General features: G+C 32.3%; 14 protein-coding genes across 15 annotated transcripts; 7 read left to right on the forward strand and 7 right to left on the reverse strand.

Annotated features, from left to right (window-relative positions):
• The first annotated feature begins 6,834 nt into the window (after positions 1-6,834).
• On the forward strand, positions 6,835-13,844 carry LOC125837234 (beta-hexosaminidase 3). Its single transcript, XM_049516389.1, has 14 exons — positions 6,835-7,193; positions 7,715-7,789; positions 8,275-8,310; positions 8,411-8,522; positions 8,845-8,915; positions 9,483-9,613; positions 9,705-9,776; positions 9,958-10,058; positions 10,145-10,204; positions 10,970-11,003; positions 11,254-11,352; positions 11,423-11,482; positions 12,086-12,336; positions 13,516-13,844. The coding sequence occupies exons 1-14, from the start codon at positions 6,864-6,866 to the stop codon at positions 13,680-13,682; spliced, it is 1,599 nt and encodes a 532-aa protein (XP_049372346.1). The 5' UTR covers positions 6,835-6,863; the 3' UTR covers positions 13,683-13,844.
• Positions 13,845-14,238: 394 nt separating this feature from the next.
• LOC125837264 (endoglucanase 12) lies at positions 14,239-21,817 on the reverse strand. Its single transcript, XM_049516430.1, has 5 exons — positions 21,365-21,817; positions 17,652-17,959; positions 15,917-16,514; positions 15,025-15,197; positions 14,239-14,776 (listed from the first exon to the last, which is right to left on the reverse strand). Exons 1-5 carry the CDS (start codon positions 21,786-21,788, stop codon positions 14,375-14,377), a joined length of 1,905 nt encoding a protein of 634 aa, XP_049372387.1. The 5' UTR covers positions 21,789-21,817; the 3' UTR covers positions 14,239-14,374.
• An 8,132-nt stretch (positions 21,818-29,949) lies between these two features.
• On the forward strand, positions 29,950-31,219 carry LOC125837158 (protein ASYMMETRIC LEAVES 2). The gene is made up of 2 exons (XM_049516298.1): positions 29,950-30,311; positions 30,843-31,219. The coding sequence occupies exons 1-2, from the start codon at positions 29,954-29,956 to the stop codon at positions 31,175-31,177; spliced, it is 693 nt and encodes a 230-aa protein (XP_049372255.1). The 5' UTR covers positions 29,950-29,953; the 3' UTR covers positions 31,178-31,219.
• A 7,980-nt stretch (positions 31,220-39,199) lies between these two features.
• LOC125837256 (uncharacterized serine-rich protein C215.13-like) lies at positions 39,200-39,964 on the reverse strand. Its single transcript, XM_049516420.1, has 2 exons — positions 39,807-39,964; positions 39,200-39,773 (listed from the first exon to the last, which is right to left on the reverse strand). Exons 1-2 carry the CDS (start codon positions 39,962-39,964, stop codon positions 39,200-39,202), a joined length of 732 nt encoding a protein of 243 aa, XP_049372377.1.
• Positions 39,965-42,057: 2,093 nt separating this feature from the next.
• On the forward strand, positions 42,058-49,161 carry LOC125837262 (protease Do-like 10, mitochondrial). The gene is made up of 8 exons (XM_049516426.1): positions 42,058-42,613; positions 43,504-43,749; positions 44,335-44,530; positions 45,417-45,676; positions 46,221-46,348; positions 47,729-47,932; positions 48,635-48,685; positions 48,802-49,161. The coding sequence occupies exons 1-8, from the start codon at positions 42,148-42,150 to the stop codon at positions 49,042-49,044; spliced, it is 1,794 nt and encodes a 597-aa protein (XP_049372383.1). The 5' UTR covers positions 42,058-42,147; the 3' UTR covers positions 49,045-49,161.
• A 634-nt stretch (positions 49,162-49,795) lies between these two features.
• LOC125837162 (L-ascorbate oxidase homolog) lies at positions 49,796-52,399 on the forward strand. The gene is made up of 2 exons (XM_049516304.1): positions 49,796-51,299; positions 51,856-52,399. The coding sequence occupies exons 1-2, from the start codon at positions 49,927-49,929 to the stop codon at positions 52,157-52,159; spliced, it is 1,677 nt and encodes a 558-aa protein (XP_049372261.1). The 5' UTR covers positions 49,796-49,926; the 3' UTR covers positions 52,160-52,399.
• A 1,253-nt stretch (positions 52,400-53,652) lies between these two features.
• LOC125837008 (methylenetetrahydrofolate reductase 2-like) lies at positions 53,653-58,524 on the reverse strand. The gene is made up of 11 exons (XM_049516142.1): positions 57,984-58,524; positions 56,797-56,857; positions 56,558-56,640; positions 56,245-56,418; positions 55,935-56,108; positions 55,739-55,839; positions 55,206-55,317; positions 55,020-55,100; positions 54,770-54,947; positions 54,297-54,631; positions 53,653-53,949 (listed from the first exon to the last, which is right to left on the reverse strand). The coding sequence occupies exons 1-11, from the start codon at positions 58,383-58,385 to the stop codon at positions 53,866-53,868; spliced, it is 1,785 nt and encodes a 594-aa protein (XP_049372099.1). The 5' UTR covers positions 58,386-58,524; the 3' UTR covers positions 53,653-53,865.
• A 6,133-nt stretch (positions 58,525-64,657) lies between these two features.
• Positions 64,658-66,768, reverse strand: LOC125837159 (CRIB domain-containing protein RIC4-like). Its single transcript, XM_049516300.1, has 3 exons — positions 66,539-66,768; positions 65,546-65,680; positions 64,658-64,985 (listed from the first exon to the last, which is right to left on the reverse strand). Exons 1-3 carry the CDS (start codon positions 66,666-66,668, stop codon positions 64,720-64,722), a joined length of 531 nt encoding a protein of 176 aa, XP_049372257.1. The 5' UTR covers positions 66,669-66,768; the 3' UTR covers positions 64,658-64,719.
• A 2,721-nt stretch (positions 66,769-69,489) lies between these two features.
• Positions 69,490-76,568, reverse strand: LOC125837156 (GDT1-like protein 3). The gene is made up of 9 exons (XM_049516296.1): positions 76,192-76,568; positions 76,025-76,093; positions 71,867-72,004; positions 71,437-71,535; positions 71,207-71,279; positions 70,703-70,791; positions 70,479-70,562; positions 70,266-70,325; positions 69,490-69,874 (listed from the first exon to the last, which is right to left on the reverse strand). The coding sequence occupies exons 1-9, from the start codon at positions 76,264-76,266 to the stop codon at positions 69,686-69,688; spliced, it is 876 nt and encodes a 291-aa protein (XP_049372253.1). The 5' UTR covers positions 76,267-76,568; the 3' UTR covers positions 69,490-69,685.
• Positions 76,569-79,766: 3,198 nt separating this feature from the next.
• LOC125837057 (zinc finger CCCH domain-containing protein ZFN-like) lies at positions 79,767-88,468 on the forward strand. 2 transcript variants are annotated; one of them, XM_049516197.1, is made up of 7 exons: positions 79,767-80,168; positions 82,127-82,284; positions 83,245-83,307; positions 84,774-84,893; positions 85,308-85,580; positions 86,602-86,931; positions 87,936-88,468. In XM_049516197.1, the coding sequence occupies exons 1-7, from the start codon at positions 80,096-80,098 to the stop codon at positions 88,218-88,220; spliced, it is 1,302 nt and encodes a 433-aa protein (XP_049372154.1). In that variant the 5' UTR covers positions 79,767-80,095; the 3' UTR covers positions 88,221-88,468. The 2 variants fall into 2 exon arrangements, with proteins under 2 accessions (XP_049372154.1, XP_049372155.1); XM_049516198.1 differs by lacking the exon at positions 79,767-80,168 and having other exon boundaries at positions 83,233-83,307.
• A 5,902-nt stretch (positions 88,469-94,370) lies between these two features.
• On the forward strand, positions 94,371-95,947 carry LOC125837220 (uncharacterized). Its single transcript, XM_049516376.1, has 2 exons — positions 94,371-94,781; positions 95,338-95,947. The coding sequence occupies exons 1-2, from the start codon at positions 94,698-94,700 to the stop codon at positions 95,587-95,589; spliced, it is 336 nt and encodes a 111-aa protein (XP_049372333.1). The 5' UTR covers positions 94,371-94,697; the 3' UTR covers positions 95,590-95,947.
• A 3,851-nt stretch (positions 95,948-99,798) lies between these two features.
• On the reverse strand, positions 99,799-103,463 carry LOC125836982 (uncharacterized). The gene is made up of 14 exons (XM_049516122.1): positions 103,395-103,463; positions 103,219-103,314; positions 102,999-103,079; positions 102,801-102,919; positions 102,590-102,691; positions 102,032-102,148; positions 101,879-101,947; positions 101,666-101,732; positions 101,356-101,409; positions 101,172-101,258; positions 100,759-100,806; positions 100,315-100,353; positions 100,017-100,157; positions 99,799-99,935 (listed from the first exon to the last, which is right to left on the reverse strand). The coding sequence occupies exons 1-13, from the start codon at positions 103,461-103,463 to the stop codon at positions 100,050-100,052; spliced, it is 1,056 nt and encodes a 351-aa protein (XP_049372079.1). The 3' UTR covers positions 99,799-99,935; positions 100,017-100,049.
• Positions 103,464-106,737: 3,274 nt separating this feature from the next.
• On the forward strand, positions 106,738-108,822 carry LOC125837173 (pentatricopeptide repeat-containing protein At3g46790, chloroplastic). Its single transcript, XM_049516317.1, has one exon. It carries the CDS (start codon positions 106,738-106,740, stop codon positions 108,700-108,702), a length of 1,965 nt encoding a protein of 654 aa, XP_049372274.1. The 3' UTR covers positions 108,703-108,822.
• Positions 108,823-135,549: 26,727 nt separating this feature from the next.
• On the reverse strand, positions 135,550-143,668 carry LOC125837176 (probable LRR receptor-like serine/threonine-protein kinase At5g10290). Its single transcript, XM_049516321.1, has 12 exons — positions 143,456-143,668; positions 141,830-141,995; positions 141,502-141,634; positions 141,293-141,364; positions 139,917-140,060; positions 139,748-139,819; positions 139,595-139,660; positions 139,059-139,123; positions 138,773-138,916; positions 137,977-138,318; positions 136,922-137,316; positions 135,550-136,124 (listed from the first exon to the last, which is right to left on the reverse strand). Exons 2-12 carry the CDS (start codon positions 141,894-141,896, stop codon positions 135,810-135,812), a joined length of 1,815 nt encoding a protein of 604 aa, XP_049372278.1. The 5' UTR covers positions 141,897-141,995; positions 143,456-143,668; the 3' UTR covers positions 135,550-135,809.
• Positions 143,669-144,179: the final 511 nt, after the last annotated feature.

The following is a 144,179-nucleotide window of genomic DNA, read 5'->3' on the forward strand; positions in this document are numbered from 1 at the left end:
ATTTTTATAAAGTCCGTCAATATTTGCTTAGGTATAAATATTGAAGGAAATATTAAAAGTTTAATATGGTAAAAAAAATAATATTCTTTAACTCTATTCTTAGTGATTAAATCCACAAATCTTATTTTGCTCTTGATAGCTATATTTTGATTTAGGATGACCTAATCTTTGCATTAATGACCTGCATTTAAAAACAATAATACTATAAAAAGTATGTGCGTGTATTTTATCATTCTAATTAGTAATTACCTCTAAATAAAGCATATATTTCCAAAAAAAAGTATTAAGATATTATTCACTCTAACTTTTACAAAAATATATTGAAAGTTTACACTGCGTAATTTCTCAATGTATAGAATCATTCATATAAAAAAACAATAATTACTATATCTCAGTCCCAAACAAAAAATCAATATATGTGCGTGCCATCGTTCCTTCATATGAGTTTTAATTTTTCTAGATGAATTTAATTAGAGAAAATAAATACAAGAATAAGCTAATATCCACCAAAATGTAAAAGTGGTTACAAATTAATAGACTTTTGCTAAAGTGGGCCTAAATTTGATCAAGATCATTATAGTTTTGGGCTTTAAAGTATTCAAAGTCGGCCCATCCAAAAAGTAGAAGAACTTTACTTGTACTTCACTCTCTCTCTATATATATCCTCATGCAACTTTGGGGAAAAATATAATCTATTTTGGGAAAAGGATCTACATAAATGCATATAATTTCAAGGAGAACTTTCACAAATAGACACTATAATAAACTTAATTATGCTCCATAGTTATAGTTTGCATAATTACGGGCTCTCGTTTGTATAATTCATGGATTTGTATAATTCGCAAATTTGTATAATCCGCGAGTACATTTGTATAATTCAGTTAGTTTTGTATAAACTCGAAATGAAGAATTTATACAATTACAAACATCAGAAGTGTAAACAGTTATACAAATTCCGAATTATACAAACGTGTGAATTATACAAAACTAAAAAGTTGACCCGCGTAATTATAGTTAAAAATAGATCGCGAATTGTAGTTAAAGCAAACTATAATTATGTTAACTAATTAACTAGTAAATGTTTGTTTATACGCATCATTTTCCCTAATTTCAATGGTAGGGTATTTCATATTTTGATAAACTTTTTAGTTTTTTCACTCGATAATCAATGTCTGTATTAGAATTTGATTAAATTTTCATTTGTGTTGAGAAGTCTTACAGATTGTGGTCGAACTAATTAAGTTCAGATAAACACTCAGAAATCTTATATTAGGGGTAAAAATGCTCTCTAACAAAGACAATTATCTCTTGTTATGGGTGAATGAGTACTTACCAACCGATCGTCACATTTGTTGGTTCATTTCCTGATGTTATGTATGTATATTCTTAGTAAATTAATGTGCAAGCACTTACATAGCGAACTTTGGTCCCTTGATTATTTAGAGTAGGAAATAAACGTAACTGGAAAAAAATCAAGTATTGCCACATAAATTCTTGATTTATTGTTCTAGGCACATAATTAAAAAATTGAAAAATTTCGCATATAGCCACTCAAAATAACTTAATTAGGCTCTATTAGCTATAGTTTGCTAATTACGATTCATATCAACATGTTAGGGGAGGAGAGAGGCGAGCAAGAATGAGAGAGGGAGGAGAGAGGCGAGCGAGATTGGGAGAGGGAGGAGAGAGGCGAGCGAGAGATGATGACAATTTGTATAGTTTGCATCTCGTTTGTATAATTCGCATCTCGTTTGTATAATTGAGTAATACAAATTCTGGAATTATACAAATATGATAAACTCGAAATAATGAATTGATACAAACATAAACATATGAACTTTAAACAATTATACAAATTATATTATACAAATTACATTATGTAAATTATACTATACAAAATCCGAAAACTATACGTTTCTACAAACTTTAAAAAGTTATACAAAAAAAGATTGAATGTATGCGTTGATAAAACTGAAAAACCAAAGAAATCATCGTCACACAAGTACAAACCATTGTTTACAAACACAAATCAAACGGAGAATTGTTATTTGCAAATTATACAAATGTGGCGAAATATATAAACGAAACTAATTATACAAACTCGAACCTAGCCCACGTAATTAACGGTTAATGTTAATCACGAATGATAATTATAGCAAACTATAGCTATGATGACTAATTAAATAGTATAAATTTGCTTAACCGCGTAGTTTTCCCTTAATAAATATGCTTGAAATCCAAGTTGAGTAAGGAAACAAGTGGCAAAGCGAATAATCAAATTATTGCTTGCGGATTTTTTTAAAAGATTATGTTAATTGTTAAGTAAAGAGTCTTATTTCTCTCATCTTCGGATCATTCGTAGAGTCTAAGCTTCTCATCTCATTATTATTGTCATCCTTAATTATTTGTTATTTCAATAAATTTTTAATTGTTATTTAATAATCTGACAAAGCTTTACTTGAGTTCTAATTTTTTTTTTTTTAATACAAATGAAGAGTTTGAATTTGTTACAATTACTACCTTTTGTTTAATTCCACTTGTGTTATATGAGTATTTTAAATTTATATTGTATCCTTGGTATTTTATTTTATTACTTTACTTGCTTTGTACATAAATAAAAATTAAACTAAGTACAACTATAACACATGTAACAAGAGAATTTTTTCCACATTGAAATATAATTTGTAAATTTCAATTTTACTCTTCCCTTTCCATTTTAATTTACGTGACATCGTTTGGTTAGACATGTAATCTGAAGATTTTTTTTTTTTTAAAATTTGTGATTTAAAATAAATCTCGGATATTTGTGTTGGTTATGAATTATTTCATGATAAAATAAAAAAATTAAAATTATGTTTCTAAATATTAAAATGTAACTTTTTTTTTTGGAACACGTGCTCAGCACAACTAAGCAAATCTTTGAAAGATCAATTTTGAAGCACGATTCCCTAAACTTTTCTAATATTTTTTACAATTAATCATTCTAAATATTTTATATAGTTACGATATATGGACGCTGTGAACTTGGCATTTTCATTGGCACATGGTCATGGATTATAAATATATATATATATATAATACTAGACACAGGTGTCCCTGCGCGGCACAAGCCTAATATTTTAATATTTTTATTTTATTTTAATGTCCATACTTAAATTTTTGTCATCAATTATTGATATTTTACTCAAAATAGTTATAAGATATAAATAAATATTATTGAAATTCAAAATAATAAAGTAATAACTATAGAATATTAAAACTAAAACTCATAGCTAAAACTGATTACATAATTTCAATTTTTTTTACTAATTAAACTAAAGCAGAACAAAAGAAATAAAATTTTAAATTCTTTTGGAAAAAATTATACATTGATTAAATTAAAGTAGAACGAAAGAAATAAATTTTTTTTCCGAAACACACTGAAGCAGGCACGTCGACGGAGACGTGCTTGCTTTAGGAGAACTCTCTCTTATATAATAAGAGATGAATATTTTTTAATTTTATTGTGATTTTTTATTGATTTTTGATATTTGTATTGAGATATTTGATTAATAAAAAAGTGGACGATGAACAAGTAATTTACATAAAATAACAAGTGAAAAAAGAAACAAAACACTAAACAAAAAAAAAAAAGAGAAGAAAAAACTTATTTACATTCAATGCTTTTACTAATATATTATGTTATGATTGATGATAAAAGTGAGGTGAAATGTGTACCAATTAATTATGATTATCAATATCAATTTAATTGCATAAATAATAATAATATATATTTATTAAATTAATATAAATATTAAACGTGAATGAGTTGACTTAGTCACGATTCACGAGTTAATACAAATTGACATAATTACGACTCACGAATACAATATTTTATTCACACTATCCACTGATCCATACGTTACACTGTTGGCTTTTGTATTTGTAATAATTTATTTTAAATTTAATTAAATATTGATAGAAAAGAATCATAAAGATAGTTGAAAACTTATCATATTAAAAAAATATAAAAATAGCGTGTCAAATGATAACGACAAATAGGATAATTTGATTTTAATGTATATAATACTTTTATGACAATTTTTTTAAAAAACTTATAATAACACCCTTCACCCTTAGAACAATATACTCTTTATAAAATTATTTTTTTATATAAGATAGTTTTTTCTTGGTAGTATAACAATTAACGATCTTTATCGAAATAGAATTTCTAAGATTACAAACAAGAAGTCTAAAGATATTAGTCAAATATTTTAATATATTATTCATATCAATCTTAATATTTGACTTTAAAATTTCTAAGTCCATAGTAACATTTAGTATAATATTTTTCAATTTTTTTTATAACATTAAAGAATAAAAAATTAAATTTTGTTCATAATACATAATCATGGCTTCAACGGATAACTATTCCCTCCAATTTTGAGTGTGCACAAGTAGACACTAAAACTTGTATAAAATTGAATAAGTAGACACACATGTCCTACATGACATAATACACGTAGGACGCCATGTAGGACACAAAATTGTCATGTAGGGTGTCATGTAGAACGAATGTGTCTATTTGCTCAATTTTACACAAGTTTAAGTGTCTACCCAAAATTAAAGATTATAGTTGCCAACTAACGTCAAATTAAGGGTCATGTAGAACGAATGTGTCTATTTGTTCAATTTTATACAAGTTTAAGTGTCTACCCAAAATTAAAGATTATAGTTGCCAACTAACGTCAAATTAAGGGTCATGTTTATATATTATGCATTTTAATTCCTTCAAAGAAAGTAGTTATACGTTTGTACTATAAATAAAAACAGCACATGAACTTTATTTCCTTTCCTATTTTATCTTTTGTGACAGTACATACCTTATCCACTTTAAATGGAATAATTCTATTTTTGGTTTTTGACAAATTCAAATAGCAGTGTTTGTAATATTTGGTCAAACATATACAATTTTAATTAATTGAAACATATACTTTTGATCTCTTCACATATTATATAAATTTATTATGATTATTCAATGTCTATTGTAAATAATATTTTTGTTCTACAAAGTTTGAAATAAGGTATGCACATACGCGTTTATATTTTATTTGTAAGATCATCAATTTGTTTAACCACTCAATTATCCATATGTGGAGAAAAAAAATAAAAAATTATCCATATGCCATGTCAAATTGTAGAGTCACTCCATAATTATTAACAGTAAATATAACTAAAACATAACTGAATTATTATACGTTTCTAATATAGTGGGTCCAAAACATATATTTTATTAATAACTGAGGAACTACAAGTACAATTATTCTAATTTAAAAATATTAAGTCCTATTACAAAAATATTAAATAAGATGGCATATAATAAAACTCAAAGAGAAGTATTGAAAACACTCTGAAATTCGTTGTGAATTATTAGTTTCATCCTTCGAACCAGTGACAATCTTAAAACACTTATTTACTTGACTAAATAAACATAAATATACCTCCGATATTGTAACATGAGTGAGATACACCCCTAATTTCGGCTAAGTTTAGGGATATATTCAACACCTTTCTTGGCTTTTTATTAAGATGTCATGCTCTAACAAGAGTTTAACACCACTTGTTATGTCATGTGACAGATTGAGGGTGTATCTAAGTTTAATTAATTGAAAAGAACTATGTTTTTAAAGCTATCAATAGTTCAAAGGTGCTAATAATTTGCGTTTAGTTCAAAAGTGATTTTAATACTTTTATACCTTTTTCTGACTCACATATTACGAGAGCTTTAATGCACCGAGCTAACTAAGAAAAAAACAAAGGAAAAGGCTTGTGCAGAAGAGAGAATCATTAGGGACCAATGTCTTTTTCTTACAAGACAATGGTTACAACTTACAAGTTCATGTTTAATAATAATAATAATAAGGTAATAATAATAATAAATAATACAATAACTTTTTTGAAATCTATTCAACATTACCCCATGAATGTGAATATATTACTAATAATTGCATTCTGTATCTGTTTCCCACTTGCTCTCTTTAGTTGTTCAACTAATAAATGTCTCTTATATATTTGCCTGATCCCCTTTTGATTATTTAACATTATTAGACTTGGGGTTTCAAGATTTTTTATTTTGAAGCTCTCTGAAGAACCACATTTTCAACTTTCTTGATTATACAGTTTGGTTTCAGTATCTGTAAGTATGTTAAATTAGTATAAAGATTGTTTTTTGGGGCAAACAGTGTTAAAGATTGTTCTTTTCTTTGATTTGATAGAATGGATTGCTTCACTTCACTTTGATTTTTAGTTGTATGTGTGAAGAAAGTGTAAAGATTGTTCTTTTCTTTGATTTGAAAGAATGGGGTTCTTTTTTACTTCAATTAGTAATAAATGCTGCATTTTTTTTTATGGTTGTGTTTATCAAGATTGGTACTTTTTGCCCATTTGGGGTGGGACAGAAGCTGATAATTGCATTTCCCTGATAGATGTTTATTTCTTTTTACATGTATATGTGGTGAGAATGGTGTTTGGGGTGTTTTAGTTTTTGATTTTTTTCTTCTTCTTGCATTTTATCAGTTTATTATTCCAATGCTTTACTAAAAGTATTAGAATTTTGGTTTTTCTTGTAAGCTAAGTGGCCTAAGTTTCGAATGACCGTGGAATCTTAGCAGCTCGGTTGGTTGAGTAGCTGAACTTTCACTTTATTAGTGAGGGTTCAATTCCCCACCTTGTAATCCCCATCCCGTATCCCTGATGTAATTTTCTTTCAAGTTCTAAATGGCTTCCCTTTTACTTATAGCTGATGTCATAATTTTCTTATGTTTGTTGTATAGTTGAATTTCTGATTGTGTTCGTTCGACTTGTATTGTTGCTATATTATAGTGATGGGGATGTTAGGATTGCGAAGCGTATTATTTGCTGTTGTGGTTCACATTCTAGTAATATCAGCTGCTGCTGACATTAAGAATTTGAAGATATGGCCAATGCCATTATCGGTTAGCTATGGACATAGGAATCTTCAACTTAGTAATGAGTTTGTGCTCAAGACTGAAGGCAGCAAGTACCCTGATGCCTCTGGAATTCTCAAGGAAAGTTTTTCAAGGTTACTTGATGTCATAAAGGTAGCTCATGTCGTTGACGCCAACTTCTCATATGACGGTCCTTCTCCGGTGCTAAAGGGAATCCAAGTGATCGTCCTTTCTCCAAGCGATGAGGTATTGATCTCGTAGCGATTCGTTCTTTGCTTTGAGCTTGGTCATTTAATTTGTCGTTATTCGGTTGTTTAACTGGTAAATGGTTCTGCATCTGAATGAACTATAGCTTTGTCAAAGGAAAAAAGTAGTATTTGGAAGAGCTTTGTCACTCTGTCCATGATAGACAAGCTTCCAATCATGTTTTGTTCATTTCATTAGAGATCCTCAGTGCAAGATACTCCCTTTGTCACAATTTATATGTGGTTACCAAAAAAAAAAAACTACTCCATATAATATTTTGCATTCAAATGGTTTTAAATCAACCCGAACTCTTGAAAGTTGTGGGTCACATCCTTTATTCACTGGAGTGAACCACCAAAGTGTTCGGCAGATCACACGTTAGGACTTTGAATTCTAACCAATTATCAGTCAAATGATGTTTAAATATTTCAGGTGCTTTTATTATGTTCAATTTATGTTGGTAGATTTTTTTACTTGAATTCATTTTCTAAACCAACTGAAAAAAACCTTGTGCAATGCAGCTGCAGTACGGTGTTGATGAATCCTACAACTTAACCATACCAGAAAAAGGAAACCCAGCCTTTGCATATTTGACGGTAGGTGTTATCAGTTTTTTTTGTGTTGATAATATGGCGCATCTCTTTAAAAAAAATATATTTGTACAATCAAATGCATTTCCCTGTAACTTTTCTGCAGTATCATATACTCTACGATACATCTTAAAGTGATTTTCGCCAAAATCAGTAGGCTAAGTTACAGTTAATAATTCTTCTTTCATAGCTGAAACATTTTTAAAGGTGAACTTTGTTAGCTTAGTTATCTAGTACTTCAGTGCATCATAATGTCACGCATGCCGTTCCTCTACACTTTTTGTGGTTACTTATTGAATTAGAAACTCACTAACCAAACAAATTTCGGTTGGTATTTGGGGAATATACTCCCTTAGAGACATTCTTTTTTAAAAACAGGTGCACATGCTATCTGTCAGCTTGTGTCTGTGCTTATATGGTTGGACAGTGAGAGATTGTTTTACGCTTGTTCTCACTGTAGGATCTTATCTGATAGTCATGATTTGATGCAGGCAAAAACAGTTTATGGTGCTTTGCATGGTTTTCAGGTTTGATGCTTCCGCTTGAGCTAAAAAGCTGTCAGTACTTAGTCAAGTATATGTTTGCTTTGGTTAGATGCTTTAATGTTTGTTTTTGGCATCAAGACAGACATTTAGTCAAGCATGCCATTTTAACCTTACAACCAGATCAATTGAAGTTCATCAAGTTCCATGGACCATTGTTGATCGGCCAAGATTTTCTTATCGAGGGCTTTTAATTGGTGAGGAACTTTTCTAATAATTATAGGAGGGTTACATTTACTTATTTGATCTTGCTTTTCTAGTTTAACATAATGAATACTATCCAAGCAAGGAATTCAATGAAATAAGAAACCATGCCAGCAAGGTGTGTTTGTTTTCACTTGGAAACTCTCCTACATCTGAAAAATTCTCATTTGAATTCAGTGCTCAACTGCATTCTCCTAGATTTAGCTCTGTTAAGAGAGTGCAGTGTGAATGACCTTATCTTGTGCCTTTACCACATCATATTCTGTCAAGATCTCTTGCTAACTTAAAATACTGATATCCTTAATTGTCTAACAGACACTTCCCGTCACTATCTGCCGTTGCCTGTGATATTGAAGGTCATTGATTCGATGGCTTATGCAAAACTGGTATGGTAACTCTCTGGCTACTTCTTTTCTAGACCTCTTAATAATCTTTTACTTCATGTCTATCTAAATCTTCTTGTACAAAACATCTATGTTTTTATGTGGAGTTCTTTGCATCCTCGCCCTTGGAAACTTGGAAGCTGTGCAATATTGTTAGATCCCACGTATTAGGGACTTCTGGGGAGGGTAGGATGTAGCAGACCTTACCCCTACCTTTGTGAGGTAGAGATGTTGTTTTCGATAGACCCTCGGCTCAAAAGATATGTTTCCGAAGCAGAATTGCTAGAGTAATATGACAATAAAATAGAAAGATACAAAGCAAATGAGACAACAAGTAGTTATACACACCGAATAATAAGAGACTACATGCCTACTAAATATCACCCTACCTCTCTCGCACATAAAGTGTGACAGTTCAACTACTTGTTCAAGTTCTTATTGAATTAGCACATTGATGATGCCACTAGAAACTCTTCGATGCCTGTTGGCAGCCCTTCGTGGAATGAAATGCTTATATCTTACTTCTTTCTGATTATCAAGTCTCTGATCCTCACAATTTTCTCTATTCAGAATGTGCTTCACTGGCACATTGTAGATACACAATCATTCCCACTCGAGATACCTTCATTTCCGAAACTGTGGAATGGTGCTTACTCAAGTTCAGAGAGGTATACCGTAGCTGATGCTTCCGAGATTGTGAGGCAAGCTATTTCTTTCATGCTTTTTCTTTCTTCCTTCCTTGGCTTTTGATGTGCAAATGACGCTTTGCTGATCCATGTAAACATTTAAGAGTTGCAGATATGCAGGAAGGCGTGGAATCAATGTATTAGCTGAATTAGACGTTCCAGGACATGCTAAATCTTGGTATGGAATGGCATTCTATTTGGATATTAGTTATTGAATGAAATGTCAACGAGATTTTTTTTTCATTCCTATTTAACCAATAGACCCTGATGGTCCGACCCTTCCCTGGAACTTCATGCATAGCGGGAGCTTAGTGCACCGGGCTTCCCATTTAACCAATCTAACAAGTGTTCAATTTCAGGGGTATTGGTTATCCTTCTTTATGGCCGTCCAAAAACTGTCAAGAACCACTTGATGTGAGCAGTGATTTCACTTTCAAATTAATAGATGGGATTCTCTCAGGTAAAGCTCAGTTGCATGTCACTTTACGACCCTCGTGAGTCAAAATAATAATCCATTCATGGTTTGGAAACTTTTCTGTGTTTCAGATTTTAGCAAGATATTTAAGTACAAATTTGTTCATCTAGGAGGTGATGAAGTGGATACAAGTAAGTTTCCATGTTCAGACAACTGTACTGACTATCATTTTTGTTTGAAGAAATATTATCCTGATGTATGATTTTTGTGTGAACATAAAAGCATGCTGTTGCATTTGATAGTGAAAGTGTGAAGGATGTTGATCTATTTTGGAGCTCAATTGATTCTGTTAGAACACAAATTATCTTTGTTTGTGAATTTTCAAAAACGTGTAGCGTAGAAAAAATATTATCGTACCCTCCCAAGTATTTTGTTGACTAATATACTCTGCCAGGCTCCAAAGCATTTCTCTGCTCAGCACTCCGAATTCAGCTTATTTATTCATAGGTGTTGCTTATATGCGCGAGCTTATTGAAGGTGGTCTTCTACAATGTAGATTATTAACATGACAGAGAATGTAGCAATGATCGACCAACGACCACATAACTTTAAATCCTTTAGTGCAAAAATTTACCATGTCCTTGAGCTTTTAATTCTGAAAGGATAGTAGTGAGGAAATCGAATCTTAATAGTTCAAATTCGGTAGTTGCATGAATTTGACGTGTGAAATGCATAAGAAATTATTACAAAAGGTATCTATCTACTAAAGTAATAATACATCTTCATGTGCCTTTGGCAATATACTAGACACATATATTTTTGTATTGGGCATTGACTTTAGTTTCAATCTATCTTACACGGGTATTGATATTTTCTGCTTGTACTGTTTCTGACTTTAACTTTCAGCAACTTAAAGGTAATGTTTACTGAAACGTGCAATTATTTGTTTCCTGCAGGTTGCTGGACGTTAACTCCTCGTATAAGCAAGTGGTAAAAATTTTGCCCTTTGAAGCTGAGATTTTAGTTTACTTTCCTTTTGCGCTTCGCCGGTTCACCCATCTCTTAAGTATATATTTTTAAATCATTCTTCATCACTTCTATGATTTAAATTTCTTCAATGCTTTTGCTAATGAACTTTGCATTCCACTTGGATAACGTAGAATTCTCTTCTCTCAAGTCTCAATATCCCTTTGACAAGTTCGTCTGACCATCAAAATAATAAACATGTTCTATTTGACAGGTTGAAGCAACACCGGTTGAATGGAACCAGTGCTTATGAGTACTTTGTCTTGCGAGCACAGAAGATAGCTTTATCCCATGGATACGAAATTATCAACTGGTAAGAAGGACTTTCATTATGAGATTTCTAACAGTAACTGGTTTTTAACTTATCATATTCAAATTTGCAGGGAAGAGACATTCAATAATTTTGGAAATAAGTTGAGCCCAAAAACAATAGTACACAACTGGTACGTCCTCTTGTCGTGTGGTATAAGCTGGAAGGTCCATATTAGTTCATATATCTGTTGTCTTTTTTCATTTCCTTTATTCTTATCCATGACGAATATGAAGACTAACCCAGGATTAGGGTAGCAGGTAGCAGTTTGTTGTCTTGATATCCGTCCATACTAGTAGTTGTAGTATTGCTCTTGTAGTTTCTTGTCCTTCATTTTCTATTACTATCTATTGTTTCTTATACTTCGATTATCATATTATTTTTGTTGTAGTTACGGTTCTGTTTCTATCTGCTATTTCTTCTACTTCTGTTACTTTTTTTTTTTTGGGACTTCTTTGGACTATTTGTCGTTGAGCTGAGGGTCTTTTGGAAAAAACCTCTCTACCTTTGAGGTAGGGGTAAGGTCAGCGTACGCTCTACCCTCCCTGGACCCCACTTTGTGTGACTACATTGGGTATGTCTAGTTTTGTGAAATTCATGATAACATACCCAGTGTAATCCCACAAGTGGGGTTTGGGATACAAAAAGTGAGCAATAAGGCGTTACACAGTCGGTTGCAAAACTTTTCCTAAAACCAGTTGATGGACTAACCTTGTGCTTGTATTATATATGGCAGGCTCGGGGGCGGTGTTGCTCAGCAAGTAACTGCAGCTGGATTGCGGTGCATTGTTAGCAACCAGGACAAGTGGTATTTGGACCATATTGATACCACATGGCAGGATTTCTATTCAAATGAGCCACTAACTAATATTACAAAGCCTGAACAACAACGGCTGGTTATCGGGGGTGAAATTTGTATGTGGGGTGAGCATATTGATGGATCAAACATTGAAACAACCATATGGCCTCGTGCAGCAGCAGCTGCAGGTAGTTTTTTCACTCTCTTACTGAATCTGTCTTCCTGAAATCTAGCTCCAGTTTGCCATAGATTTTGAAATTGAAACTTGAAAATTTGAGTTTTTGTCAAGTTGTGTTTGGACATGCATTTTACTTGATTTTTTTTTTGAAGTTTTGTGAGTGGAAGTGAAATTTTTCCCAAAAACTGGTCTAGAACTTGAAATTTGATCAAATTTCATGTTCGAACAGATATTTAAAGATAAATTTTCAAAAAATCTATGGCCAAATGTTTGCCTAGATTCTGCCTTTTCATTTTTGTATCTTTTAGTTGTTTCACATAGTACTTGTCTTTGATATGAAATGATCCCACATACAAGGTGTATACAAAAGGTTGAGAATGTGAATTAGATTAGAAGTACCAACCTCAACGATGAACGTCCAATCATCTATATACTTATTTGAATCTCGTTGGTGCTCCAAAATATTTACAATAACATCAGAAGTTCCTTTGTTCTGACCCGAAGCATTTTTTATCTTTTGAACGCCCTTGGATTTTTTTCTTTCTTTCCATATGGTCCACATAAGAGTCGGAGGAGTCACTTATTTGTTTTCAGTCCTTTCCTCCTAATGTGATAAATCATTCATGGCCACATATGAAACACTGGCATAGCAAAGCTAGATATGTGGGAAGTAGAAGTCAATTTTTTCTAGCATGTCGTGTGAAGGATTCATAACTCGTCAAATATTTGTTGGAAATGATAGCATGGATGGGAAATGGTGAAGACATCATAGTTTCATGTAAACTATCTAATCATTGTCTATTACTAGCTTTATACCTTCTTAGAGGGCACACAATATCCTAACTTACTGGCAGATGCAAAAACTAGGTGATTTCTTTCCATTTGTCCCTAGCTTTGGTGGACAAAATTATTCTGTACTTGTGCTGGAGGGAGGAGGCACAAGCTTGGTTCGAGACAACACGGTTGTCAAAAAAAAGAAAGATATACTTAGTTCTTACTAGCTTTGACATAATATAGCTTGCATGCCACATACGCCCACGCCCGATTCTTTCATGTACACTAGGAGTTATGACATGTTGCCATATATAATTCCGGAAGAGGACATATAGCCTCCCAACGACAAGTTAAATACAATTGTCTTTCTCATTATAACATTTCTTCTTTGTCATTGCTGGTTAACTCACAAAAGAGAGGCTGTGGACCGCTTATGACAACATTGCCAAGAATCCAGAACAAGCTGCTCGCAGGTTGGCGTATTTCAGATGCCTATTGAATCAAAGAGGAGTGGCTTCTGGTCCATTAACCGGAGGCGGGCGAGCTGCCCCAGATGAACCAGGTTCTTGCTATGAGCAATAGTTACCTCAAGTGTTCTATTTGCTCTCATTCTTTCATCAATCCTTCTAAGAATAAATTTAAATGATATATATAAATGCATTAGAAGTTGTCGATATCCATTGTAAGGCAACACTCTCTGTTGTAATTCTTTCGAAGGAATATGGAAGTTATATCAGCCTTATTTATAAGTTCACTGGCAGTCAATTATTGTCTCACAAGAAACCTTATTATATGTTCTCTTCTTCAAGGAAAAACTCTTGAAGTTTTATGAAACTGTACATTTCAGTTTGGAAGAAATATACTAAAAGTAAACTCAGTGTCAATCAGATTTCAAGTTACAAGATTAGTTTTCGAAATGCCAGAATCATGAACACTTCAACAAAAGCCTTGTCTATCTTGTCGTTGATAAGTTCTATCATAAGGTTCTGCGTTTCATTGTGAAACGCCACTGATCAACCACTAACATCTAGTTACTGAACAGATCTCGAAAGAGAGGTCTTTCTTTATGGTAATGGCAGTGTATGATACGAAGTACAAAATACCGTCTAAATTCATCCTATTTGGGAACATCGATAAATGCAAGAATTTTATTATGCCAATATGTCACAAGATATAAATAGAGTTAAAACAACTCTGTTATCTCGAAATTTTGTACATGGATAGCCATTTCAACAGGCAAAATTTAAGCTGAAGTTTTCAAGAATTTCTGCACATTATGGTTTCCATGGCGGAGGTGGGGGTGGACTCATTGGATATAAAGGTGGAACAGCTGAGAACATTGTATTTTTATCAATACCATAGCCACCAGTACCAGTTAAAGAAACCAGTGCAGCAACAAGTCCTGCATTTCCTGCTAGTGTTGGTTCTGTATAGCTGAAATTCGCGCGTACATCTTTGAACTTATCAAATTTATCAGGTCCTCCTACCATGGCTCCTGTTATGTTATGAACATTGGGATTTTTTGTGTCTCTCCATCTCCATCCTCCAGTGCATGAGTACTTTGTTTTACCAGTAGGTATTGATGCACCTCTATGATGAACATGGTTTGGGAATTTGTCTCCATATCCCACTATGTAGCTCATCTTCAAGGGATTTTCACCTAATATATAGTTCATCTGTTTTTCAATGACAAAATGTTAGGACATAAATATTACTCCCTCCGTTTCAATTTGTTTGCCTGGTATCGACTTGACACGGAGTTTTAAGTAAAAATAGACTTTTGAATCTTGTGATCTTACATTAAAGATAGGTAGAATGTACGAAAATGTCATTTAATCTTGTGGTTGTAGAACATAGAAAATGTTTAATTTTTGGAAAATGACTTTTGTCGTATCAAACACACAAAAGGGATTGATGTGCAGACCTGGAAAGTGGCAAAACTGCGAAGTTTTTCCAAGGTGATAAAGAAAGGGCCACAGTACCATCCAGGAACACCAGTGGCATTCAAGTAGTCAACAAATAGTGATGCCAAAAAGGCAGCATTTGCTACATACTGCAATGGCTGACCATGCCCATGATTCAACTGGATAAGTCCACCTAAATATGTGAAAACAGAGGCGAATTTAAAATTTGAAATTTATTGGTTCGGAAACCACCACTACTTTTTTTAATGGGTTCTACCAAGAAAGTGTCTTGGTAGGCGCTACGAATTCAGTGGCAATAACTAGAATTTTCACTGAAGTAAACATGCATAGAAGCCAGGGGGCTCAATATCTATCATATATAGGTTTTAAAAAAAATAATATTGACCCTGTATATATAATGTAATTTTCGACAAAAGGGGTTTGTATGAACCCCTTTCGATACCCTAGCTCTGTCCCGGTTAAGATCCTAGCTAACCAATTACAGTGTGTTGAACTTCCACCTAATCTAGCAAATAATCCTAATCTAGGACTATATATAACACCTCAACAACTGAGACCCCTAACCTTTTCAATCTATCTTTAGAAGTAGGGTGAGTGAGTCAGTTCTTTTTCCCGTGAAGGTTTTGGGGTATAGAAGATTCCACCAGACCTAACGTCTCTATCAACTATTTTCTCTTTGTTGGTGCACGAGGAGGTCTCAAGTTCGAAACTCCTTGCCAATGAAAGCAAGGGGTTTGCCTTCTGGGTTCGTCGCACCGGACTTGCCTAGCGGACTAGCGGCTGTGGATTTCCCTTATCATAAAAAATAAAAAAATAAAAAACTATTTTTCCAACCGGTGAACTAAAACATGTTTAATCAAAAGCAAGTTCTTGCAAGAGGACAAGACATACCTTTAGTGAAGTTGAAGACCTGGAACCTCTGTAGATAGGAACACATGGTAAGGCCAGTGATATTGTGATAGCTACTCAACATTTCCTCATAAGGGTAACCTGGATTCAAGAATATCCTCATCCTAGTTAACAGCAACATAGCTGCAGGCACCTTGTTATCCCAACTCAACACACTCAAATCCGGGGTCATGAAGCGGGCATTGGTATTCTTAGACAATACAGGATTAGTAGCCAACGATATATATGTTTTATTACCAGTAGCATAGTATAGCCAAGCTGATCCCCACATATGCTCGTCGAAGTAGTTGGTGGAGTTGTAGAAAGGTTCAATGTATGGATTTCCACGACAATATGAAGTCCGTTTGCCTAAGTCCCGGGCAAAGTCAAAGAGAGTCTCTGCTCCTTTAACTAGCTTTCTTGAATATTGTTTGTTATCCCGGAATACTATGGAAGCAGCAGCCAATGCTGCTGCCATTTCAGCGGCGAGATCAGGTGCTGAAGTAGCTGTTTGAACAGGGCGTTCATAGTTCATGTCTTCTGGCCTTTGCCAGCAGTAGTGATCATCTGGTTTTCTTGAATTATTCAAAGCCCCACCAACCTGAGATCAATGAAAATTGGAACCATATATAATTTAGTATGAACAGTCTAACATTAGGCTTAAAGCTTCACTTCAGTTGAGTTCAAACGCGGATCTAGGATTTGAACTCTATGATTACACTTTATTGGTTCTTAGCATTCAACTTACTGTAGTCTTAAAGGTTCAAACTTACTATTCGTTGCAATTTATGTGGATTTTTTATACTTAAATTTTATAATTCACATCAAAGTACTGAGTTCAGATGAATCAAATGGCACAATGTTGCATACACCTCCGCATTTGAGAATCCTACTGTTGTTCCACTGAATATAACGTGATCTTTTTTACTTTATGAATACATCAACTAAATATTAAAGTCAAGACACCATTTTTGGTATGTGGTAGTAAGAACATACCTCCATCCACTAATTAACAATCTTTAATTAAAAAACAAGAAATTTTTTTGCAACATTTCAACCAGACATTTGATAACAGTTTAGACTTTTTTTCGACAATTTTTTGGAAATGACTTCCGTCGTATCAAGACAGGGGTGGATGTAGAGTTTATGACACAAATTCAACAAATTAAAACCCTATATTTGTCTTAAATTTCTTTTAATATGTATGCATTATAAATTTAGAACCTAATAACTCAAAGGGTTATAATACAACAACAACACACCAATGTAATCCCAAAGTGGGGTTTAGAGCGGATCAAATGTACACAGACCTTATCACTACTTACAAGTACATCATTTCAATAGACCCTCGTCTTAAATGAAAAGTATCTGACCCACCCGACTAAACATACCAATAATCACCAGATTCATATGAGCTACTGAGTAAACAATGATCTTCTTAAGATCGATCTTAAAAACTCATAGCAATTTTAAAGAAATTCCTGCCAAGATGATGGACCCTGCCGTAGGCTGGGCGGAGTACGTAGTTGTCGGAGTGTCCAATTGAACACCTTTTGTTGAAAATATATATATTATATATATACAAGTAAAATGATACACAAAGTGATTAAATAACATATTTCGGACACACAATAAGTTGTTGTAGCCCAGTGATCTCAAGCACTTGGAATGAGCTAGTGCTTGCGTGTTCGAATCTCATTAATTAGCAGAACTTGATGTTTAAAGACAAGAATATTACCTGGGAGTAAACTTTGTCAATTTTAGTTGCAGATGAGTTGAAAGTACGAAGCAAGTAATCAGTGCCCCATTTGATAATGTCTGTGATGTGTTCATATTCACCAAGGGCTCTGTACTTGTGTTCATATTCAATCACACTCCAACTCAACATGGTCATTGCAAATGACATTGGATAATGGAATTTTATGTTGTCTCCAGCATCATAGTATCCTCCAACCAATCCCCCTTTAACATCTGCAAGTTTTGATCCATCTTGTAAACCTGAGTCTCCTCTCCATGGTATTCCATTGCTCTTTGGCAATTTCCCAGCTGCATATATACATATGCAAAGAAAAACAAACTCATCATACTAATGCCAAATTAGCTGAGTCACGAAAGGGTAGAGTGTACACAGACTTTACCCCTCACACGTAGAAATGTCTATTTTCAATAGATTCTCGGTTATGTTAAAACATGCATTGATGGTCTAATATTCAGAAACCAATATATCCAATAACAATAGTTACTGAGTTCACATAAACTCGTAACTATTTAAGACAGTGTTACAACTTCTAAAGACATGTGAGCCAACTTTGACAAATTATTTTTTTCCCAAGCAGAAAACTGAATTCCTAAAAGACCCCTCTTTCTGTTATCTAATTACGTATAATGTATATATAGGAAAATGGAATCATCTCCAATCAATATTATTGCAAAATATTGAGATTTTTTAAATACTTTTGGCTATTTCGTTCTTTATATGTTTTTACTCGAAAATAATGACTTGGCATTCGTAGTAGTTAAGACGATTATAATTTTAATCGTTTAAACATATCTATCCAAACATATATTGTTCACTTATAAAAAATAGTTTTAGCAATTGAAAATACTTTTAAACATTTAAAATCGAACAACTACTTGTCATCAGCTAATCCAAACAGGCTCTAAATCTTAAAAGTCAAAACATAAATATTCTAGATTTTAACCTATGCAAAATAAAGTTATCATTGACAAAATCAAAGAATCAAAGTGAGGCTCCCCACGAACTCATAATTAAAATAATGTTCCCTAAATCAGTTAGATCTTTTTTTTTCTTTTCATTTTTTTTAAAAAAAAATTGGGTAGGCAAATGGAAAATAAGGAAGAAATTACGAGGTGAGAATCGGATAAAATTTAGATAACTAACCAACTAAACTACTAAATTCCTCTGGAATTTTTCCCTTCACTAGACCGAGAAAAAACTATTGAAGAATGTCATAAAGTATTAGGTATGAGATCAAAATGTTAGTATAATAATTTATAGAATTGATTTAATTTATCTTAAGTTGTTAATTTTAAAAGGAAAATGTGACATTTATAATTGGACTTAAAGGATCATCAGTGACGACATATTAATAAGGCCAAGTCATACAATACAAGGGAAAGAAGACTTTGGTTTATTAATTAAATTATTATTATCAATTAAATTACAATTTTATTTTTTATTTTTGCTAGAGAAGGAATAAAAATGTCCCTACCAAACTAGGAGTAAGATTTTTCTGGACCCATTTTATTAGTTTCTTGGTCAAATGCTAAGGATGTTCTAACTTCCAATTCAATGTCTACTTTCTCCTGTTCATATGTTCTAAATTCCTTCTTAGAAATTTCTCTACATTGGAAGGAGGAATTTTGACCCTATATATATAAAACTTTTAAAATTTTGAACATATAATTTCAAAATTATGACGAGATCATTACTAAAAACTCTAATGTGTAAATTTAAATCGTAAATTCACCTTTTCAAGTTTACAATTTTTTCTTAACGTTCGATTCTGTCATTTTTGCTTCACTTTAGGTATTTTTACTTAAACTTTATTCATAAGTATATACTTAACTAAAGTTCAGTCATTTTTGTCCACACTTAACGAAAAGGACTAAGCTTCATATATTGATTTTGTCAAGCTTAATTTTAGACGTGACATATTTAAAATGATATATGTGAAAAAAAACAATTAAAATGATGATACAAATTAAATGTCGTGTCAAAACGGACTGCCTCAAGAATTTTTTACTACTTAGGTTGTAGCACTAGCAATTCCATCTTGATTTTTTTTACTAATTTATAATCCCTCATGATTGATGCTTTATTAACAATTTAGATCAATCACCAAAAAGACGTGGCACATTAGAGAACGGATATTTTTTTTCTTAATTAAATGTTTCAAGTTTGAATTTAGGTATGATATTTTCTAATAAGGAGTATTTTCCTTCAAATGAAGCTTTATACGGAGTACGTCTCTAAATTAATTATATATCAATGTAGATATCAAACATCGATAAACTCCAAAAAAACCAACCAACTTTAGACCAACACTACTTCATTCAACATAATGTTTTGATACTTCTTAACAAGAGCATGTCACAAAGAACAAATAATAATAATAATAATAATATTGGCACGTAGTATAATTAGAAAACTAGTAACGTGTCTATATCACCTATGACTAATCACGTTAACAAGCATCATAAAGTAATTTATGAATATGTGAAAATAGAAAAACATGTTACTTTTTAGTATATGTTTTACCAAGTCTATGTCCATACGTGTACCAAAAGTCATGAACGTTACTATAATTCTGTGGAATTTCAAATAACAAACACCATGTTTTATAAGGAGCAATTCTAGCCTATTATAATTATTATTATTATTACTTTCCTAATCAAATAACTTTATTTCTTTCCCTTTTTTAGCTACTCTTTAACATATCTATATACCTTTTACACATCATCAAAGGAAAATGACAAAGTAGAATAATAAAAATCCGTTCTTTTCACTTTTTTTTATTGTCATATTTTTCAAGTTAGTTTGTTCATCACGATTAATTCTTGTTATTACAAGTATATTACATCATTTTATTCATTAAAATATGGATAAATGAAACACATAATTCTTCTCCTACCTTATTATTCACTTTGATTTATATTACACATTAAAATACATAGTGATGCATATTCATTTCATGTTCGCTCTTAATTTTAATGGAGTTCCAATATGAATTTTGTGGATTTTACGTATTAAAATACTTAGAATATAAATATTCGAAATTTACATATTTTACTTTTTAATTATAGTTTAAAATTACCCTTACTTATACTTCTTCACTACAATCAGGACAAATACAAAAATGATTTTATCATCTTCTCAAACTAAGGGTTTTTCTTGTCTTTTATATCACGATCTAGTAATTTGATACTCAAATATGGTACCAAAGACAATGAAACAAAGCTAAAATTTGAAGTTTATGAATTTAAAATTCTAATTTTTTTAAATTTCTAAATTCTATAATTTCTACATAATTAATGAATTTCTTACTGCAAGTTCAGAATTCAAACCAATATTCAGCTGAACAGATTACCAACATATTAGTTCCGACCTTGAGAGTCGGACTTATCTCAATTCATAAAAAAAAACACAATTGTCATCTTGAGAGTCAGACTCATCTCAATTCATTATTTATTTGTCCGGTTCGAGCCTTGTCGAGGGGTTTTGAGTCTCACATGTTCATTTACAAATGAGATTGTCTTCCTATATGAATTTGAGTAATTTTGTTATCGGCGAGCTAGATTTTGAGGTTGAGTTAAACTCGGGCTCGATCTTTTCTAAACCAAATTTTGATCATTTTTGTCCATGAAATTATTCTCATTCGGCCAAAAAAGTTAAAATTGGAAGACTGAAGAGAAAGGAGAAAAACGTACATTTCTGGGCGTCGAAGAACATGAGAGCCTTACGAAGGGCAAAAGTGTAATTATCAGGCAGCGAAGGTTGAGATTTATGCTTCGGCCAAACTTTCACGACGATCGTCGGAAGTGCAATCACGGCAAACGCAACGATAATTCCGATGAACGTATACTTCAACGCTTTTCTGCTACAAATTATACATCCTAAATCGACGTATTTCTTCTTCTTCTTCTCCGGCGGACCTAACAACCAACTCTGTTGCGTTTCATCCAAATTCCGACTACTCTGAGTACTCCGATCGTAATTATCGTACCGTTGCAGCTGATTCACCGATGCTCTATCCAAATCAAAATTCCGGCTCCGATTATCGTCGTCCGTCGTCGATTCGCCGCCGGTCGTCGTCGCGATTTCTAACGCACCTCCCCAGTGATTCGAGTACATTGTTCCTAAAAACGGAGATTAATGAAAAATTTAGATTTAATTGAGTATAAATGGAAAAAATTGACAGCTAAACTGAAAATTGTACCTGTACTTAATTTGTGGTTAATGACAAAAATGGATGATAGAGTTCCTTCACATGGTTCAGACTCAACGGAATCGACGAAACAGTTTTTTCTTACTATGAATATATATATATATATATATAAGCTTGTTCAAAATATTATATATATAGAGGGACAAAAACGAATAAAGTATTGATTTTTTTTTATTTTTTGTTAAAAAGAAAAGAGAAAGTTGACTACCATATTAAAATAAAGAGAGGAAAGAGTCCTTAGAGTGATATGTCTAAACGGAATTGGAATAACTCAGTTGATTGTTTACGTGAATTGTTATCTTATTGATAAAGATTTGACTCTCTTTTTTTTTTTAACTGGTGTAGTATCATATGTAAGGTTTGTATAAGATGAAATGTACGCATATCTCATCTTTACCTTCTCATGATATATATATATTCTTATATTTTTGTAATACTAGTATGTATACACAACTATTTTAGAAGGAAAAAAAGGATTTCATATTGAATTTGATTAAGAAATGTATGATATTGACTTTGTTGTATATTACTATAGAAAAATAGAGTTGTGGTAGTTTTAAGAAATGGAGTTTGAAAGCTGGAAATGATAGTGAAACCAAGTAAATCCAGCTACTAGCATCTAATTTTGATCACTATATTTATATATAGTAAAATATTATTTTCTCCATCCCAAAATAATTCAAAATAAATTTTACTTTTGTAATTTTAGTTTTTCTTCTTCTTTTTTGTATGCTTTTCCAATTATACATATTTACTTCATTTTCTTAATACTTCCCTCGTTCCTATTTACATGTTGTCACTGGTTAATTTCACAAAATCAATGCATAAATGACATTATTTTTTCTATTTTATCCTTAACAATTATTAGCCTTGAAATTATGCATTATTTGATCAACATAGAAAAACAAAGTAATTAATTCATATTCATTGATCAAATTAATTAATCAAAATAAATTACTTCATGTTCATTGGTCAAATTAATTAATCAAAATAAGTTACTTCATGTTCATTTATTAAAAGTTTTGATTTCAAGAGACACTAAATAAGAGTACAATGGTAAATCTATCTAATTTCTTAAGAGACGTAAAATCTGTCAAATTTTCTGGCCAAAAGAATTTTTCCAAATTTAAAATGATGACAATTAAATAAAAACGAAGGAAATAGTGTTCAATTTAGGGGACATTAACTTATTTTGGAACGAAGAGAATATCATCCACTAAAAATAAGGCTTTTACTAGAGAAGTTTGAATTTTTCTTAGAAAGTTGAAAAATCAAAACTAATTCCAATGACCATTAAATAAGACAGGATTTGCAAACCAATTGGATTCATTTGCATTAATGACATTCTCATCCTTTTGTGCAGCATACTAAGACTAAAATAATTTGGTTTCATAACCATATTTACTAATTAGACTTTGTTAAAAATAAAGTCTAAAATAATTATAATTTTAAAAAATAAAAAATAAAATGTAATTAGCTACTCTTTTCATTTTAAATTATTTTAGCCCCCCAAATTGATCACTTAGAAATTAAAGACAATAATTAGTAGTTGTTTTTAACTATATCTTTATATTAAAAAACTACTCCCTCCGTTCCTAATTAGTAGTTGTTTTTAAGTAATTAGGGACAACTATAAAAGGAAAAGTGGACAAGTAATTACTCCCTTTAGTCAAAATTAAGTGAATTATTGGACTGTTTTTCATAATTTAAGATAAGTGAATTGTTCAAAATTTAATAGAATTTTAAAACTCTTTTTTTTCATATTTACCCTTCACTTTAATACAGTTTCTTAACTGCTTTACATTTTCTAGAAGAATAGTTTAAGAATAATCAAAAGGGTAATAGTGGAAAGTAGCCTTTGATTTATGTCATTTAATTTTTTCATAAGGAATGCGTCTTACCCAACAATTCACTTAATATGAACAAAAGAAAATACTTCTTACTCCCTCCGTCCAACATACTTATCCACTATACTAAATATAGACGTCCAATAATACTTGTCCACTTTATGAAATTCACGGATAATTTTACACTTAGTTCCTAATTTACTCTAATCATTAATTATAGTCATTTCCTTATTAAATTTTTCAAGACATTGTATTTATTATATTCAAAGGATGATATAGTAAAATTATTATTCTATTTATAGTTTCTTAAGAGATGTGGCAAGTCAATAGCATTGGACAGAGGGAGTAATAGTTAATGATTGTACTTTGTAATCATTGTTTTTTTAATGTGCGTGAAAGAAAAACTAAAACGATATTTATTTTGGGATGGAAGGAATAGTGAAAAAGGAAAGATATCAAATTAAACAATAAAAAAAATTACATTTTAAATTATTTTTTAAAAGAAAACATGAAAAGTAAAATAAATCGAAAGAATCTCAAACAATCCTTAGAAGAATATTTGAGTTTGTTAGGGAACTCAATAATAAAAAAAATAAAAAAAAAAGGAATCAAAATTTGCTTGAAATAGTAAAAAAATGCCTCTTAGAAAATTATGTGATGGATACCATATAACTAAGGGACTAACTAGGTAGGCCTTTATTAAGGGGAGCTCCAATTGGGTTAGATTTATGCACATCAAATAAACCCTCTCTTTCATTTTATCGATAGGTATTACTGTTTGGAAAGTCAAATAATTTTTTTATTATAATGTTTTTTTAAAAACAAATTTGTGAATCATTAGCTATGTTAATTTATAGCATTTTTTGTTTAATTTTTAAATATATAAATTTATTTTAAATTTTAAGAAATTATATATGAATTAATAATGGAAATTAAGTAGTTTGATCTTTATATTTTTAACCTCTTCATATACATGGAGACTCCAAGGAAACTTGTAGGGACATTTACAAGAATAGTAGGATTAATTTACTTGTTACTTATTTTAAGTATTAATTTACTTGTTACTTATTTTAAGATGATATACATATATTATACACTCATTATATATGATCATACACATATTATACATTTTATACGTACATTCTATTTTTAGCTTAGTTGATTAAATAAATGATTATTTAAGTTGATTCTTCTATTAGCTCGCACTCATGTGGAACTTATAAATAATTAAGATGTTACTTTTTTTAGTGTAGCTTATATATTGCAAAAATAAAGTATAGTCTTGTCAAGGAAAAAATAATTAAACAAAGAATGAAAAAAAAGATTATGGAGTTTGCAATCCGGTTGCAAATTTAGTGGTCATAATTTTACTCTATTACATCATAATTTTAGATTTCAAATATATTTTTATAATTATTCGACAATTGTGATTCGATTAATTCAAATTTAAATCGTATTTGGTAGAATCTTTACAAATATTACAAGAGTAGGTTTAAAAGATGAAATTGGACTGAACCTTTTTTCACTGACTAATTGTTTCTTCAGCCCAATTGATATTTGGGCTTTTGTAGCCCATTCAAATATTTTCCCCAATGGTAAAAAAAAAAAACAAGAGGAATTTTTTTTTTTTAACCACCATTTCAAATGTAATCATAAAGTAATAACTTTTTAAATCGACTAAAAAGTGAAGTAAGAGAAAAAAAATCAAAATAGAAAACTAATAAATAAGAATTGGAAAACTTTTTTTGGCCAGAATGATATTTTATCTATGTTATTTTACCTTTATAAACATTTTCCTCATTTTAACTTTAATACCTTTTAACTAAAAAATGGAAAAAAAAGTCAATTTATTTTAAAATAAAAAAAATATTATAATTTTTTTAATTTTCTGGCCAAATTTTTTGGCCATTTAGCACTTCCTATAAGAATTATTTCTTACTAATTTACCCTTAACTTTTTTCAAGATCAATGTTTTTTACTTTTAAAAACAATTAATTTTCAAGACAAAATAGAAAAAAATCACTCCATTAATTCTATCTTAATTTCATAAATTGACAAATATTTTGGGACACATGTTATTATTCAGATTGCGCAATGTATGATCCCATCGGGGTTGACGCTCCCAATAGGATTTTCTCAATACCAAGGCTCGAATCTGAGATCTCTGATTTAAGGTGGAGCAGTTTCATCATTACATTCTATTTTTAATTGATGGTGTTGGAGTTCTTCTCCTATTTTTCTTATGATTTTTTTTAAATTTTCCACCCTATGATCCAGAGCTTGTATTGGAGTTGTAATTAAATTTGGATAGCGCGTTATTGACCTATTCCTTGCTATAGTTATTTTGCAAGCAAGGAGGTAGGTACGTGTCATGTATTCAAACTTCGAGGTATTAAAGTGAGAATAATTCTTTTTGTCGACTGCAAAAGTCAAACTTTTTGTCAAAAACTATAAATTATAATTTTTTTAAAGGCATTTTACAACTAACAACTTAAAAAATTAATAGGTCTAGTTCCATTGATTCTGATATAAATAATCTAAAACTATTAATCAGTGTTACTCCTTGCACGTATTTATAAAATTTCAAATGTTAGTTTCTTAGTCAAAAAACGACAAAAACATGTGTAGCTATTTAAAATTTATTGAATTGATATATTAGTTTAAATAAATATTACTTACACACAGGCTAATATTAAAAAATCTAAGTTAATATATGAAAAATTTGTTACTCGTGCTCATGATATAAAATTGAACATCCTCTAGAATCGAAGGGTCACTTATCACAAAAATGACAAATTTGTGTCTAAAATTGAAAGTAAATAAGTTATGAATGTCAAAACTTTGCCTTTAAAGCCATGATCTGCAATGTTATTGAATAAGATCATGTCCTCGATAGAGTTGGTACATGATATTCGTCAAACATGCCTATTTGTGTCAAAGCAAACAATTTGTGCCATGAGTTTGAGCTGTTACATAATTGTCCATAACTATCTATACATCATTATTGCAACAAAAAAAAAAACATATTTATATAAAAGTTAAAAAATCATAATTTTTCTTCTACACCATTGATAATCTCGATGGAATAAGTATTCTTCATCTTCAATCGAAAGCCTCAAATACAAATCATAAGATCCAAAAAATATTGGTAGTTGGCTTTACAAAATGCAAACTAAATTAGTTGAGATCCTAAAATAAGTATGGAATATTATATAAAAATTCAAAAAAATTAATCTTTCTTTTGCTAAAAATAAACAAACAAACTTTGGATTATTCTTTGTAGTCCACCATTAACATTCAAACAAAATTCCACATTAAGAAAATGGTGTGTGTGAGTGAGAGAGAGAGAGAAAGAGAGTGTATAGAGGAGACTTAAATGTGTGTAAGGGTGCAACAAATGGAATACAAGGACAATTAAAAGGATATGTCACATCAATGACACAAGACAACTCTAGAAAATACCTTCTTCTCTTCATATACTTAATAGTATCCCTTCCTCCCCCCATCCCCTCCCCACCCCTCACCCACCCTTCCTACACCCTACTCACCAAAACCCTAAATTATAAATCTTGTCGGGAGCGTTGTTCCAGAATAAGTCTTGCAGTGTACGATTCAAATTTAATCAGAACTTTAATTTGAACTTCAAACATCGAGTAGGAAGCTAAAACAAACAAAAAAACCTCCTCTCTTCATAAGTAAATAACATCTCCTCCACTTTCTCCTCCCCCTCCCCCTCCCCACACCCTACTTCATTATAAACTTCGAACATTAGACGTGGGAAATCGAAAAAAAAACCTCTCTTCTTCATAAAAATAACATCCCTTCCTCTCCCCTTCCCCCCACCCCAATACTCACTAAAACCCTAAAAACACATAATTCACACATCAATGACACAAGACAAGTCTAGTAAATACCCTCTTCTCTTCCTAATAAATACCCCCTCCTCCTCCCCCACCCCCTTTACTCACAAAAACCCTAAAAACCCCATAATTCACACACCAAAACTCCTATATACAAGAACAATATTAAGTACTAAGATCCTCCAAAAAAAAAAAAAAACACAAAACCAAACATACCTTTTCTCTTCTATAATAATCACAACATCATAAAACCAAAAGAAAATCATTTTGCTTTCTCTCCGTTTCCTTAGCCTCTTCTCTTGGGGGATCACTTCCCTATTTTTTCTCACTTTTTTGCTAACAAAAAAAGCCAAAAAAATTTCATATATTATTGTACACCATCTTTATATGTTTTTATCACCTATTTTATTTGTCTTTATAAACTTAAAGATTGCCCTTCTTTTTTCTTAATTTTCTACTACTACTACTACTTCAAATATTTTCATTTCAACAAAACCCTTATATTGGTTTTATATGAAAATTTCAACTTATTGAAAACATCTAGTTTCTTCTTAGTTATTTTCACATATAGTTGAAGATTTTTCTTGAAGATCATCATCAGTCAGAAAAAAAAGAAAAAAGGTAATCATTTCGTCTCTATTTTAGTATAGGACAATTTTTTTTCTTTTTCGTTGTTGTTCGATCGACCAACTGTGCTACTAAAATTTCATATTTTTTTTAATTTTTTAACTAGTCAACTAACCGAGTTACTAAAATTTTGATTTCTTTATTGTATTTTTGGTACGAAAAAGAAAGCTTTTTTCTACACAAGATCCAAGCTTGACTTTTAGTGCTGAAAAATAGAACCAAGAAAAAAAAAAAGGTTTGACCTAAGACTATGTAGGCACGCAAACTTTCAACAAAATATATATACTAGACTTAGGTGCAATTTTTTAAAATTTATTTTTTGCTTTTTAATTAATTTTTTTTAGTTTGCTTTCTTATTTATACTATTTTTTTTGTTTCTTTACTTATTTCAAGAAAATGAACTTCAAAGTCTTAAGTTTTCCCTAATTTAAGAATTTTTAAAGTTATTTTTACCTATATATATAATATTATTTTCGAACATTATCATGTCATTTTAGAGTAGATAATGAATCTTATTTTACAAGAGTTAATTTTGCTAAGAGTATTTAAAATTTAGTATATATTTTTAAAGAGTTTTTAAATTTTTTTTATATACATAATATTAATTTATATAAGCATAGTATAATTTTCTGACAAAGGTGTTTAAGTGACTATCTTTTGATTCAAGACTATAGATCTCATTCATTAAATGATTTGATAGTGTACTAATATATTATTTATAAAGACATTTTTCTACTTTTAATATAAATATTTTCTCGAATTTAAGTTATATACATTGCAATAAAATAATTTTTAGGTGACTTGATTTATCTACATGTGAATGAATTTCCAAGCAAGAGAGACTAGAATTATGACATTGTAAAGAGAGATAATTGTATACTTTAATTAAACAAATATAAAAGCTCTTACTTTCATACTTAATTTTCACGGGATCCAATCCCAAAAAATTAAAACTTCCCAAGAAAATCTTTATTATATAATTACTTCTTTAAGTTATTCATATTACATGTACACAATTATATTATATTTTATTTTTCTAGCTTTAACTATTACTTGGTACAAAATATGTACTTAAGTTTGTTATACCATTCTTCTTCATAAACTTTCAATTTTTTTTCAGGTGTAATAGTATTATTATTTCTACCAAGATTTTTATTGGTCTTCAAATTGCATCAAATATTCAAAAATTAAAAAACAGGTATGTAGAGTACTTACATTACTGTTCCTTTTTGTACTTTCTTAATATTAAAAGTTTTTTTTGGATCTAAATTACCTTTAATTTATTGATATGAATTTAAGTTATATATACCGATTGTATATTATTAGTAAATTCTAATATGTGATAGAATCTTAGTTATTATTTTTACTACTAGATAGTATCAATTCAGACTTATCAAGAGATTTACATGTAATTACATAAATAATCTGATTTTATAAAGAGTTCAAACGGTATAAATCGTCAATGTAAAAGTTTTTTTACACTACCAGATCATTTATATACCTTTTGTAACATATATATACCTTATTTTATCCTCAAGATTACAAATACTTACATGTTATTTAGATAACCAGATAGTAAATTTATTAAAAAATTACACTATGAATTTATATATATAACTTGTTAACTCATTGTATAAGAAGCAATAATATTAGTTTGTCAGTATATAAAACTTAAACTTGGATTATACTTCGTTTATTAACTCTTTACCCCTTTTTTCTTCTTCTAGGTTATTGTCAATGTCATCTTCTTCATCATTATCGTCGAATTCACCATGTGCAGCGTGCAAATTCCTTCGTAGGAAATGCCAACCGGAATGTGTGTTTGCACCTTACTTCCCTCCTGATCAACCACAGAAATTCGCGAATGTTCATAAGGTGTTTGGGGCAAGTAATGTGACTAAATTGCTTAACGAATTACAGCCTCATCAACGCGAAGATGCTGTAAATTCGTTAGCATATGAAGCTGATATGCGTCTTCGTGATCCTGTTTATGGTTGTGTTGGTGTTATTTCACTTCTTCAACATCAACTTAGACAACTACAAATGGATCTTAGTTGTGCTAAATCTGAACTTTCAAAGTATCAAAACCTAGGAGGTATGTTTTTTCAAATTATCTTTGTTTGTTTCAATTTATGTGGTACATACTGTTCGAATTTCGAGAGTCAAATGAGGACGACCTGAAGATTTCATGTTTGACTCTTGAAATCTGAATGGTGATACATGAATTAGTGGAGTATGTATGTACTCTCTAGCTACATATTGTTTATGTGTTTGTTAGTTCTTTTTTATGATTTAATTATTGTTTGAAAATATTGTTTTATGTTTTTTGGTTTTTCGTTAACAGTAGATTTGAACTCAAGACCTTTGATATGTTTTTTATTATAGGTATGATATTAAACTGTATGATTATCTCTTCTGAAAACTGAATAAGTTGATTCTCTTCGCTAGAAAATTATATTGGATAAATAGGATAGATTGGTTTTTATTAGTATATTTATAAATTGTTAATTTTTATTGACAGAATATTCTAGTGTTGTAATGACAAAATTATAAAATCCTTAGAGTATATGTTGGTATTGTTTGAAAATTCTTATATATAAATTTTTAATTTTGTCACTATCGACAGGTATTGCTAGTACTACGACTCATGGACTTTTAGCAGCTGCAGCGGCTGCAGCTGCTACCACCGCCCACCACCATCATCATCAGCAGTTCAACTTTATGGCTGGAAGTGGTGGAGGTGGCGGTGGTGGGAGGGATCATTCGCACCACCTTTACCATCATCAGTTCTTTCCTAGGGATCAACAACAACAACAACATCAACACATGATTCGAGCATTTGAAGGTCATGGGAGCAACAACTTCGATGCAAGTAGCCTTTTTATAGGTCAGCTGAGTCAGTTCCAGCAGCCTAGGGCTGCTGGAGCCGATGGACACCGAACACCGGTTGATCCATCTTAGTTAATTTAGGTTACATTTGACTTATTGAGTAGAGCTCCAAAAAAACAATACTATATTAAGCATGATGATTATGATGGCTAATACTTGTTAATTAGCCCATGCACTAGAGTTAATTATTATCTACTATAACTTATTTTTGAGAGACCAAATTTATGTTCTAGTATAATGTTAATGATTTTGTGAGTGTTATTAATCTAATATTTTATGTCACTATACTTCTTGATTATGCCTTAATGTTTTTTTCCCCAAAAAAACTTGAGGAAAATTTATCTTCAGACTTAGACCTCTATGCAGGTAGATGTCTTCTATAATAACATTTCACTTATAATAATATTTCATTTAAACAATTAAGTTTTTAAAATCAATTTTTTGTATTATGTTATTCGCTTTGTCCTAAAATAGTTGTCGTATTTTACTTTTTGATAGTCAATTTAACTGATGTTCGGAATTAAATTGACTTAGATTATTTTAAACATAAAAGTACTATGAGTTGCTGTTCTTTTAATATCAATATCGTGAATTTTTTTTATCTTTAATGATGCTCAAATTTATGTAGTATGACCTCAGAAAAAATGTGACAAATAATTAGGATAAAAATGAGTATATTATATGTTTTCTGTAACAATATTCTACTATAACAATCAAACCGTATCCAAATAAACAACTCTGCTATGGAAATATTTATTATATATATGTATATTTATACCTATACCAAATCAGAGATAATCCTATATAGGCCAGCTTTAAGTCAAAAGGTAGGGTATTATTTTAGGTCAAATATGCACAGAAAATAATTGCTACTATTATAAAGTAAATAGTTGAACTATATTATAGTTGCATTTCCTAATATAGTTGGCTTAGTCACACGTGAGATTCATGTATTGAATAGTGACGCTTTGAAAATTAAAAGAAACAGATAGATAGGGAAATTGAAGGTCTCGGATTCAAGCTTATCAAACATCAAATAGAAAATCAAATATAAATACTTGTCTTTCTAATTTCATATTTGATCACCTACTCTCTCCATTTAATATCGATCAAGATCGACCTTAAAAGTTAGATTGAATTGTCCAAAATTTACAAAGGAGTCTAATATATAATGAAATGAACTTTTTGATGGAGGTCCGATAAAAAAATCGTCATAATTTGACTTGTTAAAAATGTCTTTGATGAACTTTTTATTGATTTTATTCGAAATATTCGTTTAAAATTTCCGTTCTTTTAGATGTGTCTCCGAATAGTACATCTGATACATGGATAACATAATAACATGAGACTCAATATATAACAAACTAAAAATTGAGATGAATTTGACTGTGAAATCATGTATATATTTGTGAATTGTGATCAAGCTTATAATTCTATATAACAATACGTATATGATCGGAGTATTATTTATTGTATAAATTCTTATTGTTCATCTAATTACATATCATGCATTATTAGATTTTTACAATCGCACTTAATTAGTGGATTTAATATTATCAGACCTAACTTTAATTTTCAAATATTTTACATCGAATTATTCACTTAATTATTAAGTATTTCATGTATTAATTACAAGGAGCATGCAAAAATAAATATATAAAAATAAAAAATAAAATAAAAATGATAGGTCTAAATAATAAATAAGAGTAATAAAAGAGGATAGGTAGGGACAATGATGATATGCTAGTAGTTGCAAAGTAATGATGAATTTTTTGTCCTTTTTGTAATATTAATGCATGCAGTAGTAGGGACACTTTATACAGCTGCATGCCTTTTGTCCTCTTTCCCATCTTTTCTCCCATAACTCTCTTCGTATATTCGGAGCGGAGCTAGGTAGGATCGACGCATATATATATATATATATTATTTCTTTCTATTTAAATTTATGTGATATTTTTCATTTTTAAGAAGTCAAATTAGTTAAGTTTAACTGGAAATTGAAGCGAAACTAGGTAGTATTAATGCAAAAAATTGTACGGTATTTATAAATATATATAGATATATTAGTAAAACTATGAAAATTATTATATATATAGAAAAATATTAAATGTTTTAAATTCTTTTTAGGTTAATTTTTTATATTTTGAACTCGTTTAACAAAATTTCTAGCTCTCCTTTACAGATATCTTAATATTTTGGTGTTTGACTGATTCAAATTTATATTGAAAAGTTATATTTTAAGGTCAAGGTGTTCCTTATTAAAGGAAAATTTCAATCATATCATCTGAATTTGAGATCTTTAATTACGAATGAAGAAATACTGTTACTTTTAACTTAGAAATTGGTACCCCATTCATTTTAATTTGCATGCTATCCTTTTTAATACTTTCTTTGTTTTAATTTATTTGTTTTGTTTTAATTTGTATGGAGTTAAGATTAAAAATGAATCTTTTAATCATAAATTTTAAATAAGTCAAATATATTAAACCGTTCTTTAATTCTGTGATGTCAAACTTGTCCTATAAATAAAAATTAAAGAATTGCAAAAAAATAAAAATAAAAATAAAAACATTCTTTTATTAAAAGGCTAAAAAGGAAAGTACTAAGGATAAACTAATTAAAACAAAATAAATGTTTAATAAGTTTTTTGTTTGTATATTCTCATTTTACCAAGTAAATTTCTCTTGTAGAAACAACGTGACATTTTCAAAATTACAAGATTATACCTTTTATGTGAAACACAACTATGATTAAAAAAAAATATATGTTCTCTTATTCGAGTTCAAACTAATCAAAATTTTAAAGTGATTACTGAACATCGAGCGCGAAATAAAAACATTGGCCTATACCCATTGGCTTATGGTGGTATGGGGTTGTTCTATGATGCACTTTTTTCTCTTATAATAAGTGTCATGCATGCATGTTCTCCGGGAGAAAATAAAAACAATGCCTTTTAATTAATAAACCTTTTCAATTTAATTTACTAACACTCTTTTTAGTTTTAAGTGCTTTTAATTAATGAAGGAATTTTAAAATTATGACTTTTAAAAAAAAATATTTTTGATTTAAAAGTATTTTTTAAAATTTTATCCAAGTACTTAAAAATGATAAAAATAAATCAATTTAAATAGACTCTAAATCTTGAAAATGAAAAATTGTTAGACACATTTTTATTATACAAGTATGATATTATTTTTTCCCTATTTTTTTTAAATCTTGAAATTTGTTTATATATAACGTTGAAGCTTGTGTTATTCAAATTCTCCAAAAATATTACTATCATATTTGTGTTAGATTCTTTTAAAACACTCCTTTTTTTTAAGATCTGACAAACAATTATTTTTATTTTTGAAGAATCCGAACAACGTACTTGATTCTGAGACTGCCTCACCACTTATTAAAATATTTTTCTAATATGTAAATATGATATTGCATTATTATTATTGATAAAAAATGGTGGTCAAAGAAAAAGATCCAACTAAATAGTAAATAGTACTGATTTCCATGTTACAGTTTGTTATTAGTCATTTCAAACATTTCATACCTATTTGATTGAACTTTGTATCAATAATTATTCTCCTCTGAAGCCTATATATAAAATTAAATGCTACTCCTATCATAATAAATCCATATGAAATTATTATATATATATAGACATAAAAACAAAGTTAGAAAATGTGTAGAGACAAGGATTGTCCAAGAATTGATTGGATCGAGTTTGAATTTTAAATATAATTTTTTTTTTATTAAAAATCATTTGTTTCATAAATTTAAATTAATTAAGATTCTAATATAAATATCAAATAATAAATAGATCATCAAAACTCGATAAAAATATAATATTAATCAAGTCTCGATATAAATACCGAACATCGAACGGAAAAAAAAGTGAAAGGGATATCCCGAGAGAAGCGCAGCTTACGAAGCCTAAAGGGAGGGATTGGTAAATGCATTTATTTCGGGTTGTCCCTCTGACTCTGATACTGCTGACCCCCACCCCCCACCCCAATAAATATTTATTTATATTTAATATTTATATCAAAATAAAAAATTAACTTAGTTGAGTATTATAATCTCAAATAAGTTATCAATCGAAAAATATCAATCTATATATAATTTTCATATAGCGAGAATTTATCGTAACTTTATTAGTTTATGTTGAGCTTGATATTAGTAATTTGAGTAACCTTGGTTCGTTCTCTTTTATATATAGAGATGGAACTACCGATAAAACGTTGAGCTTGATATCAGTAATATGAGCAAGTTCACATTAGCATACTTGATTCATTCCTTTTATATATAGAGGTGGATCTACGAATAAAGCGTCGAATTTGATATCAGTAATATAAGCAAGTCACACTAGCATACTTCACTCATTTTCTTTTATATATAGAGGTGGATCTACCGTTAAAGCTACGAATTGGATAAATTTCAGTAACCTTAAGTTAGACATTATGTATTTATATTAAGAAATTACGGATTGAACAAAATTCAATAACTTTCAATATAGTCCTACAAAGTCGGTTTGAAAAGAATAAAGAATACACGAATCTTATCTTTGCTTTAAGGATAAAAAAATTATTTCTAACAGACGCTCGACTCAATTCTATATCAATATCTCATGTAAATAACTATATATGTTCTATGTATTATTTTTTTGCAATTAACTACTCATTTTTTCCCTACCCACACACCCCCACCCCCCACCCTATTACTACTTCTGCAAATGCATTAATTGGACAATGCCAATACAAACAAGTGATGTTCTCAATTGTTATAGTCAGAATTGACTAATCCTATTTGCTGTATTTTTCTCTTGTGATGTGCAGAAACAAACAATGAATAATTCTTTCAGAAAACAAGTCTATATATACCTATATATATGCTTCTCTCTTTACATCGACTATTCTATTCCCCCCTTCATACCTTTAATTATTCCCATTCTATTTTTCCTTCTTGGAGTTTGGGACATATATGAGTTCAAATAACACTATTCACCCGTCTCAATTTACGTGACACAATATGTATTTTGAGAATTAAAAAGTTTAAGTTCTATATATTTGAAAATTATGTACTCTCTTTGTCCACTCTTAATTGTAATGTGACGCTTTTCGAAAGTCAATTTGACTAATTTTCAAAGTTAAATTAGATTACATTAATTTGATATTTTAAACAAAAACTTAAATATTCAAAAACTATATGAAAGGTACTATAAATTGCAATTTTTTTGCATATCAATATGATAAAAAAAATACATTATAAAATATTAGTCAAAGTTCGTATAGTTTGACTCTAAAAAAAGGAAATCGTGACAGTTAAAAGTAGATTCAGGGAGTAAAAAGTACTGCAAGTCACTTAATTTGTCAAATCAAAATTATTTAAAAGATATCACTACAGACTACACTGATTTTTGACAACAATTAATTAACAATAATAACTTAATTGCTATTAAATATGTATTTTTAGAGGCAATTAACACTCTTTGCAAATGTTCCTAAAAGTCTATAACGATATTAAATTCAATAACAACTAATTAATATCGATAATGACTTTAACTCTCTTTATTAATTTGCATATGTATATTGCCTTTTTATTGTACTGTTATGAAAAATTACAATAAAATATGAATTTTGAAATTCGAAAATATGTCACATAATATGTGCACACTTTCCTAAATATATGTGGAGAAAAAAAATCAAGTCTTCCAAAAGGTGCTTTTAATTTGTTTCTCTATTTGTGTGTGTGTGAGAGAGAGAAAACAATGTATCAATCAGTATTTTCAGAAGGAACATCTCTTACACATTAGTATTTACTTCTCTTATTTCTTTCTCTCCATCTCTCTTCCTTAAATTATCACTTTACTCAACATGCCTTTTGCCCCCCTTTTAATTTATTTTTAAGAAAAAATGATATCTTATTTGGTGTCAGTAGTTTATATTAGAGCTTCGATTAAATTTGAATTACGTATTGTAAGATTCATTTCAAGATGACACTTTTAACAGAATTTCTTCATATTTAAGACTCGAATCTGAGATATCTGATTAAAAGTCAAACGATTTCATTTTCTCTTTGGAAGAATATTATGCACCAAGCACATGCATGTGTATGTACTATGTACCCTAAATTCAAAAGTCACTTCCCTTTTTGAACTAGTGTATATATTGATATTTCCCTATCCATTTTTTTTTCTTTTTTTAGTATTAATATGACATATATTTTATAAAGTAATAAATACAAAATGATTTTATTATATTTTTTTAATATAATAAATTTAATGTATTAGAAATACATTTAAAATGACTCTAGTTAATAATAAAAATAATTTCAAGACATAATGAATAATGAAGTGAATTCAAAATCATGAAATTTCACGGTGAAAATTAATATTGGTGAAAATGGCAGAGTTATGTGGTCCATGTTTTGATAAAAGACAATAAATATTTCATGAAATTATTCGTACAAAGATAATTTTATCGTCACTCCTTCCATCCATAGTGTTTAGTAATTAATTATTTATAGTTTGAGAACATGGTTTTGCTGACTATAATACTATACACTTTACCTGTTTTTTGGGGGACTTTTTACTTTGATTTTCTCACTTTTTGGTCAACACTATTAACCCCTTTAACTGTTTGACATTTCTATTCTACTTCTATTCCTTTTTATTACTTTATTCCTTTTTCAGAAACAATTTTTTCCTCCAACTTTTTCAGGAACTACTTTAGTTGAAACTCCGCAGTATATATACCGTACGTGGGCGTTCGATCATGTTTCATCATGAAATACGTAAAGTTAATTTACATAAGTTGTATATATTTTTCAAATATCATCCATATGTAGTTTGTTACTAGTTACTAAGCTTTTGCGAAAAGATCCATTTAAGTAGATGACTCGTCCGACAAAATAAAAGGAGAAAAAACTTTAATAATCATCATTAAATGATATAAAAGGCAAAAAAAAAAAAAAAACATCTTGTTGTTTTTGATTAAAGTCGTACAAAAATATTATATGAGTTGTTTTATGCACTAGGGATTTTGCTGCCTCTAATATTTGAAGATTTTCTCCCAGTAATTGTGCCATTTTTGCTAGAATTACCAGTGTCTTGATGGATTTCCTGTCATTTAATTTGAAAAATCAAATTAATAAGAGAATTATTGTTTTTACCTAAATTGTGAAAACAGGTTGTGCGAGAGCAAAACAATCATCGTGACAAAAGTCTGAGTAATCGAAAGCATCACTAGCTGAAACTCTGATACAAGTGAAACGTAAGACATGGATCGAGTATAGAAACTTTTCGATTAATTATGATTAAGTAATATGTATTTTCACTTCCATTCGTAACTATCTATAGAGTCATTGGTCAAATTAAACTAACAAAAATAAAAGTGTCAAAATAGCCATTAGAGGCACATTTTTCTAAAAACTTTTGTGATATATATATATATATATAATAACAAGAAGAAAAAATAATTTTGAACCATTCTACACTTTGGCCAAGACCAATAGCCAGCCCAATTAATTTGGGTGAACTAATATGGGCCATAGGGTAGGCTATGGACATTAGTTGGGCCTGGGTTTAATACCATAGGCCCAGCCCAATTTAGTTCAACACTGAAGTTATATCATTGTCTTTTTTGATCATTTTATGCCACTATATAATCAGAGGTGGCTTTACAGTTCTGCTTACGAATTTGGTATAGCTAAATAGGTTTGACCCATACCATGTCTTTAAGCTTAAAAATCTCCACTTACTATGTATAAATAACTTATCCAGAACTCATAAACTCTAAATTCTTGTTTTGCATCACTATGTATGTAGTTTGATTAGTTCATACTATAATGTACTCCTTCCATCTCAAATTATGTGTTGTTGTTTCTAAAATTACTTGTCTCAAATTATTTTTCATTTTAGAGCTTCAAGACAATTTAATATCATTTTTTTTTCATTTTACACTTAATAGTAATTGTTCTTGAAAATTACGAACATTTCAATTATGGGATGATGACACATAAATAAAGTAAATATTTAATGAAAAAGAGGAAGATTATATCTTAGGACATAAATAAGGATAAAATAGTTAGAACCCTTCTTAATTAATATTTTCTGAAGAGACGTGTAAAAGAGAAATACGATAGATAATTTGAGATGAAGGGAGTAACAAGTAAATTAGATACACTTACCATGTGCTTGTGAGCCATATTTGCTGAAATTCTTGAAATGTGCCTTCCAAAACCAGAGCTCTCATTCATTGAACTAGTCAATTTTGCCTTCTCTTCATGAATTGACTTCCTAGCATTCATGAACTTGTCAAGCATTTTGCTACCAAGAACTTGTGTTGTACCATTCCCATGTTGAATATTTGTACTACTTGTACTAATCTCTTGTTTTCGTCCACGCGTTACACTAGGTGAACAAGATTGTCGTCTTATTGGTTTTGTAGAAGGTATTGACGTTGAAGAAGAGGACGATGATGATGATCCTGGCCTTTGGTTAGTTGATTGGTTAGGCCGGCCCCTGTTTGCTGACAGGGACCGGTTTGTCTTGAGATTAGGTGGAGTTTCATCAGAAAATCCTGGAAACTGAGCTCCCAGGATTTTTGGCCTTCCAGCAGGGGACTCTCCCCTGCTTTTAGGTCTACTAGCAGGGGACACTCCCCTGCTTTTAGGTCTACTAGCAGGGGACACTCCCCTGCTTTTAGGCCTAGTGGTACTCAAAGACGACTCAATTCCCATTGTCTTTGATAAATTGGAAGCTAAAAAATTAAGACTTGAATCTTTTTGCTTGGTTGTTCTTGTTGCACTTGATGACAATGTGTTTGATCTTTCTTTATGATCGTTGCTAGTGTTGGATTTGATCATTGTTGTGGTTGCAAATCTTGTGTACTTCTTCTCTATTGATGACACATTTTGTTTTCCAATTTGTGTTGAGTTTTTTGTGTCTATTTTTGTCTTTTGATTAGGTGATGAAGATCTTATAAGAGTACTTCTTGTTTTAGCTCCTCCTGCAAACTATTGTGACAAATTTAAGTACATTCTGACGTCTCTATATCAATCATTATCTATAATAATATTTCACTATAACGATCAAATTTTTCTAAAATCAATTTTTTATATTATATTCAAACAAACGATATTGTTATAGAGAGTTTTGACTGTATATAAAACTTGATCATATCGAAAACTAATTTCACGATAATAGTGACTTTTGATTTTTTTTTTAAAAAAATGTTAGAAGCACACACCCTTGATAGAGTAATAACAGGTTGAATAATTGGGATCTCCTTCTGAATGACTAGTTCTGGAGCATTGGCTTCCATGTCAAGAGATGGAAATAAAGGCGTAGCCGGTGGCGTTTTCAACCTTCAATTAAAATTTCAAGTATAAGTACGAACGAATTAGACTATATCTGATCCATATTATCTGTCTTTTAAGATTTTCACACGTTGATAGACTCAACATGCTCTAATTTTAACTTAGTGCAACAATATGATCAAAAGAAAATTGAATTTTACCAATCATAGTCATTTTTTCCAATTTCAGTACTCATCATGTAATCCAATCCCATTTGACCTTTTTTGCTAGAAGCCATTCTATATAGTGCATAATTCCCTACAAGAAAACAACAACAACAGATTTATTTCAGTCCCGAGCAAGTTGGGAACGACTATATGAATCCTTACTTCTCCATAAAGACGTGTCGAAAAAATTGCATAATAAAAAGTAAAGTTATACTACCATTTGCCTCAAATTCATCCGGAACAGGGAGAAGAAGGCTAGCTAGATCATTCTTTTCGCGCTTATACATGTTCGTAAACAAAAGAAGATCTTCATCTCTATTCATGTTTCGTAATTCTCACTTTCAGAATTCCCACGATCGAACTAGCAAAAGAACATAGAATGAACTAGAAATTCGACCTAGGTCGAAATGATTTGTTTTTGGACTCAAAAGCAAGCCTTTTCTAACAACTAATAACAAGTATATACTTTTTATTTCTTGTTTATTTTTTATGGCAAACTTGAAAGACAATTATTAAAATAGTACTTATTATAATTATTGAATAGTGAATGTTACTATTTGGCCGGCTAATACAAAGGAAATGTTCCAAATAGGACATAATAATAAGAGGAAATCAATATTTATTAAGATTTTTTTTGTACATTTGGCATCAGTTTGTTTGTTGCAGGCCCTATTGAGTTTGATACTTCGAATCGGTTATATAAATTTTCATCGACTATGTTATTATTTTATTTAAATTGGGATTGTCGATTTCAAATTCGAATAAAGGACGAGAATTGAAATAGGTCGATAAACAACTTAAAACTAACTAATCTCATAATCCTCATATATGTATAGTTCATAAAATTCAAACTCTAATAAAAGATCTTCTGTAGTTTTCCCGTATTTTAACTAGGGGTATTTTGGTCAAAATCTTAGTTTTTACATTAAAAAGTATATAAACACTATAATGGTTTTCAAAAATAGGTGTTTGTCAATTTCTTTCAAATATTAAAGGAGTAATATTTTCAAGTTAGTTTTTTTTGGACAAACTCGGTGTGTGAACTTTTTTTATATATATTCATCCGCATGTGCTGGTGTGAAAGAATTTTATGGTCTCGGTCATTCTTCTATAAAATGTCGATTTTATCACTTATTCCATTTTAGAATCAATCCCCCTTGAATAAGTAAAGCCCCGTGATTCTCCAAACCAGCTCCTGGCCTTACTTAGTGACAAATTCGATCGAGAAACACACATAGGTGATATCAAGCACACGCCGCCCCATTTTGAAGATTCTCAACTCATCCAAGTGTAAGTTTTTGTACATTGTATCATTTTATTTTTTTTAATTTTAGAAAAATAAAATTAAAAATACTTGTGGTTAATTTTTTTATATTTTTAATTATTTTTAAGTTCCCCTCTTTCTTGAAGGGTTTTAGAATCTCCAATTAAGGCCTAAAACCCTTTTCCCCTTGCGCGCGCTTTAACGGCACCGGCGTAATAGGCTGAGCTCCGGCGAACTTCACCGGTAATACGCCGGTTTCGATGTTACGAATAGGTTCTACTCTCCGTGCATCACGAAGGCTCTTAAACAGACAGCTCCACTTTCAATGCCCCATAATTGCCGGAGATTCTGCAATCGCCGGCATAGCGCCGGTGCGTCACCGGAGATTCATACCGTTCAATTACAGTAGTAGTTTTGGGAATATATCTGCTTCGGCCTCATTTTTTTCCACGTTGAGTTCAAATAGCTCGATTTTTAATGCACCTAATACTGAGAGAACTGAGGAAAATGATAGTGTTGAACCTAATTTATCAGTTGCGGGAGATGCTGGAGTTGCTTTATCGGAGGTAGAACGAGTGGCGCCGCGCTTATCTGATGGAATTTTGGATGCTTATTTAGCAATTGAGCTAGCATTGGATTCTGTAGTTAAGATATTTACTGTTTCCAGCAGTCCTAATTACTTCCTTCCATGGCAGAACAAGTCTCAGCGCGAAACGACGGGCTCTGGTATTGTTTCTCTTACATTTCTCTTCCAGAAAGTCATTCTCTATATGCTTCCTTTTTTCGACTTGGCATTGTATATTGTGAGATTTTTATGGATCCCTGAAAGGAAAGTTCACTTCTTGGTGACAATATTGACCATTTGTAAAAAAAAATCGGGGTAGGGGATTACAAGTTGGGTAATTGAACCCTCACCAACAATCTAAAAGTTTATATAGCTGACCAACTGACCTACTAAGATTCCCCAAACTTCTTTAACTAAGGAAGCCTTGTAAAAATGCTATCTTTTACGAAGTTGTTGTTCATTAACATAAATAGTTTGCCGTTAACCCAAAGGTTCCAAGAATTGTGATTTGTTTGCTAAGAAGAGGCAAGATATGGGAGACATGTTTATGGGAGTCTGATTAGTGTTTTGTGAAAGGATGGAAAAATTTCTCCAGATTCATTGGGTTCATGATTGGGAATGGAAAACAATTCGTTTTGTTCTTGGCACGATATTAGACATGGGGGACTCTTAACTAGTTTAGGATTGAAGCATGAGCAGTGACAGATTCAGAGTGTAACCTACGGGTTCACTAGAAGCCGATAGCTTTTGGCCAAGCTCTGTATATGTATTTTAAATCCACTAATATGATAGCAAACCTAGTTATAATTGTATTTTAACTCGAGATTGCTGTAAGAACCCATAAAATTCAAATTCTAGATCCGTCTCTGAGCATACCATATTTGATATTGTAGCTCCAAGGTTCCTACTTGGTTGGATACGTGAACTTCCACCTTGTTATTGGCGGTTCATTTTCCCCCTCCCTTCCCTTTGTGTATGGTAACTTCTTCTTTTTTTAAAAAGAAAGCGAATACAAAGCTTATTTTTGAATTTTGCATTCTTAATATTATAGGTTTTGTTATTCCGGGAAAGAGAATCCTGACAAATGCTCATGTTGTGGCTGATCATACATTTGTACTTGTACGAAAGCATGGTTCTCCAACCAAGTATAGAGCAACAGTTCAGGCTGTTGGTCATGAATGCGACTTGGCTATTCTGGTGGTAGAAAGTGAAGAATTCTGGGAGGGCATGAACTCTTTGGATCTTGGTGATGTTCCATTTCTCCAAGAAGCTGTATCTGTTGTTGGTTATCCTCAAGGTAATTATTTTTCTTCTAATTGATTCAAACTCTGAGGCTTTCTGTTGTTTTCCTATTGTTTGTGTGATATTATAGTGTTCATGTTTAGCAATGGGATGTTATACCTCTTTAAAAAAACTGACTATTGATCACAACTCACAAACAGGCTCTTTCCATTCACGTTTTCTCACAAAATCAATCAATCAACTGCACCTCAATCCAAATTAATTGGGGTCAGCATTAGGAATAAACAAAAACAGCAACAACAACAACAACATACCCAGTGTAATCCCACAAGCGGGGTCATCATTAGGAATCCTATATATATATATATATAATATATTAGGGGCTCATTACATTCAAAAGTTCACATAAATGCACATTGCTTTTCTTTCTACTGAGAAATTGGGCTCCCTTCACCATAGTTTGTTCCACCTCATTAACAATTTCCTTCCATTTATCAAATCCTATAAAAATAGGAGCCTCTTTTCTTGTGGCAAAATAACAATCTTTTTACTTAACAATCTTGTGGAAAATATATTATATACTAAATACTTGCATCTGATGAGTTCTCTACTAATCATTATGATATTTACTTTTTTCTAGGGGGAGACAATATATCTGTCACAAAAGGTGTCGTCTCAAGGGTTGAACCTACTCAATATGTACATGGGGCTAGTCAACTATTGGCAATACAAATTGATGCGGCTATAAATCCAGGGAATAGTGGAGGGCCAGCAATCATGGGTGACAAAGTTGCTGGAGTTGCTTTCCAAAACCTTTCGGGTGCAGAGAATATTGGGTAAATTAGAAATTCTTTTCCCACTTTGTGTCTCCATAACTACCATGAAGATCTAGTTCCACTACTTCATTTATTGCTTGCTCTACCATATATTATTTAGTTAAATATTGAGGGGGAATATACGCTAATATCCACTCGCATTGTCACACATCAAAGTAACTCTTCTTTTGGTTAAAATTACACTCAGCTCCTATTTGCAGTCATGCTTTAACCTTTCCTTTGTAATTGTATTTTTTTATGATTCAGTCACAATTTTTCGTATCAGCTGGCTTGTTCTACATAAAATGAAAAAAAAAAGGGTAACAACCTTTGGCTCCTCCCCTCCCTGCTGCCCTCCTATGGGAAAAATAAATAAACTGGAAGTAAACCCAACTGGGTTCTGACGTTTATTTCCTTGGCCTGAATCTGAGTGCATGTTATTCTTCTTTAACATTTATTTCTCTGCAAATCTTCTCTCCCCATTTATCATTTTTCTGGTCCGCTTGTCCTAGTTTCTCTGTCATTTTATTCTTCATCTTTTGATTCAATTCTTTAATTGGTAAAAAAAACTTTCTTTAATTTTCTGAAATATGCAGACCTTGTTCATGCGTTTATGAATATGAAGCTTGACCTGTAGCCCTTTGGCTCTAGCGTCATGATATTATTCTCTTAGTTGTGACATACAGTTGATACTGAGATTTGCTTGATGACAATTAATAGTTTTAGTCTAAGTTTGTTTAGCTTATGGGAACACGTAGTAGTTCTCATGCTGCAACCAGTCAAATCTAAACTGATCCGTCTTGATTAAACAATCTACTTCAGAGAAAGAAACTTCTGTTATTAGAAAAAAGAAATTACAGTCTTCTAGGTTGATCTTACAAGTTCTATTTTTGGTTGGATTTTGCAGCTACATTATTCCTGTTCCTGTGATAAAGCATTTTATAGCTGGCGTAGAAGAACGTGGTGAATACGCTGGGTTTTGCTCTCTGGGCTTGTCATGCCAACCTACTGAAAATGCACAAATTCGAGAATACTTCCAAATGCAGTCAAAAATGACAGGTGTACTTGTTAGCCGAATCAATCCACTTTCTGATGCTTCTAGAGTATTAAAGAAAGACGATATAATCCTCTCATTTGATGGTGTCCCCATAGCAAGTGATGGAACAGGTAGAATTCTCTGATTGCTCTTGCTCCTATCTTTATTATGATTCTTATATGCAATAGTTAAACTAGTATAAGACTCCATACTGGAGAGCCCTCTTCTTCTTCGCAGTTACTGTAAGTTACCAGACTGGAGAGTTCTCTCCTTTTTCCCCATAACTTATTGCGCATGCTTTTTTTCTTGCTTTAAATGTTTTTGAGGTAAAATGATGGATTAGGATGAAACGTGAATGTGGTTCTCGCTATTGGCTCTTGTAAGCAGGGTAGCATCACCTTAAAAGCATTCTTCTTCTCTTAGCTTGCAACTATGAGTAACTTTTGTGACTTCCCTTGGTAAGATGGAAATCCTAGAGTCTAGGCTCTTTTCATTTTGAGTTTTCTCTTGCATGCGGATAGCTCGTAATTATACCAGAACTGCATAAGTGGTGTGCAGGATATGAGAATTGTTAAGGCTGGGATAACTTATTTTGTGCTAGAAAAGTTTGCCCTTCTGCATCCTTATTCTCCATCATCTGGAGTTCCGACTTCTGAGATTGCTTATGATTTGCAGTTCCTTTCCGAAACAGAGAGAGAATCGCATTTGACCATCTCGTATCTATGAAGAAACCAAATGAAACTGCTGAACTTAAAGTCTTGAGGAATGGTGAAGCGCATGACTTCAAGATCACGCTTCATCCTGTAAGTCATTTTTGTTGAACCTTCAATATTAATTGTTGTTTTCAAATGTGGATACTCCCAGTGGTTTCTCAAACTTCTGCACATATCCTCGGTGCATGTTGGCCAAACAAAAGATTTGAATTACTGCACCTACAATTAAGAAAACCGTGGTTAATGACTTAATACTATGAGGCTCTAGTAGAAGTAAATTCTTCATTTTTACACGTTATAATGTGTAAGTTCAACAATTCAACCATTCAACAGTTTCATTTGTCTTTTATTGTTCTGTGTATCTTCCATATGTATTTAGCGTGTGAAACTATGGTTGAACTTCGAGGCCTCTTTCACCTTTTTTCTTTTTCTACTTTTATCAGAGATCAGCTTAATCTGCTGATCTTGATTTGCTTTTTCCTTCTCTTTCTTGTTCACAATGTCTCTTTCATCTCGTAGAGTGTGAGCCCTTCCATATGTATTTAGCGTGTGAAACTATGGTTGAACTTCGAGGCCTCTTTCACCTTTTTTCTTTTTCTACTTTTATCAGAGATCAGCTTAATCTGCTGATCTTGATTTGCTTTTTCCTTCTCTTTCTTGTTCACAATGTCTCTTTCATCTCGTAGAGTGTGGGCCCTTCCTTTTGCTATTTCTATTTCTGTGGTTCTCTTTTACTTTCACTTGTTATCAACATTTCATTTCTCATACTCATGTCTATTGTATATGTTGTCTTCTATTCCCTAATTCTTGATTTTGAAGGTAATTGTTAGTACAGTTATTAAAGCAACTAAACATGAAATTAAATATTGCAAGTGAATTCCTTTTTGTTATTGATTAGTGATAGCTGAACTAATTTTGCAGGTTTTAGGAGAGGTAGAGGCCTAGGTCAGATTAGGGTATAAGGATAGGATATACGCTAATCGTCAACCTTCCTATAGGACGATTATACCCTAATCATGACCCTAGATATAGGGAGGTTTGGAGGTCGACAATTCATACACTATTATTCACTGCATGACAATCCCTACATTATTATTTACCGCTTAACAATTATTCTATTATTGTACCTGCGTGATTAGTTCATGAACTAAATGAACAACCCCCTCCAGTCCCGGAGTATATTCCTTTTCTAGGCATATAATTAGCATGTCGAAAAGTAGTTCAGACTGCCTGGTGTTTTGGGAGTGTCACACACTGTGCTGTTAGAAGTATTTTGGGTGCAGGATTGGGCCGAGGTTAATTTTTGTGTTGTCACTCTTGGAGATCAGGTGCATAGAAGTAGGGTGTTGAGAAGACGACTGTACTTTCTGCTAAGCCTTAAAGTGAACACTTTTTAACTTATATGATTGTAAATCTAATGGTTTCTTTGGCATTAATCTACTGTATCTAACAACTACTAATATTATGCAGTTGCAACCTCTTGTTCCAGTTCATCAATTTGACAAGCTTCCAAGTTATTTCATTTTTGCTGGTCTCGTCTTTATTCCATTAACTCAACCATTCCTTCACGAGTATGGAGAAGAATGGTATAATACCTCACCCCGTCGGTTGTGTGAACGGGCACTTCGGGAACTACCTAAGAAACCCGGCGAACAATTCATCATCCTTTCACAGGTATGATCTACAGTTTCTTATCCTTCTGTCAAATGGAGAACTTAAATAATTTCACTCTTATAAAAAATAAAAAAGGAAAACAGAAAAGAAAAAAGTGACCATGAAATTTTGTCATGATTTCACATGCTAAATGTATGCTGAGGAATTGCAAAACCGGTGTATCCAAATGGGTAGACCTTTTGCGAGTCTCTGCACTTTTAATGTTTGATTGTTGAATCCGCACCTGCCTCAACATGATACAACCTTATTACTGGCACGATAAAGTCCCTTAAACTATCGTATGGAAGAATTCATCCACTTCACTTCCCAACTCTCTACCTGATCAGTTCTGGTCAAGCAATCTCATATGCTCAGAAATATTTCCCATGCACCGAGCCCACAAGCCTATCGACCTGATGCATGTTCAAGCGCATAAATATTTTAAGCGACACGTTCTTGCAACGTGGCTAAAGTCGAGGCTTTTTTCATGGCAAGATATAAGGCATGTCTTACCTTGACCAATCTATTTCATTTGGCTAACTTCATATATAACAAACTATAGATGCACTTGTTTTGTTCAGTTTTTGGTATTTTCTATAACGTTCACTTCTCGACCTAATAACCTAACCTTTTACATAGAGACGAAACTTTGATTTTCCTTAAGATTGTACTCACAGATCAACACAATATATGCTACTAACGTGACCTTTCGTAATTAATTAGGTGTTGATGGATGATATTAATGCTGGTTATGAGCGTCTTGCTGAGTTACAGGTAAAACACTCGTTGCTTCTATGACTTCATTCTCTTCTTAAGAAAGACAGCGAAATGGCGCCTTTTAATCATTTTCCTCTTTGTTTCCGCGGAAATTTTGGACCATTTTGGTACAGGTGAAGAAGGTTAATGGTGTAGAAGTTCTGAACCTGAAACATTTACGTCAACTCGTGGAAGATGGTAACCAAAAGAACGTGAGATTCGATTTGGATGATGAGAGGGTGATTGTTTTGAACTATGAATCCGCAAGAATAGCCACATCGCGTATATTGAAACGCCATAGAATACCTCATGCCATGTCTATCGATCTTACTGATGAGCAAAATGCAGCTGAACTACAGTCAGCTTGCTCAACCTAATTTTGTATACCAGTCGAACCTCTCTATAACGATATGGTTTGCTGCTATAGAGGATGATTGTTATAGAGAAGTCGGATTGTACTCTTCACTATTCTTTCCAAATTTTTGTTATTTATATACCTTTTGTACTTTTATTTGAAATAATAAATATATTCTTATTTATGTAGTCATTACCTGTATATTTTGTATTGAAGAGAAAAAAAACTATATGTAGTGTCCAAGAATTTTGCTATTACCAAGCAACTTACTAGAATTCTTACAATGAATTGTTCGAATTTTTTTAAGACTTATTTATGAAGATATCGCGATGATAATTGAATTAAACAACGACGAATAACTAAGAGACTCAAAAGGTAAATTATGTTTAACATGAATTGATTATTTGACTTATTAAATTACAAATCAAATTATAAGATATAAAGTGAAAACTTACACTAATGAATCAAGAGGGCAAATAATTCATAAATATTGTATATATATATATATATATATATATATATACGTGTGTAGTTATAAATTTTCAATAGGTATCTATATTACTATGTGATGGTTTTTTTTTCTTCGATTTGATTTGACTTTTCAGTTTTTCGTGAATCATAGAGAAATTAAAGGAGGACCAAAACAAAAGGAGAAAATAAAGACCAAAAGAAAAACATTATTTACGGACAACAAAGGAAAATTTGAATGGCTATTACCTTTGTTAGTTACAATATAAATAGATCAAATTCATTATCAAAATATCATTATCCTTTCTATGTTCTAATAATTGTTTCCTTTTTTTCTCTCGAGTTCTCTTTTTGGTTTTTTCGATTCGATCAAAACATAGTTTTAAAGAATCGAAAAACCATAAGAAACAGGAGAGAAGAAGTAAATAAATAAAAAATGAATAATAGGTTGGGGTGTGTGCTAGCAATTTTGCTAGCAATAACCTGCAACATTTCAGTAAATGGAGAGGATCCTTATCTGTTTCATGAATGGAAAGTTACTTATGGCACCCTTTCTCCACTTGGTGTACCCCAAAAAATCATTTTAATCAATGGTCAATTCCCTGGACCTAGAATCAATGGAACATCCAATAACAATGTTGTTGTCAATGTGTTTAACCAATTGGATGAACCACTCCTTTTCACATGGAGTGGAATCCAACAAAGGAAGAACTCATGGCAAGAAGGAACCCTAGGTAACAATTGTCCTATCCCTCCTGGTACTAATTTCACCTATCGTTTTCAAGTCAAGGATCAAATCGGTAGCTACTATTACTACCCTACTACCAGCATGCACCGCGCTGCTGGTGGTTTTGGTGGTATTAGTGTCCTTAGTCGCGCTTTGATCCCTGTCCCATTTGAGACCCCTGAGGCTGACCATATGGTCCTTGTGGGTGATTGGTATACCAAGAGTCATACCGAATTGAAAAGGTTGTTGGATAGTGGACGCGCTCTTGGAAGACCACAAGGTGTTGTTATTAATGGTAAGAGCGGAAAAGGTGATGGTAAAGATGAACCGATGTTCACTGTGACCCCTGGAAAGACATATAGGTTTAGGATTTGCAATGTCGGGTTGAAGGATTCTATCAATGTAAGGATGCAAGGACATACCTTGAAGCTCGTTGAGATTGAAGGTTCACACACCGTGCAAAATGTGTATGAATCCCTAGATATCCATTTGGGACAATGCTTCTCCGTTTTGGTAACTGCTAACCAGGAACCAAAGGACTATTTCTTCGTGGCATCCACGAGGTTCACTAAAGACTCACATGTGGCTACAGCTACTATCCGTTACGCCAATGGTAAGGGCCCTGCCTCACCTGAGTTGCCTAAGGCACCCGAAGGGTGGGCATGGTCCCTCAACCAGTTTCGTTCATTCCGTTGGAATTTAACAGCTAGTGCAGCTAGACCTAACCCTCAGGGATCTTACCACTATGGTCAAATCAACATCACCCGAACCATCAAGCTAGTCACCTCAGCTGGTCAAGTTGACGGTAAACTCCGTTACGCCTTGAACGGTGTGTCCCACGTGGACCCCACTACGCCAATTAAGTTGGCGGAGTATTATGGTGCAGGGGACAAGGTGTTCAAGTATGATTTGATCAAGGATGAATATGAACCAAGTCCTGGACAAGCTGGACAAGATAAAATCACACTTGCACCTAATGTGGTCAATGCCACTTACCGCAACTTTGTTGAGATAGTTATTGAGAATCATGGCAAAAGTGTTCAATCATGGCATTTGTCAGGACACTCATTCTTTGCTGTTGGGTAAGTTTCTCCTTTTTATCTTTCATCAAATTCATAATTACATCATCTAACTTCTTACGGTCAGTGACAGAGTTAGAAATTTACACTTTAGGGATTCAGATTATCACTAAAATGTCACATTGGGATTCGAACATGCATGTGACCTAAAACGATTTCTGACCCCCCCTCCCCTCCCCCCTCCCTATTTTTAACAGATCCAGAATTTGAAGATTATAGATTCTAAAGAACAATTTCTGAATCCCCTTTTGCCACACTATGACCTAAAATAATTTCTAACCTCCCTTTCCTCCCTATTTTAAATAGTATCATATATAGAATTTGAAGATTATAGATTCTAAAATTTATAATATGTGCAACTTACTTAGTGGACTTCTCAACAAATATCTAGGGTTTTGAACCAAAATTACTGAATTCTACCAACACTGTACTTTTATATATGATTTTTCAATGAATGATCAACACCCCCCCCCCCTTCCCTTCAACCTATATAAGTTTATTGCCATGTTTATTCGTGTCGATGTGACATTTATAAATATTTTTTACACGATCAATGCAGAATTGAACCAGGGAGGTGGACCCCAGAGAGGAGAAGGAACTACAATTTGCTTGATGCTGTGAGTAGAAACACAATCCAAGTTTACCCAAAATCATTTGCAGTCATAATGACAACACTTGACAATGCTGGATTATGGAATTTAAGATCAAATTCATTGGAGAGAAATTATTTGGGACATCAATTATATTTTAGTGTCCTTTCTCCAAATAAATCAATTAAAGATGAGTACAACATGCCTGATAATGATTTATTATGTGGTATAGTTAAGGATATGCCTAAACCTACTCCTTACAAAGCTAATTAATTTTTTTTTTTAAAAATAAAAAAATATTTTGTGAATTTTATACATTTTTGAGCAAAGAAAAAAAAAAGCAAGGAGGAGATCAAGTCTACAAGGGGGCCAAGCTTTTTCACCAAGTGGAACAGAGGTTTTTTTTTTTTTTTTGGGTGTGTGTGTTTGTAATTTTTTATTTTTGAAAATATAAAAAAGTTAGTCTTGATCAATGAATGTATTAATTGTTTTCATAATGCGTTCATGTATTAATAAAAAAACTTCAGAGAATTTTGTCTTGATTTTTTCATTTTTTTATGCATTTTCTCTTTTAGAAAAAAATAAACATTGAATTCGATCGGTTATTATGTAAAAAATTCCTTGTGTTCTACTTAGTTCTCATTGATAAGGTATTCAACGGTGAATTCGACTAGCTATTTTATATTTTTTTAAAAAAATATTTATTTTAGTGGGATAATTCTAATTAAATTCGTTTTAGAACATTTATTAATATTGATTTCACCGTTTTATTTAACAAATCAAACTTACAGAAAGAAAAAAAAATTATTTTTTTATTGTGTGCAAATGATACTTGTATTATTATTATTATATATATTATAAGAAAAATGTTGAATAAGGAGAAAGGTGTTGTAAAAGCACCAAGAAATCAGTATTTTTTTTTAATCATAGGTTCGAAAAGCAAAAAGGTATGATGATTCATAGTGGTGATAACTAACAGTGATAATTCTGAATGATAATTAGTGTCGTGGTTGGTGATGGTAGTGATTGTGAATAATAGTTGATAGTAATGGTGGTTGATAGTGATAGCTTAACTGATAGTGGTACGTAGTAACCAATAATAGTGATTGACGATATATATTGTTGGCAAATGAAGGTAATTGGTTATTGTGTAGTAATGATGGTTGACAGTGACGATTGTAATGAAGGTGAGACTTCCTACGGTGATAGCGTGGTGTGTGGTTGATAAGATGGTGGTTGTGAAGGGTAGTATGGTGAGCGATAGTGACAATGATGATAATAGAGAATGGTTAGCTATGAGCGAGATGGATAACCTTCTATGTTATAGACCTTTATCATTCAAATACATTCATACTCATTAAGTAGTCGTAAAATTTAAAAAGAAAAACAAGCATACCAACTAAATGCTTATTTAATACACAATAGTGTATAATTTTTTAATATTGGGAAAAATGACAAATTTACCTCCGAACTATCGTAAATGACATGCAGATACCCTCCGTCATACTTTTGGGACATTGGTGCCCCTGCCGTCCAAAAACTAGAGCATACCATTTACGATAGTTTTTGGACGGCAAAGGCACCAATGTCTCAAAAATATGACAAAGGACATCTGCATACCATTTACGATAGTTTGGGGATATATTTATCCTTTTTCCCTTTTATATTTAACTAGTGAATATAATAATTTTTAATCGATCGGCCAAATATGTAACTCATCCATAAATAATTAATTGCACATAGAACAAGAGGTGTGGAAGGATGTTTTGCTTATAAATTTGTAAAGATTGAAGCCATAAAAGGCAAAGTACATCAAATTTGAAGAGGAAAAGAATACATTGAAGGGAACAAATCCCTTTAAATTATTCCTATTACAAGAACAGAGAACAACAACAATAATAATAGTAACAACATCCAGTAAAAATTCTTGAAATAAATGGGACTATAAAGGTTGAGAAGCTGAGTTTTCTTGGTTAATTTCAGATATCCTTGAAGATGGAAAACAAATCACCATTGATGTAGTCGTTATCGACGAGGCTGACCAAGAAGTAACTGTTCTGAACCTGTAACGAAAAAACAAAAGAGACATATTTATCGGTAAGTACACGAGCAACTAGATGACACAAAGGCGTTCAGACAATATATGGTTGAAGTTGAAAAAGACGAGTATTGAACCAAACGCAAGGTTGAGTTCTCGGATGATCAAGTAATAGTTATTATCTCAAAAAGCCATATTTCTTCATGATTCCAATTTTTTTCAACAAAGAAAGTGATTTTATGAGATAATAATTGTTAGTTGAGTGACCATCTGAGGAATCAATTAGCCAAACACCTTAACGAATTAAGGATAAGTTGTTAAATCGAAGACTCGAGACACAGAAAGTTAAGTGTATGAAAAAGAAATACATACTTGTTCAAGTAATTTTCTTGATGGATCAGTCTCTGGGTATAATTGAGCCCATCCTCTTGACCAGATTTCAAATGCCTCATCCTTCCATACCATGAAGCTGGCGGGATCAACGACAGTCGGTTGTATAATTTCCTTAGCTGGGAAAACTCCCCATGTCACAGCGTTGACGTCGGTTTGGTTGACGTTGGAGATCCAGTTTCCTTCCTTGTTTACAGCCATGTAAGTTAGGTAAGGGAAAGACTTGCATTTCTCAACGAGGGCGTTCAACTTCTCCTGAGAGCAGAATAGCTCCAAGTATGCCTTTTGATAAACATATCCGCCGGGGCCACCCCATCCTGCAGAAAAAGATCAATAGGCCGGTCAACGAAAGGTTGCTATAACCAGAAAAAGAAATATAAAAGCTTCATTTGAAAGTAAAAGAAGAAAAATGATTGCGCTTGTGTGCAGCTGGAAGGTTTAGGAACCAAACTTACCAACAGAAGGAGAGTCGGACTTCTCAGCATTAACTGCTGGTTGGCTGTTAATAGTAAGGAAACCTTTCGTGTTGACCTGACCCAACTTTTCGTTTATGATCTTTGTCTCTGGCTGAAGACCATCTAACTCAGACCACGGGCAGCTTCTCAGCTTTCCAAGACAGTAGTCCTTGAATTTCTGATGTGAAAATTCTGTTAGTACCAAGCCTTTGGAACAATTCTTTGGTTTTGACAAGATTGAAAATCATACCTCGTAGATATCTTCCACGCTATTCAAAGCCACAGCCCATTCCTCTTGAAGCTTCTTATCTCTTGAGCGTGCACGCATGAACTGTAGAGGTCCAAAAGAAGCAATGTCACAGATAACATATGTACCCCAAAAGTACTAAATTCCAGCCCCGGAGAGATTTATACAGACAGAACAAGTTGCAATTACCTGATAGTCAGTAAGTGCTCCATATGATGGATTTTGAGCATTGCTCCATCTACCATGTGGGTATTCATCCCAACCTGTGGTCCTTGAGATGTAGCTCTTTGGACGATTCGCCCTACCATCATTGACAATGACAGATCAGATTACAACAACAACAAACTCAGTGTAATCCCACAAGTGGGGTATGGGGAAGGTAGTGTCTACGCAGACCTTACCCCTACCTTTGTGGAGGTAGAGAGGTGAGAGACTGCTTCTGATAGACCCTTGGCTCAAAAAAAAAAGAAAAGGAAAGCAATTCAAAGTAGTTTTGGACAGAGAAAATACGGAAGTGGAGAAGTTGTGGCAAGTAATAAGGAAAACACATAGCATGCTAACAGAATGGAACAGTAACAACAACTAAATAATATGATAACCGAAGTATAAGAAACAACAAATAGTCACAGAAATCGAAGAACAAGAAACTACGATGATGATAGATCAGATTATCATCACAATATAAGAGTTGTACTCACACATTAATTCACAGCTCTACATACCAGAATATAGGACGCACATCCTCCTTAACACGGAAAACATTTGCAGGACGTCTCCAAGGCAATGGCCTAGAAATTTTGGACTCTTCAATTAATCCAAGATTCTGCATATCCAAGACATCTCACAATTGTAAGTTGAATTCTTGCCTATATTATAAATCATGATTGTTTCATAAATTTCGAAGGTAAGAGAATAAACCATCAAAATGGCCAATGCTGATTTCTCCATGTTCAATGTGTAAAGATGCAAGGTCTTAATGCCAGTGGCTAAAATCTTTTTGCACATTTCAGTTCCAAGGTGAATTCCATAGGCTTTGACAGCCTCTTCATTGTCCTTAATAGGTTCCAACGCAGCCATTATCTCTTCCGGAATCTACAACATAATTAAAGACAACTGAGTGTCTATGATGCAGAAGCTGCTAATCAACCTTTAAGCATTAAACATGAACAACTTATGTCTTAATTAGCAATATTGTTTTTAGTGACTGTAACACATAAAATGGGGATACCTTAGTCTTGCAAAATCCAGTCATGCGCAAGAAGCCCTTATAATTGTTAATGGGCATGATACCCGGAACGATGGGGCAGTTAATTCCAATTTGGCGGCAATCATTGACAAATTTTAGGAAAACATCAGTATCGTAGAAGAGTTGAGTTACAATAACATCAGCTCCAGCATCAACCTGTAGAATACAGGTTAACATAAGTACCTCAAACTCATAAACAAATCAAAAGCAACATAAAATATTCCCTTTGATGCCAGATTAATACAACAAGCATTACAACCATCGTATGAAAAACGTAATGCTGGGAATAGACTACCTTTTTTTTAAGGTAAGCAAGGTCATTTTCATAAATCTCTTTTGTAGCTATTCCATTAGCAGGTATAACATCAGGATGTGCCTCTGACAAAGAATCAAATTAGCATTCAGTAACAGCACACAAACAACAGAAAAACGAGAACTCATTTCTGCTTTAAAGACTAATGCGGAATAAGAAAATCACGGTCCATATTTGTCCAAATAAACAACGCAAAGCCCGAGATAGTAGTAGCGGCCAACCTGGATAACCAGCAACAGTTATCCCAAAGTAATCCCCATATTTGGCACGCATATGCTTCACCTAAAACCAAAAAGAAAATCAATTAATACTAACACAAGTATTGCACCAGCCACAACATAATCTCTAAATACTTGAAACTTTTACATAAGCTGGTTGAACAATTTATCATGGTATCAAAGCAAGAAACTGGTCCTAAGTTCAAATCTCATCGACACTGAAAAAGCTAAAAATATTTCGATAGGTTGGGTCCATAAATCAGGCCAACATGTGAAGGTACACATTGAGACATACATAATTAAAAGTGTGTTCTCTCAAACTACTAAGTCAAATATTGAACCAGCCATAACATAAAGTCTAAAAGCAACTTTTAAATGAGGTGGTCACACAATTTAATATGATATCACAGCAAGCAACTAGTCTTTGAGTTCAAATCTCATCGCCACCCAAAACCACAACATATTTCTACAAGTCGGCGTCCGAATATCAGGCTAACACATGAAGGGGCATGTCGAGATATAATATAATTAAGTAATTAAAGTGTGCTCTCTCCAATTACTACCAAATATATCACACCAACCATAACATAATGCCTAAAAGCTTAACCTTTTAAACAAGGTGATCACACAATTTAACAAAGTATCAGAGCAAGCAACTAGTTCTGATTTCAAATCTCATCGCCATCCAAAAAGCAAACACATTTGGATAAATTGGATCTGCGAATCAGGCCAACACATGAAGGGACATATCGAGATATAACATAATTAAGTAATCAAAAGTGTGCTCTCTCTCTAACTACTACCACAAATATCACACCAACCAAAACATAACATCTAAAAGCCTAACCTTTTAAACAAGGTGGTCGCACAATTTAACATGGCATCAGAGCAAGCAACTAGTCCTGATATCAAATCTCATCCCCATCCAAAAAGCAAATACATTTTGATAATTTGTATCCGAGAATCCAGCCAACACACGAAGGGACATATTGACACAGAACATAATAAAGTAGCTAAAAATGTGTTTAGGCTGAGTGCTCAACAGGATCATGTAAGGTGTCTAAGTAAACAATTATGCCAACTTTAAGTGTCTCCATATGTATTCAGTCCACAATTCAAACAATTACTAAAATCATAATGCAAACTAGATCCAATATCAAAAAATAAAGAGCAAAAGTTACAAATTTTACCAGATCCAGAGCACAAGCAAATCCACCTTCAACCTGAACAAACTTATCCTGACCATGAGGAGGATCTCCACGAAGAGCAAGAACATTTTGAATACCATTAGCCTTAATAGTATCAAGAGCATGATCAATTTTTTCAACGGGCATATTTGTACATGTCAAATGCATCATAGATTCAACACACACCATATTCTGCATCCTATTAACAATATCAAGTGTCAGATCTGCTGTTGAACCACCAGCACCCCATGTTATATCACAAAAAGATGGGCTATGAGCAACCATTCTTTCCATTCTTTCAAACAGGTTTTCAACCCCATCATCAGTCTTTGGTGGGAAAAATTCGAAGGAAAATATCACTTTGTCAGTCTTGGCTGCTTCTTGAATCTTCTCAATTACCTTCATTTTCTTGAAAAATTGAAAATGGGGGTGTTGGATTAGTGAAAAATGGTGTTTTAGATTCAAGATTTGGCAAGAATCTTGAAAAAAAATTGAAGCTTTTTTATAGTAGAAGCAGCTTGGTGGTAATTGGTACAGAGGGGGCAAGTGAGGTTAGGAGGATATAAGTAGAAAAAGATAGAAAAAAAAAAAGTTGGTAAGTGGTGGTGGGGTACCATTATAAGGGGTTGTTTGGTAATGAGGATTAAATTATCCCGAAATTATAATTCCTTAATTAAACAGTCGAATTCCCCTTGTCCGTACCAGTTCTGAGTTGGTTGTTCAACGCTCGGGGAAGGCCCCGGAAGGAACCGTTCCCACTCCGTCCCCCGATCGGCACGCGGCGACCCGCTCTCGCCGCAGGAGCAACTTGAGCAGTCCACCGACAGCTGACGGGTTCGGGACTGGGACCCCGTGCCCAGCTCTCAAAGTCAATCCTTTTTCTGAAGTTACGGATCCATTTTTCGACTTTCCTTGCCTACACTGTTCCATCGACCATAAGTTGTTCACTCCTAAACTTTTGGAATAAATTATTAGTTTTGTTCCTGCAGTATTGACAGTTTTGAAAACACCTTCTATTAGACTAACTAAACTTACTAAACATATATAGCAAGTGATCTCAAACTCTTGTAGGAGCATGATGATCTTAATAAAAAAATCGAGAGAAGTGTTGAGAACACCCCTAAACTTGATGAGAATTTAAGGGTCGTGTAGCAAGATCGAGAGTGTATTTAAGTTCAGATAGTTAAGTAAAGAGATGTTTACCATTAGGTAATGACGAAAAATCTCATTTTAGGTAACGATCAATTTGATGTGTTGTATCGTTACCTTATATTTGGGATCGTATGTTTTTAAATTATTGAGATGTGAGATTATAAAACAATGAAAAATGATAAAATCTATCTAAATGTTATATTCATTACAACAATATATAATATAATATGATGCATTATGAAACAATACATAACAATCATCTAAACAAATGTAAGTTGGATGAAAATAAGATGAGATAATGACAAGATTAAATTTGACTTTAAATTTATACGATATTTAATTGACGATATAAATTTATCTCGGGATAAATTTTTAATCGCGTACCAAACAATGCCTAACCATAAGAAGAAAAGCAGCTGCATCAACCCCCCAAGTCGTGGAAATTTGGTATCCAACAACCCCCAATTAGATAAAAAATTACAAATAGCCACTTTTCAATTTGTGTAATTAAAATATACTCCATATCTTTAGTTAATTTATATGAATATATTCATGAAAGAAATATAATTTAAAATAAGATATAAGAATCTTATATGATTATTAATCATCTCAGTAAAATTAACATAAAAAATTGAAGTTATTTTTTTTTAAGTGACAATTCATTTTCATTTTATTGATACGTTATTATATGGTAGTTTATTTTCGTTTTGTTGGTATGACCGTGAAGTAAATTTACACTCGTATGAATTTTCTAAAATCAAATGATATAATATGAATTATGGTAGGTTGATTGACTCGGATAATAATATGCTCCAATGGAAAGAAATTGTGTGTACGCTGATAGGACGTAAACAAGTCTTTCTTTTTAATTATATGAATTGAAAAGTTTTTATCTATAAAAAGGTATTGTTTTTTTTGGTGATTTGCTTAAAAAATCATTACATAAATCGAGACGGAAAAATAACTATTATTATTATTATATCAAATTTTGGGCTAAAAATGACTTATTTTTTCTATGTAATAAATAATAACTTCTTTTTCTTTTTCTACTAATTAATTTAGGGCCCTACTCAACAACCCAAGTTGCTCCAACCTCCATATCGACTCTTTATTTTATTATATTTATAGAAAGTGACATAAAAATGTATGCACATGATTCAATAATTGATTAAAATTTTGTGAATGAAATATTTAGAAATTGTTCAACTTTTCTATATGTTAAGGTCGTTTGGTAGAGTATATTGGAGAAAATTATGCTTGCATTAATTTGGTGTATTACTAGTACCTTGTTTGATACATTTTTCTAATCTATGCATAACTAATGCTTGTATTACTAATACCATGGATTTCTATGCATTAGTAATGCAATGGATTCTAGTGCATGCATTAGCATTATTAAAGACACAATTGTCCCTCAAATTTTTTTTTACATCCTTTCCACTATATTTGTGGAGGGTATTTTTGTAAACAAATATTTAAAAAATAAATAAATTATGCAATGTATAATCTTTTTAGTACCCCAAACCAAACATTGCATAAAAAATCTCATCATAACTAATGCAAGCATAACTAATACAAGCATTACTAAAACACTATATTTTGTATTATTCTTATACACTCTACCAAACGACCCCTAAATTTTTAATTTTCTTTTGTACCTTTATAGCTAGCAAATTGTCTAGTATTTGTCATTGTCATCAGTGAACCTCCACAAAATCAGTGAATAAAGAACGTTTGATATAATATTTAACTTCAGAGTTCAGATTATAGATTAACGTTATTGTTAAATTAGAGTTTGAAATTTTGTTAAAGTCAAAGAAATAAAATTATTTTTCTACTCAGAGTATGATTAAAACAAAATTCTGACAAAAAAGTTGGTCAATTTAACACAAAATAATATGTGTATTTGTTTAGATTATAAATAAATATTTTTAAAATGTTATTTTGTGTTTACTTATTAAATTATAGAAAATAAGTAAAAGAATTATGGTTTTTTCATGAGAAAGACTTCCTTTCATAACAAATATACTTTTTGTTGGATATTTCTTTTAGGGAAAAAGGACAAATATACCCCAAATTATCGTAAATGGTATGCTGGTACCCTCCGTCATACTTAAGGGACATTGATGTCCTTGCCGTCCAAAAACTAGAGCATATATACCATTTATACTAACGGACATACACGTGTCATAATCTTATCCACCGACCCGACATCGGATCGATGAATATGATTGTGCCACGTGTCCCTATTGATAGTTTGGGATATATTTGTCATTTTCCCCTTCTTTTTTTTCAAATAATAAATAACTTTACCAAAATATTTTCTTATATGGAACACAATTACCATAAAGCAATAATGCATCACCTTCCCACTAGGGCACAACATTTATTGAAGACCAAATAGATCTAGATCATAATCTTGTGGCATGTGTGAAAACAAAATTTGGTTTAACAGTGTGATCCGATTTTTTGGTATCTGAAATAAGAATAATAATTTCGAAATAAAATTTGAGGTTAACTTTATTGTATATTTGATTTTGAGGAATATTAGTAATAAATGCAAATATTTTATTTACTTCCTTCAGATTTAAATTTAGTAATATTAGTTTTATTCCAATAATGTCTTGCTTTTGCTTTCTACCAACAACTATATTGCACTATTTTATTGTTACAACTCATTGGTGGAATATAAGATTACATTTAAATATTTTAATTTTCATTATATCTTTTTGTTTCTATTAATTTATTTAGTTGTCTATCTCTAAAAACAAAAATGAAAAAATTATTTTAAAAAAATTATAAATCCATATTTGTCACTTGTAGTTTTCAAAGAAGAACCATGTCAACATCACTCACCTATAATGTCTTTTCACCTTCAACAAGAAAAAGAATTTCTTTTTTAAAAAGTGGGAGAAGAAGAATGGAATAATTAAATCAAGATTAAACATTAAAAAATGTTTTAATTTACAACCAAATTAATTTGTTGTTCTTGGTCGACAAAAAACAATAACATAAAATGATGGACAAAGGTTTACGTTTGCTTTTGAATTTTGCGAAATGAATTTGTTCTACGTTAATAGTTGGGGTCAAATCTATTATCGTTAAGAAAATAGACTAAATTTACTTTTACGATTAACGTTTTTTCAACATATTTATACGTGAAAAAAGATAAAAATTGCTTTAAAACTATGTGAAACGATCCAAACTTGCAATGAACTTTGACTAATAAAGTCAATAACATATCAATTTCTTCAATACTGAAAACCATCAACGATTAAGTCTCTATCCTTCAAATTCAAATTAACTACCCCTAAATGAGCTAAAATAGAATGCAAACAATGATCAATTTGTCACTTTGTTACGATTGGCGGAGTTAGAATTTCAACTAAAGAGTGTCAAATATAAAGAAGTTAAATTGTGTACTAAAAGTCGAGGAGTGTCAATATGTAATATATATATACATAAAAATATATTTTGATCTAGCTATGCAGTATAATTTTCTGACGAAGTGATGACACCTTCAATTGTATGTGGCTCCGCCACTTCAATCAATACAACATTAATATTATCAATAACGATGTAATATTTTTATATCAACCTCCTACAACTAAAATAAATTTAAATACACAGTATTCAATTCCTAAATCATTTGTAACAGCAAATTATCATAGTATAGGTAAAAATAAATTAAAATGATTAACTAAAAAAAGTATTAAAGATTAAAATGAGGTTATTTAAGAATATATTCTTCTTATCCACAATTATAGAAAATATTAGAATATTTATTCCCCAAAGTTCTTTTTTAAAATCTTCTATTCTCTATTTACTAATTTCCTAAAAAATCCTCTTTTTTTTTTGTCGGTGATAGTTGTGACTTGTGGTTCTCCTTCAAAAAAGCAATTTAGTGTGTTTGGTTGGAAGAAAAAATGTTTTCCATGGAAAATGATTTTTTAACGAATATTTTTTGAAAAAGGAGCCTTTTATTTATTTTTGGTGTTTAAGAAGTAAGCAAGATAATATTATTTCGAGAGTATTTATATATTATTTAGAGGCGTGTAGGGATGGGGAGTGGGGTTCGGGGGTTGCGAGGGGTAGGATGGTCAAGGGCTAAGGGTTGAATGACTTGAGTTGGTGGAGAGGAGATAATAAGTTTGGAACGTCACTTATGCAACTTGTTTTCATTACTTCAATTAGAGAAGTCATTTTCGTCAACTTTAAAAAATATATTTTTCAAACATTTTGTTCAACCAAACATAGAAAAGCTGAAAATATATATGATTTAGATATATACTATAAGAGTCAGAATAGTTTGGAAAAAAATATATAGTGTTTTGTGATTACTAATAATTTATTTTATGTTTACTAAAAAATGATTTGATATATTTACTAAATTCATCTTTATGTAATTTGATAATGTAAAAGATCTTTAAATTATCAATATATAAAACTTAAATCATTTTCTACCACAAAAACTTTTATAATTAATCACTCTTATATAAGCTTGCAAATGCCTTATACTCAAGTGTTGCTTTTCAAAGAGGTTGAAAAGGAATAACAATGTCACAATCATTTACCAACTATTCTATTAATATTTTATTTTAAAAATAAATAAATAAAATATTTTAGTAAAACATTAAGCAATTTATTTTGTATACCTACTACTTCGAATGTTTTTATTTTTCTCTCTATTTGATCGATAGTAAGAGTTAATACCTTTATGTGTTTTTTGTCAAAATCATTTATCTCGTGATTTAGAATCATTAATTACTTCTTACTTTTTAGTGAGAGATTTTGATTTCAAATTCTGAAACGAAAAAAAATTGCTTTTTATAGAAAAAGAATTTTCTTAAAACAATTTTTTTTTTATATAAATCTGAATTAATCAAACTAGAAAGCAAAGTACATCAAACACCAAATGAACTCACATATAAAGTGGAGTTGTACTTGTAGTCATTATCCTACATCTAATTAGCTACGTGTAATGTTTTGAACTTTTAACTTATCAAAATCTTACCAACCAATTCATAGACAAAAATATCACCAACTAATTCATACATGTCAAAAAAAAGAAGAAATCATCAAAAACGTAATTTTTTTACTTACCAAAAAGTCATTTTGAAATTCGATGAGCTGAATTTCAACATGTTTCTTCCATTAAAATTTTCGATAATTCTTAATTTCTTATGATCTACATCATTATTCAGACATACATACATATAGAGACGAACTCAAAATTTTGAATCATAACCTTTTTCACACCGTAGGTTCTTAATTGATTATTGATTACTATTTTACACCATATGCCAATTTAGGACCACTAAATTTCATTTCTCATGAATACATATATAAAATGACTTTCTTAATACAAATTAAAGTTATTGAATAATAATAATAATAATAATAATTATAATAATTAATGAACTCATTTGTTCTTTAGTAAAGTGAAAAAAAAAAAAAAGGAGAATAAAATATACATTTGGAATTTTTTTTTTCCCACACCCAACAAACTATATAAGCAAGTAATCATCCAAGTACAATTACTTTTGGTAAAAAACCAAAAGTGTTAAGTAGAAGTTTACAATATTAATTAAGAGGAAGTAGCCATAGATGTGTGATTAGGGGAGTGACTAGCCATATTGGGAAAAGAGAAATTAGAAGAGAATTGAGTGAGTAAATCATGATTAGGTGATTTGAGATTAAGATAATCCCAATTAGTCTTTGTTGAATTAAGGATTAATGAATTATTAACTTCACCACCATCAATTCCAATGTGTGTTACATGCTTCACATCTGTTGGTAATCCTATTTCCATCCCCATTTCTTCCTCCTCTTCTTCCATTTGGTCCTTGTCCACTATTTCACAAAAAAAAAAAAAAGTTAAGCAATTGACTGATCGATCAAAAATATTTATCCATCATAGTCTATGATAGTCGGATAGACAATTAATCTCGTATATACAATGAGATTCGAACCCTCATCACTAGTGGTGAAAGTGTAGACAGCTCTCTACACTGAGCTATAAGATGTCATATGTCTCGCACATGATTATTGAACGTTATGCACTTACAAAGTCGGGATAATATTTTTGTTCAATTAAAATAACGAAACGTTAACTACTATAGCAATAAAATCACAATACTATTTTCTATCATGTTAAGGTATAGTTGAACTTTACACACTATAACAATAAAGTTACAAAACTTCACCTACTATATACTACTACTAATATCACATTAGTAGGTAAACAAACTTTATTAGTTTACTACTGGTATGATTTTGACTTTATACGAAATTTAAGAAAATAAAAAAAGTTATTGAATCTTGTTTATTTGATTTTGACTTTATTGTTATAATGTATAATTTATTATATTATAGTAAAAAAATAAAATAAAAGTATTGAAAGGAGAACTCACCAAATAAGTGAGACAAGTTCTTGAAATTCTTAAAAAGCCTTTGAAATTTGGGAAGGCCTAATTGGTTCTTTAAATTTTCACCCTCCAAGTTTTTCTCATCATCTTCCTCTTCTTCCTTCTCTTCTTCTAGCATTTCTGCATTATGGCAAAAAATAAAAAATCATAACCACAAACTTATTATATCAATTTATTTAATCAACGGATTTGTTGAAGACATAATTAAGAAAATTAAAATGTGATATCTTTTAATAGTTAAAACTTTTAGATGAGATAATCACACAATTCAATGTGATATCAAACCAGACAAAGGTCCTTTGTTAGAGTCTCACCGCCAACTCGTTGTCAAAATGAATTTTCACATGTTTGGGTGCTAAAAAAGAATCGGGCTAACACGTAAGGGAGCTAGTGTATTGAAAACATAATTATGAAAATAAAATCCGTCCATTATATTCTCTGAATCTAATAGTTTAAACTAATTTTAGATGAGATGATCATAATTCAACACAATGCTAGAGTAGTCAAAGATCCTCTCTATTCGACTCCCACCGTAACTTAAGCATAATGAAACGATCTTAATAATTTAACCTTTTAATGAAATGATCATACAATTCAACATGATAATAGAGCATACAAGTTTCTTACGCTCAAATCTTACCCCCAACTCATTATTAAAACAAATTTTCACGTGTTTAGCTCATAAAATATAATCAAAGAAGATTGTAGATTAATAAAATAAAAGTTCATTCTCTCTAACAAATTAAACTTTTAGATGAAATCAAAGTAGACAAAAGGTCTTCGAGTCTCACCATCACCATTCATTACGAAAAGAATTTCCACGTATTTGACTCATCAAAAAGAATCGGAACAACACAAAAAATCTAGCTAGCGCATTGAAAACACAATTAAACAGAATAAAAGCCACACTATTATCTCATATAACAACTTAAACTTTTAAACGAGATAAACGTAACAAATGTCAAGAGAAAAACAAACTTGTTGGAATTAAGTTTGGTTGATGAATGCTTGAACTTTTATGCTGTTGATGACCAATTGCAACACTTGATTCAGAGATGCAACCCACAGAAAATGGAAGTAACACAAATCTCTCCATTCTATACCTCATTTTTTGTCAAAAACACACACACACACACCAAAAATAAAATAAAAATGTCTAAGATTTTTTTTTCTTTTTGTTGAGAATTGATGAAGCAATAAGAAGAAGATGGTTGGTGAAAGACAATAGTTTGTTATATAATGCAAATAGGGTAGTTGCCTTTGTTGTTAAGTCAGAATAATTGTACAGTATTTAACAAATATTTAGATGATGTAAAAAGAACTTATTAGCATGTCCAAATCATAAAACATTACATTAATTAAACAAGAAATTACAACTTTTACATTATACATGTCTTTATCTTTGTTTCCCTTTCTTTGTATAGGTTCGATTAGAGATTTAACTTTTACAAACTAAAAAAAAGGCAGCTCGATACACTAGACATGCACGGGATTTGAGGAAAGACTAGATGACAAAGCTCTATTATTGCATCTTTAATTTACAGGAAGGGTTCGATCTCAAAGGTCTATTATACACGGTCTTAGATTACAGTTCTGCAAGAGATGGACTGACAAACTTATTTCATAGCTCAAACCTATGAATTCCTAGTTACATAATAACTTTACTAGTTACGCCAATCTTTATAAGCTTACAACTAATATATAATTATATTTAGAAAAAAATCATAAAATCACTAATTTGTAATGGGGATTTTCGATAGAATCCATCGGAATTTGGCTCATCAGCAACGTTTTCAACAACTTTTTTGTATAAAAATCTTTGCCGACAAGCCAAATTTCAACGGAACGTTTATAAAAAATTTGTGATTTCTTGATAGTGTTATAATAACCTGAAAAATAAGGTCGATATGTTATAACTAATCATTTAAATGCACTGATAATGTCTCACGTATTATATTATCAGCGTATACAAATTAAATTTTATTTGCATGTTGGGGGGGGGGGGGGGTTGGGATGGGCTAATGCATATGGTGGGGTCTTATCTTTTTACTTGCCACTCTTAGAGGAGAAGTCACCATTTATTTTTGTTGGAAAGATCATACCAAACAGTAGTGATGATCAGTCCAATGACACTTATAATAAGTTCTCTTTTCATTTTCTTTCATTTCATTTCTAGTGGAAATATTTTTTTATTTTTTCAATCATATACTTAAATTGGACTCCACCTTTTATGAAGTGTATTACAAGCATTTTAGTGCATGTAACTAAATTAGTGTCCGAATCATGTCTTGCATTGAATTATTCATGTATAGATTGATAATTTATTTCATATCCACTCATAATGTAATGATTATATAAAGTCAATCAGTTTTATCTACTGTAAAATGTTACTTGTAATATTTACTAGAAAATTGTGTAAGTTTTATACTATTTTTTCATTTTATAACAATAGTGTCTAAGCTAGTAGTTTATACGCAGATTTTGAATCCAGACCTCTGAATTTGAAAAATAAATCCTGATAGAGAGCGCTTTCTCTTTAAATTGACCTTACACTATGCGAATTTAGATTAATCGAGGGTTCAATACCAGACACCAGATAAGAAACTATGTTATTTTTTTAAATGAAGAAACAAAACATTCCTAAAGGTCATGGTCCTTGTAAAACTTTCTTAATTGTTTGTGTTTAATTTGATTTAGACATTTACCCAAGTTTAGGCATAGAGGTGGATAAGTGCATCTACATTTGTGGGGACAAAAAATAACAAACCTAACAAAATGGCTACATTATCCATTAATTGCATATAGGTAGAATTAAATACTAGACTAAAGTTTAACTTAATTAGTTTATGACTAATGTTACAGATTAAGTAAATGAGGACTTAATTTATTTATTGACAATGAAATTAACTGGTATTGTTATTCTTTGGGTGTGCACAGTATAAATTCTATTCTTATGTAATAGCTCGTGAATTTCATAAGAGAGGTAAACTGTACTAGATAAGTTGTGTGAGATGAGCTCGATCCAAAAGAACAACACATTGTTGTCGCAAGCATGGCATTTTGAACATGGTGAGACTTTCACAATGAAAGTTTCAAGTCAAACCATCTGAGTCACCCCGAAGAATCAGTAAATGGGGACTTAATATAAAGGTGGATTGACTTTTTGGTGATTAATACAATCGGTTAGTTATAAAAAAAAATAAAAAAAAATAAAAAGGTAGGATGGGAATAAAAGAAATCTTTTTTCTTTTTGTTGTTGAAACTTACATTAAATGTTCTTTTTTTCTTCTTTTTTAATAATGAAACGAAGATAGAAGACCTAATTATTTGTCCGTCAATATATTATCTGAAAATAATCATTAGAATAAAGAAAATACCAATTAATTAGGTATCTTTTTGGAGGAAGGTGACCATCATTGAAACAACAATGGCAAATTTTTTCAAATTTAAGCATATTAATAAGTGGTGATAATATTACATTATTTATTCAATTTAGATCCTTGAGCAGTTTATCGATAGGGGTAAAACATGTGTATATCCCATCCTCCTCAGATTCTACTTAAGAGGGTTGCAAATTAGCTCTCGTGTACTATCCGAAATTGATCAATGTTGAATTATGGGCAAAATTTGAACACGTGAAATTCATTCATTTCACAATTCACTCTGAATGTTATGCAGATATTAATAATGCAAAGCTTAACACCACTACTAAACATTGACATAGTGATGAGCACCCGCAAGGGTTGTAGTGAAACTAATAGGATCCCTCCATCCTTTACTCAAGAACTGAAGTTCGAGTTTGAGATCTGAGTATGAAAAATCTTGTACTTTCCCCTTAAATAGGTGTTACGTGGCACGAATCCAGATTAATCAAAGCCTCAATAAGGGTACCAAATACCATGCAATTTTCCATTCTTTTGACAACAATGTAAACATAAGACAACTGCCAATTTTTCTGATTCATGTAAAACATATTCAATATGCTTGCATTTACACACAAAAAAAATCAAGGTTAAACTCCTGTAGTACAAATAATTTGTTTTCCTCTTAAGCCTACTTTTGGAATAACCGAGACAAGATTGGAGCAACGCGATTCCTGGAGAATTAGATTGTATGAAGTCAAAATCATAGAGGTGGATAGAAATACGATGACAAGGAAAACCCGAGGAAAAGTAGGCCTCCGATTGTAGCTACTGTTCGTTGTGAGATCTTGGATGCAAGCATGCTTCCACCTATCACTGCCACTGAAGTACATATAGTGTGTCCTATTGTTGCCCCAATAGCAACTCCAATTGCGTTTTTGTGTGTAGCTAGCTGCAGAACGAAGATCATAATCAGTTAAAGACATCCTTGAACGTTAATGGCACACGTGAAGCTAATAATGCTACACATTCTACTTATCAGTTAATCTCGTTGGATAATGAACCCTCCCCTCTACCCATTTCTAGTGGTTGATCTTCTTTACTTTCATTTAAAAGATACCGGGGTTTTCATAGGTCTCCTAACATTATGCACTAGCTCATTGATCTGTCATTTGAACATCATTAAGGTTTTAAGGGAAGACAAGAGTTAACTTCGTGAGTCAGTCAGAGGTTAAACTGCAGCTCTGATGAACAAGGCATTAACGAGCACATGATGATAAAAGTAGAGCCTAGCTGCCCAGCTTCTTACGAGACACAATCAAAAGGGAATAAGAAAATCTTACAGCAATTGTTGCTATCTGGCTACGGTCTCCCCACTCTGCCAGAAAGGTCAAGATAAAGGCCTGCACAGACATCAACAACAACAAATGTTAGTTATCTTTATAAATTTTTTAGACTCTAGGATTGTAATGAAGTACTAAACTGATATTGCCGTACCAACTGAGTGAAATTTAAAAGTAAGGGAACATTCCTCTGCATGAAATGCACAGACATACCTCCAAAAATATGGGTGTAAGGAATCTAGAAAAGAATCGCCTGAAAGCTGCTTTCCCCTGTCCAGCTTCAAGTTTCTCTTCCACCTGAGATATTTCATATTCACCGAGCAGTCAAATTTACAGTCATCTCTAGACAGAGAGAAAATCAAAAGTAGTACTCCAGAGTTTTATGCGAGACCATATAGCAATATAAAACACCTAAACAACAGAAAGGGGGAACATACTTCCTCTATTTCCTTTTTCTGGGAAGCCTTTGAATCTGATGATCTCCATGCAATATAGAGAAGTCGAAGCCCGAAAAAGAGATAAAGAACTGCACAAAAATAGGACTTTGTAACTATCCAAGCGAACGAAATAAGGATGGTAAGGATAGAATCAGCCTTGTCCCACAAAAATATGGGGAAATATAAAGAAGCAAAGGAATACAAAGGGGAAAGTAGGCATATCAAGAAGGCAAAACAGAAAAAAAATTGTAGTAGTATTGCAAACCCAATGAAAAAATCATAATTTACTTCTCGTTGCATAGAAAGAACAAGTAGCTATTCACTAGTTCAACTTTACACAAAGGATAGAAAATCTGGTAAGAAACTGGAATAAGAACACTGGAAAAATTCTGTCAGCTTTCAAGTCAACATCTTATAGACAGTTAAAAATCTAAAATCAACAGAAAGGCATCAGATTGTTAGTAAACAAGACAATTACAGAACAGCAATTTGTAAAACACAAACCTGTAGCGGCACTATTTGTATGCTTCCTTGATATCAGATTTGGCACTATCCTCCCAAGCCCGGTAGAAAGTATCTAGTTATAAGAAGAGGAGACCTAGAGTTAGCACTAACAGTTTTGCACATACTAAGAGAGAACTGTAAATGAAAGAGAAATAATTGAACATAATGAAGGGGAGAGAAATGTTGCATGTGTGAACTAGCAAAGTAGGGAAGGAAATTCAATTACTTACAGTCATAACAAACAAGGCGCTGAGCGCACCGGATAAAACGATTGATTTGGGGTGACGCATTGCCATCAGAGCTGCTATTATAAATGTCTCGTCACCAATCTAGCAGCATAGCCATCCAGAAAACACATATTAAATGGAGAGTAAGGCAACATTTTGAGGAGGGCGCTGCAAAAATGAATAATTCATCGCCAAACTGCAGTTTGGTTCGACAAACAGAGGTGTTCCTGTAAACGTCTCCAACCAGCTTTTTTTGTAAGTTATAAATTTTCCAACAGATAACCTCATAGTCATCAGTAATAATATCGTAAAAGCAGACCACAAACTAGTATACAAGCTCTGTCATGGAGAAAAGTAGAACTAACCAGAAATTAACTGCAAAAAATATACAGCAACAGTAAAAAATAAAGTACACAATGGCGGAGTTACTGACCTCGCTGACAAGAATCATTGACAAACTAGCAAATAAGGCATCAAGAGTGCCAAGATTAGAGTCCACGTCCAGAACAAAATCAATAGAATCTGGATCGTCACCCCTCACAGCACCAGTCTTAATTTTCTCGACTATAATCTGAACAGTAGATAAATGCAAACTCAATAAAGTGATTAAGAAATCCACATGGTAGAAATGCTAAGCTAGATCATTTAAGCTAAGGGATAAGAATTATTTCCCTTCTCCCCATTCAAACAAGAAGTTCCTATTATTTGGAGAAATACCAAGATGTGTGACACCATTCAATTATCTTATATGACTTTTACATGTCTTAAAATAAAAATTCATTTGAAGAAACAAGTTTAAACTTGATATGATGATATCTCAATAAAGTTGACTTCCCAATTACTATTTTTACTAAACAAGAAGTTCCTATTATTTGGTGAATACCAAAATGTGTGACACCATTCAATTACCTTATATGACTTTTACATGTCTTAAAATAAAAATTCATTTGAAGAAACAAGGTTTAAACTCAATATGATGATATCTCAATAAGTTGACTTCCTAATTACTATTTTTACTATGCTTATAAATTACTTCTTACACAATACATAAGTCAAATTAACACCTTAGCTCCTCAAATAGTGTCACTTTATATTTGACATCAACTTATTGGTAACCCATTGGTTTTCAAATCTTGCACAATAGAAGGAACCAATTCTTATTTGCAGTTCTTTCAACTTTTCAACCTCAACACACTACATATCAATTATAAGAAGAGGTATATCAAGGTATCAATTCAATCATATATTCAATCGCTGTTGGAACTTCCTTTTCTTTTTTCTGATATGGCAATCCCCCCCCTCCCTCCCCCCAACAACATACCCAATGTAATCTCACAAACGGGATCTAGGAAGGGTAGAGTGTACACAGGCCTTTCCACTGCCTTGGGAGGTAGAGAGGTTGTTTCCGATAGACCCTCAGCTCTAGGAAAAGTATATCAAAAAAGAAATAACGGAGGTGAAGAAATCATGAGCATGACAAAGTATTCCGAAAAAAGAATAGTAACTACAACAAAATAATGTGATAATCGAAGTACAAGAGACGGTAGATATTAAAAGAACTCGGAAGGACAAGAAACTATAGGAGAAATACTATGATTACTAGTACGGAAGGATAGGCGAGACAATACACTACTAATTTGCTCCTTAATGACTTGAACCCCCTAAACTTATGGTTGGAGGTGGAGGACTTCTACCACTAGGATGTACCTCACTTGTCACTTTTTAGTTGAACAACTCTATGTTGATAGGTAAAGTATTAGCATAACTAGTGTAACGACAAAGACAATTTCTTGATGAACTTGACCTTGCTATTTAAAGCCCCGACGCTTTACATGTTCCTCCAACATTTGGTTTTTACCAGTCAGCACACATTTTGTTATAAGAAAATTATTACAACCAATTCACCTCAATCAATGATACATAGAACTGAATCATTGACTCTGGTACTATTGCTCCGACAAAAGCATATCAAACTAAATTGGCACTCTCTGTAATGGATGCTCGCGCAGCGCATATAACATGTCACTCTACACACTAGGTAAACCGCATGCTTGCATCTCAACTTAGCTCTATCAAATACTTAAGATTTACTTCAACATTTGATGCTAAGCTTCGTTAGATATGAACAAAAGGACAAAAAAAAACCTAAATCCTCTATTCCGGCGTAATCCTATGACATGCTACTCATATTTTGTGATGCTGATAGCAACCAATTGAGACATCTCAGAATAATCCTAATGCTCTTCGAAGGCATCTCAGGCCTTTACATAAATTGGGGTAAGAGCTTTCTTTACCCCATTAATGATGTGCCCCACATGAATCTGTTGGCATCTATTCTAGGAGGAGAGGTAGGGTCTTTGCCAACCCTTTATCTGGGAATGCCTTTGGGGGCCAATTCAAAGTCCATTGAGATTTGGGATACTGTTATTGAGAAATGTGAAAAGAAATTAGCAAGATGGAAGACCCAATACTTGTCAAGAGGAGGTAGACTGACTTTGATCAACACAGTCCTTGATGCTCTTCCAACATACATGATGTCCTTGTTTCCCATTCCAGCAGGGGTCATCAAGAGGTTGGATAGAATTAGGAGGAACTTCTTATGGCATGGTGACAAAGAGAAGAAAGGCTACCATTTGGTCAAGTGGAGCTCAGTCATTTGTGCAAAAAAATGGGGTGGTTTGGGTATCAAGAACCTGAAAATCCAAAGCACAGCTCTAATGATGAAGTGGTTGTGGAAGTTCACCAAAGAAAACCACTTATTATGGGGAAGAGTGATTAAAGCCAAATATGAACAAGAGGATAGCTGGATGACCAAGGAAGTCAATACTCCATATTGGGTCAGCCTATGGAGGTCTATCAGATCCCTCTGGAGTGAGTTGAAAACTCAATCAAGAATCAAAGTGGCAAACGGAAATAAAACCAGATTTTGGAAGGATAATTGGCATGAGGTTGGTATCATGGAACTGGTCTTTCTAGATATCTTCAACCTAGTACTTCACCAACAGAATACTATAGCTGAAATGCGGACATGTGACGGGTGGAGCTTGAATTTTAGAAGACATTTCAATGATTGGGAGGTTCAAAGAGTGGCTGATTTCCTCAACAAACTTAATCAATTTCCTGGGGTTCAAGCTGGTGAAGATCATTTATGGTGGCAGGGCAACTCCAAAGGCATTTTTAAGGTCAATGCTGCATATAAAATTATGAACCAGTCCAACCAGCAGATAGCAAACTGGCCATGGAAGCAGATTTGGAGGATAAAAGTTCCCCACAAGGTATCAATTTTTGTATGGTTACTAGCAAAGGAGGCCACTTTAACAGTGGACAACTTGATGAGCAGAGGTATGACACTGTACTCAAGATGCTTCCTGTGTAAAGAAACAGCTGAGACAGACAACCATCTATTTCTGCATTGTCCATTCACAGCTCATTTGTGGAGAATCATCCTAAACCTTAAGGGTATAGCATGGACAATGCCAGGCAAGATAACAGAGGCTCTTAGCAGCTGGGAGGGAACATGTTCACATGCTAAGGATAGGAGCAGTGGCGGAGGGAGGATTTTCATCAAGGGGGTTCAAAAAAAAAAATTAATCACATAAATAATATCCACAAATAAATTAAACGGGTCGAATCGGATATAAACGGGTTGGATTAAACTGTCGAATCAAGAAGAAAAGGGTTTTTTAATATTTGACTTTATAATTAGGGATTAAACTAATAAATCCTAAATTCCCAATCAGCGTTTTAATTTTTTGGAACTAAACATCATTTTCTGATTGCATTATTATATTTTTAAATAAATTAAAACGCCTAAAATATAAGCTGATAAAAGAAATGCCTCTGCCCGGATTCGAACACGCAACCTCGCGTGCAGTAGAGTGAATTCCTGAACCCCCAACGCCACTGAGCTACGCCTTTGGTGTATGTTCAGGGGTTCAGTACTATATATATACACGTATATTAAAAATTTAATCTAATATATATAGTGTAATTTTTCGACGAAGGGGGTTCGGATTCCTCCTACGTAAATCCGACCCTGGATAGGAGTAGATGGAGAATTGTCCCAGCTTGTATCTAGTGGACAATTTGGAAGGAGAGGAATTCCAGATGTTTTGAGAGCTTAGAGAATGATGTGCAGAAGATCAAGTTGAACTTCATCTTACTGCTATGTTTTTGGTGTAATCAAATTTATTCTAATGATATTGTGTCTATCATAGATGTTCTAGATTCTTTATATCTAGAAAGGAAAGACACTAGAGCTCTATTGTAAATATGGTTTCAGTACCACCCAAGTACTGTTTTGATCCTTGAAATGATACAAAGTTACTGATTTCAAAAAAAAAAAAACCAGAACATTCACATTAGTGGAGTTTCAAACTTACTAACTCTAAATTCCGGATCCACCTCTATTTAGCACACACACATCAAGCAAATGTTGTACCTCTCTATGCTTATAAACTACACAAATGCTGTATATTTATGCACCTCGAGCTAATTTATGTACCTTACTAAGCATAAAAATTACACACATTCTGCAAATTTTCACAACCTCAAACATATAGCAAACTGCAAATGAACTGAGAATACTCACTTTACTCCGCCTCCCCAGATCTTTGAACCTTCCCCCTGACTCAACAATTTGAGTTTCATCCCCAGCTTCCTAAATAAACCCAACAAAACAAAAAAAACTCAAAATCCATGGCACACCCATTACTGATACCCAAATAAAACTCATAAAAAAATGGACTTTTACACTACCTGAGCCGAAATCAAAGGGATACTGATGAGAAGTAACAAGATCCATATAAATTTGGGGTTTGAAAGCAAACCCATGTCGTTTTCTTTCTGGGTAATTGAGTATCAACCCCAGTCCTTGAAATTCTTCAAGAAAAACAGCAAATAAGCGAAATTAATGGGGGAAAAGGTGAGTTTTCTTAAAGGAATCGAAAAGGGTGTCAATGGATCTTGAAAAAGGGGGAATTTGGGATTGGAAAATGGAGAGAGAGGAGAAGAAGAGGAGATCTTGCGGACACAAAGGAGAAGCAAAGAGAGTAGCAAGATCTCCCCAAAGCTAGGCCTTACCAAGTGGGAAATGTTAATAGTTTTTGGTTGCTCTACAACATTCCGAGCTCTTTCGGAAACAATCTCTAATTAGTGTTAAATTTTACGTATATTCTAATTTCAGGTCTTTCGGAAATACCCTTGAGCTAATACTAAGATTGCATACATTTTATTTTCTATCGATTTCATTTATGAAATTTCATTGAACATGTCATTGCCGGCGGTGATAACATCAATCAAACTTAATAGTCTTTCTACCTACCCGAGATAATATTAATGTGTGTGTATATTTTATTTTTCTCATATCTCACTTAGTGATATTTCACTGAATATATTGACTTGTAAGGTTGTCAATAGTTGGAAGATAACACTAATAATTCTCATCAAATTTAAGGATATTTTCAATACTTCTCCCATGTTTTTTTTTATAAAGAGTTTCATACTTCAATAAGAGTTTGAGATTACTTATTATGTCATGTGACATATTAGAAGTGTATTTAAGTTCAAATAGTCAAATAATTAAGTATTTTTAAAACTGATAATAGTTCAGAAATGAAATTAATATTTTGTGTCAAGTTGAGAAATATTATCAATACTTCTCTCTTATAATTTTTGACTTGATTTGTTCCATTTGGAGATGGATGAATATAATTTCAAATTGAATGAAATAATGTGAAATATCTCATAATTACATTTGGATATGAATTTATAACATCAATATTATAATTATTAAACTTAATATAAATTTATTTTCAAATTTAAGTTAGAAAAATTCATATTATCCCACGTAACAAACGATCCATAAATTAATCAAAAATAGATCTTCCACATGATTTGAGTTGTTGATTTTATGTCCCTTTTTCTCACATTTATCTTATTTGTTCACTTCACCGACAAGGCAACAAATCACAATATGTCAACTTTTATTATTATTGTTATTATTATTTGTTTTTTCAGTTTTATGTTTGTTTTTTTCCACCTTCAATAAAATAAAGCATAGTGTCATTTGAATTAGCTTATGTGGAGATGCAAGTTCAGATAGTTTAAATTAGATATGAAAATTTTGATTCAATATTTTTATTAATCCAACTAAGTTTTGATTAGTTATGTGTATCTACTTTCTATTTCATATTAATCAATTTAGTTATTTTGAATTTAACTCTACAAATTAAATTTCTCCTTCTTATAAAAATGATCAGCTTAATAAACTATTCACAGGATTAATCAAGGATAATGACTTCATAATGGCGAGTTGATGGATGCCTGTGATAACTAATCCATAAAGATTCGCGGTAATAATAATTGTATTGTAGAAATCGATAAAGAAAGTGGTTGACAATCGTAACTAACGATAAGTGTGTTTGGTGATAGTTGATATCAGTAAATGCATAATAAATCAATTATAAGATGATAGTTATTAGAGTCGCTGCCAAATATCACATTCACGTGAATTTCAATTGAACGTTTACTGTGTACGAGATTTTAGTAAACTAAATTTTACAGAGTAAATAAAAATTTTCGTTTAAAATAAAAAATGTATTTAATAAGCTAAAGTCTCAATAATTCAAGTAAGACTTCAATGTAACACATTTTATTTAATTTTTCAATTGCTCGTTAATGCCTAGACGAATGCCCTCTTGTAAATGTCGTTCATTTATTTATTTTTTAATTATTATTATTATTTCTTATTGCAACAAGTGAAGAAAACAAACATGTGCAAAAATACTATTTAAAAAAAATAAAAATCGAGAAATAAGGTTAGTTAATCCAAAAGGGTAATGTTAAATGTATTTTGTTAAAGACATATATAAATTTGAAACCAATTTTCTAACAAAGATTAAAATTATTTCATTTCGCATAGTTTAAATGTAATTTTAACCCCTTTTCGAATAAAAAAAAACTAAATCAAGAAAGTAGAGAGTATCTTATTATGAAAACAAAGAGAAAGAGCACTTGTGTTAAGTCAACTTAAAAACTCAACAATATTAAAATAAATAATAATATAAAAATTACTACACCAATAGTATTAAGTCGGTGCTAAAGAGGCAACCAAAACACTTTATATTAGGAGCATTTTATTCTAAGCGGAGACTTTTTAATATGAATTTAGATTAATTAGTTCTAAGTGGTTTTGGACAATATGTGAAAATCAAAAAAAAAAATACACTTTATATCTCAATTTAGACGACATCATTCAAATTCTAGGGTTGAATCAGAAAAGACTTCAATCACCATTTATTCGTATGCCTTTCCAATATTTTGATTTTTAATCTTCATAATTTATAAAAGTAATATAATTTCTAACTATATAGATTGTTTTTAAAAAACCTTAAAAATTGTACTCATTGTATTTCAATTGTTTGCATTATTTCAACCTGAAGCAGATTTTAATAAAGCAAAGAAAATTTTTGAATCTTGTGGTCTTAAATTAAATACATATATACCAAAATGTTTTTTATAATATGAAACTGAAATTAAGCGGCGTTTGACAATGTTTTATTTTAAAATTTGAAAAAAATATTTAAAAATTGAAATTGTATTTGACCATGAATACAAAATAGAACTGTTTATGACCTTTTTTTACTGAGTTAAAAACTAAAAACACTTTTTTGTTATATTTCACATTCTTAAAGATTCAATTTTTTGGCCTATACTGAATTCAATCATGGAAAAAGCAAAATAAAAAAAAAATCATGATAGAAAACACCCCTTAAAAGAGTGATTATCAAGGGAAAAAATTCTTTTTGAAACAAACTGAAAAGAGTAACACAATTATTGAAAACATGAACGAATATATAATTAAAATAAAGAAGTTGAACTCTCGAAATTCAAACTAACAAACTAAAAAGTAAAGTACGACAAACATATTGAAAAATGAGATCTCCAAATGGATAGCTAAAATAATGAAGCTGAACTCTCGAAATTCAAATTAACTAAAAAGTAAAGTATGACAAACATATTGAAAAACAAGATCTCCGAATGGATAGCCAAAATAAAGAAGTTGAACTCTCAAAATTCAAACTAAAGAACTAAAACATAACGGAAAAACAAGGGAATATCTCCGAACAAATAGCTCAAATAAAGAAGTTGAATTCTCGAAATTCAAACTATGTTATATAAATTGAGACAAAACGGAGGGGGAAAGGCCAACACTTTGTCAAAAAGCAAAAAATAGTTGTGTAAAAAATTGATTGGTTGTTGTATATTTTTCTCTTCTCAAATGTTTGATTGGTTCATATTCACTCTCTTTTTGCTATTTTCTTCTATTTTCTCTTCTCTTTTGGTTTTTTGTGTGGAGAGGAAAAAACACCTCCTTTTCCTTCTCCTTCTCTTTCTCTTTGTCTCTGTTTTTCCCCTCTTTTACTTTCTCACACCATACCCCTTTTTTCTCTTCTATCTCTGTGTTTTCAGTTTTTTTTTCTTTGCTGCATTTCATCAAACACAAGGGGGGTGTTTTTATTTTTTTGTGTTGTTTGAAATCAGTGAAAAAGTTGGTCGGAATTAATGGAAATTCCGGTGATGGGTTGTTGTTAATGGAAGTAGTAGTAGTAGTAGAAGAAGAATACTTCTATTTTGCTTCTTAACCATAATCATCATCATCATGGATTTTGATGCCGGAATTTCCTTGTCTGTGACTGAAGGACCTTCCTCTTTGTCACCGTCCCTCGACCAAGGTACTGTTTTTATCCTGCCTTTTTTTTCTTGTTTTTTTTTGGGTTGAGGATCATCACTGTAGCTAAAAGAATAAAGGGTGTCTGGTGCACTAAGGTCTTGCTATGTGTGCGGGTTCTGGGGAAAGGGCCCGATTATGTAAGAGGTTGTTTTCATAGCTCGAATTGTGGTGATAAATGTAAAAAGCAAGAATTTTTTTGTTTATGGGTTGTGAACCATGTTTTGTTTTTGATTATTGGGTTTTGAATTAATGAATTTTTTAACATAAATACGAGATTTGAGCTAAAGTTATTGGGTTTTGTCGAACCGTTACCTGGATGGTGGCTTGCACTCTTTGTAATTTGACTTGCAGTTTTTTTCTTTTTTGGCTTTTTGTTGCTAAGTAAACAGGGGAAGAAGATAAAGATTCAATTTTTATAATTGGGATTTTATTTTTTAGTTGGGAAAAGGTTTCATCTTTGCCCAAGCTTTGCTGTATATGGCAGTAATACTTTATTACTCTGAGCATGTCAGAGTGCATATGTGATATTATTGTCCTTTTTGCTCTTCATATATTTTGCAATTTTTTAAATCTTTTTGCCTTTTCATTAAAAAGTACATATTTTGAATATTATTTTCACTAAAATTGATCAAAAGGAAAGTCTCTCTTTGTCTGTCTACATTCATATAATGGCAGTGCATTCATCCTTACTATTTTCCCCTCTTTCTTTTTTCTTGGTTGCTTCCATTGATATGTGGATATTGGGTCCATAGCACATTTGGTTCCTCAGTTGTCGATGAGTTTTGATTTTAGTCGTTGTTTTATCAGACCATAAGCATATGTGATTCAATTAATTGAAGCGTACACTTTTGATCCCTTTTGCAAGTTTTGAAGGGTGTCAATAAGGTGTTTTAATTATCTGATATGGTTAACAGAAGAAGAGTTCTTGTGGAATTCGTAAATAGGGAGAGATGCTTTGATGATCAATTTGGGTGCTTTTCTAATTTCTTGATGACTATTGTAAAATGTGATTACTAATTAGTAGTATAACTTATGATGATGATGAAATGCACCTGAAGTACTTACGGTTGTACTCGCCAACTTTATTGTACATTTAGCCCTCGTTTGGTGTGAGGGATTAAAAATAATAGTAATAGGATAAGGAAATAGTGATGAGATAAAAAAAAAAATTATGTTGTTTGGTTGTCATGTTTGGGATAACTTATCCCACAATTTATATCATAGTGATGGGATAAGTTATCTCATATACATGGCGGAATAAGTTATCCCAGGATAGCTAACTCCAGGATAACTTAGATAACTTATCCTGGGATAACTTGTTTCCAACCAAACGACCCTATTGTTAGAGGAACACTGTATAAGCAAATGCACAAGTTGGCTCTCAACAGGAGAAGCTTTTAACTTTTAAATGTGATGTTATGGAAACGCTTATGTTGGAGAACGTAAGTTTCTTTTTTTGTAGATTAAATCAGTATTGTCAAAGGCACGCTTAATCCCTGAAGTGAGGCGCAAAACACGTTGGGCGCTTCGCCTCTCTTAATGGGTGCTTCACTATCGTCATCAAGGCTCTAAGACCAAATTTTTCTTTCCAATAAGCGTAATCCTAAATAGGCGATACTAAACAATTGTTGTAATTTTTTTCAATTTCTTTTTCCATATATTTGATATTCATACTCTTAATTATTAGTCTTGGACTATACATACATATTTGTATTTTTTTCTCCATTTGTACCTTCATTAAACCTATGCTTTATCTGCGCATTGCACTTAAAACCCCAATGGACCTTAGAGATTTTTTGTTCGCCTTTGATACACTGGATTAGTTACCGCTAAAATAAGTTGTCAAGGTCCAAAACTCAGAGCATTTGGAAGAAGTTTATGGAACTGGTATTAATACTAGTATCATTTAAGCTTCCCCAATTATCAATAATAGTACTTATTACTCACTCGGTTTTTCAGACACTTTGTGGCAGATGAATTTGAGATCAAGGGATTCAATTGAGTCGGGACATTATCCTGTCCGTGAAGGCGAACCAGATTGTTCCTACTACATCAGAACTGGTCTCTGTAGGTTTGGATCAACTTGCCGGTTCAACCATCCTCCTAATAGGAAGCTGGTAAGGCACTGAATTCTACTAATAGGGGAAGATGAATTTGAGAAAATTTCCTAGAAGTTATGCAAACTTGAATGATTTTATGGTTTGGTGTTGTGCTGATTTTTTCTACTTATCTTGGTTAATGTACAAAATATTTCAATGATATGGTCATAATTTATAATTTCATGAATTAGGATCGTAAGTCCCTATATATAGAGCCCTTATATATTACTACTCATTTTTTCTTTTTACTGGAACTTGAATAACTGTTAATCTATGAGCTTCCAAGACTTGGCTTTGCTGAACTGACAAACAATTCTGCCCCGTGCCTCTATTTCCCTCACTAAAAATGTTTAATGACAAGGTCATATTGTTTGTAAGCACATCTGTGCAGCACTTACAAAGTGGGCAGGCCGGAGAAGGTGCTCCGTTTCTTGTATCATTAGGAAAAAGTATCAAAGGACGAACCTGCACTCCATGTTTAAGTAGGGTGTGAAAAATCTGTCATAGGTTTTGAATCCTCGTTCCTTAGTTTACATTCTTATGCATACTAGACATAAGCTTCCTTGTACGTACTGCAACAAGCATCTCTGTACACTGCAGTATGAGATATTCAGTTGGGATCTTTTTGTTTTGTTGGTGATAATGGTGGTATCCAGTCCAGTTTGCAGTGGGTGCTTGCTACCTCTGACTAGCACATGTATCGGGTAACTCTACCTACCAAAGCTTAGGCAATTGGAAAGAAATCACCTAACTGTTTGTCTCAGTTGGGATTTGAAGCCCGGTCTCCCATGTTCAGTTGGGATCCTATTTATTCATGATAATTACTAGATGTATAATGCTTATGATGTCTTCCTGTTAGAACTTAGAACTTTAATAATTGTCACCGAATTTAAGTTTAATTCACAAAGATATATGTATTAAAATTCTTGTATATACTTTGATTTGTATAATTGATGATATGCAAAGTGTCTGATGTAGGCCATCGCCACTGCAAGGATGAAAGGAGAGTATCCAGAAAGAATAGGACAACCAGAATGCCAGGTATGTGCTCGGTCTGTGTCTTTTGTTTGCTGAACATGCAGGAAAATGACTAGCAGTGTAATAGCATCTATTTATAGAAATGGAGCAACAACAAATAGCCCCAACCCTAAACTAGTTGGGGGCTGGATTTACACAAAAAAGTTTTAAACAAAGATTCATGGTAAAAAAAAGTACCAATCTCTTATCAAAGCATGTAAAAAAGCTAAAATATAATACTCATAGATTCCTGGCCTGTTTCTGCGCACAGTAAATCCTGGAAATAAACTGGTGTTTTCTAAATGATTTGGAAATGAAAGAGTACAAAATGAACTCTGCGACTAAAGTTGATTCTCCCATACTCAACAATTAAATTTCAATTCATGGTGGAGAATGAATTATTTCTTATTTGGGTATTGAATATTTGGTTTGATAAATCTATGCTGTTTTCTATATATATCATTTGCTAAATACTGGAAATATTCTCCGTGTAATTTTTTAATTTTCTGATTGATAAATTTAGTTCTGAATTTAATTGAAGCAACATGGTTAGTGAGGATTCATATCGCCAATCCCAACTTGCTTGGGATTAAGGTGAGTTGTTGGTTAATAGATTTAGTTATCCCAAGACCAATGTTTGGTGCTTAAAAAGGAATGTTACCTCACTGTGTGATTTTCTTTGATTATTATTGCTAGATTCTGTATACTGTCTGTTTTACTTTTTAAGATCACTTTTTCCCTGCATGGCTAGATCTTGGGTTGCATAAATGAATTTTACATACTCCTTATATGAAGCGACTTTAATCTCCAACCTTCAAGTAAAAGTACAACTTTGTTCTATACATAGAATAAATAAACAAAAATGTTCTCTATTTAACAACATAGGCTATTAAGTGAGGCGGTTCACTCAATTTAACATGGTATCACAATCACAGCAAGCAGAGGTCCTTTGGAATTAACACCACCTATCAACAAAATATTTTGCGTGTCTGACCCAAAGAAAAGGAAAAAGAATGAGGCCACGTATGACGTGCCTATTTTAGACATAAAACAAATAAACATAATTGTTCCCTCGCTGGCACTCTTAAACTTTTAGATGAGGTTGTTCACACAATTCATCAAGATATAATATTGTATAAGCACATCTTTGTTGCAAGTCGTCAGTGAACAAGTGAAGATGAATCTGGATTTTTGGTTTGGTATATTTGTCAAAATGTTCGTTAAATAGAAGAGACTTTTCTGTCTGGAGTGTTTATTTATGATGCCTTCTAATGGTTCAAATGTTCTCTCATTTTGAATGCTTATTAACCATTAATGACTAGTTTTAAAGTTAGACTCAGGCATTTAATATTTAATATAATCAGCTTTCTTAAATTCGATCTATTTGACACTTCAAGTCGTACTCTGCGTGTGGTAGATTTTCATTTGTCTCTGCTAATTCCCTTAAACCTATTTAGCTCACGGACTGAATGATTTTAGCAATTTCGCAGTACTTCTTGAAAACGGGAACTTGCAAATTTGGAGCCACTTGCAAATTTCACCATCCTAAAGACAAGGCTGGGATTGCTGGAAGAGTTACCCTAAATGTCTTGGGCTATCCACTTCGCCCGGTTTGACTTCATTACTAGAACTATTTGTTGAATTTTATAGATCTGTTTTCTAATGTATGCAAAAAGGTCTGCGTTCACAATGACTCTAATGGATCTTAACCTGCATTTTTCTTTTCAGTTGCCATATTTTTGAACAGGCACTTGCAATTTCTTTTATTCCACATGCTTGCTGGTAAAAGTTATATATGATCAATTGTAATGATTGAAGGGAGCCATACTTATGTTTAACATAGAAGAGAAAACTAATAAGTGAATTTATTGCCTTGTCATTTTGTTTGAAATTCATGGATACATGCATTGCTTCATTGGATTTGCTAGGGTGTGTTATTATTGTGGAAATGGTTGACCGAGACTTCTTCCTTGAGACATGTTTGTGATCTGTGGTTATGCATAATGCCTTTTTTCTACCCGCAGAATGAGTCTGAATGTGCTTATTACATGAGAACTGGACAGTGCAAGTTTGGAAGTACCTGTAAATTTCACCATCCCCAACCTTCTAACATGATGGTCTCCTTACGTGGTTCTCCTGTTTATCCTCCCGTTCCTTCTGCAACAACTCCTGGTCAGCTGTCCTATCCCTTGTCTAGAGGTTCTTTTATCCCTGGTGCACGCTGGCAAGGTCCTTCAGGTTACACTCCATTGATAGTGCCTCAGGGAGTAGTATCAGTTCCAGGATTTGCATACAGTGTAAGCTTCCATATGATACCTTGCTAATTGCAATTGTTTGTTATGTATGAGTTAACTTTGTACTTGGTTGTTATTCTCGAAACCAGAATTTGCTTCATCCAGATAATTCTTATTTGGGTTCCAAATATGCTTGTTGATCAAGAAGGTCTAGTCTTGAACTGAAGTCTTACTTTGTATAAAAAAGTTTAAGTCAAACTGTTTTTGGCTATGATTTTATGACCTCTTTCCTATATTCATATTGTGGATTATTATAACTTTTCTAGAATATGTAATGTTATTGACGGATGAATAAAATAATTCTATCCTTTTCCCTCCTAGCTTGTGTATGCGGAGATTCCTTTCTAAATTTGAAGGTTCTGTTCTCAACTTGATTATATTTGAGAATCATCACACTACCACATAGAAAACCAATTCCACAATTTCTTGGTAATTATTACTCCGAAGATGTAGTTCTCATCTGTTGCTCTTCGAGGATGCCACCATTACTAGATACTGAAGTACCCTTCTTCCTACGCTATTTGAGTGAATAATTTTCTGTGGGATATTATGATATTATTCCCTCAATTGTGAAATAGGCGAGAAAAGTTTGTGAACTAGTTTCAAGGAGCCTATTCACTGCCTTTATAGTTCTTAGAGATAAAGCAATAGACCACTCTTGTAGTCATATGGTATTAAGTTCTTATTATGGCTGATATCCAGATGGAAATATGTTAATGAATTTGTAAGAACATGGTTTCTGAATAATCATCTTTCCTTTGATGGGAAAGAAGTGGGCTGCAGTTGGGAGCGGAGCTGACTGAGTTGGAACTTGACTTTAGTCCGTAGTAGGAGTATTCATAAATGAACTTAAACTCTTTGCCCTTTATAAGACAGTATTTGCGCAAGATAATGTAACCATTAATGCTCAAGTGTTTTGAATACTTTTGTATTGAACTAGCTTATGAGCTGTTCCATATCTATTTTGAGGTTTTGTTTTACGTGCATACAAACTCAATTTACATATAGGTAATATCTTTTTCAGGGTCAGATGGGCTCAGTTTCTTCTCCTGAGGGCCAGGGACAGACAGCTGGAAATAACCAGGTCTATGGAACTTCACGATCCAGTGATCCAGCGACCATGGGATCCCAAGGAGTCACTTCCCCATATCGTCAAACTTCTGGTCCTATGGGGTACTATGCATTGCAAGGGGAGAATGTCTTCCCTGAACGACCTGGACAGCCTGAATGCCAGTTTTACATGAAGACCGGAGACTGCAAGTTTGGTGCTGTTTGTAGATTCCATCATCCAAGGGAAAGGCTTATTCCTCCTCCTGATTGTCTGCTAAGTCCCATTGGACTTCCTTTACGCCCTGTGAGTAGAACTTTTTGTTATTTGCTAGTTCATTTTGGCATCAGTCTAGTGATGAGTTTGCGGTTTAAAGCTTCCATACTTGTTGTGTCAGTGTTAGTGTTTCTCATGCTTGATAATTAAATCTGGGAAGTTGGTCCTCTCCTAATTCTGTTATAGTAATTTTCGTTCCCACTGCGAACAAAGTGCTCTAGTTGATAAGTTGACATTACAGGTTTCATGGGTTCAAAGAGATGGTGTCTTCATTATTTTTCTACTTGGAAGATAAACTTGTAGTCCATGTGAAAAAGTGTTCTTCAAAAAATAAAGAAGGAAAGAAAAACTTTTGTTGATTAGGACTTCAAATATGTAGGGACCTGTAGATTTGTTGGAATCCATGTTAAGACTAGTTTTTGACTAAGCTACTCATTGTTTCGTGTTCTCGCAATTATGAAAATTTTTTGTCGGGCTTGAGGATATTATCAATGAAGAAACAAACATCTACGTAATAAGTTCTGGGGATTAGAAAGTGTCATACTGTCAATTGTGGCATAGAAATCCTTCACTTCTTCGAACTCTTAGTATGCTTTTCTGGCTGAAGAATTTACTGTTTTCTAAACCAAACAGTAGTTATTTTATCTACAGAAAGCAAAAGGGAAACAGAAGAGCAAAAAAACTATTCTTGGAAAACAATTCTCTTGACACTCACAAAACTACTGATTCCTTCAAATTCACAAGATTTGTAATCCAACACCACCTTACTGAACTTAGGTGTATCATGTTAGGTGAAGGAGTTGTGTTATTGTCGAGATTTTCATAATCTGCATGACTGCTGCAGTCCTGGAACATATTTGGGAGAAAAATAAAGGAAGAGAAGTAGAGATGTAGGGAAAAACACAAGTAGAAATGGTCTAAAGACTGGTTATTTTTTCCTGCTTTTCCCTCCAAAAACCTTTTTGGTAATGTGAAACTTGGCGAGCTGAAAAATTTCTTTTCTTTTGGTTTCTTTTGTTGGATTTGTTTTGCAGGGAGAACCATTGTGTATTTTCTATTCCAGATATGGGATCTGCAAATTTGGCCCAAGTTGCAAGTTTGATCACCCAATGACGGTTTTCACTTATAGTATCGCAGCATCATCAACTACTGATGCTCCTACAGTTCAGCGTCTATTGGGTTCTTCATCAGGAACCAGTGCATTGAACATGACTTCAGAAGGGCTTGTTGAAGCAGTTTCAACGAAGCCCAGGCGACTGTCACTCTCAGAAACAAGAAAGATGCCGTCTGGTGATAATAACATTGACAGAGAAGGGTGATATTTATTCACCAATTACCAGCCAGCATCATCATTTTCTATCTTTTTGAGAATCAATAACAGTTGCCTGTAAATTCTTTTCCATCGGTGGAGATGTACAGAATCCAGTAAAAATCTCAATTTATTCTTCTGAAAATGCATTTCAGTCGATAAAGTTGACATATCTGTACTTTCACTTTGGAGCAATGTATAAATCTGCCGATGTTGGCACATATTGGTGAATCCAACTGTTAATTATTCAACCGCCAACAGCGCTCTACATTTTTCTTTGTGAATTAATTTAACCCCCTAATCTCCTGTATGAACCATTGATTTCCTCAATAGCATCCAGCGTTTGTTAATATCAGAGAAGGCTGTAATAATCCAAATGCCTACTCTTGTACCTTGCAGTTTTTTTTTTTTTTTTTTTTTAGGAAGAACTCTTGTACCTTGCAATTGTTCTAGACATATGTCAGTGCCTTGCTTTGCATATAATTATTATCAACCACCAGAGTTTTAAGGGCATCTCATGGTTTTAGTTGTCTGTCCATCAACTGAATTTTTTGCTCTAGTTTTCTCTTTTATTTTTGGCAGATGTATATTGTCCTTGCAGGTTTTGTATGAGGTAACTTGTGGTGATCACAAACAGAATTGATGTCAAATAAATGGATCTTTCTTCGTCTGTTCAGTACATTATTATATGGTAAACTGGATTTGTTAGGTGCTCTCCGAAGAAAACAAGGTATGTAGGGATTTCTCCATCTTAAAGAAGTTTATTTAACAGTCTCCTGTAAATTTTCTGTAGAAATTGTACAGTGAACAGAAAGGGAACTTGTTTATGCAGCAGGACATTCCATCAGGAAGGCAGTTTAGTATGGAAAGGGAGATGTAACCTCTTAGCGTTTCCAATGATAGCCATGTATATCTGTTTTTCTCAAAACTAGTATGAAATTTGTTAGTAAGATCGTAATTGTTTTTAAAATCACGAACAGGGATTTCTTCCTTGTAGGAAGCTCTTCTTGTGTAATTACACCATTTCTCTTTCTTTCTTAAACAAAACCCGAGACCTAGTTTGTACTTCACATGATATATGTTCAGTAGTTTTATGTTGTAGGCTACAGGATTACCACAATCGTCATCCAAGAAGCTCGTGAAAGATGGTGGATCTCATCCCTGGATAACTACATCCCTAGGTGGCACATGTTTGTGGCAACAAGATCATCTCTGAAGAATATGTGGGTATGTGGTACTGGAATGAAAATTTGTGCAAATAGGAAGCCATTACTTTTTTTGGTTGCAGCAAGACATTTAACATACTGTGCTCAACTAATTAATAGGAAGCTAAAGCTCTCTGGTGAACTGTGAAACATGTAAAGTTTTAACTTGCTAAGTGAGCTGTACCATGATTTAATGAAAAGTTGAAGTAGTCAACCTTGCAATTTGGCACTGAACCAAAGGATATTCAACCCAAGGTAGAAGAAATACATCTCTGTCTTGACCCAAAAAAAAAACTGTTTTGTGAATTGGTGATAAATGGAATTATTGACTCCCACCAGCCGATCCTTGAATCTTTTAAGAAGAGATAATCATAGAGTTGTTAGCTATCAACAATTGAATAAGAAAAATAGCAGCTCAGGGAGTTACACCTGACAAACTACCTGCTATTTCATGATGAGGAGCCTTTAAATTATGTCTCTAATACAAAAGAAGTGAATCTACTTAAAAGTTCAGAGTTGTGTTTGTTGCTCTCCTCTGTCCCAATGATTAGACTTCGTTTTCAGTGAGAACCAAGAAAAAACTGAGGTGTTTACTGTAATAATTAGAATGTATAGACAGTTTCCCGAGGGTCTATCAGATACAGCCTCTCTACTTCCCAAAGTAGGGCTAAGGTCTGCGTACACTCTACCTCCCCAAACTGCACTTGTGGGATTACACGGGGTATGTTGTTGTTGTGGTAGACATGGGGCAGATTTTCAAAAACATGAATCATAAAGATGAATGTGTAGATTGGTATTACCTCTATGTCATTTTGAATTCTTAAGTAAATTTCTTATTTGGAGTGGAAGTAGTCAAGTGCACTGCATTGCACAGATATGTAAGAAGGTCAAATAAAGTCAGATGCTGAAGGTACAATAGCAAAACAAAGTCCTGAAGTCTGAGGTAGTACTGATTAATGCTGGAATTGCTCCTATAAAAAATAGGGCTATTCTATCGAAAACAGACTCTACCTCCCAAGGTAGAATTAAGGTTTGCGTACACTCTACCCTCCCCAAACCCACTTGTGAGATTACACCGGGTATGTTGTTGTTGTTGTAGAAATAGGGCTACTCTTGGGTATGAAAGAAGGATATTCCGAGCCTGGGCACATCCCTTTGATAGCTTTTGTTTAGCCTCCTTTGCTATGTCAATCCCTCTGTATTGAAGTGCAAATATGCATGGATCATTTTGTGAGAAGTTTGAAAAAACATGACTAATCTTAGCAGCATGCTCTTCTTTGTAAGATCTATAGAGCCAAATCTGTTGGATTAGGATACAGTGCTTTTGTTTAAATGGAAGGAACATTAGTAATTCTAGTAATTTATTCTATGATTAGTAGAAGTAAATGAATGGAAGATTCTACGTAGATGCTCCACGTTCTCCTCTGGGGTATTACTATAACTGGCTATTGCTTTTGATAGCTATTACCATTTGTCGCCTTTTGTCTTCCAGTTACCGCATTATTTTCTTTGTTGTTACTGTTCTTTTTCTGGACGCCCTGTACTGCTTTCCGTTTGAATTGATCTGTCTTCTCCTCTGTCATATTTCTGTTTTCTTACGTACTTTGATTTGCTGCACTTTAGCTAAGTGTCTTTCGGAAGCAACCTCTCTATCTACCTTGTGTAGGGGCTTGTTTGCATACACTCTACCCTCTCCAAACTCACTCGTGGGATTACCAGAGGAGATTGCTTCAATATTTTCTGTTTTCTCAGTCCTTTCTATTACTTTTTATTTTTATTTTTATAATAATGCTCCTTTTTCTTTATGTTGAAATTTTTGATAATAATGTAAGGTATACTTCCTTCAATTGTCCATCCTGCCTTGATCAAGCTTCTCATTTTTACCAATATCTTGAAAATGACTTCAGGAGCGTTTGTGGGTTCTGGAGTACCTGTAAAGGACGCTAACACATACACCTAGGTGATCATCACCAACAATACTTCAACATGCACCTATTATTCAACAAATTACAGAGAGACTGAAAGGGTGCTCTCAACGTTGGCTCTGCAGTGACTGTTAAGGGCGCTTGCACAACCCCCAAGGTGATCATCACCACCAATATCTCAACTGCCACCTATTATTCAACAGATTATGGACTAGTTACAGGATTGTTCTCAGCTTCTTGACATCACATCATCGAGTTTACTGGTTCTATTCTTCTGGATGTGCTCTACACCCCCCCCCACCCCCCCTCCCACCCCTTCCGCGTTGCCATTTGCATGTTAGTGGAGAAAGTAGAAAGATCCTATTTTCAGACAGGGATATCTGCTGCATTAGGTTGATGTACATATATACAGTAAGATACCCAAGAATATCAATCAGTTGTGACAAAATTGCATAGTCAAGATCTTGAATCTATGTTCTCCAATGAAGTAACTTATAGGTATAATAACCGTGTTATATGGTCCAGTTTGTGCACACCTCGATTACTCAACCAAGTACCTGCTACCGACTATTGACAAAGTAACTTTACCCACCAAGATTTAGGATCTTCTAGAAGTATCGAATTCCGGGCACTCCAATGACAAGATTACCTTTGCCTCAAGACAGATATTATCCTTCAGATTTAGTTTGTACCATTGCTTCCCTACAACCAACATGATAGATTGAACTAACAGCAGCTGGACAAGTAAAATTTGTTAATTGCATTAAGATAAATGGAAAACCAATCCTTAAAAAGTAAACTTACAAGTGTATGACATTTTCCATACACAGTCAATAATACATTAACAATTCTTTTCTTCTCCACTTAAATACCAAATTTTTATCTACGCTAAAGATTAAGAATGTGACATGTTCATACATCATGTGTTGCGCTTTTACGTTACACCCAAATCCCTGTGGTGGCTTGGGACATTACACTAATAATTGTTCTTGGGATCTACAACTAAACGGGTGCCTAGAAGTCTTCAAAGGAGAAATCCTGCACCAACAACATGTGGCCGAATGATCAATGAAATGATTTAGGAATTATTTTCATTACAGGTTCAAATCACACAAAATGCAAAATATTAGGTGGTTTCTTTTTATTTGACCAACCATTGGGAGACAGTTAACCGATACATATGTGCTAGTGGGAAGTAATATGTACCTCGTAAAATTAGTTAAGATATGCGCAAATCATCTCAAACAACACTTGAAAAAAAGTTTCAAAACGGAGAAAGCTTTATACATAAACTCACTCTTTATGCTATTATATATCCCATTGGTTTACTCATTATTGAGAAGAAATGGTTAGATATAGTATAAATCATTGATAGGAGGGTACGAAGATCAACGATTAGAATAGAAGATTAGTAAGTAGTCAAATTTTATCTGGTTTTTCTCATCAATATTGTTATTATTGCTCTCCTACTATCATATTCTTCTATTTTATTACTATATCTTGTTTTCCTTGCTTCGGTTATCATATTATTTGTTGTTACATGACTTCTTCACTACGATCTATCGGTAAGGTTGTGTACACACATCACAACGTAGAATTACATTGAATATGTTATTGGCGGTGATTTTTTTTTTTTACTGTGATTGATTTTATAGCTGACGTGGGTAAACATCAAGATTGCTGATGTGGTAACATGGGGTTTCGTCCTGCTACCTAATCTAGCAATATGTATAACTAATATTAGTAAATTCTGAAACAATTTGGTGGAAAGTTTATAAAAAGGGATATCATTAAAAACAGAAATATTTCAAAAAATAAATAAATTTTTGATATTTATATTTAAAAACATGAAATGATCGAATGTTGTGTAATTCCACTTGAGTAAAATGACTTATTTTGTGTAATTGATTCACGAAAGAAATTGCTTCTACTTTCTTTTGAATATTTCTATATATTTAAAGTGTCAGTATTGATTTAATTGAGTCATTTTTTGAAAGGTTAAAGTCATAGTTTTTCATTATATGATTATATGTAAGTTGAGTCAAATAAACTATGATTATTGAATTATTCTTTTTTGATACACTTATTCAAATTGAGAATTTATCGAAAACAACCTCTCTACTTTTGTCGACCTTTATTGTTGTTATTTGTGGTAAAATTGATTTTTTAAAGACCAATTACTTGATTTAGTTTGGGAAAACTTTTATACTCCCTCTGTCCCATTTTATGTGGCAACATTTCCTTTTTGGTCAGTCCCAAAAATAATGTCACATTTCCTTATATGGAAAGTATTTAAAGGTACAATTCCTTTTTTATCCTTGTTGGTCTCACTTAATCTTAAAATAATACTCCAATACATTTATGAGGAGAGAGAAATTGAGTCTACTTTTTAAAAGGGCAATTTGGTAAACATTTCAAAGTCTTCATTTATTTCTTAAACTCCGTGCCCGATCAAATGTTGCCACATAAAATGGGACGGAGGGAGTATTTTTTATCCAATATAGATGAGTTATCTGTCATGAGAAACTTTTTGTGTAGAAAATAGGCAGAGAGGCCAATAATGACAAACATAATTACACTCACATAGTCACCTAGTCACACTGCTATGCCTGTGACTTCCCACTTACTACTTTTGGTTTCCCACATGATGTTTTTTATCCATGTTAGAGTTCGATTAAATCCTAATTCACATTGGAAAGTCTTATATTAAAGGGTAAAACACTTCCTAACAAAAATAACTTTGTATAAGACTCAAACTCGAAACCTCTAATTAAGAAAACAATACTTACCTTTGTTGGTCTCACTTACTACTTTGGTTTCCCACTCGATATTCGGTATCCACAGAATTTGATTAATCCGAATTTACACCGAAAAGTCTTATAAATAAAATGCTCTCTAACAAAAATAACTCTGTATGAGACTCGAACTCGAAATCTCTGGTTAAGAAAGACATAGTTACCCTTGTTGGACCCACTTACTACTACTATATACTAGTACTAAAAAAATGTTAACAATGACCCCAACCAAACCACTCATTTCACTTTCTTTCCTTCCCCCAAACTCTCCAATTTCCTTTGTTTTCCTTTTTACCCATTTTTCTTTTCCATTTTCAAACACCATTTTTCTAATTTTAACTCTTTTCTTGACAGTTCATTGCCATTAATCTCATTTCCCCACTTGTTCTTCCTATCTATGTTCTTCCTAACTACTTTATTTATGTGAAAACCCTCTCTTTGTTGAAAGATCAAGAACCCAACTTCATAGTTACATTTTTTCTTTTCCTCAAAAATTGTGAGAATATATAGCATAAAGATACCTTATCTTGTGTTTGGTAAGAAAGAAAGGAGAAAAAAAAAGATGTCTGGTACTGTTAGTGGGGTTCTTTTCCCCTTTCTATTCTTTGTGTTAGTTATGAGTACTCATGCTGCCCCAATTTCTCAAGTAAGTTTTTTTTGTCTCTTGTTATCTGTTAATAATGTTTCTTGATAGATCCCATCAGAGTTCTTGATTTAAAGATTGGATTTTTATGGAGTGTTTGAGCTATATTTGGTTCTGTAGGCAAAAGGGTCTGAGGTGGTGTCTATTAAATATTGGATTTTTATGGAATATTGAGATATATTTTGCTTCTGTAGGCAAAAGGGTCTGATATTGTGCCAATAAAGATTGGATTATTATTGTATATTGAGCTAGATTTTGCTTCTGTAGGCAAAAGGGTCTGAGATGGTGTGTATAAAGATTGATTTTTTATGTAATGTTGAGCTATATTTTGCTTCTGTAGGCAAAAGGGTCCGAGATGGTGTGTGTAAAGATTGAATTTTTATGTAATGTTGAGCTATATTTTGCTTCTGTAGGCAAAAGGGTCTGAGATAGTGTCTGTAAAGATTGAAATTTTATGGAATATTGAGCTATATTTTGCTTCTGTAGGCAAAAGGGTCTGAGATTGTGCCTATAAAGATTGAATTTTTATGGTTTATTGAGATGCAGTTTGCTTGTGTAGGCAAAAGGGTCTGAGATGGTGCCTCTAATTGAGCCAGGGAAGGCAGAGAAAATGATGATTATGCTGAATAACACAAGGAGGAAGCTTGGGAGTTTTCAGATTTGTGCACTTTGCACTTGCTGTGGTGGGGCTAAAGCAGTATGCTTGCCTACTCCTTGTTGCTATGCTATCAATTGCAACATACCAAACAGGCCTTTTGGTTACTGTTCTTTCACTCCCAAAACTTGTAATTGTTTTGGATGCCATTACTAAATCCACAAGAAATCAAAAAGTACCTCTCTTTCTTTAAAAGAAAAGAAGTAAAGGGAAGGAAAAAGTCAAATTAGATCTTTTTTTGATCTTTGATTTGTGTTTCTGTAAGTCTGAAAGGGGAGAGGAATATCTGTTCTTAGATTTGATTTGTTTATAATTGTTTGAAGGACAGCTATTTCCAGGTAATCTTTTGCTACTTCATGATGGGATTTGTGCCCTTAGCAGTAGTGTTAAGTTTTTACTCTTTCAGTAATGAAGAAAATGTGATTCTTTTTCTAAGTTGCAAAAAACTTGGATGAAGTACTAGTTTCAGATTGAAGTATAATACATATATCCATTGTGTTTCTCTCTCTCTTAATGAAGTTGTTTATTGAGTAAACTTGTTAGTATATTTTATTGATGTTGATAGTTTCTGTCATTATAAAATATTGTTTGCTTACTGAGGTATGTCTACTGAGGTATTCATTACTGTCACTATAGTTATGTTTATTGTCTCCATGTTTTGGCCATTAATTAATTGCTTACTGTTGTGCCATTAAGGTTATTTAGCAATAGAATTTCAATGTATGGATAATTTATTATAATACATCAACAAAACACTCAAACTTTGCCTTAACTGACAAGTAAAAGCACTCCAACTTTGAGAGTACACATCTAGACATCTCAGCTTGGTATCAACTGACAACTAAACACTCCAACTCGTCCCCATTGTGTCTCGTCGCGACACATAAATCTTGGAGGTGTTATCATTTTGTAAGTTGGAGTGTTCAATTGGCACAGTGCATACGAGTTGAGTTGTCTAGATGTGTATACTCAAAGTTAGAGTTTGAGGTCAAGTTTGAGTGTCTGTTTAGTGTAAATACTGAACCTAAGGTTGAATTTCCTTTTGTTGTCATTACAGCTAGTCAATGAGAAAATGGTGTGCTGAGTTTATTATAGAGTAGGACAATTTTTGTTTATTATTGATGTTGAAAGTATCTTCATGTGATATTGGTTCACTCTTAGACAAATGATGCAGCCCCCACAAGTCCCTATTATGTATAAGTGAAAGTTTGGGAGAGAGCTTTCACTTATCCTAAGCAATAAAGATATTAGATGGGCTTTTATTGCTTGTAGAGAAGGGAATGAATGAGGTTGTTGTCAATGTAAACAAACTTAAAACTTATGGTGGGTGGAAGTTGGGGTAGGGTAGTTAAACTCAGCTACCATAATAATGCACTGTTGTAGTGTTGTTCAATTGTACAGTAGTATAATCTATGCCCATTGCATTTATAAGTTATAGTTTACTTTAGGTCCTACATTTTCTAGGAGTCTTTTAGTCTTATCGTAGATTATAGGCCGGTAGAAAATATAGAGAACTTCTAGTAATTGTCGTTTTTATTTTGATTATACTATTAGATTAGGATGAGTTTAATGAGCGACATGATTAGTGAGGATTCATGTAGCCGATATTAACTTGCTTTGGATCGAAGAAAAGAAAGTAGTAGTAGATATATTATAGGACTAACACATAATGGTTGGTAGATGAGCATATGGTGGCATGGGCACATGGTAATCCCCCTCCCCCCCTTGTTTTTTTTAAAGAATAATGGTGTGGTGTTCGAGTCTATTTGTGTGCATCTTGATTGTCCTTCAGGATATCTGTTTCCTCCATTATGTTGTTCGGACTCTTCAAAAATGTTGCTACATTTGTGTACTACTTTTGGAGGATTCGACACGCGCTTTCGAGTGCCAAGAAGTAATCTTGCAATTTTATTTTGTTTCATCTAAGAATTGAACCTTGGTCTCATGTGTTTTTTAGTTTGGTTATCTTTGAATCTTTATGACTCCTAAACTTATGCAGCTTGTGAGTATCGAATGACCAATCAGAGTTGTGGTGGAATAGACGTGATCCCTCAATTTTTAATAAGAGGTCTCGAGTTTGAGCTTTTATTATGGAAAAATCATGTTAGGGAGTACTTTCTCCTTAAATGAGCCGTACATTGGCTGAATCTGGATTAATCGGGGCCTAATACGGGCATCAAACACCAAATGAGAAATTAAAAATGAAATAAATTGAGAATGTGAATGAGTGGGGGACTGGTGATGGCCATCCAATTCTGAATCTGCTGTTTTAAAACACTTTGACTCTATAGATGAGTGTGTAGGGAATCTAATTGACCTTGAGTTTAAAACAATTATTTTTTAGCAACCCATGTGACATGTCCTCCTTGGGACATTTAAGAAGATTTGCATCCCTCCCTTTGCATAATTGAATTGTATATTATTTTTTCTTTTAGTCATCGTTCAAATTTTGAGAATTGAGAAGTTTTTGATAGAAAGTATTTCTCTTTTTAAAAAATCCTATGCAACACGAATTCAAATTAGTCGTCATAAACCCCACAATTTACCCCGCACCTTTTGCTTAGGTCCACACCCTCTGGGATTATCATCCTAACCTCGACTTGACTTGGAACTCCAACCTTGACCCCGACCAAAGACCCAACCACCACCCTAACTCGAGATCCGATCTAACCCTAACCTAAGATCGACCTCCACCCTGACTTGACTAGAGAAGCAACTCGAGACTAGACCTCGACCTGTTACGCGACTTGTGACCCGACCTCTATCTAGAACTTGACCCCAACCTCAACTCAAGATCCAATCCCTACTACAATATGGGACTTGATCGTGACCCTTGCACATAACTCGAGCCCTTTTTTGGGGTCATGTCTAGGGTTGAATCTTGGCTTGGGTCTTGGCTCGAGGTCAAGTCTCTAGTAGGGATTGGATCTTGGATCGGTCGCAACTCTCGGGTCAAGTTTTATATTGATGTTGGTCTTGAGTTAGGGTCAAGTCCTGGGTTAGGGTCAGGTCAGAATTGGGTCTTGGGTCAGGTCAGAGATCCAAGTATGTTGTAAAGAGTGGGGGTCCAAGTCCAAAATTATAATATTTGCCTAGATTATACCAAATGCTTCTAGGATAATATATTTTTCTTATTCATTAAACATAAAAAAACATAAATAAGAAAATCAGTTATTCTCCAAAATATTTTCTAAGAAAACAGTTTTCTCCGTATCAACCACAATCTAAAAGTAACTTATATGTTATTTTTTTTTTTTGTTGGGGGATAAGAATTTGAAGAGATTTTTAAATGTCATTAGTCATTACATTGGAATGACATTAATCGAATATTTCCTAAAAACTTAATAGGTTGGACAAAAATGTACATTGCTAAAATACTACTCTATGAGTCTAGGATTAAAAAGAAAATATATTTCCAAATTATAGGAAACAAGTGGCAAAAGGATAAAATAAAAGAGGACCATATGTGTGTATTGTATATATATTAAATAGAAAATGAAGTCAAAGTAGCATGTGCTTCTCTGTTTGAAATGTTGGTACTCTCTCATCATTTATAAGGGGCTAACAACATTATTGATTCCTAAATTATTAATAAATTTTAATTTTAGCAAATTTAATTTTAATTATTTAAATATACATTTTTAATTACTTTGCTAGTGAATATTCACAAATTTACCATACTTGTAAATTGTTCCATCACTTAATTTTTCACTTTTCATGTGTTATGTTAGGTTTGTACTATTAGTCGATATTTGACAATAATATAGTTCTACATATAACATATTTCCTTCGTAAAGAGACCAGAAGCACACATTTAGTTAATTTGAAGATTATGTGTTGGAGTCATAAATATCACGAGGATCAAAATTAGAATTTACCATCAATTAAAGGACTAAAAGTGCTATTATCCCTTTATAAATTTGCAACTTTAGAGTTCTATTAGGGACAAGGGCAATACAAAGTAACGATAACATATGAATGACCTCAAAGTACAACGAACGTTAAAATTGAGATACCTCGTATAATAGAGGGATACATTTGTCCCTTTTCGCTATATAATATTTCTACGATAACCATATAACTTATAAAAATAAAAATAAAAATAAAAAAACTTGCTAGATATTGTGAAAAAGGTAAAAACTTAACCCAAAATATTACATATATTGCTCAAATAATGTGTGACTTCCATAACTTACCTATATATACACACATATTACACAATTTGTATAACTAAAAACTTCCATGTTTTTGAGTATTAGCATATTTATCTATCAATATTTGTAACTTTATAGAAACTGTACATTTTTTCTGCTGTTCTAAAATTATAATTCATCCACTTTACATTTCTTATGCATCATATCTACTTCTTTAAACTGTGACACTCACAGATTTGATGTCCTTCCTTCTGTTAACGCGAAAATTAGCAGCTAATGTGCAAACTTTGCCTATCTCCATTTCTTGAATCTGCAGCATCTCGCGTTCATTTCATCCTTTTCAAGAACCTGTGGAAAATGAGCCGGTTGGATCAAAACAAGGTTGAAATCGATGAAAAAATGAATTGATTTTGTCACCTCTACGAGTACCTGATGTACTGAAAGTCCATGTAGAGCAATGCTTTACTTTTCTGACTCTGGATAGAGATCCGTCCAACATGTGTCCTCGTTGACAGCTTGTTTCCATCGTCTTTTGAATATCTTATACTCGTTGTATGATTGTCTTCTCACCTGAAGAAACTCACACATAGCTAGAGTCAAAAAATGGCTTCGCGTTTTTGAATGAATATAAGAAGTGTGAAGTGTATGCTACTATATATAGTCGACCTCAACTAGCTTGAAATTGAGGCCAACTAAAAGTTGAACACAAAGTCAGGTAGATGTTTACCTCCACTCTGAAATTGGGAGTGTTGGGTTGAGATGGTGCCTGCATTGATGAAAAGACGCGTCAAAACTCATATGTAAACACATCTAACATGGTGGACACGATAAGAGGTTGTGAAGGAAGGTTAGTAGGTAGTAGAGTGTTGTCTCGCTTATTTTACCATATTAGTTGTTAGTATTATTCATGTAGCTTCCTGTACTTCAATTTTCATATTATTTTGGTGACTTCTTCACTTCCACTATTTCTTTTTTCGACCAGCTTTGAAATGATTTTCCTTGAGCCGAGGGTCAATCAGAAACAACATCTCTACCTCCCAAGGTAGGAGTAAGGTTTGCGTACACTCTACCCTCCTCCCAGACCCCACTCGTGGGATTGCACTAGGTAAGCTATTGACTCTTTTTCAATATAAACATCATCGATCACTGTATAAAGTTATCTAACACATACTTGTTTTCCAAGGCTTGTGATGTTTTCTCCACCCACTGTCAAATTCTTCTGCATGATTGACATCAACAAGAAAATTAATTGTTTGACAAATAAGAAACGATGATTTAAAACTCGTAATATAACTCAAAAGAATGTTGTAAGTGTAGAGCACAAGCATAACAGGTTACACATTAGAGAGGAAACTTTACTGCTGTCTATTGCTTAACTTTTCTCTCTATGGGTGAAATGAACTCAAAACAGTCGAGTTAATGGAGCGAATGTGTATGTACCAGACTGTCGATCAGGTATGAACATTAACCAAACGCGACTGATTCATTATATAGCTGTATATACATTTTTTCATGTGTCTGTTGCAGATTTCAAAGTTCATTCTAAGCATTCTTATGTGCTTGTTTTCGTCGTGTGGTAGTTACCTTCTTTTCAGGCTCCCCTAGTGTCGGAAGGCCATAATGAACGATGTATTCAGCATCAACAACTCCAATATTTTGAGTTCTGTCTCCCTATCACAAAAATGAACCAACAACTCATGACTGTAACTCAAACGAGCTATCGATACAACAGACGAAAAAAATGCCCTGTCTCAAATCTAAGAACTACCTGTGCACAGTAACCAAGCTGGATGTCTAAACCCCAAGCATGGATCAAGTCATTCTGCAAAACAACGATAGAAGGAATAAGAGGTAAATATCAATTACTCCTTCTGTTTCAATTCGTTTGTCTGGTTTTGACTTTGCACGGAGTTTAGGAAAGTAAAGAAGACTTTTGAATCTTGTGGTTTTAAACTAAAGAAAGGAAAGAGTAACTTTATTTCAACGACCAAATTTTAACAGTTAAATATATGTAATGCAGATATAGCATGACATATATAGTTGTTACTGACAATATAGTGTTTCTAAAAAGGAAAAACCTGGATCATATACCAGACGCAGCGCCAGGCAGCGTTGGAAAACACAGGAGCCATTACTTCTATCCACCTACAACATCAGAGACTCCTTATGAGTTACGCGAAATAATTGAGTTTCTATCATTTCCAGAGAGTAAAAGAGGTTACTACTGTAACAATTCGTAGTTATTTCCCATGAAGATATCCGTGACAAGGCATAAAACAAAATTAAGTTACCCTGTACAAGGAGGAGCCATACTGGTATAGTCACATCGAGTGCCAGTATCGCCAGCCTTATAAGTCCTTCTGCAATGTAATGTGTTAATCAAGTTTCAGCTTCAAAATCTATGGCCAAACATGAGCTTAAGACGGAAAATTGTTGACAAGAACCTGTGCACTCTTGATCTCCTCCCGCGGGCAGTAATCTGATGATGCACCTCTGATTTCCCCATATCTAGAGCTGGTTGTGAAATCTCAAGACCTTCATCTCTCACAATAGATATGTATCTACAAGGATGATGTAAGTTGGGTTCAGTAAATGTAGTACGTCGATTAGAATGCTTCGTATCTATTTTTAGTTCCGTCTTTTAATTTCTTGTATATGAGCTCCTCTCCTTACAGTCAAGTGGCTTCAACTCTTTAACATAAAAAGCCTGAACTACAGTGTAACTTTCGTCTCTGATAGGTGTCTTTTTCAAGACCAAAAGACGGGAGATCCTTGGGAGTGGATCATAGTTCAGATGGTACTCCTCGAGTACTCCCTCTATTTCAATTTGTTTGTCTGATTATGACTTGACACGGAGTTCAAGAAAATAAATGAGACTTTTGAATCTTGTGATCTTAAACATGTCATGTGGAAAGTTAGAACTAAAGAGTTGTCAAAAAGGGAAAAAAGAGACGTTCTTTTTGAAACAGACTAAAAAGGAAAGTATACCAACTTTCACATACCGTTTTGGGTTGAAATTTTCAACTCCGAGGTCTTCATCCCAGAGGAAGATATAACTGTACTCAGCAACTATATCTGGATGTAAAAATCTCTTTGCAAACCACCTGTTATTTTTCATAACATTGCGAAAAATGTCAAGAGAGTTTTGATCCAAGCACAAGACGTTTCTAGACTAAAGCAACTCCGTTTTTGAGATGCAAATAGAAACTGTACCATTTTGTTTGATTCAAAGCTGAGATGTGTATTACACTGTTACTCCATTTAAAAGTCCTCCATCCATCGACATTACCATCGTAGTGAAAAAGCATCACCACGAAATCACTTGATAGAAACTACGAACCAATTCAATAAACGAAACTTATGGTAACTCTGTATGTCATAAAAATAAGCAAGGTAACAGAACACACACACCTTTAGTACCATCTTGTTTACTGTTTCTTTTTGCTTTATCCCAACAGCTGCAGCAAATAAGTACTTTGAAGGCACTTTTTTCTGTTAAAAAAACAAAACATGTTAGTGGCATACACCTTCCGTTTCAATTTGCTTGTCTTACTTTTCTTTTTCAACAGGTAAGTTCAAGTCTGCATTTAGAACTTATGAGGAACGCGGAGAAGATGGATATGAAAATAACCTCTGGATAACCCCATAATGGACGTCTTTCAAAGTTAGACGTCTTGGCGATGATACCTTCAGGTAATGTCTCACTTCCATTAGGCCTGCATTGATTCTAAAATGGATGACACAAATTATTTACGCGAAGAATATAATCAAGGTACTCAGAAACCAATGAATAAATGAAGAACAAACCTCACATGATCTTCCTCCTTTCCACCGCGAACTTCTCTGCATAATAGAGTTCTTATGATTATCATCCATTCACATTGTGCATCACTTGAGCAACAATTTACACACAACTCAAAAATACACCAACTTTCCTTTTTAGTCTGTTTCAAAAACATGTTTTTTTCCGTTTCTAACAACTCTTCAATTTCAACTTGTTTAAAACCACAAGACATATCCAAAACCAGACAAACAAGTTGAAACCGAGGGAGTACTATCTTGTTCGTTATTTCAACTTCATCTTGAAACAGAGAATTTGAAGATGAGAATCTTAGTTTTTACTCGCAAAACTTCAACCTTTTCAAAGCGATTCATGTCCAAACACAAACGAAACAAGTACTCCTTTTCAATTTCAACTTCAAAAACTCATTTTTTTTCAACTTCAACCAAATATGTATGTTCAAACGGGGAACGTCAAGCAGGGGATGTTCCATAAACTACAGAAGAGGTCAAGAGAATACGACATGTACCTGATTATCATTTTCTGTAAAGTCACTTCCTAACAAGAGAATCAGACACAAAAACGAAGCTGTAGGAAAGATCGCGTAGAAACATGACCTTCTGATTTTCGGATCTTTGAGTAGTGACACCTAAAAATACCAAAGAAAGAGTCTCATTTAGCACATTGAACTGAACATTGCAAACAAACAACAAGCTATGTTGCATTACTATAAGCTATGTTGCTTGGACTCCTCAGAAATGATGTCGGGTGCGTGTCTGATCCTCCAAAAGTAGTGTATTTTTTAAGGATCTGACACGGGTGTAGAAGCATTTTTCGGAGAGTCTGAGCAACATAGGCTACAAGATCATATATGTTTTGCATTACTCTAAAACTCTCTAAAAAAGATAACATGAAACATCAAGATAGTGACTTTCTTCTTTGACAACCAAGTAATCCCTGTTAACGAAAAAATATGATAAGAAAATCAAAACATTATATACAACAACTCACTTCCCCGTATCAATGGCTTACACAAAAACTACTCATGGAGTCGAACTCGAATCAAGTATATAACCAACCGTCAAGGGCAGAGTCAAGTGAGAGCAAGGAGGTTCGATGGGAAATTACACTATATATACAATGTTAAGATTGTTTTTATTAATTAACATTAAATTTGAAGTATATATTGAAATACTTCTTCAAATTTTGAAGTCATTAATGAAATTTCTGACTCCGCCACTGCCAATAGAATCTAGCATTCTCGACATAGAAAAATGCTAAATTTTTATACATACATTAAATTTGGAACCCATTAATTTCAAAAGTACTAACAGTTTCAATCATAAGAACATGAACTCATCAAATTCAAATCTTAATAACACAAACAACATTGCATGAACTTAAATATTAATCAATGCTAAACAGATGCAAATACTACTACAACAACAAAAACAACATATCCCCGTAAGTGGGGTCTGGAGAGCGTGATGTGTACAACGTACAACACCTACAAGATAGAAAAATTGTTTCTGATAGACCCCTACATGCAAATACATTGAAATAAAAAAGAAGAAAAAAACTTACAAATGGCCTCATGTTCTTTGAAACAAACAAGAAAAATCAACTTGCTGCCTTTGCCTTTTTTTCATGGATTCAACATTTTCTTAATAAAAAAGAAAGCATTTTTTTTTAGAAAGCAAATTTTAAAAAAAAGGGTATTTTTCAAGATTCAACCTTTTTTCAAAATTTGAGAAGAAAAAAGAAGAATTGTTAGAGAAAACAATAAGATGGGGAAATTGTAGGGAAAAGAAACTGAGTCAATTTTTTCAATGATGCCTATAGTGGGGGGATGTTGTGGAAGATATTACGCGGTTTTCAACTACCATTATTTACACACAAAAATAATATGAGAATTAATAAATAAAATATATTTCATGTATTATGTTATTAACATATTTTATTTTGATATTATAAAAACTATGTCAAAGGAAAAAAGTCAATATATTTTTTAAAAGGGAGAATTGTACATAATGGCAAACTATTAATTCAAATTAAATGGTATAACCACACTTTGATTTAATTGTGCCCTGTAGCAAACTGTTTGCCGGTCGCCTCTCTCCCTCAAACTCTCGCTCGCCACTCTGCCTCTCTCGCTCGCTCTCTCTGTCGCTCGCCTCTCTCACTTTGAACAAACAGAAATGTATAAATTGTGTTTCTGTTTGTATAAAGCCAGAGAAAATTGTATATACACATGCAAATACATATATTTTCGTCTTATAAACTTATAATTATACAATACAAATATTCCTCTGTCCAGTTTGCTTTTCTCTCTTTCTCGCTTTATACAAACACAATTATACAAAATACAATGTATAATTTATGTTTGTATAAAGCGAGAGAGAGAACGATATTTGATATACAAACGTTTTATTTCGATTCAACTGTATACAAATTCAAATTTTATACAGATATACAAACACATAAAATTAAATTGAGAGACTCTCAACGATTTATACAAACGAGAGGCTGACAACAATTTATACAAATGGCCTGCCAGCGAAATTATACAAATCTGAAGAGGAGCCAGCGAATTATACAATTGCTTCTTTTGTATATATGTATAGCGAAATAGCCTAGTCATAGCATGTTTGCTATGAAGCGCAATTATGCAAACTTTGTTATAACATACAAATATGAATTTTGTGTTTGCTATATGTGAAAGTTGTTCTTTTTAAAATTGACTAGTAAATAAATAAAGGGAAAATGGATAAATATACCCCGAAGTATCGTAAATGGTATGCAAATATCATCCATTATACTTTTGGGACATTGGTGCCCCTGCCGTCCAAAAACTAGAGCATATATGCCCTTCACTCTAACGGAAGACTAAAAAGGGACACGTGGCACAATCTTATCCGTCGATAAATGTTGGATTGGTGGATAAGATTATGACACATATATGTCCGTTATTATAAAAGATATATATGCTCTAGTTTTTGGACGGCAGAGGCACCAATATCCCAAAGGGAAAAAGGATAAATATATCCCGAACTATCGTAAATGGTATGTAGATACCCTCTGTCATACTTTTGGCACATTGATGTCCCTTCCGTCTAAAAACTAGAGCATATATGCCCTTCACTCTAACGGAAGACTAAATAGGGACACGTGACACAATCTTATTCGTCAATCAAGAGCATATATGCTCTAGTTTTTGGACGGCAGGAGCATCAATATCCCAAAAATATGACGGAGGGTATATGCATACCATTTAGGATAGTTCGAGGTATATTTTTCCGTAAATAAAAAGAAGGAATGAATGGGATTTAAATTAGTTGGGAAAAAGAAGATTTTAGTTGTGATGTGTAAATGTGGACGCTTGTTCAAACGCCTCCTCTTCCATCTCCTCCATGTGGTGTGCAAAATCCTTATTCATCATATCGTCGCCGTCGCATCTCAATCGCGTTTGGCCATTCTACTGGTAATAGTAAGAGTATCAAATCCATTCCGCGTTGTAATTACAACGATTCTATACAATCATTTTGCAAAAAAGGACAACTCAAAGAAGCCCTTCAACTCCTCTCTCAAGAACCCAATCCCACTCAACATACCTACGAGCTGCTCATCCTCTCCTGCTCTGAAAAACACTCATTCTATGATGCTTTAACTGTTCACCGTAAACTTATTGATGATGGGTTCGAACAAGATTCATTTTTGGCTACTAAACTCATTAATATGTTCTCTAATTTCGACTCTATTGACCATGCCCGCCAAGTGTTTGATAAAATTTACAACCGAACTATATTCATTTGGAATGCCTTTTTCAGGGCATTGACATTAGCTGGACATGGTGTGGAGGTTTTGGACTTGTACAGACATATGAATGCCATTGGAATAATCCCATCTGATAGGTTCACTTATACATATGTCCTCAAGGCTTGTGTTGTTGCCTCTATACCAAAACATAAGGAAATTCACGCCCACATATTCAGACATGGTTATCACACTCATATACATATTATGACTACCTTAATTGATGTATATGCTAGGTTTGGTTCCGTACAGAATGCAACTTGTGTCTTCTCTCAAATGCCACAGAAAAATATGGTTTCTTGGAGCGCAATGATTGCTTGTTATGCAAAGAATGGAAAACCTCTTGAAGCATTCGACGTTTTTCGTGATATGATGACCCATGTTTTGTTACCAAACTCGGTGACAATGGTTAGTGTTGTTCAAGCTTGTGCAGCACTGGGTGCACTAGAGCAAGGGAAGCTATTACATGGATATATAATAAGAAATGGGCTTGACTCTATTTTGCCTGTTCTCAGTGCCCTTGTGACAATGTATGCAAGATGTGGTGCTTTAGAATTGGGACGAAGAGTGTTTGATCAGATGGGAAAGCGGGATGTTGTTGCATGGAATTCCATGATTTCAAGCTATGGAATACATGGATTTGGGGCCAAAGCAATTGAAACTTTTAGAGAAATGATTCGACATGGAGTGTCACCAAGTCCAATATCATTTGTTAGTGTATTGGGAGCTTGTAGTCATGCAGGGCTTGTTGAGGAGGGGAAACAATTATTTGATTCAATGTGGAAAGAACATAAAATCTACCCTAGTGTGGAACACTACGCTTGTATGGTTGATCTTCTTGGAAGAGCCAATCAGTTGGAAGAAGCAGCTATAATCATTCAAGATATGCGGATTGAACCAGGACCCAAAGTTTGGGGTTCTCTTCTTGGATCATGTAGGATTCATTGTAATGTTGAACTTGCAGAGAGGGCAAGTAGAAGGTTATTCGAGCTTGAACCCACAAATGCTGGGAACTACGTACTTTTGGCTGATATTTATGCAGAAGCTAAGATGTGGGATGAGGTTAAACAAGTAAGGAAACTTTTGGAGGCCAAGGGATTGCGGAAAGTGTCTGGTTGCAGCATGATTGAAGTAAAGAGGAAAATCTACTCTCTCCAGTCAGTTGATGAAATTAACATCCAAATTGAGCAAATTCATGCGTTGTTGCTAAAACTATCAATGGAGATGAAACAGAATGGGATGTATGTCCCAGATACCAGAATTGTGCTGTATGATCTTGAAGAAGAGGAGAAAGAACGTATTTTGTTGGGTCACAGTGAGAAATTAGCAGTTGCTTTTGGCTTGATTAATAGCAGCAAAGGAGATCCTATAAGGATTAGTAAGAACTTGAGGTTATGTGAGGACTGCCACTCATTCACCAAGCTCATTTCAAAATATACAAACAGAGAGATTCTAGTCAGAGACATCAATCGATTTCATCATTTCACCAATGGGGTTTGTTCATGTGGAGATTATTGGTAGACTTGTTCTCTTTCCTCTAACAAAGCCACCTTGCATAAACTCTATTCCGTTTTATGTATTATCCGTTAAGTTTTCGTTTTGTGAACACTCTTATCGTTTGGTTTGAATACAAGTTATGCTGGGAAATGTAGCATCCTCGCAAGTTAGTTTTGAAGCTTCACTAGATGTACATCCTCCATGGACCTGATTCTGATGCAACAGTTACAGGTAACTTTAGACATCCTTTCAACTGATGCAGACTCAGACAAACAGAGGCACCAGCAGGATATACTTCTAATTGTGCAAGTTCTCTAAACAACTATGTTTGATCAGTAGAAATACTCTAAAAAACGTTCAATTGACTACCCTTTGGTCTATGTAGCTCCGCGACTAGCCTAAATGATTGAAGACAGGGGAATGTTGGAACAGAGCTTGTCTTTTAATTTTTAGTGTGTTGATGATTAATTGTGTTTTGATCTTACGAGCAGATAGTCGCGATCAAACAACTTAATCTCGAAGGCCTTCAAGGGAACCAAGAATATGTTGTGGAGGTACTTATGTTGATTTTAATGCATCATAACAATCTTGTGATACTGCACTCATGGAGAACAGAGGTTGTTGGTTTACGAGTTCATATAACGCTATACTTTTCTATCATAGTGATTAGTTTCTCTTAAAGAGCAATTCGTTCAGAGTTCATATAACGCGATAGTTTTCTATCTTAGTGATTAGTTTTTCTTAAAGAGCAATTCGTTCCGAACTCAGTTGACTTCTACTGTTCTTTATATTACACATCCTTTTATTTTTGTCCTCTAAAAGTCTCATATTCAATTGATTTGTTGCAAAATTAGCCAAAAATGAATGACTATATATGTGAGAATGACAAAGAGGGGCAAAAGAGAAACATAATTGAAAACAAAAAGTTGTTGTACCATATATATATATATATATATATATATTATTAATTTAATAAAATGACCAAAAGAATAGTGAACCATATCGAATAATTTGTTACGTGTAATATTAACTGCAAACCACTTCTAAATGCAATACAACTGCCACTAAATTTAGCATTTTGATTCAACAAGATTCTTGACTGAAGGGGAAGAACCTTACTACGCTATAAGTCGTTGGATCGGTGAGAAAGGGACAAAAGAGAAGATCAATTTTCATTCATCCTTACTAAAATTTTAACAATGTTCAAAAAAAGTCACCAAAATAGTAAAAAGAAATTGTAATGACGCATTGCAATTGAAATCTTTTTTTTTTTTTTGTTTATATGAAGAAACCTTGTAGAATGGGACAAAAGAGAAAGATCAATTTTCAATTATCCTTGCCGTAATTCTTAACAGAGTTCATAAAAAGTCATCAAAATTGCAAAAAGAAATTGCAATAGTTACATGAATCACTATGACTTACAGTAAAGATTAAGCTTCATGAAATAGGGGAAGTAAAATTTTGAGGAATGAAACACACTTCATAAGAAGCCTAATTAATGTATTTGAGTTCGACCCCCCTATAGAGGAAAAAAAAAACTTACAAATAATAGGAGTCCGGAGCCAAAAGGGCAAAAAAAATTGTCAAAAATTTCAAAATGGCACATCAAATTTTTTTAAAACCAAAAGAGCAAAATCGCTCCTGACGAAGTGATTTCCCTCTGACACAATGACTAAAGCGATTTTGTCCAATTTTATTTTATTTTTTAAATTAAAAATCGCTACCCTAGCAGTGATTTAAGTCGAATATTTTTTTACTTTACACATCGCTGCAGGGACAGCGTTTTTCATGCATAGTGCTATTATTTTCATGCCTATTATTAATTATTAATAATATAAAAATGCCTATTCATGCCTATTATTTAATAATATAAAAATGCTTATTCATGAAAATTTGTAGGTCACATTCAGATGACCTAAGCAATGTCAGTGGAAATAAGTGGCCTATGTTAAATAGTCGTGTCATACCCCCTAACCCCACACACACACACAAAAAAAAGAGTATATTTGAGAGCTTTTAACTGAAAAAATCTATAAAAACTGTGGGCTGGCATAGTACTACGGTTTATTGTTAGCGGCTCATGACGTACGCAACTTCTTAATAAAAATAGCTGCCTTTAGCAGCGATTTTCTTAAAAAAATAATCTTTTTTCTTCAAAATTGCTGATATAGCAGCAATTTTAATTAACAATAGACATGAATAGGCATTTTAATATTATTAATAATTAACAATAGGCATGAATAGATATTTTATATTATTAATAATTAATAATAGGCATGAATAGATATTTTTATATTATTAATAATTAACAATAGGCATGAAAAATGCTTCCCCTGCAGAGATGTGTAAAGAAAAATTCGACTTAAAATTGCTGCCACAACAACAATTTTTAATAAAAAACTTTTTTTTTGGACAAAATCGCTGCTAGAGCAACGATTTTTAGTCATTGTGTCAGAGGGAAATCGCTTCGTCAGTGGTGATTTTACCCTTTTGGTTTTAAAAAAAATTGATGTGCCATTTTGAAATTTTTGACAATTTTTTTTGCCCTTTTGGCTCCAGACTTCAAATAATAGTGGTAGAAATAGAAGTTTTGCTTACTAAAGAACCAAATGTAATGAATTCAACCATTCCATCAGCTTTCTGAGTTGTGGACTGAGAGGTGCAAGAGTAGTAATGTCGCATTGCAATTAAAATCAATTTTCTTTGTTTATTCTTTCTTCTAATGGTGCCTTGGAATTAAGCGTTGGATTTTTAAATGTGTGAATAAAAAATGAAGAATTGTGACTTTTGTGAAAACGTTGTGATTTTTATGAAAAATTGTGACTTTAATAAAAAGTTGTGACTTTTGCGAAACTTTTATGAAGAGTTCTGACTTTTCTAAAGGATTGTGACTTTTTAAGAAGGGTTAAATAAGAATCCTAATCTGTGAGGGTGCCACATAGGTGGGTCGACTGTTGTAAACAGGCGACAACGTTTATGAAGAGTGGTAAAACAATGAACAGGAGAAACAATTGTTGAAGGCTGAAGCAACGTTCCTATTGCAGAGGAGAAGGTTTTTTTGTAAATAAGTAAATAAAAAGAGAATTCTTGCTTCTGGTGGCGCTACGTCATAGGATTGAGAGTTCTCTTTATATATATATATATATATATGATAGTGTAGTTTTTTCGCCTAACCGACTCTATCCCTGCTCCCTACCCCACAAAGGTATGGACATAATTTGTATACGTTCTATCATTTTCGAACTCTGATCCACTTATGAGATTAAATTAGATATATTGTCGTTGTTGTTATATATTCTTTTGTTTGCAATTTTTGAGTCATTGAGTATGTAATATAATGACGTTAAAATTAATTACGTATGCAGTATAACGTGAATATTTTTTTTAGTATTAATGCATTCATATTTGATTTTACCTCGTGAGTTTAAAAAAAAAAATCATAAATAACTGCCTTTGACTAAATATTTTGGAATAAGTATCGATAGAAGAAAATAAATTCAGTCAACATAAAACGTATAAGACAAGTATTTCGATAATCAATTAATTGAACTTTAGCTAATACTTTAAAGTATTTTTAATGTAATATTTAGTCCTATTTAAAATTTGACGATTAATTAATTAGTGAAATGTATGAAACAATATTGGGGAAAAAAAATTAAATTTAAAAGATATTTTATATGCCACTTTGCCAACTTGATATTTGCTATTGGATTGATCATCATCAATTGCAACTAATATATTTTCATCACATGAATTACTACCTTTTTGGCTTTGAACATTCAAAAAAAAATGTCAAAAAGATAATTTCCAAGAGTCAATTCAACATTCTTAGTATAGTATTTCAATTACTCGTTCTATCTCAGTTCATGCGAAACTTTTTTTTAAGTTAGCCCTCAAAAAATTCTCTATTTTCTTAATGAGATGATAACTATACAAATATATAACGTTTCTTTTAGTCACAGTTTAATTTCAAAAATCCTCTTTTCTTAGTTTTAATTTTTTTTATCACATTATCAAGGACATGACTCTTGATAGGAAGGAGTGGAGGTTCCGTAGTATGGTAGAAGATTAGCAGGGATAGAGTGTTGTCTTGCCTTGAAAAGGTTTAGGCTTGTTAGTGTCTGTCGTAGTTCTAGTCGTACCATTATAGTTTTGGTCATATATATGTTGCTTACTGTATTTCTATTATCACACTATTTTGCTATTGTTATTGTTCTTTCTCGTAGACTTTATACTATTTTTCTTATTGTATAAGTTATATAATTTAGTATACTTTTTTTCATTGTTTTCCCCTTCTTTTACTTGAGTTTGATGCACTTGAGTCGAGGGTCTTTCAGATACAGTCTCTCTACCTCCACGAGATAGTGGTAAGGTTTGTGTACACTATACTCCTCAGACCCCCAACTAGTGGGAATTCATTGTATGTTATTGTTGTTGTACACTTGTAGATGATATTTTAGTAATCAAACAACTTATTTTTAAAGATTACGCAATGTATATTATTTTTAATACAATAAATCAAACATTTACTAAAAATAATACAAAAACTAAGTAAATAATCTCAATATAATTAATTTCATCATAACTTATCCAAAGGAACTGCTCACTCCTCTCTATTTGGCTTCCTCTGATGATCAACAAATCTATTTTTTTTTGTAAATGATTGAAATATTTTAACTGTAAACCGCCGCTAAATGTGATACAACCGTCACTAATTTGCTTAACCACGTACATATTTAGTCGGACGATAAAAAATAATTACATTCACTAATCAAATATATATATTTATAGATTGAGTTCGACTATTCTGAATTCGCGTTGCATAAGACTCGATCTATTTAGAGGAAAGAGTTATTTATCAAACAAAAATTCATATTCAAAGCTCGATTCTAATCAAATCTCTAATTAAGAAAGAAGCAACTTTATTCTCTGCTCCAATTTTCACTAGTCATTACACATGCATGTATATAGTTGAATATGCTTGAGAAACTTCCTAATAGGCTAAGAAGTTTCTTAACATGCAGTAATAATAATAATAATAATGTATGAAATAATATGCCACTGCACTTGGATATTTGCTATGAGATTGATGATCAATTTGCAACTAGGATATTTCTTATCACATGAATTATATTACTACTTTTTTTGGCATTGAAATATTCAAAAAAAAAAAGAAAAGTCCAAAGGATTATTTCAAGAGTCAATTCAAAAGTATACTTTTCAATTATTCGCACTATCTTAGTTTATGTGACACTTTTTTTTTAAATTGTCAGTTCCAAATAAGGAAGTACGTCGTTCTATATTTAGTATAATTCAAACTTAAACTTCCTAGTTTTTTTCGTAACAAGATGATTTAAAATCACACGAATAAATATAACTTGTTTTAAATCACAATTAAATTAAATTTCAAATTATCTTTTTTCATTCTCAAACTCTGTATCCAGTCATCCATCACCAATAATATGTCTATATATATATGTCATGTCTAAATGAAATTGCATAAAACAACTCAACAAGAGTCTTTCACCCTCTCCAAACCTAACGTGACATTTTTTCATTATAGTGATTAGTTTCTCTCAAAGAGCTAATTCGTTTAGAATTCAATCGACTTCAACTATTTTTTATATAACACATCCTCCTCTTTTTTTATCCTCCAAGAAGTTTTATATTCAATTATTTTTTTGCAAAAATAGCCAAAAAAAGAATGACTATTTCACTAGAAGCATTGGCAATGAGTGGAGGTGATTATATTAAAGATGGAATTAGCATAGAAGAATTTGAAAAATATGAAGACCAAGTGCCTCCTCATTTGTTAATTGATGAAGATGATGAAATTTTCTTCTCAAAAAAGACAAATATGCCCCAAAATTTTATTATGAATATTTTTTTTGTTATCAAGAGATTCATATATGTGAGAATGATGAAGAGGGGCAAAAGAGACTTTTAATTGAAAACAATTTTATTCTTTTGTGAATTCTTGAAAAAGAAGGATATAGAATTATTTTTTTTAGACTAGTAGGAATATTCATTGTATAATATCGTTGTAAATATTCAAGGGTTGGTTTAAGTGGAACCAACCGAATCGAGCCTTATAATTTGTATGAGAAAATTTGTAATTACTATTTTTTGAATGTGTATAAAGTAGACCGCGTTAATGTAATTGTCCACAAATATCCAATAATAGTGAATTGAGCCATATAATTATCATATTTGTTTGGTTTGTTAATAAAATTGTAGGCATTATATAAATGCATAATTATATTGTACCATATATATATATATATATATATATATATATATATATAATTAATTTAATAAAATGACCAAACGAATAGTGAATCATATCGAATAATTTGTTACGTGTAAATTGTAATATTAACTGCAAACCACCTCTAACTGCAATACAACTGCCACTAAATTTAGCATTTTTTATTCAAACAAGGTTCTTATAAGATGAATGGGATTAACCTTACTATACTATAAGTCGATGAATTGGTGAGATAAGAATAATAACTTCGAGATCAAATATAAAATTATTTTTTTCATATTTGATTATGATTATTAATTAATTAATTCTAAATTATTTTGTATATTAACTTGTGAAGTTATACTAAATATATTATTGTTGATTGTTTTTTTTTAACCTCCGGATAACCCACAACTGTTACAACTTCTGTCCTTCGATCAAGTGAGCACTTTGCATGCTCACTATGTAATAGCCTACAAACCACACAGAAAATATAAATTGTACCAAGCAAATTTTATGCGACAGATTTAACTTAGAAGGCATTGAAAGAGATCGATATCATTTGTACTAAAGAACAAAAATAGTTATTTCATAGATATAAAAGATGGAATAACTTAATCTGATGAAATAAATTTATCTATCTTATTCCACCGATCAAATCACCGTTTTTGACTTAAAGCCTTGGTTCTTACTTGAGACATTCTCACACGTGCAATTTTCAATTCAATAGTAATCCAATTATACACTTTTAACTTTCAATAGTCATTACTCATTACTCAGTTGAATATTCTTAAGATTTACCAAAACTTCCATAGTTGAATCTGCAGAACATGCATGTGTATATGTCTATGTTCATCGTACATATATTATAACCTATGATTCTCGTGAATATTCTTTGTCAATTTCAAGTACAACTCTAAAATATTTCCTTTTTTTGGTAGGGGTTACATATACAAATATCATCATATCGTTACGACGATATTAGTTCGTTCATTCATGATTTAAACTTTTATGAGTTCTTTTGAAATTCTTCCATGATTCATATGATTTACTAAATTCGAAATTATTGCAACGAACTATAATAATATATCTAATGTCATTCCACAAATGAGATTTAGAAAGAGTAGGATCTACACAGAATTTTTCCAAAATGAGGGAAAATATCTTTTTAGAATTCACGTTCAACTTCGTCACCCCAATCACCTAATTCACCGAAACACCCCCGGCCCGTAGCTTCTCAACCCTACTACCTCATAACGCGATCAACCCCACTCCGATTGACTCGGGACTCGGCTTAAGATTGCTCAATCCGAGACCCGGCCCACCCCAAATTGGGAGCCCCGACACTCGATCCAGTCTGATCCTAACCCGAGATTTGATATACCCGGCCCAAGCCTAATTGGAAAAGGGCATCTTTGGTATTGTAGTGTCAAGTAAAATTAAACTATTTTTGAAATAATGGACAGGTAAAAGTGAACGAATAGAATATATATTATTGCAATTTTGGAGTCATTAAGTATGTAATCAATTAAAATCCATTGCGTATGCATTAGAGTATGAATGCTCTTAACAATTACTACAATCATATTTTGTTTTAACCCTCGTGAGTTTCAAAATACTTGACTATAAAATATTCATTGAACTCATGATTCATGAATATCAATAAAAGAATTAAAAAAGCATACGGAAAATATATTCAGTCAACGTAAAAGTACCTCTTGTACTTGAAAATATATCAAAAAATAGTTTCGATCCATGTATATTATTTTTTTCAGATTTAACTTGTGAGATTACACTAAATATATTATTACATTATACTTAAAATGTACATCGAAATTCAATAATTACTCCTTATGTTTCATTTTTACGCGGCTCTTATTGACTTGATATTCTTCTTCGGAATTCAAATACTTAATTCAAATTAAATTCAAACTTTTTTTACAAGTATATTTACTATACCTTTTTGGCCTCGAAACTTCCTCTTAAATGTCAAAAAAGTTAATTTCAAGACTCAATTCAATATTCTTAAGTACGTAGTATATATCAATTTAAACTTCAACTTAATTCTTTTTATCACCTCTATATAAGTATATATATGCCATGTCTAAATGAAATTGAATAAAACAACGCAACAAAAGTCTCATCTCTCTCTAAACCAGCCATTTTTATATCAAGAAGTTATTAGTTCAGAACTCAGTTAACTGCTTTTATAATATAAAGGAAGTGGAGTGTCCTCAATGCAATAATATAATTAATGAAATTGGAACAGTGACTTAATTAGCTAAATCAGAGTAATATAGGTTGATAATGAATTGCCCAAGAAGTTTTGTATTCAATTAATTTGGTGCAAAAATGCAAAAAAAAATATGAAAAAAGGGGTATTTTTCAAGATTCAACCTTGGAAGATATTGCACGGTTTTCAATTACCAATATTTACACACAAAAAAAATAATTTTATTTATATCGCTTCTATTAATTATAAGCCATTTAAATATTAAGAAATGATATAGTAGTTAACAATGTTTTAATAGGCGATGCGTTTTATGCAGTATCAGGCAAGGCATAAGCCTCGAGATACGGGGCGTAAGTCTCATGGATCTACGGGGTGTAGTCTCATGTATATTCAATTTTATAGTTTTATTACTAGTAAAATAAGCAAAAGTAAATTTTTCAATGATTTTTTATTTGAGATAAGTAATAATAATCAATAATGAAGAAAAAAAGTATTATAATTACTAGTATTTGAGAAATATCATTACACCAATAATAAAAATATGATTTAAAGCAAAAAAATGTTCAAAAAAATAAATTAAAAACGCTCGGGCGTACGTTTTCACGCCCAAGACTTATGTTTTTATGCTTGGGACTTATGCCTCAAATTTTAGGACCGACGCCTTATGAATCTACGTCTTTAATTTACGCCCCTGAGCGTCTTTAATCTACGTCTCATACCTAAACTATTGAGAGTGTGAGTTTCATACCTAAACTATCACTTTTTAGTTTGAGAAACACACATCTCTTTTGTATATCACTCTCATCATTCTGTGTGTAATATACTCTCTCTTTTATTTTAAAAATTGTCACATCACACTCTACATGGACAAAACATTCAACCTTGACAAAAATTAAATAAATTATTAGTATTAGTTAAAATTAAAAATTAAAAAATTATTATCCAAAAAAATATAATAATATTTCTTTTATAAAATAAAATGTAAAATATTTTTCTTATCCCACTCCATTACTTCCTCTCACCACCCTCCACCTCCTGACCATTTTTTTTAGTTTTTTTTGTTTAAATTTCTTTTATAAAATTATTTAATATTTTTTTACTTCATCTCCTCCCCAATCAAATACTAATTTAGATATTATTTTATTTTTAAAAAAAAATAATTCTACCCACCCCACCTAACCCTCCGCTTCCAATTTTTTTCTCATTTAGTGTTAGATATATACATATCCAAAAAAAATTTTACTTGCCGCTGCAAGACTTTTTTTAATTTTTATTTATTTATGTTATATTCGTACACTAGTAGATTTCTTTTTTCTAAAAATATATGTACGTACATATCTAACACAAAATGAGAAAAATGTAAAAAAATAAAAATTAGAAGCGAAGGATTAAATAGGATGGGATAGAATTTTTATTTTTTAAAAAATAATATAAAATTCTTTTCTTTCCCCTGAAGTGTTATGTTTTGTTTCTACATCTGAATCTCCAGCCAAGAATGGAGAAGTAGCCAACATTTCTCCTAAAGTGCTAATGTTCAGTGTTTTCATGTTTCACAATAGTTTAGAGACACTATTCTATTTCCTGTGATGCAATATTTTCCTCTATATAGCGTTGTGTTCCTGTGCTACATTCTAATCTTGATATTCTTTGTGTTAATGAATCTCTTGATATCTTGCTATAATCGCTATGTCTTCTACTCTTCTAACTATTGTCATAATAGTTTGTTTTTTTTTCCTCTGAACAAAACTTCCATTGTTAGGCAACTAACGTAAACTGCATTGGCTAAAACTGTTAAGATCTCAAAACTAGCACAAATGAGTTAAAAGGAACTGAAAAATGCATCTATAATGGTAAATATACACATGTAAAATAACAGGTAATAACAAGGGCTTTATTTTTTCTATGGTCTTAAACTAAAGATATATATATACCAAAATATTTTTTAATCCTGTGGTTTAAAACATATCATGTGGAAGTTAATTTTAAAAATTGATCTAAAAAAATAAATATTATTTAATGTTTCGAAACAAACTAAAAAATGACAAATAAATTACAAAATATAGTATAATTTTTTTTTATTAAAAAAGGTTATAATAATTTTATTATTATTAAAAACTTAGGCTCTTCGAATTTAATGCCTAAAGCATATGCCTCATTTTTAAAGGCATTAAGCCGCCCCGACTGCAAACCACCTCTAAATGCAATACAACCGCCACTAAATTTAGCATTTTGATTCAAACAAGGTTCTTGGCTGAAGGGGAACAACCTTACTATACTATAAGTCGTTGGATTGATAAGATAAGAATAATAATTTCGAGATATAAAATTATTTTATTTCACATTTGATTATGAGTGTTAATTAATTTTAAAATTATTTTATATGTACTAACTTGTGAAGTTACACTAAATATATTATTGTTGATTTTTTTTTATTTTTTTTTGGAACCTTAGAATAACCTGCAATCTTTACAATCTATGTCATAGTATCTGCCCTTCGAGTGAACACTATATGCGCAATGGATAAACCTCTCATACATAAAATGTAAATCACACTAGACAAGATTTATGTGACAGACTCGACTCAGAAAACATTGAGGAGAATCGATGATTACCGTTTGTACTAAAAAATGAAAATAATATATATATGCTGAGAAACTTCTTAAGATTTACTAAGACTTCTATATTTGAATCTGCAGAACATGTGTACGTGTCTAATGTCTATGTTCATCGTACATATATTATAACCTATGATTCTCGTGATTCCTTATCGTACAATCTCAAGTACAACTCTTCTTTTTTGGTAGGACTTATTCAAATATTATCATAATTTACGATGACGTAATATCATTCATTCTTTATTTAAACGTTCTTTTGAAAATCCTCCACATTTCATTTGATTTATTGAACTTTGAAATTACTACAACTACAATAATAAACATCTATAATAATGGACTTTGTGTAATTTTACAAGTAAGATTTAGAAAGAGTAGTATATATTTACGCAGACCTTATTATCCCTATATCTTTGTGAGCGATCGGATCTTTCCAAATTAAAATAGGGAAAATATTTTTTTAAATTTTCGTTCAACTTCGCCACCCCAACCACCTAGTCCACCCAAACACCCCCGACCCGCAGCTCCTTAATCTACCACCTCATAACTCGACCAACCTTGCCCCAATTGACTCGGGACTCGGCTGAAGATCGCGGAATTTGAGATCCGATTTGAGACTCGACCCCAACCTAATCCTAACTCGAGATTTGACACTCGATCGACCCAAGCCTTGGAAAAGGGCATTTTTGGAATTGTAGTGTCACGTAAAAATGAACTATTTTTGAAATTATGGACAAGTAAAAGTGAGCGGATGAAATATATATTGTTGCAATTTTGGAGTTATTGCGTATGTAATGAATTAATACCCATTGCGTATGCATTAGAATATGAATGTTCTTTACAAATATTATATTATTTAGACTTAACTTGTGAGATTACACTAAATATATTGTTACAGTACATCGAGATTCAATAATTACTTCTTGCGTTTCATTTTACATGGCTCTTATTGTCTTGATATTCCTCTTTGGAATTTGAATACTTAATTCAAAATCAAACTTTTTAAATTTCTTTCACAAGTATTTACTATACCTCTTTGGCCTTGAAACTTCCTCTAATTAAATGTCAAAAAAGTTGATTTCAAGAGTCAATTCAACATTTTTAAGTACGTAGTTTATGTCAATTTAAACTTCAATTTAATTCTTCATCACCTCTCTATATATATGTCATGTCTAAATGAAATTGCATAAAACAACTTCAACAAAAGTCTCATCTCTCTCTCTTAAACATATAGATCAAGTCATTGTTATATCAAGAAGTTATTCGTTCAGAACTCAGTTGACTGCTTTTATAATATAAAGGAGGTAACGTCCTCAACACAACAATATAATACTTGTCCTTGAGCCTCGTAATAAAAAAAATGTCGATTTCGCTTGAAGCATTAGCCATGATGGGAGTTGATTATGTTAAAGATGGAATTAGCTTAGAAGAATATGAAAAATATGAAGAACAAGTGCCTCCTTATTTGTTAGTTGATGATGAAGAAGATAAAAATATCCCTAAAGAAAATATTTACACAAAAAAATTATGTGAATATTCTTTTTGTTATCAAGAGTTGTTAGGGTTTTGCCCTGATTTTTTTTCCTTGTTTGAAGTTTATTTTTTTCCTTAAAAAAAATCAAAGTATTACCATAAATGCTTGAATTTTTTCTTTTCTTCCATATTTGGTTTATTCTTTCCTTAGAGGAAAAATTTGGAGATCTATAAATTGAAAATCTCTATTCTCATAGCATAACATAATAGAATCCACAATGTAATCGTTTAAGAGTCTTGTTTATGGGGAGATTTTCTCCTAAACATAGTTATGCTTTTTCAATACTAGTTTTTATAATATGTAGGTCGCTTGGTCAAACTATATTAATAATATGTCTTTAGTATACTTTTATTTGTCGTCTAATTTATCAACATGTGATTTGCAATTATAACTTCCGCATGACGCCCCAATCACCTTCATAACCCAACAAGAGTTTCATAGATGTGAAAAAGATGAAAAGGGGAAAAAGAAACTATTATTAATTAGAAATAATATTTTTAGTGCTATCTCCATCCAAGAATGGACAAGAAGCCCCGACTTTGATTGCTGAAGCGCTATCTTCTGAAGTTCAAGTAGTCCCCATTTCGATTTCTCAAGTGCTATCTTCTGAAGCTCAAGTAGCCCTATTTCAATTTCTCAAGTGCTATTTTCTGAAGATGAAGTGCTATCTCTGTTCTTCTTCAGATATCTAAAGATGCAAATTTTACTTCTTTTTTTTTTAATAACAAGAGCTTTATTTTTTCTATGGTTTTAAACTAAAGATATATATATATATATATATATATATATATCAAAACATTTTTTAATCTTGTGAACTTAAACATATCATGTGGAAGTTAATTTTAAAAATTGATCCAAAAAAAAAAAATTCTTTAATGTTTTGAAACAAACTAAAAGCTGACAAATAAATTACAAAATATAGTATAATTTTTTTTAATTAGAAAAGGATATAATAATTTTATTATTATTAAAAACTTAGGCCCTTCGAATTTAAGGCCTAAAGCATATGCCTCATTTTTAAAGGCATTAAGTCACCCCGGCTGCAAACCACCTCTAAATGCAATACAACTGCCACTAAATTTAGCATTTTGATTCAAACAAGGTTCTTGGCTGAACCTTACTATACTATATGTCGCTGGATTGGTAAGATAAGAATAATAATTTTGAGATATAAAATTATTTTATTTCACATTTAATTATGAGTGTTACTTAAATTTAAACTTATTTTATATGCACTAACTTGTGAAGTTACACTAAATATAATATTAGTGATTTTTTTTTTAAAAAAATTGAACCTTAGAATAACCTGCAATCCTTACCCTCTTTGTCATAATCTCTGCTCTTCGAGTGAACACTTTATGCGTAATGGATAAATCTCTCATATAAAAAATGTAAATCACACTAGATAAGATTTATGCTACAGACTCGACTCAAAAGACATTAATGAGAATTGATGATTACCGTTCGTACTAAAAAATGAAAATAGTTATCTTTTATATATATATATATATATATATGCTGAGAAACTTCTTTAAGATTTACCAAAACTTCCGTAGTTGAATCTGCAGAACATGTGTACGTGTCTAATGTCTATGTTCATCGTACATATATTATAACCTATGATTCTCGTGATTCCTTATCGTACAATCTCAAGTACAACTCTTCTTTTTTGGTAGGACTTATTCAAATATTATCATAAGTTACGATGATGTAATATCATTCATTCGATATTTAAACGTTTTTTTTTTTGAAAATCCTCCACAATTCATTTGATTTACTGAACTTGAAATCACTACAACAACAATAATAAACATCTATAATAATGGACTGAGTGTAATTTCACAAGTATGATTTAAAAAAAGTACTGTATATCTACGCAGACCTTATTATCCCTTTATCTTTGTAATCGATCGAGGAATTTTCCAAATTAAAATAGGAAAAATATTTTTCTAAATTTTCGTTCAACTTCGCCACCCCAATCACCTAATCCACCCAAACACCCCCGACCCGTAGCTCCTTAACCTACCACCTCATAACTTGACCAACCTTGCCTTAATCGACTCGGGACTTGGTTGAAGATCGTGCAATCTAAGATCTCACTCGAGACTCGACCCCAACCTAATCCTGCCCCGAGATTTGTCACTCGATCAACCCAAGCCTTGGAAAAGGGCATTTTTTGTATTGTAGTGTCACGTAAAAATGGACTATTTTTGAAATAATGGACAAGTAAAAGTGAACGGATGAAATATATATTGTTGCAATTTTGGAGTCATTGCGTATGTAATGAATTAATTCCCATTGCGTATGCATTAGAATATGAATGTTCTTTACAATTAATACAATCATATTTTGTTTTAACCCTCGTGAGTTTTAAAATACTTGACTATAAAATATTCATTGAACTCATGATTCATGAATATCAATAAAAGAGAAAAAAAACATACGGAAAATAAATTCAGTCAACGTAAAAGTACCTCTTGTACTTGAAAAATACATCGGACAATAGTCTCGATCTCGTACATTATTTTTTTCAGACTTAACTTGTGAGATTATAATAAATATATTGTTACATTATACTTAAAATGTATAACGAGATTCAATAAATACTCCTTGCGTTTCATTTTACAGGGCTCTTATTGTCTTGATATTTCTCTTCGGAATTTGAATATTTAATTCAAAATCAAACTTTTTTAATTCTCCACAAGTATTTACTATACCTTTTTGGCCTTGAAACTTCCTCTAATTAAATGTCAAAAAAGTTAATTTCAAGAGTCAATTCAACATTTTTAAGTACATAGTATATCAATTTAATTCATCATCACCTCTCTATATATATGTCATGTTTTAATGAAATTGCATAAAACAACTCAACAAAAATCTCATCTCTCTCTCTAAAACCTATAGATCAAGTCATTGTTATATCAAGAAGGTTATTCCTTCAGAACTCAGTTGACTCCTTTTATAATATAAAGGAGGTGGAACGTCCTCAACGCAACAATATAATACTTACTTCTCGAGCCTCGTAACCAAAAAAATGTCGATTTCGCTTGAAGCATTAGCCATGATGGGAGTTGATTATGTTAAAGATGGAATTAGCGTAGAAGAATATGAAAAATATGAAGAACAAGTGCCTCCTTATTTATTAGTTGATGATGAAGAAGATGAAAATATCCATAAAGAAAATATTTACACAAAAAAATTATGTGAATATTCTTTTTGTTATCAAGAGTTTCATAAATGTGAAAAAGATGAAGGGGAGAAAAAGAAGCTATTATTAATTAGAAATAATATTTTTAGGGAATTCTTGAAAAATAAAGATGTAGCTAGTTTTTTAAGACTAGTAGGGATAGTCATTGTATAATAATATCATTGTACCTCATGTTCTTGTTTGGAAAAAAATAAAATATGGAGTATCATTATTTTAAGGTTATATATTTCAATTAGTTTAGTATTAAGAAAAAAATATATATGATTTTTTAAAAAAAAATGAAAAGTGGCAAATAAATGCTTTTTTTACTTATATTCTAGCTTTCTCACACTACAAAAAGAGTGAGGTCACTTTTCATGTCACTTGATACGATGGGAGTTTCAGATCGGATATGAAATATCGTTATTGTTTAGATGATTAACAATAATACCTCATAATTTAAGTATTAAACGAACTAAACGATACAATTTCATATTTAGTTGTGACCGATACTCAAATAATTACATTGGGAATTTTGATTTCCTTGATATTATAGGACCCTTAATTCACTTAGCTTTATAGACGTACACTTTTAAATAATTATTATCCTACATAATTAAGACTTTTTTTGCAACATATATAGTTGGACTAAAATGGATATTTTCAAATTAAAGTTGCTAAATCCTGGTCCAAATAATGAATTTATCTGGAGAAATTTATTAAACATGCATTACTTATTAATTTAAAACTCAGTTACTTAAACAGACTAAAATCGTAAATTCATAAGTCTTAAATTTTGACTTTGCCTAGACACTACATGCAATTTTTCATTTAATACTAATTTCATACCTACACTTTTTAACTTTCCATATTTGAATATGCAAAACATATATATATATATATATATATGTGTGTGTGTGTGTGTTCATTGTACTTATATCATTCCTATTGATATATTCAACGTTTTACTAGACCCCAAATCATAATATGACCTACGATTCTCGTGACTCCTTGTCGTACAATCTAGAGGACAATATTTTTAGTCGAGTTCGTCATATCAAGTTTGTCTAATACAATTTACATTTTCCGTACACATAATTTACAGGCTATTGCATAAGAATATGGTTATTCAGAAAATTTCGAGGACAACTCTAAGATACTTTTTTTTTTTGTAGGACACATTCAAATATTAACTTTCTCTACCATAAGTAACTACGTAAATTTGATTGACTATCTCAGGATTTGAATTTTATGAGTTTTATTTTGGAACTAGATATAGGACCCCGTGCCAGCACGGGGCCCAATATATATATATTTTTTATTTTAATTTATGTCATATTATGGAATTTGAGAAGTTATTGAAATTTTTATATGATTTTAAAAATATTTTAAATTTTACTCTGTTTGTTCTAATTTATGTGGCACAGGCAGAATTTCAAATATTAACCATTTTTTATATGTCTCTTTAATATATTAAGTTCTTAATTATTGTATTTTATAGTACATTTTGAACCTAATTTTTTAATAATATATGTTATTTGCCATGTCCCAATTTATGTGGCATTAATTGATAGATTTGTTGGATTCGAGAGATATATTTTGTTAATTATTGTAATTTATAGTTTTTTTTTCCGTCAATTTCAAACACTATATGTTGTTAATTGATAGAATACCTTTAATGTAATTTTTTTAAAAAAATATGTGTGACTCTCCATGTCCCAATTTATGTGGCGCATGTAAAGTTTTGACAATTAACCAAAATTTTAATACATTTAAAAAAATATTTTTAAGTCGTTAAATTTTAAGTAATTTAAATTGTTGTATTATTTATTACAATTTATAATACTTTTAAAGTAGTTGAAATATTGTACTATTTATTATGATTTATAACACTTCTTTTTTAATTTATGTCATATTATGGAATTTGAGAAGTTATTGAAATTTTTATATGATTTTTAAAATATTTTAAATTGTTAGCTATTGTGATTTGTAGTACTTTTTTTTAACATAATTTTGAAAATAATATTTATTACTCTATTTGTTCTAATTTATGTGGCAGACGCAGAATTTCAAATATTAACCCTTTTTTATATGTCTCTTTAATATATTAAGTTCTTAATTATTGTATTTTATAGTACATTTTGAACCTAATTTTTTAATAATATATGTTATTTGCCATGTCCCAATTTATGTGGCATTAATTGATAGATTTGTTGGAGTCGAGAGATTTATTTTGTTAATTATTGTAATTTATAATTTGTTTTTCGTCAATTTTGTCGACTATTTTTTTTATTAATTATTGTAATTTATTGTTTCTTTTTCGTCAATTTCAAACAATATATGTTTATCATATAATCCATTTTATGTGGTACCAATAGAATTTAGAGAGTCAATTAAATTTTTTATATAAGTTTTAAATAATTAAGCTGTTAATTATTGTAATGTATAGTATTACTTATATTATTTTTAAATATATTTAAATATTATATGTTAGGTTTTTTATCCTAATTTATATGGCATTGATAGAATTTAAAGTGTCAAATAATTGTTAATTATTGTAATAGATAATATGGAGTATTTAAGTCATTTATAGTATAGTAATTAATATATAATATGTAGTATTTAAGTGTTATATTATGAAATTTGAGAAGTTATTGAAATTTTTATATGATTTTAAAAATATTTTAAATTTTTAGCTATTGTGATTTGTAGTACTTTTTTTTAACATAATTTTGAAAATAATATTTATTACTCTGTTTGTTCTAATTTATGTGGCACAGGCAGAATTTCAATTATTAACCATTTTTTATATGTCTCTTTAATATATTAAGTTCTTAATTATTGTATTTTATAGTACATTTTGAACCTAATTTTTTAATAATATATGTTATTTGCCATGTCCCAATTTATGTGGCATTAATTGATAGATTTGTTGGAGTCGAGAGATTTATTTTGTTAATTATTGTAATTTATAGTTTCTTTTTTGTCAATTTCAAACAATATATGTTGTTAATTGATAGAATACTTTTAACGTAATTTTTTTAAAAAAATATGTGTGACTGTCCATGTCCCAATTTATGTGGCACATGTAAAGTTTTGACAATTAACCAAAATTTTAATACATTTAAAAAAAAAAAATTAAGTCGTTAAATTTTCAGTAATTTAAATTGTTGTATTATTTATTACAATTTATAATGCTTTTAAAGTAGTTTAAATATTGTACTATTTATTATGATTTATAACACTTTTTTTTTTAATTTATGTCATATTATGGAATTTGAGAAGTTATTGAAATTTGTATATGATTTAAAAAATATTTTAAATTGTTAGCTATTGTGATTTGTAGTACTTTTTTTTAACATTATTTTGAAAATAATATTTATTACTCTTTTTGTTCTAATTTATGTGGCAGATGCATAATTTCAAATATTAACCCTTTTTTATATGTCTCTTTAATATATTAAGTTGTTAATTATTGTATTTTTTAGTACATTTTGAACCTAAATTTTTAATAATATATGTTATTTGCCATGTCCCAATTTATGTGGCATTAATTGATAGATTTGTTGGATTCGAGAGATTTATTTTGTTAATTATTGTAATTTATAGTTTATTTTTCGTCAATTTTAAACAATATATGTTGTTAATTGATAGATTTTTTGGAGTGGACTATTTTTTTTATTAATTATTGAAATTTATTGTTTCTTTTTCGTCAATTTCAAACAATATATGTTTATTATATAATCCATTTTATGTGGTACCAATAGAATTTAGAGAGTCAATTAAATTTTTTATATAAGTTTTAAATAATTAAGCTGTTAATTATTGTAATGTATAGTATTACTTATATTATTTTTAAATATATTTAAATATTATATGTTAGGTTTTTTATCCTAATTTATATGGCATTGATAGAATTTAAAGTGTCAAATAATTGTTAATTATTGTAATAGATAATATGGAGTATTTAAGTCATTTATAGTATAGTAATTAATATATAATATGTAGTATTTAAGTGGAAGGTGGTGGGGCCCACTTATATAGTTTGATAAATATATTGGATATTAGTTGTGATTTATAGTATAGTAATTAATAATATATAATATGTAGTATTTAAGTGGAAGGTGGTGGGGCCCACTTATATATTTTATAAATATATTGGACATTAGTAGTGATCTTATTGGACCATTGGTAGTCATTCCTAGACTCTTCTATAATATAGTAATTCAATCACGACTCATTTGATTTCGATACGTTGTACATGTGATTCTTAAATTAAAAAAATAAAGAGTATGTGCCGTGGCAACAAGAATAGCTTTGTTATAAGATTTATCATCATCACGAGAAGTTTACTATTTCTTATTAAAAATTCAAACGTCTTTCTTCTCATCACACATGAATTACTACCTTTTTTTAGTTTGAAATTTTCAAAAAGAAAATGTCAAAAATGTTTATTTCAAGAGTCAAAATTCAAAATTATTCTAAGGACCTATATATATGTCCTATCCTAAATTATGTTATTGCATAAACAACTCTACAAAATTAGAGTCTTATAAGTTATATCTCTCTCCAAACTTAACGTGTTAATTTTCCATCATATATATACACGAAGGAGTCAATTCGTTCAGAACTTTGTTGTTTTTGTTTACAAAGTCTCCATTCTTGTATTCTATTTGATTATTTGCAAAAATAACCAAAAAAGAATGTCGATTTCGCTTGAAGCATTGGCTATGATGGGAGGTGATTATGTTAAAGATGGAATTAGCTTTGAAGAATATGAAAAATATGAAGAACAAGTGCCTCCTTATTTGTTAGTTGATGATCAAGATGATGAATATGAAAAATTCTTCTCAAAGAAGAAAAATATTTATCAAGAAAATCTTCCCGCAAAAAAATCATATGAACATTCTTTTTGTTCTCATCAAGAGTTTCTTGGTAGACGTGAAAATAATGATGAACTGTTAGCACCAGTCCTACATTTTGTCTCTATGGACCGAGGAGAAAAGAGGCTCGAAAAAGGGAAGCAAAAGAAGCCTTTAATTGAAAAGCATATTAATTTTTGGGAAGTCTTGAAAAAGAAGGATCTATCAAGTTTTCTTGAGACTAGTAGAAATAATATAATCATTGTATAGTGTCGTCGTAACTATTGTTTTTATTAGGATTCATATAGTCAATTTCAACTTGTTTGAGACTGAAGAATATTATGGTTGTTGCAGTAGTTCTAGAATCCCAAACTCGAACCCATAGTATTCAAACTCAATCTCCTCCACACAACTAGTGGAGAAGGCACGGGGCACAAAGGTGCTCATTTCGTCGATAAATTAGTATTGTATATAGAATCAAAATTGTTTAATGTATATATGTAGTAGATGTTGAATTTCTTTAACTTTCTGATCATGTACTTAATTTTTTATATTTTGAATCGTCTTAATAAAAAATTTGACTATGTTATTGCATGCAACAAAATTATTTATATATATTTAACCAATTGGCAAACCTCGTATATGGAAGATAAATGAAACACAAATTATGTCATGTGCAAAGTATGTTCACATCATAAGTGATGTCTTAAAAGCCATATGTAAAATATATTTTATATTGTCTGTATATATCGAAAAAATCTATGTTATTTTGATCTCCATCTATCTTGAGCGACATCTTTAATCCATTGTATTAGAATCAATTATTGGCAACAATATTCAACACAATATATACCAACCCGCGTATGCACCATGGTTTTTTAATGATAAAACAATGATATCACAACATCAATGATGACCCTTTATGGGAGTGGATTGATAGTGTAAAGATTCTTTTACAATATTTGTAACGATCTGAACCGTCGTTAATTAGGAAAAGCAAGGATTCGGGAAATTCTGGGCCACTGTCCCGCTAGGGCGGGCCAGATGCCGTTGGGTCGGCGGCGCCAGAGTAGGTTAGGCAAGACAGAACGTAATTTACGCGAATCCTTATTCTCCCTTCTTCCTAAAATACCTAAATAAGTCGTAAATACCCTAGAAACCTCAGAAAAGCTGATCTAAGCTTGGGAAGGAAGAAGAAGAAGATTTCTAGCGTGGGGATCATGAAATCTTGTGAATTCTTGGCCAAACTCACCGTCGCGAATCCGAAAAACTCGAACCGAAGTCAAAAACTCTATACAACTGCTTGGCACCCAGGTAGGCTAGGTTTTATGAATTGAGTAGTTATAAATCTGTGTTTACCACGTAATGTATGTAATTCAATAGTAGGGTTATGTGTCGACCTTTGTGCACCAAGTGAATTCCATGGGTAATTTCTAGAATTCAACGTAATTGGGATTATGCCTTGAGAAGGGAAATTGATGACTCGTTAGGGCTTCTAGAATTGCTATCTTGGATAGAATTGTTTCAAGAATAAGAATGTGAAATCATAAATGGATCTAGAATTATGAATGTGTGCACATCCGGTAAAGTTGAAGTGATGAACTTGAGGAATTATGATGAATTGTGATTAAACCCTAATAAGAAATCCTAATGATGAACTAGGGTTGAGCTTAGTCGATATATATATATTTATATGACAGAGATTGAAGAATAATTTGTAGGTGATGGTCGTGATTTCATAATTGTGTGATATATGTTTGTTCTTGCTTCATTATGATGCATGTATGTATATGACTGTTGCATTGTTGATCACACTAATTGTACGAGTATGAACGAATAACTATATGTCATGAGTCACTTCTTGATTGTATGATTATTGAGAATATACTTGTAATTGTGATTGTGGTGTGTTGAATGGATCGGTTGCCACGTTCTGGGATAATTAATTGGAATCGGTGGCCACGTTCCGGCATAACTAACTGGGATCGGTTGCCACGTTCCGGCATAAATATGGGATCGATTGCCACATTTCGGTATAACTAATTGGGATCGGTTGCCACGTTCCGACATAATTAACTAGGATCGATTGCCATGTTCCGGCATAAACATTGGATCGGAAACCACGTTCCAGTATGCTAACAGTTTGGGTATGGGTCCTGTAAGAAGGCCAATGATGTGCTATTAAATGTGAGTTGTTCGGTGTTTGTGTGCATGTTGATAATATGGTATATGATTGATATACGTTTGTGAGTATAGTGTGGTATTGGTTGTATAGGTTGTACTTAGTGGACTCGTGTTATAACGACTTATAGTTGGTGGTTCGTGGGATGTAATGGCGAGAGTAGAGATAGTAAATGCGATGGGATATGTTAGGTGAATTTCACCTTAGGGGAAAGAATATTGGGTTAGTGCGAAGAAAGTAGAATTAATGTATGATGTGACTGTGGTGGGGTAATGTGACGAGGAAGCAAGAGTATGACGTGAGTGGTTAGTTGAGTTGGCGGTGGTTGTACTTGGGGATTGACTATGTGTTTAGAATGGTTAAGCCATAATCAAGAATCTGGTAAATGGGTTGATTAAAAAGGGGTTAGTAGTTAGAATGCTAGTGTGGTTTGGAGGTATTTTAATGAAAGAGTGATGGTGGAGAAGCGAGTGATTATTTCATAATCTTACTATGGGTTTCTTATATTATGTGGTGGGCGTCGGGTTGACCGATGATGCCTACCAGTACGTGTGTTTTGTACTGATACTACTTTTGCTATGTCTTTTTGACATAGTCTGAATGCAGGATTGGTGACGTTTCACTAGGTGAAGACGAAGAAAATCTACAGTAGCTTCTATTCTTCCTTCCATATTGTGGGAGTTGTGTCATTTATTTTATGGTTCATTGTACTCTTAGTAGCTCTTGTACCTGTTTAGACTAGATTATTGGGGTGTTAATTACTTTACAAGTCTTAACCAGTATTTAATTAAAGAGGTTTTTCGTTTATAAAAATGTATGTTTTCCATTTAATTCCATCTTTCGTAAGATTTTCCGCATGTTTAAAACTTTTGGGGTATGAAGGTTCTCCTACTTAGGTGTTAGAGTGGGTGCCCGCACGACTCGATGGGTTGGGTCGTGAGACTAATAGAGTATAAAAGTTAAATTTTTTACATAAATCAATTAGCAGATTGACAACAAATTTGGGCCAAATTACATGCACTCTTTTCAAAAATCAAAATCAAATTATTATACATTTGTAGAAAGGCCCAATTCCAATTTTTCTCTTTCCCTCTACTTCCTATTGGCCTATAAGGCCCATTGGGCTAAACATATTCATCCAAAGGCCCATTTGGATTGATGTGTTAATCAAACTCCCAACAACTTTTTGTACAAATTGTTGTTATTTTTAGTTGGTCTTTAATTTTTGTCCCTATTGCTCGTTTAAATAAAAAATTTGGACACAAACGGAGCTAAGTGGAGATTCAAGAGTTCAGACGAATTCAGTAGATTTTTTCGTAGATTATGTATTTGTATTAGAAAATTAAATAAATATATTTGTATATTAACTTGTGAACCCCTTAATAAAATTGATTGACGATTCGATGGTAAGGAAGGGCCATGAAAACACTTTCTCACGTTAGAGTTGTAGGTTTGAACCCATACCTCGCTCAACATAAGTTATGTAAAAATATAGTTATGCAACATTAGTTCGTTCAACATAAGTTTAGGAAACTTTTGCCTCGTTTAGCTTAAGTTTGCAGACACTAAGTTGTCTTTTACGATATAACTCGTGGATTTTAAAATTGAAATATTTCCTCGCTCAACATAAATTCATCGGTTCCAAAAAATAATACATTTCTATATTTAAAATAATTCAATCTTTATTTTACTTAGGGGTGTACATGACCGGATTGGTTCGGATTTTTCAAATATCAAACCAAACCATTTGTATAAAAAAATTATATTTATAAACCAAACCAAACTAATAAAATTCGAATTTTTTCGGGGTTTTCACCCTTGGGTTGGTTCGGGTTTTTCAAATATCAAACCAAACCATTGTGTCAAATTTTTAAATTTTAAAATCAAACCAAACTAATAAACCTCGAATTTTTTTAGATTTTTGGATTTTTTCGGTAAAGTTTGCATACAAGCATATAATTAACTTGTGCTCCAAATATTTCTTTAGTCCAACCAAAATACAATTATCTAAGGTGTTTCTTAAAAAATAACACAAAATATGAGATGAGTACTGATGACACAAAAATATTCAATAAAAAATAATAATGAAATCATCATATAAAATAAATATTGCATAGTCATAATGAAAATGATCATAATTTAAAAGTACTAAATCATGCTAAAATAAGTTTAATAAATATTAGTTACATTACTAAATATTTAAGGAAAATTAAAATTAGATTATGTATTTTAATTGTCTAAACCAATGTAAAACTAAAGAACAAATATTCAATATTATTGTCATTCTTAGTGTTGAATTGATTTTCTTTTTGCATTAGTATTAATTTGATTTTGATTTAAGTTTTATTATAATTATCAACATCTATGAACTATAATTTTTATTGGACCATTCCGAATTCTAAGTTTTAAACTTGAAATAATATATTAAAAGATAAAAACTATGAAATAGTATAAGAAATATTTTAAAATTATATCAAAGTAAATATTTTTATGTAAAATAAAATTTTAAAATTACATATATAATGCCAGGTTGGTTTGGTCTCGAGTTGGTTTTTTTTAGTTAAAACCAAACCAACCCAAATATAGTCGGGTTTCTTTTTTCCATTACCAAACCAAGTCAAACCAAACCACTAGTCAGGATTTTTTTTCGGTTTAACTCTTTACGATTTGGTTTGGTTTTCAGTTCGATTTTGCACACCCCTAAATTTTTACTTACGGTGGTATGGCATATTTAAAACAACAAACTTTTAAAAATATTTCTTTCTTTCGTAAACTTCATCTCCAATCAAACACCGCCACATAAACCGAAACATTTCAAAGGGAAGTCACTTTTGCACTTTTTGGAACTTATCGAAACAAAAATCACAATCCAACAATTACAAAAAGTATATTGTTCATCTCCCTTTTACTATAATCTCTTCTTCACCACATATATATTCCCTATATCAACTGGTAATATAAACTCTTCATACATTCAATGGACATAACTGTATCATAAGAACAAATATCTTCTCTAAGACGTAGAAAAAGTGTGTCCACAAAACCATTAAATTCCCAGTGGAAAAAGTGAAAAAAGCAACTCGAGTCACGGATGTATCAACGAATTCATATGTTCTATGTGTATGACAAAGTGTCTAGGCTGCTATAACTTCTTTCACATGTCAGAATTTTATATCGAAAATGGAAAGAACAACAATGCACGAGATATGTCAAGGGCGGAATGAGTATAAATATGCTTCATCAATGTCAAACAACTTACCTTATTTCGAAGACTTTAGAACTTTGACGAGAGAAAAAAAGAGAGTTTGAAGCTATGTCAGTTGATGCTCTTGCTATGTCTGGTGCAGATTACATGATGTGCACCGTTCATTTTGAAGATACTATTACGAATCAGAGGAGCTCGGAAAGGATACCACAGTACCTTCTTGCTGATGAAAGTGAGGGAGGGAATCATGATCACGGGCAATGGTTAGGAGGACAGGCAAGGAGACAGGCAAATATGAACGTTCAAGCTGAGGCCACAGCATCTGCAAATGTAAAACCAGATTCAAGTCTTGTACATGAAAGATGTACATGTCAATAAAAGTAATAGTACCTTCATACTATGTTGCTCGGACTCTCCAAAAATGTTGTTGTACCTGTGTCGGATCCTCCAGAAATGAACTAACTTTGGAGGATCCGACACACACCTGCTAGCATTTTTGAAAAGTCCGAGTAACATAAGCCTTCACAAATAGGATTATAGCTTTCCTTGTGATGTAATCACACTACCAAAGGATGTGAATTGTTCCAGGAAAGCATAATCGTTCAACAATGAATGTATGAAAGCAATACATAAATACTGCGTATTATATAAATCGCGACTTACCATAGCACAAATGAAGCCTTTTCCCTGCAGATATCAACAAAGACGAAAATACAAATAATTTACTGGTCAATTCTATGTGTATGATGCATTCATAGTGTTAATGTGTCGTAGAATACAAAGAATACTAGAGACCTCCAGAATCCAGATAGAGCAAAACTCAAATCACTATAACAAAGATTGATGTTACAATTGAAACAAAAAGAAAGTCGATATATATTATGTCGCTGCACAGGCCAATCATACAGGAAAAAATCGATTAAGTAAGAGAAGCATACGAAAAACAATACAATCAAGATATGACACAAGCAATATGAAAACGTGGAATGATTGCCACTCAGCGACAAGTTCTATGTATCAAGGAGACTAATACAGGAAATTATGTACTTGTTTGGAGTTACAGATTTTGTTATCTTCCACCAGACAATTCAACAGCATCTTGATTATAGATTGAATCTTCGCCCCAATCAAATCGTCGTTGTAGTCTCTCGTATTCTTGCCTACGTGTAACTTCGACATGCTGCCATTCTTCCCACCGCTCAGCAAGTCCTTCTCCTTCAAGCATTCGTACTACCTCTGACATTGCTGGACGATCCTCTGGTGATCCTTGAGTACACAGCAACGCAACTTGAATCATCATCTCTACTTCATCCATGTTATAGTTCTTATGTAGGTTGCGGTCGACAATAGCATCCAACCTTTTCTCCCTTTGCAGTTTTTTCACCTTCAAGATGACACATGCAGCCATTCAGTAACCAACAACATACCCAATGTAACTCCCACAAAGTGGAATCTGGGAGGGTAGAGTCTACATAGAGACCTTACCCCTACCTCAGAATAGAGAGGTTGTCTCCGATAGACCCTCGGCTCAAGGAAAAACAAACAAAAGCAGTCCAGAAAAAGTAATGGATGTGAAAGCATAACAAAGCATGCTGAACAATAACTACATCAAAATAATACGACAATCGAAATACAAGAAACAACAGATAGTAACAAAAAACATAGGACAAGAAACAAAAGGAGCACTACTACAACTACTAGTATGGACGGATAGCAAGAAAATGCACTATCTACTATCCTTCTACCCTAATTAAGAAATTTTGCGTCCTCTCAATGTTATTTCACCTTTTTTTCACTAATTTACTTTACTCCTAAAAAGGGTATCCAACAAAAGAGGCTGAGTATTAAGACCTATGTTTGACATGCAAAAGAATTTGCGTAAGAGTGCTATATGGAAAATGAAACTTCTTTTTTGTCCCTCCTTCCTGTTGAATATAAAATTACAACATATACCAAGAAAGCAACATAAAAAAGAAGAAATACGTATATAATTCATGAGAATGTCTTGTGATGGACAATGAGCCATCCACCAATATGCAGCTTAGAGAAGAGTGAAAGTATAAGTAAGATAAATAAAATAAACTTAGAAGAAACTGAATAATTTTAGAGGACACGTTAAAAGTAATATGCAGACCAATAGAATCACAAGTTAATATCAGTCGTTGAGTTATGTACACTCACATGATCAAGTAACAAGACATCATCTTCCTCTTCTAGGCGTGAGAAGTCTATAGCGCGTTGACCAGTTACAATCTCCAAAAGCATGATTCCATATCCAAAAACATCAGTTTTTTCTGATGATTTCCCAGTGGACAAGTATTCAGGAGCTATATGGCCCATAGTACCCCGAACTTGCGTTGTCACGTTGGTTTTCCTAACATCAACTAACTTTGCCAAGCCAAAATCACCAACTACAGCCTCGAAATCTTCATCCAGTAAAACATTGGCTGCTTTAACATCACGGTGAATAATTTTTGGATTACAGTGTTCGTGAAGGTATTCAAGTCCACGTGCAGTGCCCAGTGCCACACGCTTTCTGGTTGGCCAAATTAAAACAGACTCCCCAGGTTTAAGTTCTGCATTTAATAAAATACTACAAATAAGAAGCCACCAAAATCTCATCATCTCTGGGAGATAAATGCTGAATTTTAAAGTTTGACCGACTACTGCATGTGTCATCTTCAATTCATGCAAGGTTTTCAAAAAAGTCACCTCGGGGGAAATGATGAATGCGCAAGAATGAATTCATGAACTCATTTAAGCTCTCATTATGGATATCGGTCAATTCATACGTGATGTAAGTTCTGTCTTGACGAGGTACAATCCAACTATGGCTCTTGAAGACTGAAGAGAACCAAATGTTCAAGAACTCACGCACTTCTAAGAATATTAGGAATACGAGTACCTATGCAAATACCCTCCTTTATTATCTGTTCAACTTGTCTAACTCTACTAAAGATCACTGGGAAAAAGTAGGTGATTAGACCTTTGATAGGAGTCTAATAGCCTAAAATCAAAATAAGCTGATTTTAGAAGCTTGGCAAAATAGGCTATTAGACAGTTAGACTATTAACATAAGCATTTGACCATAAAATTCCAGACTTCTATAGAAATTCAGCTGAGTTTGGAGCAAAAGAAATAAGTGATCCCAGGAAAATTTGATATTGAGATAAACAAGGAATGCCTTGAGAAAACTGCAAACCAAGATCTAAGCACTATTGTGAAAAAATAAGTACCTCGTAGACGATAGGCAACACTTAGGTTCTGCATATATGGGTACACTAGCAAGCGTTCAGTCGGTGTGGTGCAAAATCCTATAAGCCGCAAAAGATTTCTATGAACAGCAACACTAATCATCTCAACTTCACGCTGAAATGCAGCATCTCCCCCAGGACTCTCATAGTCAGTTAAGCGTTTTACAGCAACTTTGGTGCTGTCACTGAGCACTCCTTTATAAACCTTGCCAAAACCTCCCTGTCCAAGAACATTCTTTTCACTAAAGTTTTCAGTAGCGAGTTGCAATTCCCTCCATGCAAATCTCCTCAATTGACCAAATGGGATTCGTCTGTCAACCTCACCTGGGCACACCGAACACACACAAGAAAAAACGTCACAACATACTCAATGGACCTATCCCATCTTACAGTGCAAGTGAACTCAAGTAATGCTGATAAACGAACTAGTCTCCTATGTAAGATGGAACTATGAATGTAGCAATAGGTAACTACTTCAGCCTTCTTCTTCTTTTTTTTTCAGGAGAGCTAACACATACTCCAACCGTTTCAATTTGTTTGTTTCGTTTTGACTTGGCATGGAGTTTAAAAAAATAAAGAAGACTTTTGAATCTTGTGGTCCTAAACATGCCACATGAAAAGTTGAAATTGAAGAGTTGCCAAAAAGGGAAAGGGGCATTCTTTTTAAACGAGCTAAAAAAGCAAGTAAGACAAACAAATTGAAATGGAGGGAGTATTTTTTTGATGAGCTAACAAACACATATTGAAGTTAATACTGTGTAAAACAGGTGATAAGGACCTGGAACATCAACATAGATTTCACGTTTGTAGCCTTTGTGCCTCCCCCGCCAGAAAAATAACATTAATCCCCCAAGAAGGATAATTCCAAGAAATCCACCAACGATACCAATTACGAGACCAGTCTTTGATTTACTTGGAGAACCTGCCAGAATATCAACTTTAGAATTTAGAATTGTACCATGGTGCATAAATCATCCAACTGCCAAACATATCCGGCAACATCTAACTTCTAAAGTAAATACTTGTAGTTCAAAAATGTGGTATTTGCTCTTTCAATTAATTACCTTCACTGTCAGATACACAACGACGACTGAAGTTTAAGCCACAATTCAAATGGTTCTCTGAAAAACTAGTAAGCAAACTGAGTTAAACTAATATCAACAGTTCTGACTCATGCAAAAGAAGCAGGGGCTATTATAAAAAGGGCATAATACATAAACACACACTCAAACTTGACTTCAGCTGGAAACTAAACACTCCAACTTTGAGTATGCACATCTAGATACCTCAACTCATCTTCATTGTGTCAGTTGAACACTCCAACTTACAAAAAGATCATCAAGACACCACCAAAATTTATATGCCACATCAGCATCAGGTGTCCACTAGACACAGTGGGGACGAGCTAGAGTGTTTAGTTGTTAGTTGAGACCAAGTTGAGGTGTCTAGACGTGCTCTCTCAAAGTTGGAGCGCTTACTTGCCAGTTGAGACCAAGTTTGAGTGTCTATTTATGTATTATACCTTTTTAAAATGTTCAAATTATTAAGCAGCTTCAATCTATCATCAAATTAAACAATGCAAGAATTGAGATCTGCATACTTGTATTTTGGGACTTGGTACAAACTGTCGGGAACTTTTCCAGTAAGATCATTTAATGCAAGCTGACTGGCAAAGAGATATCACCAGGTCAGGTCAAAATCACTTGGCACACGTTGTAAGCACATCAAAGATCAAGCTACATGAATCACTTACAGGTTAATCAAGTTGGGAAGGCCTGAAAGTGACTCAGGGATAGTCCCAGACAGATTGTTTTGACTCAAAAACCTGTTCAAAGAAACATTATAATAGACTCCCAAGTCAACCACCAAATGTAAAACTCAGTTCTAAAAGAAACAATAATCAATGAAATAATATTACTTACAGAAATTGAAGCTTTTTCAGATTGCCTAGGGCAGCTGGTATTTCTCCAGACAAACTGTTTTTTTCCAGATCCAACATGGTCAAGCTGGTTAAATTTCCTAGTGCTTCGGGAATTTTACCAGTAATTCCATTTCCTTGCAAAGAACTGCCAGGATGTTGACCGCCCAGTCAGTTCAATACATAACACAACTAAGGACAAGAAAATTGATGAGTTCACAAATATCACTAAAGTAGAACTTCCTACTGACAAGGATGAAAACTTATTTTTAGGAGATCTTCTTAGCAAATGTTACCAGTTATGACCTTAGAATGCTTATCAGAGGCACTACGAGAATAATGTGATAACGGACAAGAAATGAAGATGAAATATCCAACACTCTGGCAAAAGCATTTCCAAACACTCAAGAATGTCGTTTCCTAATTATTAACTTGAAAGAATACTAATCTTTAGTTGGAAAATTAAGAACCAAAATTGCGAGTAGATTTCTACACATGCTTGTGTGGGTAGGAAAGTAGTACAATCGGAAAAGGCTAAGATCCCAAACCATGCACGGGCAAAGATACAAGCAATCACCAGTCCCCCAAACAAGAGCAGTTAGTAATGTGCCAATATCATGAGTAGATTAATATCAGCTTGATGAAGGAAATCAATAAATATAGACTTCTAGAGTAGCACATGTTAGCATGATGGACAGCTAAATAATTGTATATATTAATGTAATTATATAGTGATATAAATTAGTATTATCATATAGATTTGTTGTAGAATCAGAGGAATAAATATTGTGATAGAATAGTTGATTTTGAGGGCCAGCAAAGCAGATTTAGAGCGATTGAATAGCAGATTTGTAAAGATAGAATAGCTGATCTTTAGGGATAGGAATGACGGATCTTTAGGGATGTGTAATCTTTATGCTCTCTATATAATGGAAAGACTCTCACTTTGAGAGGCATTCAGCAGAAAATTGACAGCACATAACCTAACAAACCATATTTTTATTTCACCATCACATTTTCCACAATGGTTTCAAATTGAAAGTTCAATGTTATTTCCTCCCCTAAGAACAAGAAACTCAAAATTATCATCCAAATCAAAGGTCAGAGATTACAAAATAACGAATGACACACTACTTTACGAACAGAATAGAAACAACCTAAAGTCAGCACAAGTAAAATCTACCCTCCCTAGATCCCACTTGTTGGATTACACTGGTATGTTGTTGTTTGTTTCAGTTGATCACATTTACCTAGTTTTTGTAAATGGGGTGATTTATCTACTGATGCTATGATTAAAGTGCACACTTGATCTCTATAAGTACATCATAGATACACATTAGCATTCAATCGAAAATAATTCCACGAATTCTCAATACGTACAGAGTATTAAGATGCATTAGAACACCTAATCTTGGAGTTAAAGTGCCAGTGAACCCCATATTTGACAACGACCTGCAAATAAAGCACAGACAACATTAAATATAGGATTTCAGAAATGGTAGTTGACCAACTAAAGCTCAAGTATTTGGGACCATAATTTTATCATGTAAATGGTGATCAATATGGCTCGCAAAGTAACTTCAACTTACACCATCAAGACATTGCTGTTATCATCACAAGTTATCTTTGACCAAGTGCATGGATTAACTTGATTCTGATTCCAATCAGAAAGTTGATCATTTGAAGCATTTAGTGACCTCTTCAATTCAAACAGTGCATCTCCTAATCAAGAGATTACAAAATAACGAATGTCACACTACTTTACGAGCAGAATAGAGACAACATTAAGTCAGCACAAGCAAAATTATCTAACCCCTCTAAATTTTTATTTATACCTTTGAATAGATAAAAGAGTAAAGACAGCAAAGGGTATCTCTTTGTTAGTTTGCTAAAGTAGAAAATGGGAGAAATGTGTACCCTGCTGATCAGGTGAGACAGATGAGTAGAGACATGCTATTATCAGAATTGCAAGGAACAGTTCCATATTGCAGTTGTTGTTCAATTCTATAGATCAAGTAAACTTGTTCCCCTTCATCACTGTAACATAAAGCACTATCTTCCTTGGTAATGACAAATGGCAGTTCTGCATAATATATTAGAAAGATTACTCCGAGCAAAATTAGTATAACCTCAAGGGGAACAGCTATGCCTAATTAAATATGTAAAAGAGATATTTGATGCAAGAACAACAACAACATACCCAGTGTAATACCACAAATGGGGAGAGGGTAGAGTCAAGAGTGTATGCAGAACTTAGCCCTAACTCATAGAGGTAGAGAGGCAGTCTCCAAAAGACCCTCGGCTCAAGGAAAAGTATATCAAAGCAGATCGAAAAAGAAATAACTGAAGTGAAGGGATCATAGCAAAATACATTCTAAAAAAAGGACCAGTAAGTAGCTACACCAAAAAAGTGTGATAATTGAAGTACAAAGAACAAGAAGAAAACGGTAGCGGTCGATGATATAGATCAATCACATGAAAAGCATAATACGGAATTACATAATGCCCTCAATTAATAATGTAAAGCATGTAACCACGTACTTAGAACTGCAAACCCATATAAGCAAACTGTAGCAGTATTGCAGAATCGTAAAAGTTACTAGGAAATGAAAGAACAACTAAACACTCATCTTCTCCATCCAAACAATATTTCAGCTACTACCAATTATGTCAACCATCCAAAGGAAGAATTGATCCACAACTTTCAAACAATCGACAAACCTATCCTTTTCTTTGACAAAGACCAGATATTTTCGCCAGCAATTCTTTGAATATCTATTGGTTGTCTATCAGATAACCACAAGAAATTCATGATATGAAGATATAACAAACCTGCTAAATAATTCCCCCATTTTCTCAAAATACATCAAGTGAGTAATGAACTATAACAAAAAACTTTCAATCACTTATTAAGGGGAAAGACACAAGTTCTTCAAAAGAAACTCCAACAAATGAAACAACAAAGGTTGTTGTAGATAAAACACTGACTATGTAAATATTCAAATCTCCTTCTCAGCCATTGTAATTCCTAAAACATAACCAGACTCGCAAAAATCCAAGTTCATTCTTTTTTTTTACTGTCCCTTATGGTTTGATTTCTCACATGGTCACTCAACTAACCGCTATTGTCTCATAAAGTCTTTCCTCTTGACTCCAATTTCCTTCGACAAAGAAAGTAACTTCCTAACATAATAACTATTAGTCGAGAGACCATAACCGAAATCAACTATGCCCCTTGCCTATGGTTAACAATTTAAATTTGACCTCCTTCTATTTCACCACATGTATCACAAAAAACAAACAATTAGCAACTCCCCTCTCCACCCAAAAAGAAAAGAACCCCACATCCTCAAATTCACAAAATCCATCAAGAACAAATTTTTCCAAGGAAAAAGTTCACTTTTTTGCTTCCATATGTCAAGTCAAATCAGAAAAGACAAACCCACCATATCTAAAGACAAAACACCATTCTCAATATACCAAGCAAATAACAGTAAATGACAGAATCTGAAAACAAGAACAAGAGCTGAGTAAGTCAAGTACCTTTAAGCAAGCACCAATTTTTTTAGGCAGTGAAAGAAAGAGCAGAGTTTGAACCAAAGATTGAAACTTTACTTTGAATTAAGCAAAAAAATAAGCTTTACAAAGCAAATCTTGAAGAAAAAAACACAAATAAAAGCTGTTCTTTGTTGTGCTGTAAAAAAAAAGTAGTAGTCAATGGAGAAGAAGTTCAAGAAAGGTTCTCTCTTTTGGATACTGCAATTATTACTACGTTTAAGTCTTCTCTTCCTGTCACTCACAGCAGTATTTCTTAGTCACCTCCACCCCAACCCATTGTCGCTAACTGGAAATGGACCCCAGTGATTCTTTTTCCTTTCATTTTTGCTGGTAAATGTGAAGATTGAAGAAAGGGCCTACGGGGTATTAGTAAATGGAAAGATCTTTGGTGTTCCCTAGTGAAACATAATGGTATTAATCGAGTCTGAGTACGGAGAAAATTTTGTTGGAAGTATTCGATTCTAATGTGTATTCTAAACATCGAGTAGAAAATCAAATAAAAAATAATAATAATGGGGTTAATCATGGACTATCGTGGGATGATTGAGATATTTTCGATTTTAACTGGGAAAAAATGTGAATTTAAGGCTTCAAGCTCAAGGTATGAAATTTGTCTACTTTTTGTTTTAATTTATATGGTATATTTTCTTTTTTAATCGGTACAAAAATAAAAGGTGTCATATTTCTACAAATGAAAATAATTTAACTT

Source organism: Solanum verrucosum, unplaced genomic scaffold, assembly GCF_900185275.1.
Source record: "Solanum verrucosum unplaced genomic scaffold, falcon-dt-bn FXZP01000165.1, whole genome shotgun sequence".
Lineage (NCBI taxonomy): Eukaryota > Viridiplantae > Streptophyta > Magnoliopsida > Solanales > Solanaceae > Solanum > Solanum verrucosum.

Coding starts and splice junctions, on each gene's coding strand:
- LOC125837234 (XM_049516389.1), top strand. CDS start 6,864: ATGGGGATGTTAGGATTGCGAAGCGTATTATTTGCTGTTGTGGTTCAC. Junction 7,194..7,714: donor TCCTTTCTCCAAGCGATGAG/GTATTGATCTCG, acceptor TGTGCAATGCAG/CTGCAGTACGGTGTTGATGA. Junction 9,614..9,704: donor GATGCTTCCGAGATTGTGAG/GCAAGCTATTTC, acceptor AACATTTAAGAG/TTGCAGATATGCAGGAAGGC.
- LOC125837264 (XM_049516430.1), bottom strand. CDS start 21,788: ATGTACTCGAATCACTGGGGAGGTGCGTTAGAAATCGCGACGACGACC. Junction 16,515..17,651: donor TTGACAAAGTTTACTCCCAG/GTAATATTCTTG, acceptor CATTGATCTCAG/GTTGGTGGGGCTTTGAATAA. Junction 15,198..15,916: donor GGTCTTCAACTTCACTAAAG/GTATGTCTTGTC, acceptor TCACATATTTAG/GTGGACTTATCCAGTTGAAT.
- LOC125837158 (XM_049516298.1), top strand. CDS start 29,954: ATGTCATCTTCTTCATCATTATCGTCGAATTCACCATGTGCAGCGTGC. Junction 30,312..30,842: donor AAAGTATCAAAACCTAGGAG/GTATGTTTTTTC, acceptor CACTATCGACAG/GTATTGCTAGTACTACGACT.
- LOC125837256 (XM_049516420.1), bottom strand. CDS start 39,964: ATGATCAAATCCAACACTAGCAACGATCATAAAGAAAGATCAAACACA. Junction 39,774..39,806: donor TCGTCTTTGAGTACCACTAG/GCCTAAAAGCAG, acceptor CCCTGCTAGTAG/ACCTAAAAGCAGGGGAGTGT.
- LOC125837262 (XM_049516426.1), top strand. CDS start 42,148: ATGTTACGAATAGGTTCTACTCTCCGTGCATCACGAAGGCTCTTAAAC. Junction 43,750..44,334: donor TGTTGTTGGTTATCCTCAAG/GTAATTATTTTT, acceptor ACTTTTTTCTAG/GGGGAGACAATATATCTGTC. Junction 44,531..45,416: donor TCGGGTGCAGAGAATATTGG/GTAAATTAGAAA, acceptor TGGATTTTGCAG/CTACATTATTCCTGTTCCTG.
- LOC125837162 (XM_049516304.1), top strand. CDS start 49,927: ATGAATAATAGGTTGGGGTGTGTGCTAGCAATTTTGCTAGCAATAACC. Junction 51,300..51,855: donor CACTCATTCTTTGCTGTTGG/GTAAGTTTCTCC, acceptor CGATCAATGCAG/AATTGAACCAGGGAGGTGGA.
- LOC125837008 (XM_049516142.1), bottom strand. CDS start 58,385: ATGAAGGTAATTGAGAAGATTCAAGAAGCAGCCAAGACTGACAAAGTG. Junction 56,858..57,983: donor TTGCTTGTGCTCTGGATCTG/GTAAAATTTGTA, acceptor TTTTGGTTTTAG/GTGAAGCATATGCGTGCCAA. Junction 53,950..54,296: donor CAAGAAAATTACTTGAACAA/GTATGTATTTCT, acceptor TTTTCGTTACAG/GTTCAGAACAGTTACTTCTT.
- LOC125837159 (XM_049516300.1), bottom strand. CDS start 66,668: ATGAGGTATAGAATGGAGAGATTTGTGTTACTTCCATTTTCTGTGGGT. Junction 65,681..66,538: donor ACCAAACTTAATTCCAACAA/GTTTGTTTTTCT, acceptor GCCATAATGCAG/AAATGCTAGAAGAAGAGAAG. Junction 64,986..65,545: donor GAACTTGTCTCACTTATTTG/GTGAGTTCTCCT, acceptor TTTGTGAAATAG/TGGACAAGGACCAAATGGAA.
- LOC125837156 (XM_049516296.1), bottom strand. CDS start 76,266: ATGGGTTTGCTTTCAAACCCCAAATTTATATGGATCTTGTTACTTCTC. Junction 76,094..76,191: donor TCCCTTTGATTTCGGCTCAG/GTAGTGTAAAAG, acceptor GGGTTTATTTAG/GAAGCTGGGGATGAAACTCA. Junction 70,326..70,478: donor TTACACCCATATTTTTGGAG/GTATGTCTGTGC, acceptor ATGTCTGTGCAG/GCCTTTATCTTGACCTTTCT.
- LOC125837057 (XM_049516197.1), top strand. CDS start 80,096: ATGGATTTTGATGCCGGAATTTCCTTGTCTGTGACTGAAGGACCTTCC. Junction 85,581..86,601: donor TTCCAGGATTTGCATACAGT/GTAAGCTTCCAT, acceptor TATCTTTTTCAG/GGTCAGATGGGCTCAGTTTC. Junction 86,932..87,935: donor TTGGACTTCCTTTACGCCCT/GTGAGTAGAACT, acceptor TTTGTTTTGCAG/GGAGAACCATTGTGTATTTT.
- LOC125837220 (XM_049516376.1), top strand. CDS start 94,698: ATGTCTGGTACTGTTAGTGGGGTTCTTTTCCCCTTTCTATTCTTTGTG. Junction 94,782..95,337: donor ATGCTGCCCCAATTTCTCAA/GTAAGTTTTTTT, acceptor TTGCTTGTGTAG/GCAAAAGGGTCTGAGATGGT.
- LOC125836982 (XM_049516122.1), bottom strand. CDS start 103,463: ATGGATGATAATCATAAGAACTCTATTATGCAGAGAAGTTCGCGGTGG. Junction 101,948..102,031: donor AGGAGATCAAGAGTGCACAG/GTTCTTGTCAAC, acceptor ATTACATTGCAG/AAGGACTTATAAGGCTGGCG. Junction 100,158..100,314: donor CTCCCAATTTCAGAGTGGAG/GTAAACATCTAC, acceptor GAGTTTCTTCAG/GTGAGAAGACAATCATACAA.
- LOC125837173 (XM_049516317.1), top strand. CDS start 106,738: ATGTGGACGCTTGTTCAAACGCCTCCTCTTCCATCTCCTCCATGTGGT.
- LOC125837176 (XM_049516321.1), bottom strand. CDS start 141,896: ATGGAACTGTTCCTTGCAATTCTGATAATAGCATGTCTCTACTCATCT. Junction 139,661..139,747: donor CTTCCCAACTTGATTAACCT/GTAAGTGATTCA, acceptor TCTCTTTGCCAG/TCAGCTTGCATTAAATGATC. Junction 136,125..136,921: donor ATGTCTTGTTACTTGATCAT/GTGAGTGTACAT, acceptor GTCATCTTGAAG/GTGAAAAAACTGCAAAGGGA.